Source organism: Papaver somniferum, chromosome 2, assembly GCF_003573695.1.
Source record: "Papaver somniferum cultivar HN1 chromosome 2, ASM357369v1, whole genome shotgun sequence".
NCBI lineage: Eukaryota > Viridiplantae > Streptophyta > Magnoliopsida > Ranunculales > Papaveraceae > Papaver > Papaver somniferum.
This window is the reverse complement of record NC_039359.1, coordinates 63,502,156-63,646,334: the sequence shown is the minus strand read 5'-3', so window position 1 is coordinate 63,646,334 and position 144,179 is coordinate 63,502,156. Positions and strand designations below refer to the sequence as shown.

General features: G+C 35.5%; 7 protein-coding genes, 1 long non-coding RNA gene and 1 other non-coding gene across 12 annotated transcripts; 3 read left to right on the top strand and 6 right to left on the bottom strand.

The window, feature by feature from the left end:
• Positions 1–9,619: 9,619 nt before the first annotated feature.
• LOC113347849 (protein NUCLEAR FUSION DEFECTIVE 4-like) lies at positions 9,620–11,716 on the bottom strand. Its single transcript, XM_026591530.1, has 2 exons — positions 11,484–11,716; positions 9,620–11,381 (listed from the first exon to the last, which is right to left on the bottom strand). The coding sequence occupies exon 2, from the start codon at positions 11,335–11,337 to the stop codon at positions 9,673–9,675; it is 1,665 nt and encodes a 554-aa protein (XP_026447315.1). The 5' UTR covers positions 11,338–11,381; positions 11,484–11,716; the 3' UTR covers positions 9,620–9,672.
• A 6,058-nt stretch (positions 11,717–17,774) lies between these two features.
• On the bottom strand, positions 17,775–18,725 carry LOC113351222. Its single transcript, XM_026595247.1, has 2 exons — positions 18,225–18,725; positions 17,775–18,110 (listed from the first exon to the last, which is right to left on the bottom strand). Exons 1-2 carry the CDS (start codon positions 18,723–18,725, stop codon positions 17,775–17,777), a joined length of 837 nt encoding a protein of 278 aa, XP_026451032.1.
• A 15,319-nt stretch (positions 18,726–34,044) lies between these two features.
• LOC113347848 (protein HOTHEAD-like) lies at positions 34,045–38,843 on the top strand. Its single transcript, XM_026591529.1, has 6 exons — positions 34,045–34,458; positions 35,286–35,694; positions 37,040–37,350; positions 37,436–37,821; positions 37,910–38,478; positions 38,607–38,843. Exons 1-6 carry the CDS (start codon positions 34,374–34,376, stop codon positions 38,662–38,664), a joined length of 1,818 nt encoding a protein of 605 aa, XP_026447314.1. The 5' UTR covers positions 34,045–34,373; the 3' UTR covers positions 38,665–38,843.
• Positions 38,844–50,777: 11,934 nt separating this feature from the next.
• On the bottom strand, positions 50,778–54,700 carry LOC113353420. Of its 2 annotated transcripts, XR_003361278.1 has the most exons (6): positions 54,568–54,700; positions 52,440–53,272; positions 51,939–52,062; positions 51,506–51,822; positions 51,208–51,319; positions 50,778–51,087 (listed from the first exon to the last, which is right to left on the bottom strand). It is a non-coding gene; the product is annotated as an uncharacterized LOC113353420 (long non-coding RNA). The 2 variants fall into 2 exon arrangements; XR_003361277.1 differs by having other exon boundaries at positions 50,814–51,087; positions 51,208–51,822.
• A 15,974-nt stretch (positions 54,701–70,674) lies between these two features.
• LOC113347847 (proline-rich receptor-like protein kinase PERK9) lies at positions 70,675–76,729 on the bottom strand. Of its 3 annotated transcripts, none has more exons than XM_026591526.1 (12): positions 76,153–76,729; positions 75,513–75,638; positions 74,673–75,413; positions 74,305–74,529; positions 74,137–74,229; positions 73,925–74,005; positions 73,746–73,820; positions 73,247–73,618; positions 72,874–73,131; positions 72,204–72,590; positions 71,869–72,112; positions 70,675–71,694 (listed from the first exon to the last, which is right to left on the bottom strand). In XM_026591526.1, the coding sequence occupies exons 1-12, from the start codon at positions 76,232–76,234 to the stop codon at positions 70,995–70,997; spliced, it is 3,384 nt and encodes a 1,127-aa protein (XP_026447311.1). In that variant the 5' UTR covers positions 76,235–76,729; the 3' UTR covers positions 70,675–70,994. The 3 variants fall into 3 exon arrangements, with proteins under 3 accessions (XP_026447311.1, XP_026447313.1, XP_026447312.1); XM_026591528.1 differs by having other exon boundaries at positions 74,137–74,208; XM_026591527.1 differs by having other exon boundaries at positions 72,204–72,587; positions 76,153–76,728.
• Positions 76,730–90,335: 13,606 nt separating this feature from the next.
• LOC113347846 (zinc finger CCCH domain-containing protein 64-like) lies at positions 90,336–94,334 on the bottom strand. Its single transcript, XM_026591525.1, has 9 exons — positions 94,184–94,334; positions 93,824–94,097; positions 93,595–93,724; positions 93,268–93,387; positions 92,390–92,507; positions 91,632–92,062; positions 91,229–91,514; positions 90,914–91,153; positions 90,336–90,762 (listed from the first exon to the last, which is right to left on the bottom strand). Exons 1-9 carry the CDS (start codon positions 94,256–94,258, stop codon positions 90,634–90,636), a joined length of 1,803 nt encoding a protein of 600 aa, XP_026447310.1. The 5' UTR covers positions 94,259–94,334; the 3' UTR covers positions 90,336–90,633.
• Positions 94,335–137,157: 42,823 nt separating this feature from the next.
• Positions 137,158–137,970, top strand: LOC113351221 (F-box protein CPR1-like). Its single transcript, XM_026595246.1, has one exon. It carries the CDS (start codon positions 137,158–137,160, stop codon positions 137,968–137,970), a length of 813 nt encoding a protein of 270 aa, XP_026451031.1.
• Positions 137,971–141,080: 3,110 nt separating this feature from the next.
• On the bottom strand, positions 141,081–141,153 carry TRNAK-CUU. The gene has a single exon. It is a non-coding gene; the product is annotated as a tRNA-Lys (tRNA).
• A 39-nt stretch (positions 141,154–141,192) lies between these two features.
• LOC113353419 lies at positions 141,193–142,103 on the top strand. The gene is made up of 2 exons (XM_026597024.1): positions 141,193–141,686; positions 141,769–142,103. The coding sequence occupies exons 1-2, from the start codon at positions 141,264–141,266 to the stop codon at positions 141,949–141,951; spliced, it is 606 nt and encodes a 201-aa protein (XP_026452809.1). The 5' UTR covers positions 141,193–141,263; the 3' UTR covers positions 141,952–142,103.
• Positions 142,104–144,179: the final 2,076 nt, after the last annotated feature.

Sequence of the window (144,179 nt, the reverse complement as noted above, 5' to 3'; positions counted from 1 at the left end):
CTATGCACTTGATTCCCTTAGCTGATCTCACCCGCAACTAAGAGTTGCTACGAACCAAAGTCGAAGACTTGATAAACAAATTTGTATCACACAGAAAATTCTATTGAACAGATAAATTTGTCTCCCACAGATATACCAACGAGTTTTGTTCCATCTTTTCACAAATCAAGGTGAACATGAACCAATTGATAAACCAGACTTATATTCCCGATGAACATCCTAGTATTATCAATCACCTCACAATAATCTTAATCGATTAACGAAACAAGATATTGTGGAATCACAAACGATGAGACGAAGATGTTTGTGACTACTTTTCAATCTTGCCTATCGGAGATTAAATCTCGAGAAAATCTTAAAGAAGATAGTACTCTATCATGATAGAAAACAGCAAGATCATAACACGCAACTACAGAGAAAATTGTTGGGTCTGGCTTCACAATCCCAATGAAGTCTTTAAGTCGTTAACTTACAGGGTTTTAGAAAAAACCTAAGTTTAAAGGAGAATCGACTCAAGTCGCAACTAGTATCACGCATGAGGTGTGGGGATTAGGTTTCCCAGTTGCTAGAGTTCTCCTTTATATACTCTCCAAATCAGGGTTTGCAATCTAAGTAACCTTGGTAACAAAGCATTCAATATTCACCGTTAGATGAAAATCTGATTAGATTCAAGCTAATATCTTTCAACCGTTAGATCGAACTTAGCTTGTTATACACAAATGAAATGAACCAACATTTAGATAAAGGTAACCGTACCTAAACGTGTACACTTAGTTGGTTCAACAATAGTTAACCGAGGTTAGCCATATGAGCACTTTCATATCAACCTAATTCATCTTTATCAAATGACTCAAATGAAACTAGTTAGAGAGTTGTTCAATTGTTTATATTCTCATAGAAGTATACAAGACACAATTGAAGCAAAATCGATTTTGATTCATCCGAATCATTTCATGAACATTATAGCCACGGTTTGCAAAGATTGCATTCCTTATTATACAAATGTACAAGCACCTTGCCCGGTGCATACGCACAGGTTGTTTCGAGATTGGTTGAAGTGTAGGGGGTTAAAATTGTTTCAGTAGACGTGGTATTATCATGGTGCCGCTGCAAAATGTGTAGGAAATCTCAAACGTTAAAAGGATTTCATTCCTAGTTGTCTCACTAAGAGCTTATTCAGTTGCTCACACTCTCACATCTCAATTCAGGCTGTAAATCCTCGTGTTCCACAATCGAAATATGTAACATATTCTATAATCCCCTAGCCGCATATATGTAATTAAATTGCCTTATTTATTCTCTATAATTGGGTAGCCACAATCTATATTTCCCATGATCCCATGTGTACTTTCAAATTTCACATAGTAAACAGTGTATCATTTTTCGATAATTCGTCCGCACCATCATACTTAAACTGTTTGATCGGCTGTGCGGGTCGGATTTGGAACCATGTAGGCTTTGATCATCATCATTTCACAAAGTGGAGTATTCTATATCAATGTTTTCTTCAAAAATCTGCATTACCTTAGCTTTATAATGTGAATGGAAGAACCCTTCTTCGTTAATGCTCATTTCCACCCAATATCCTAATGTTAATGTCCCCGTCCCAGTGTGAGTGTGTAGTAATCTTTTGTATCCAAACCTCCAATTTTTCTTTTAATGTTGATATAATATGTAAAGCAGCGTAAAGGATGCTGTGAAGTATTGTTGTATCTTACTTTTTAAACACCATGTTTCTGCATTGAGCTTAGGTTAATTGGTGTTGTCCTGCAAACAATAGATTTACAATACGAATTTTATTTAGTTTGAATGTACTTCTTGGAGTTGCAACATTTCTGATGCGTCATAATGAATTAACTTATCCACCTCCTCTCAAGAAACAACAAATAAAAGTAGTGAAACCACTACCATCTTTAACTTCCATCTCTAATCTTCTATCTGTTTGATCAAAATGTATTGGTAAATATATTTATAAATTCATATACCTTGGGACGGATTTAACTTATGCGACATATTTGGTATTTTCCTATTCCGTTATTCAATGTAACTTTTTTGTTACACTCCTCACATGCCATGTAGCAGTATACGTAAATATGGAGTCATGTTGCATGCACATTACAACTTTAAACATGTGGAGTGTAATATTTTCTTAATGAAAAAAAAAAATTCTTGATGAAAAATAAATGTATAATGTAGAAAATGTCCAAAAATTACCTGAATCAATGTTTTTGTCAGTTTTTTTATCACCTAAAACATAGAAATCCGATCTTTTGATGCCTCGTCTTTTATCTTGATTTCTTTCTGATTGGATTGGACTTTGGAGTACTTGTTATACGTACAACTGTCAGGTTATAAATCAAAAGCGTGGATCAATTGACTTCAGTGAAATAAAAGAGAAGTGATATAATCTTCTCGGATAAATCACAAACGACATATAAGTTGGTTGTTGTGTTGTGCACTCTTGGCTTAAAATTTATGATCCAGAGTTTTTAGCTTCTAGTCTCTTTTGATGACTCCGTGGAGAGTTTTTTCTTCCCGACTTGTTTTTAAAATAAAAGAGGAGTTTGAGTAGAATACGAGAGATTCTGTCATTTTAACTGTCAGCCGATCCCGCCCCCAAAAAAAGAATTGTTTCCTTTACCCAGTATTGTTAGTCTGCCGTTAGCATCTACCAAGTTTTGATTAGGATGGGATTAAAATATGTATGAGACGGATAATGGTAGATGTTACCTATCAGATGTTTGTTGTTTTTAGTGAACTTTGGTTTCACATCTTCATTTTCAACAAAATAAAATAATTGTGGATGCAGAATATTATCACATAGTAGTCTTCAATGTCGATTTATTTGGTTTCACTTTTTAGCCGCTGGCTTTGCTATTTCACAGAACAGTAAGAATATTAGGAACCTTTTACGTAATGACACGCTGGATGCCCAAGTACCTGCCTCTTCCGTCGCTTCTTGCCATTTTTGGTCATCCTCCATTCTTCTGGATATTGGAAATGTAAAATTGGGGTGTTGGTTCGTGGTGGTTAGTGTGTGTATCTGTATTTGAGGTTGTGACTGTATTTTTGAATGTTCGTGACGGTTCATTGATTTTGTAAGAGGGAATTTGAGAGAGATACGATTTGTAGTTATCTCAAAAGGTAAGCAATATGGGGTGTTTCGTTTGGAGTCTTCTAAACAAATTGTATAGGTTTCTTCACGCAGGACGTATTTATTACTCATGTATTACTGATGAACGGGTGTGTCTGTCTTTGTGAAAGGATGTTCTCTTTTCAATTTCTCTAAAGTGACCTTTCAAGTTGCCAACTAGACTGTCTCATTAAGTGGTGACTGTTGGTTGGCTAATGAGATGTTGATGACATGGAAGCTCATGCTAATGTGGCCTCATCAGATCTAAGAATAATTGTAGGACGACATGTGGCGTTTTTGGGGCTTTTATTATAAAAGAAGATTAGTTTATGAACAAACCGATTGTAGAACATAACCTACTCAAGTATGCAAAAAGGTACGCATACTTAAGTAGCCGGACTGAGTTCAGGTTTCGCCAGTACGTGAACGGGTATGCATACTAGTGCTCTTCCAAACTCCAGCAAAAATTCACGGACTTGAACTTCCGCCAGTACGCGTACGGGTACGCATACTAAAGTCCGAACTTCCATCAACCAACCAGTACGCGTACGGGTACACATACCATGTTTCTCGGACTTGGACTTTACTCAAATGTGAATACACACACTATTTTTGTATCCAATCATGGTTATATGTTCTAAACCCTCATTTAAATCATTGAAACATTCTAGGAAAACGACAATAGCTGTCTCACACAAACTATTAGCTTCAAAGCAATTTTCAAGTGATCGAATGATCAATATGAAACATTTCGAGTCTACATCAAATGAATGTCTCATACAAATCATGTATGATGTTACAAGGTGATTTCACATGATCATCTTTTGACTTGCGTCAAGAATAAAAGATGAACTTGGTTAAAGCGAAAGCTTACCAACACATATTTAGATAAATAGATAAGCGACATAAACTCAGCTCGAAATACCAAATGTGTATGATTGAAGTCTATATAGCAATACGACTTTTTGTCTCAAATAGGAGATAAAGTAGATATACTTTTGAGTGATAGATGAGTTCAAGTTTCCACATACTTTTTGTTGATGAAGTTCCACAAGTTCCCTTGAGTAGTTCTTCGTCTTCACTCAATTAACGACGTGGAGTCTAAAGCTCAACTACACTTACTATCCTAATTCGAGACTTAGATATAAGTAGACCGGAAATCAAGACTTATAGTTTTGGCAACTAAATTTGACAAACAAGCTTGAGATAGCAAATCTTGCGAGTTCGACCGAGAAGTGATCTAACACCACCGATTGTAAAAGTTGAGAAATTTGAAATTTGGGACTACTATCATAATTGGTAGATAATAAACATCACGAAACTACCGATTGTGAAAATAGAGAAATGCAAATCCTTCGTTTTTGAAAATTTTGAATTTGGGGTTACTACTAAAATCGGTAGAAAATGAATATCATGAAACTACCGATTGTACAATCGATAGATAATAAACATCACAAAACTACCGATTGTACAATCAGTAGATAACGAACATCATGAAACTACCGATTATGTTTGTGTAAAGAATTTGAAAATTTAAGAATTTTGGAAAAATCCAATTTTGGGACTACTTTGTAATCGGGAAGTTAAATGAACTTCATTTACTACCGATTATGTTAGTTCATTTACTACCGATTGTAATCGGAAGTTAAATAAACTACATTCACTACCGATTGTAACCAGAATGAAAATTTCATCCTCTTATAACAGTTGACAACATCTGATCATCTTGTAACTCATTGAGCTCCCCTACTCTCTTCACTGCAACTGATTTCAGTAAACTAAAGCTAAAGCAACTTATTGAAAATAACTTATTAAAGTACCCATATTATTCGCAAACGAAGAAATAACGAAACCAATAAACAAGAGATAGTCTGGCATTATTCAGCAATATGAAAAACAACATAAAAGATAAAGGATAAAGGATTGCAGGCCACATTCTCAATTGAATGCAGACTCATCAAAGAGAACTTCAACTTGTACTTAATATATCTCACCAATTTCAATTCCGAAAAAACATCCTCAGTTCCATCATTAAATATACAAACCAACTCACTCACATACCACTACTGTGAGGACTGTACCAAAGAAACATTGAGAGAATGAGCTAACCGAAGAAAAATTAAGCACTCAATGGTGCATCAAAAAATCAACACACACACGTACCCCAACATTCTACTGGATTTAAGAAGAATCTTTCTCCACTATCCAGTAGAACAAAATTAAGCTTCTTCCTAACTAACTATTGTAGCAGAAATAGGCATGCTCAGATCGAATAGATCCAAGAATTAGTACCAGTAGGATTTGATAAAAGAACTAGGTCAAAATCGTACCAAGTTATTCTGAAAACAGAATTTGAAGAAGAAATTGAATTTTGTTTAGATAGTGATGTAGAAACTGAACACATGAGATGAAATATAAAGTAATCTAAAGATTAAGATGAAGATTACCAACAGAGATTCGAGTTTTAGCTATTGGGGTAGAGAAATTTTAGATCCAAACAACCAACTGGAAATCCAAAATCACCAAGAGCTCAAGTTCTAAAAACAATTTTATATCCAAAAACATGCTTAATCCTAATTGACACGTTGCGGTAAGCATCAGGATCAAATCCAACTCCTCACCAATTCCATTAAATCTCACTTCTTAGAAAACCTTATCAAATTGAGAAACAAATCTTCTTGAAGATGAATCAGAAACGAAGAACAATGAAAATATGGATCGAAACCCCTGAGAATTTCAATTCTCAGGACTGATACCATGCTAACATTCAATAGAATTGAATGTCTGTATTTTACTTAATACGATTTGGATTAGTATTTTATTAAGAGAAAGATAGATTTGTTTAAAGGACAAAATGAGATTATATAGCTCAATTGAATTATAATCAATATTTGATTATCCTAACATCTTTAGGAGCGACCTCGAAAGAATTAGGGGAGACTTTTTTATTCCCAATTAATAGCTGGTGTTATGGGATGTCCTAGTGGTTCGGAAAGTACATAAAATCCCTTTTACAGTCGGTAGTTAAATATATTTTTTAGCTACCGATTATTACTTTGCTCCTCTCAAATTAAATTCGGGTTACTAAAACAATAACTAGATAGTAAATATCCCAAAACTACCAATTGTAAAATTAGAGAAACACGAAGTTTCATTTGTTTTGCAAATTCGAATTTGGGGCATTTTACAATCAGTAGAAAATGAACATCACTATACTACCGATTTTGAAAGTTGAGAAATTTGAAATTTCATTAGTTTTGAAGAAATTGAATTGGGGGCTACTACCACAATCGGTAGATAATGAGATGGTCAAGAAACTACCGATTATAGAGTCGGTGGATAATAAACATCAAGAAACTACCGATTGTGAAAATAGAGAAATCCAAAGTTTCATTTGTTTTAAAAAAATTGAATTTGGGGCTACTATCACAATCGGTAGATAGTGAACATCGCGAAACTACCGATTCTAAAAGTTGAGAAATTTGAAATTTGGGGCTACTATCATTATCGGTAGATAATAAACATCACGAAACTACCGATTGTGAAAATAGGAAAATGCAAATCCTTCGGGTTTTGAAAATTTTGAATTTGGGGCTACTACCACAATCGGTAGAAAATGAACATCATGAACATCCCGATTGTACAATTTGTAGATAATAAACATCACGAAACTACTGATTGTACAATCGGTAGATAATGAACATCATGAAACTACCGATTATGTTTGTGTAGAGAATTTCAAAATTAAAGAATTTTGGAAAAATGCAATTTTGGGACTACTTTGTAATCGGGAAGATAAATGAACTTCATTTACTACCGATTATGTTAGTTCATTTACTACCGATCGTACTCGGAAGTCAATTAAACTACATTTACTATCGATTATGCATGTGTAGAGAATTCGAAAATTTAATAATTTTGACACAATCCAATTTTGGGACTACATTGTAATCGGAATCCAATTAAATGTCATTGTCTACCGATTATAGATATATTTTGGATTAGTAGTTTACAATCGGTAGATACCATTATCTACCGATTCTGGGTAGTTTGGTCATTAAAATTTTTCATGATGTTCTCCCGACTGTAAACTTAACTACCGATTGTGAAAATAGAGAAATGCAATATTCCATTGGATTTTGAAAATTTTGAATTTGGGGTTACTACCACAATCGGTAGAAGATGAACATCATGAAACTACCGATTGTACTACCGGTAGATAATAAACATCACGAAACTACCGATTGTACAATCCATAGATAATGAACATCATGAAACTACCGATTATGTTTGTGTAGAGAATTCGAAAATATAAGAATTTTGATACAATCCAATTTTGGGGCTACATTGTAATTGGGAAGTTAAATGAACTTCATTTACTACATATTATGTTAGTTCATTTACTACCAATTGTAATCGGAAGTTAAATAAACTACATTTACTACCGATTATGTTTGTGTAGAGTAAGGTACTCAATATCGGTCGTATCAGCCGATATTATGGATTTTTATCGTGTTTCGAAAAAAATCTTTACGATATCTACAAGATCGGCGATACAAGGATTGAACGATAAAAACGCTTGTATCGGCCAGTACAAACCGATATATCGGGTTCACCGATACACTGATAATATCGGTAAGGGTAATTTGGTAGAATAAATGATTTTGATCTGAAAATTTTATAAACAGGACCATTTTTACTAATCATCATCTTCTTTTGTACCCTTTAATTTGTACTGTGAAGCTTTTAATCTTGAGAGTTAATGCATTAAATGATACCAATATTTTTTGATTGAAACATTATAAATACTTAAAACTTTATTCTTAGATGTATCACCGATAAAAACCGATATAATCTTTTGTATAGGTGTATTGGATCCGACCGATAGGATATTGTTACACGGTATTAACTACTTTGGTGTAGAGAATTCGAAAATTTAAGGATTTTGACACAATCCAATTTTGGGGCTACATTGTAATCGGAAGACAATTAAATGTCATTGTCTATCTATTATAAATATATTTTGGCTTAGTAGTTTATAATCGGTAGATATGGTAATCCATTATCTACCGATTCTGGGTAGTTTGGCTATAAAAACTTTTCATGATGTTCTCCCGATTGTAAACTTAACTACCGATTGTGAAAATAGAGAAATGCAAAATTCCATCGGTTTGAAAATTTTGAATTTGGGGCTACTACTACAATCGGTAGAAAATGAACATGATGAAAATACTGATTGTACAGTCGGTAGATAATAAACATCACGAAATTACCGATTGTACACTCGGTATATAATGAACATCATGAAACTACTGATTATGTTTGTGTAAAGAATTCTAAAACTTAAGAATTTTGACACAATCTAATTTTCGGGCTGCATTGGAATTGGGAAGTTAAATGAACTTCATTTACTACCGATTATGTTAGTTCATTTACTACTGATTGTAATCGAAAGTTAAATAAGCTACATTTACTAACGATTATGTTTGTGTAGAGAATTCGAAAATTTAAGAATTTTGACACAATCCAATTTTGGGATACATTGTAATCGGAAGCCAATTAAATGTCATTGTATACCGATTATAGATATATTTTGGCTTAGTAGTTTACCATCAGTAGATAAGCTAATCCATTATCTACCGATTCTGGGTAGTTTGACCATTAAAAATTTTCATGATATTCTCCCAATTGTAAACTTAACTACTGATTGTACACTCAGTATATAATGAACATCATGAAATTACTGATTATGTTTGTGTAAAGAATTCGAAAAATTAAGAATTTTGACACAATCTAATTTTGGGGCTACATTGTAATTGGGAAGTTAAATGAACTTCATTTACTACCGATTATGTTAGTTCATTTACTATTGATTGTAATCGAAAGTTAAATAAACTACATTTACTAACGATTATGTTTGTGTAGAGAATTCGAAAATTTAAGAATTTTGACACAATACAATTTTGGGGTACATTGTAAGCGGAAGCCAATTAAATGTCATTGTCTACCGATTATAGATATATTTTGGCTTAGTAGTTTACAATCAGTAGATAAGCTAATCCATTATCTACCGATTCTGGATATTTTGGCCATTAAAAAATTTCATGATGTTCTCCCAACTGTAAACTTAACTACCGATTCTGAGTAGTTTCTCCCGATTGTAAACTTAACTACCGATTGTGAAGGGTAATTTGACCATTAAAAAAAACGAAAGATAAAGGATGGCTTCATTTTAGGTTTAGGTGATCCGTTTTTCTCTTATTAATCGCCCCTAATTCTTTCGGGGTCGCCCATAAAAATGCTAAGTTGACTATAAGTTCTATTTCCATCAAAAAAAAAAAAAAAAAAAAAAAAAAAAAAAACTGAATTAGTTCTCTCGACTCTCTAGCACTTGCACCTCACACGTGCATAGCTCACGCTCACTGCACACACTCTCACATTACATTGTGCTATTAGTTGTTGCTGCCAAGACCAAATAACCTAATATTTCTCAGGGAATGGTACACCTTCCTTTCCAGTATATCTAATCAATACCGGTTTCACATCATTAAATAAACAGTATCAGATGTCAGAATCCTGTTCTCTTCGAAACGATCATAAGCAGGTTTTGTGCGCACGAAAAGAATGCCACTGGATAATAAGCCAAACAAGGAGATAACACCCCACCACAAGAATGTCTGCAAGTAACATTGTCTTCCCATACAAATCGACACTCCATCAACTATTTCCATGTTAGTCGACAATCCCGATGATTTAACATTACTATCATAAACTATTGCTGCAAGTAATCCATAAGCAAGAGAACCTATAGGGATGTTTGTGATCAATATATTATGGTTGATACCCATACTGTTGGGTCCGAATAACTCTGAAGTAATTGACACTGCAGCTGCAAAAATGAATCCGGAGCTAAACCCAATCAGGGCTGTACCAACTTCCAGTGCCCTCTCACTACTGGATACAGTGAGCAAAAAGAATGCAACTGGAGTAGGTAATAGCGCAATTGCCAACCACCCTGTCCTTGCAAAATACAGCTTCACGCACAAGAAGTCAGGGGCAGCAGAGAGCAACCGTCCGAAGAAGGAGCACGACGAATAAAGCGTAAGGAGCTCAGTAGTTTTCGAAGCAAACCCAAGGGACTGTGATATTTGGCCTAGATTATTACTGTATACTAACCCGATTGTACCTCCACAAAAGTAAGCAACATAGTATAACCAAAAATCCAGTCTGCTAAGAAGATCTCTAGCAGAGTGTTCTTCTCCAAGAACCGACAACTGATTCTTCATAGTACCATTCACAATGTTCTTGTAATAGTACTCTTCTCGCCCGATAAGTAACTCTTTGTGAAGCTCGAGATCATCAACGTCAACAAGGTTAAAACCAGAACCTTGCAAACGAAAACTCGCATGAATATTTTCCAGAGCCCAGCTACGAGCATATACAATTCCAGGGATGCACAAGGGAAGAACAAGGAAAAAAAGGGCACCACCAAAGATTATCCTCGCAGTCGAAGAAATTGCGGTAACTGAATTAAGCAACAGAAGGTACATACCCGTGAAAACAGCGATGATATTAAGAATTATAAATAAGAAGGAATCTCGACGAACAGCGTCTTGGGGCAAGGTTTGTAGTGGATGTTGACGAAGGATTGGAACTAGAGCAGCAAAACATGTGATGAGAGGAAAAAGAGCATTCAGAATTAGATAAATACTAGATTCTGGTGAGGAAATGGCATCGGCAGCAAGATTGTAAATTGCTGGACTAAGTCCATTATAACTAATGGTAAGAGATAATGCCAAAGCTCTACTTGTGGGGAAATTTTGATTGCATAATACAAAACATACTGTATTGAACCAACTTATACTGCATCCAGACAACAAGCATAGCAGAAATACAATGAAATGAGGGAGAGAAATGAGATTCTGAAGAAGAAGCCATTGAAAACCATAACCAATGAAACCCATAAAAGCAGCCAAGATAAGAACAGACCAAAGGGGCAAATACAAAAGAGCTAAACCAGAAGACCAACCAAAAATTTTACCAAGATCTGAAGCTGTTGCTAAATAATTCAATTGAACTTGTGAAATCCCTAATACTGATTTCAAATTTGATGAATATGCTGAGAAATCAAAATTTGTACCTGTAAATGCTTGTATCCATATGGCCGCTACTAATATCATCCATTTTCTGGATTGTCCTGCCATTCCTACCAGTATCAAACCCTCACAGTTAAAATTTTCTTCCTCTTCTGCGATTACAACGAAATTGATTTCTGAAGAAATCAGAATTGTGATGCATTCCGTCACAGATGAATTGAGCTAGAGGTAGTAGAATCGGTGGAGTCCATTACCATGGCTGAATCTTATGTTTGTGAGCGTTGAAAGATTTACACTACTGTAACGATTTGGACCATTTGGTAAACATGTACAGCAATTAATACCAGTCCAGCAAAAGAATTGCAAGAAATAGGAATAACCGAGACAGAATTAAAGCTATTGAAAATGAAATGGTGGGTTGATCAGGGTAGGCTGAAATTGAAATTATCTGACTTCTCATCTCACCAACATGTCCACCACTTCTTCTCCTTCTTGCATAAAAATATTTCGGCTGGTTTGCATCGAGGAATGAGGATACAATAGGGCTGATTCCCATTCTTGGTACCGAGGGGGGAAAAGCCCACTAATAGAGCTCTGGGCCATGACAGCTGATTTTTTTATGGGGAACTTAGGCGAAGGCCCAAAAAAAAAAAATCTTACCGCCAGGCCCACAATTAATTTCTGATACCGTCACATCCATAATTATTTAAAAATATTTAAAACGTACTGAAAGACTCTATTACCCTTCATCGTTTTTGGGCATAATTTTTTTTCTTCTTCGCCGGTTTCTTTCTCTATTCCTCCATTAATCTCTGTAACGGATCTGCAAAGATTTTTTCTCCATCATTTAAAGAAATAAATCATTTAAAATCGATGATTCAAAGAAGTAAATCATTTTTGACTAAACCCTAGAATACATTTCAAAAAAAATGGATGAAACAGACGAAGAAGAAAAAATCAAGTAGAAGAAACAGAAAAAAAAATCAATTTCAACAAAAATGGATGAAAAATCAATTTCATACTCTAAAAAACCAACCTAGAAACTACTTACAGTTTACAAATTCTAGAAACAACATTTCGAAAAAAATGAACGAAACACAAACAAAATCAACATTTTATTTTACTTTGATACTTTCACATTCAGTTAACGAAAAATAAATGTGCATAACCAGTTATGCAGTACAAAAATAAATGTGGATAACAAGTTATGTAGTACAAAAAAAAAGTGCATAACTAGTTATGCAGTACAAAGAAAATGTGCATAACCAGTTATGCAGTACAAAAAAAAGTGCATAACCAGTTATGCAGATGCATAAGACATTATGCAGTACAGAACAATGTGCATGACTAGTTATGCAGATGCATCAAAGGTTATGCTTATCATAAATCACTGCAGATGCAAAAAAAATATGCATAACTAGTTATGCAGTACAAAGAAAATGTGCATAACAAGTTATGCAGTACAAAAAAATGTGCATAACCAGTTATGCAGATGCATAACTTGTTATGTGGCATAAAAATAAATGTGCATAACCAGTTATGCAGTACAGAAAAAATGTGCATAACTAGTTATGCAGTACAAAGAAAATGTGCATAACCTGTTATGTGGCACAAAAAAAAATGCATAACCAGTTATGCAGATGCATAAGACATTATGCAGTACAGAACAATGTGCATAACTAGTTATGCAGATGCATCAAAGGTTATGCTTATCATAAATCACTGCAGATGCAAAGAAAATGTGCATAACTAGTTATGCAGTACAAAGAAAATGTGCATAACTTGTTATGTAGCACAAGTAAAATAAATGTGCATAACCAGTTATGCAGATGCATAAGACATTGTGCAGTACAAAACAATGTGCATCAAAGGTTATGCTTATCATAAATCACTGCAGATGCAAAAAAAATATGCATAACTAGTTATGCAGTACAAAGAAAATGTGCATAACAAGTTTTGCAGTACAAAAAAAATATGCATAACATCTTATGCATGTGCAATCAAAGACAACAAAAACTCAAAATCCCCAGATTTAAATCGCAGATTTTGAAACAGAAACCCTAGTTTTATTGAGAAGATTATTCAGAAAAGGATTTGGGAAAAGATTTGACAAAGAGAAAAATCCAAATGTTAAAAACGAAGAATCGGAGTTCACCATTGTTTTCTTCTCGCTTCTCTCTGTTCGTCGCTCGAAGAAAAGGGTAATTTGGCCTTTTGAAAACTGAGAAGCAGAATTTCATAAATTATGGGTCTGCTACGAATTTTTGACGGGAAAATGGGTGCGCGCCTGAACTTTTCTGTCCGTGGGTTTGACAGTGGAAAAATCTGGGAGAATGGGTCTCCCTGTAGTTTTCACTTTTTTTATTTTATTTTTACCAATGGTTTGCGCTACATGAAAACAAGGTTTGCACTTAAACCTGCTAACCCCACGCAAAAACTATGTTAGGAGACGTCTCAACTAAAAAGCCAAATACCGAGCTTACCCTTGAATTGTTCATATCACATTAGCTTTGAATTGTCCTTTACTTTACCCTGTAACCCGAAACTTTCCATTGTCAGAAGGTTTTCCAAACTTTTATTTAAATTCGTAGAAGTTTGTCGATCGAAAATAAACCGAACCAAACTTCTATTTATTATTGAATCCATGGAATAAAAGAACTAGAGTACAACTTCATCCTGGTTGAAAACGCGCGGGTACCAAAATACACCACCATTTTTTTCCTTAGGCAATCTGTATGAACAAACTCAACACAACTCCTAGAGTTAAAATCAATCAAGGAATAATATCTAGAATTATATCTCTCTCTTGTGATTAGAATGTTTGCAGAATCAAATCCGTGAACCTAATCACAAAGAGATTACTTGGACGGTACCAAAGACATATGTCCAAAATCAATCAAGTCGTATCGAACAAACTAGGTCGGATGTATTTACTATGATTGATCAACGCACAACCTGTGATATTTCAATTATAAGGATAAACAATATAATGCGGGAAGAGATAACACAGACACCAGAAGTTTTGTTAACGAGGAAACCGCAAATGCAGAAAGACCCTGGGACCTAGGCCAGATTGAACTCCAAATTTTATTAAGCCGCTACATACACTAGCCTACTACCAATTAACTTTAGACTGGAATGTAGTTGGACCCTAAAAGGTATCCTACCGATTAAGGTACAGTCGCGCTCCTTATGCCTCTTGAATCCCAACATAACTCTGCGCAATTGATTGTCTTAGATGATGTCACACTAGCTAAGAGTTGCTTCAACTCAATTAAATGCTTTGAATCAATCTGCTTCCCACAGATTAATCATATATATGATTTCCTTTTACAATCAAATAATTTGATCAAAGGTGATGGAAATCGATAGCAATAGACAAAGTTTAGCTAACCTCAAAATCTGAACTTATGCAACCCGAAGTGCAGCCTAGATTATTTTTTACCTCACAAGTATAAAACCTGTGGAATCAACAGAGTTTGAGAAGAGTAGAACTTTGATGATTTCTATCTATCTTGATCGACGGAGCAAGCTCAACAATCAATCAAGATGATGATACTCGAGTTATCAAGGAAAGATAACTGGACATGGATTCACGAATCCCTATGAAGACTTTGTACTCGCTAAACCCTAAAAAGGTTAGGAAGAGGATGACTCTAGATACAACTAGGACACACCAAAAAGTGTCGGGATTCAAATATCTAAGTTGCTTGAAGTTCCTCTTTTATAAACATTCAAAGCATAGGTTGCTTTAGGTTTAAGCTAAGATAGCTTTGGAACCAAGCAAACAATATCCACCGTTAGATGAGTGTTTTAATCTGATTTACATAAGCAAGATATACACTCGGGTTAGGTGAAACCGTAACCACAGTTCCAAAATGGTTTGCATACAAATATGCATACCGATCCGGCTCACGAGTTGAACACATTTTCACATGATATACGTACCACAAATCTGCAAATCGATAAAATAGCTACTCCTCTACGTGTTTGAATGCATGTAATATAGGTTCAGACATATAACAATTTTTCCAGTTTATAAGACTGATACCACTGTATTGTATCCGAATCTATAGTAATTCTATATATAAGTAACTCTTTGTGAAGCTCGAGATCATCAATGTCAACAAGGTTAAATCCAGAACCTTGCAAACGGAAACTCGCATGAATATTCTCCAGAGCCCAGTTACGAGCATATACAATTCCAGGGATGCACAAGTGAAGAACAAGGAAAAAAAGGGTACCACCAAAGATTATCCTCGCAGTTGAAGAAATTGCGGTAACTGAATTAAGTAACAGAAGGTACATACCTGTGAAAATAGCGATGATATTAAGAATTATAAATAATAAGGAATATCGACGAACAACGTCTTGGGTTAAGGTTTATGGTGGAGGTTGACGAAGGATTGGAACTAGAGCAGCAAAAGAGGTGATGAGTGGAACAAGAGCACTAAGAAGTAGACAAATACTAGATTCTGGTGAGGAAATGGCTTTCGCAGCAAGATTTTAAATGGCTGGACTAAGTCCATTAAAACTATACATTTCAATAAAAAAATAAAAAAAATAATAATCAGATTTCAGGCACATACTTGAAGTATCTAACCTCCAGATAATACGATGGGCCCAACTATCAGAGTGAAGTTCGGTTAGGAGAAAAAATTCTCAAATAAACCGAACTGATCAACATATGTGTTTGCATTGTAGAGTTCGGTTAGAAAATTTTTTTTTGCGAACCAACCGAACTCAACATATTGATTTTCAGAGAAAGGTTCGGTTAGAATTTTTTTTTGCGAACCAACCGAACTCGGAGTTGGTTGCCAAAAATATAAATTCGTGATAACCGAAGTGTTCTTCGTGTTCTTGGTTTTAGAATGTTCGGTTAGCAAACTAGGTTTTTTTAAAATAATTTCTAACCATATTTTTGATGATTTCTGATCAATTTTCTCAATCAAAAACGAAATAAACAAGGAAAGAGAGAAGACGAAGAGAAGAGTTTTTTCTTTTTCAAAAACAAAGGATTTTCGGTGTTTTTTTTTTTGTTTTTGATTTTGATTAATGATTCATTTAGATTAGACATATCTATATATATAATAGTTATTATGTTAGTTTTAATTTAAATTATAATAAAGGATAACTGTGTATTTTTCTATCTTTAGGACTTTCTGGTCCCCAGAAAATGGTTCCTTGTTAAAGAGATTTGGTTGATTGTTGGATTTTACGTCTGGGCGGAGCCAGTCCATGTCATGGCTTGACAATTGTCACCCAACATACCCAGCTTTCAGGTCCCAACTCTAATGTAAGCCTAATCGCTAAAATCCTTGTTTTGCAACTATGCGTACAATATTTTAGATAAAATCCTCGTTTCCTCATGTATGCGTACAATAATATCTTATCCCATTTAACCAAGAGGAGTGATCCCCTCACACTTTTATTGTCACACTATGTCACACGTTGGACGTTATTTTTGTGAATCAAAATCATATGGTAACGGATTTGAAACTAATACTTTGGTGATATGTTACTATTACATCCCTCTATTTTCCTACCGAAAATGAACGTATTCCGAGACGTATAACATCATTATCTACTGCTTTGAAAATGAGTCGTTGAAAATTTATGAATTTCTGGCCATCGAAATTAAGACCGATATATTGTGAGGTTTTATATTTCGGAATGAGCTCATTTTTGGTAGGCATGTAGAACTTGGTAATAGAAACGTGTCATCAAAATATTAACTTCAAATCCCTTACGGTTTGATTTTTATTCATAAAAATAAAGTCCAACGAGTGAGATAATGTGATGATAGGAATGTGAAGGGATCCTCCCTCTTTAACTAAAAATATATGTAAGTTTTAAATAGTGGACAGTCGATTTGGTAGGATTGAAGGCCAAGGTTTATAACCACTCTTGAATCTCACAATAGTCCTATATTAGATTTGAACGAACTTGTAAAGTTGTAACGTTTTGGGCGAGCTCTGAGATAGTCGGGTTCAAGACTGGTCGATAAAAATTGTTTAACAAAAGGAGAAAGAAAAAAAAAAGAATGGGAAAAAGGTCACACCCACCATCTATGCATCTCCTTTGCTCAAGTTGTGGATACCAAAAGTAAAAATTAACCCCAAAAATCAGAACAAATACAATTTGTTTCGTAAAAAGCTTAATTTTTTTACTTCTTGAAATCGAAAAGTAATTTCTCTAGTAATATCTTCCTTTCTTTTTTGATAAGAATACAATTATTTATATATAAGCGGAAGTTTGCAAAATATAAAAGATAGGGAGTTAATCCAAGATTAACTCTTTATAGTATGTTGGACATTACATTTTCACTTTCATTCTCCATAGAAAAATAACTGATTTTCCTAGATCTTACTTCCTTAGCTAGTTTTTCTTCAAAATTAACATAGCTCCTAGATTTATACATAAAAAACACCGAATAACAATGCATTAGGGAAAATTTGCATCTATTGATGTTTGTCTGAGACCTCCAAGGTTGAACATCAGGATCTGCTTCTCCTTTCATAATTTTCATTAAGATTTGGCATTCATTAATTATGCAGCAGTTTTGTAGCTTTAGTTCCTTTATTCCACCTTATCGCCTCAATTCCAGTTTTAGCTTCTGCTTCTAAGGAGAAGGAAGCCCAGTTGTATCCTGCGCGGCAATATTTTATGATTCCTGTTTTATTAAGTATAGAAATGGCATATCCCATAGTAAAATCAGCTTTAATAAAGGAAGCATCAAAGTGCATAAACCAATCATAGTTGTCACTTTCAGAGTTAAGACTGTTACAGTGATACTTCTTAGCATTGGTGGAAACATGACCAGTTTTACTGTCCCTGTCAAGTCTGAGTTTCAGATGAGATGCTCTAATGATATCAATCAACTTTTGCACATCAGGCACAACATTATCAAAGTGAACACTGTTTCTATATTTCTAGATGAACCACACTATATAAGAAATCAAATTATGCTTGCTATTAAGAGATTTAACATTCACCCAGGTTTTAAACCATTGCAAAATGTCAGTGCTTCCACTGTTATGATAGATATTATTCAGATCAAAAGCTTTCCAGACCTTCTTAGCAAAATTACATTTCACAAACAAATGCATTTCATTATTTAATTCATGATTGTCACACAACATACAATATGGTTTAGAGTCTTTAACATATTTGGACATGTTTTTCCCTAGAGAAAGAGCATTTGTCACAACTTTCCAACAGAACATACTCACTTTAGGAGTCATATTAAGCTTCCAAATCTGTTTCCAGAAATTAGCTTCATCTTTATCGAAACTTAGATTAGTCAGGAAATTATAAACAAACTTAGTAGTAAAGTTTCCAGAAATCGTAGATTTCCATCTAATTCTATCATTCATGCTTGTATTAGTGGTAATAGACTTAATAGCATCATGATAAGCAATATCAATATAAGTACTGATGATGCACATATCCCAATCTCCATTAGCATTCATTAGATCACAGATATTGTTAGGCATAATACGATCAGAGAGAATAGGAGTTAAAGATTGAGTTTGATTGGGAAGCCAGAAATCGGTCCAAATGTGAATAGTTTCACCATTATTTACTTGCCAGAAATAGTTTGATTTTATAACATCTAGACATTTTTTGATACTATTCCAGATCCACGAGTTCTTATGTTTTCTAGTTTTCTTTAAAGGGTAGTGGTTTCTGAAGTACTTATGTTTAAGAATTTTTTCCCACTGATAGACACATTTGTGTGTCTAATATGTCTCAATTGTATGTATTGTTAGTACTCGATTTTCTTTTTATTTTGTTATTTTATGTCTTTATAGGCATTTTTAGAGAAATAAGCTCTTGGGGCAAAAATTGGCTCAAAAAGTGGTGTTTTACACCATAGGATAAAGTACTAAAGACACTCCAGAAATGCACCGGAAGAACCCCAGAAATGTCCCGGAGGAACCCCAGAAAAATTACTGTTTCAGCCCCAAAAATTACTATTTCCGCCCCAATTGCTAAAGGGACCCCAGGAATGGATTAGGGGGAGGTCACTTTCTTCCAAGAATTTGAAAATATTTTTGGCGGGAAAATTATTTCATACACTGGCAGATTTTACGGGCATGATTTGAAAGGGTTATGAGTAGACTAAAGAGCTGAAATTCAAGGGATAGACTCCTTATGGGTATATGAATATATTTTGAGTGTTGGGATGGCCTGAGTTGGGCCCAATCGCCGGATATTTTTCACAACAGTTAAAAAAGGAAAATAGGGTTTCAAGTTGATTTATGGAAATTAAAGGAGACTAAAGGCAAAAAAAAATGATTCTGAGGATTCATATACATATTTAGAAGATATTGGAATGATCGAAACATCTCAGAAACGCGTGGAGAAAGAAAATATAGAAATTATTGCCCGTGGAAAATATTTGTGTTCAATGAAGATTATTTGGAGTTATGATGAGATTCAATGCGTGATATGGGTATAAATAGTCTCTTAGGGTGATGTAGAAACAGTGTCGAGAGTCTGGGGGGCTGAGGAGAGCCAGAGAAGAAGAAATTCGAGTTTTCCCAAACTCGGTTTCTGCTGCTGCTGCTGATGAAGAACACGAAGAACGGACCTGCAACAGCAGTCGTTTGTTTACAGTAGAAACGACTAAAACATGTGGGTCGTAAGTAGGCAGTCTTATTTTCCACAGCGTTTGCGACAGACCTTCAACAGTCTTATTTTATCACTGAGGGTCGTAGTTCTCTGGTTTTATTGTATTTCTCATATTCTCATCATTTGTAAACCATTTTTGAGCCATAATAAATTATTTTGAGGGCATTTTTACTATGATGAGTTAAACCCCAACACTGGGACGACGGAGCAGGCCGAGCTTCATACATGGGTAATTTTATTAATTCTTTTTAAGACTTTTGCATTAAAAATTAATTGAAATATGATTTGATTAAATTAGGTGTTATTTGATTAGATGGGTCATGCTTAGCTTAGGTGATTTGATGTTCCATGCTTAACATTTACAATCAATGTTTTGAGAATCTACTTTGGCAAAATAAGAGTCCATATATGTTTTGAGCGATTATTGTTGAGAATAAATCATTGAGCCCTATGTTATGAAGATTGGCCGAATCATTAGTCCCAGTACCTCTCTACCAATTTGTCAATATTTTTGTATATAATTTTTATAAATTTAAAAATCCTTCACCTTCACAAGTCTTAGAGTTCGAACCTTCATACCTACAACCCACGAAAAATCACAAATCACCCACAACTGATCCTGATTGTGTATCAATCTCCAATCCAAGTTAGTGATTAAAGCTAGGTTATGCTTATGCGGTATTCTAACCCCTAAACCACCTTGACGAATATCCTTAGCAATACTAGGCCAAGGTTTAGGGTAGTAACACTTCTTTTTGTTTTTTTTCTGCCACCAGAAATCTCTCTAGATTCTATCAAGATTATCCAAAGTTTTTTTAGGAAAAGAGAGGCATTGCATTTGATGATTAAGGTAAGCACTCAGAACATGTTTTATTAGGACAGTGCGCAGAGATTGATTAAACATTTTTCCAATCCAACCTTAAAGAACAGTGTAGTATTTGTTAAGTAAAGGTTCAAAGTTATTTACTTTGTTTTTATCGAAGAAAAGCAGAGTTCCTAAATACTTATCATTCTTAAAATTTTTCCTAATTTTAATAATTTTAGAGATGATTTTACAGTGTTTGTTATGCATTCTAGGAGTGAAGTAAACACCCGATTTATTAAGGTTAACGACTTGACCAGTCATTTCACCCAAAGTGTTAACAATATTAACTAAGTTTTTAGCTTCAGTCAAGCTAGCTATTGTAAACAGAAAGCAATCGTCTGCGAAGAAAAGATGTGAAACAGGAGGTTCAGTCCTTGCAACTTTAAAACCAGTTATAAGCTTATCTTTTTTAGCTTTAAAGCGCATTTTCGAAAGAACTTCCATGAAAATAATGAACAGGTAAGGGGACAATGGATCCCCTTGCCTAATTCCTCTAGAGACAGTGAATCTTTCACCAGGAACACCATTTAAGAGCACAAAAAAGGAGGTTGTAGTAACACACTGCATAATAAGATGACACACATCTTCGCAGAAACCAAAAGAGAGAAGAATTTGGTTCAAAAAATCCCATTCGATTCGATCGAATGCCTTAGAAAGATCAATTTTCAAAGCCATGTGCCCAGTTTTATTTTTAGAATTCTTCATAGTGTGCAAAATTTCATGCGCAACTATGATGTTATCAGTAATTTGGCGGTCAGGAATGAAAGAAGACTGGTTTTGTGAAATAATCTTTGTGAGCATAGGTTTTAATCTTTTTGTTAAGATTTTAGATATTAATTTATAGGTAGTATTACTAAGGCTGACGGGACGAAAGTCACTGGGGGTAGAGGGATTTTGAACTTTAGGAATTAGAGTTATATATGAATAATTCATTTCTTTGAGTAAAAACTTTTTCCTGAAAAATCTTGAATAAAGTTAGTAATATCAGATTTCACTATGTCCCAGTTTTCTATGAAAAAACCCGCAGGATAGCCATCAGGGCCAGGGGCACCCCATTGGTTCATGTTGAAAAGAGTGTTTTTTATTTCTAACTCATCAGGAGTTTTGGAAAGATTATTATTCTCTTCTTCACTGATACAAGGTTCAATAAGACTGTTTAGAGAGTTAAGGTGTTGTGCATTGTTAGTGGTGCTAATAGATTTAAAGTGTTTAATAAGCATTTTATGAATTTTAGAGTCGTCATCAATCCAGAGACCAGTATCATCTCTGAGGGTGTGAATATGATTAATTATCCTTATGTTATTATCATATTGATGAAAGAAGGAGGTGTTACGATCAAAGTCTTTAATGAATTTATCTTTTGAGAGGTGATTCTAGTAGTCATACTCTCTGTTATACCAGGTTTCTAAGTTGTTTTGCGTATCTTTAATTTCTAGAATAGGTAAAGGGTCCATGGAGTGTAGCAGCTCCATTTTATTATTAAGTTTTTCGATATTTTGGAAAATATTCCCAAAAACATATTTGAAAGAGAGTAGGAAAGATTTTTAAGATTTTTTGAAAACTATAGGCAAAGGAGGCTCTAATATTACAATCCCAGTTTTCAAAAACATATTTTCTAAAGTTATCATGACTAAACCAGGTTCTAAAAACTCTAAAAGGCTTACGAGATTTTATCTTAACAGGTTTACAATTGAGCAAAATCGGCGTATGGTCAGATCCTACTCTAGACAAGTGACTAACCAAAGCATCAGGAAACATGGAGAACCAAGCAGTGGAAGTGAGCACTCTATCATTTCTTTCTTTAATAATTTCTTGACCTTCCTTATTATTAGACCAAGTGAAAGGAATTCCTCGAAATCTAAGGTTCATTAGTCCTAGGCTCTGAATGTTATCATGAATAAACTTATTTATATGAGAGATATCTTTTCCACCTTGTTTATCATTAACATGCAACATAAAATTCAAGTCTCCTATGATGATCCAGGGAGTATTAGGATTTAAGCTACAAAAGCGATTAATTTTATCCCATTGCATTTTCTTTCCTAAATCATTCAAGGACCCATGCATGCAAACAACATTCCAATAATTATTATAACAATCATGTATTTCAAAGAAACAGATATCAAAAAACTCAGCAATGCATTTAACAATAATATTTTTGTGCCAAGCAATGAGCATCCCACCAGACAGGCTTATTCTAAGGACAACTAACCAGTTATGAAACTTGAGATTTCTAGCTAAGATGTTCATATTTTATTTTGTGGCTTTAGTTTCAGCAAGGAATATGAAATCAGGATTTTGCTCCTTTAGGATAAATTTTAAATGATTTCTAGTAAGGGGTTTTCCCATCCCCTGCACATTCCAAGATAATAACTTAATTTCAAGGTTTAAGAAAGACCTTGTTTTAAAAAGGACTATAAGAAAATGCTTAACACAGTTGTAGAGGAGAAATAAAATCAGGACTAAATTGTGCCAATAGAGATTAAAGTAAGTAAGGATGAGAAAATCAGTATGAATGAAATATAAATTAAATGCGGAATAGATTTTGTAGATGAGATAGAAAGGAACCTGGTTTATTGAGAGGTTTTGATTTTCAGCATATGCAGCAGAAGCAGTATCTTACCCATAAATCTCACATACATTGCCCACGCCTTCAATGTTATTCATTATTTCCTCCCTAGATGAGGGTTCTCTCATCTCCAGTATTCTTGCAGCACCATCATTCACAACTTCGTCAGCAAGTACATGAAGTGCTCTATCAATTTCTTGAAATTAACCATCCATTTCCATAGCTTCCAAGATAATGTCTTCAATCCTCCTTCTCTTATTAGTCCTTATGTCATTTCTGTTGATTTCTGACACATATTTCCACTTGAAGAGTTATCAACCTCTACATCAACATTGATATCCTTATTGGCCTCTTCATTCCTTTCATCACTTATGTCATTTAGAACAACAATATCATCCACAACCTCATTTTGAGCTATATTATTATCTGCAGCTACATTCTCTCCCTCCAAACCATTAGTAACTGCTTCTTGATTAGCTTGAACTTCACCACCATCTTGAATCTCCAAATTATGTTGAATTTCTTGTACTAGTTCTTCCACTTGTTCTTCAAAAGGATCAACACCTTGTAAATTCAGAAATGGTACTGTAATCCAGACTACATTTGCAATCATCCCACAACAGTTTTCATTGTGATTGAAAACATAACAACTTCTACAGGTTGCAGATGGAAACCCCAGATAAAATATAACTACTTTAATTCTTTCTCCATCCTCCGGAGTTTTGTGCACTTTCCTAACAAGAGGTATATTGACATACAATCTTACTTTAGCTTTGACAACACCAGCTGGATCACTATAATATGATAATTGGTTCTCCTTCTTGAGAAGCAATGTGGAAAGGAATATTGTCCCTATCCAGGTCAGCTCTGAGTCTAAACTCTATATAGAAGACTTCAAATTGGAAGATAGCTCTCTGCACATTCATATGGAACTTCCATGGTAGCAGAACTAACAAATGCCCTCCTACAGCATGTGGTCTTTCTCTTAAGACTCTTTGAAAAATCTCTCTTGAGTGAATTCTGAAAATGAACACATTTCTTCTTCCAGTAGAGATAATCACAACTTCATTTTGAGCACCCCATCTTTGCCTGATTGCATATCTAACCACATTTCTAGTGACTTCACTCTCTCTACAAACATATCCGATTAAAGTAAAAGAATCAATAATCCTCCCTTTTCCTTGCAGGTTGACATTGTTGTTTCCGTTGGAAGAGTTTTTGTTTCCCTGAGAGTTATCAGTAGAATTATTAAGGCTAGTCGAAGAAGAGGCCATTTGATTGTTTAACGAACTTATAAATATTGTTTTGAAGACAAGGATAAATTTTAGCTTTTTCTGGCTTGAGACAAACAAGTGGGATGAGTAATTTAGCAGATGAGTTTTTTGCTGATAGCTTTCTGTAGGAAAGTTGTAAAGATATTGGGTATGTAAATATATGCATTCCCAGTCAAGATCAAGAATTTGAACTTGCCAAGTGTAAGCCATGCTACAGACTTGTGATTTCAGCAAGATGTAGTAGTTAGAAACTTGGGAAGAAAGCTGAATTCGTAGCTTAGGAAGAAGGAAGAGAGTATGATGACTAAAAAGAGTGTAGAACTGGATTACTTGCACGGGTGATTGGAGAAAACGAGGCGTTTCTGTATTCATAAACAATTCCGGAGATTAAAAATTGTAGGGGAACCACATCCACTGACAAAGATTTGTAGTATAAGAATAACTTGAAGGTGGGTCTTCACCTCATCCACTGCTTCTGCTGAAAACCACATTCCTCCAAATCAGGCTTGGGAAAAGAGAGAAGGGATGAAATCTGAAAAAGGGAATAAAATCACAAGAAAAACAGATTAGATTAGCTCGAGGTAATCATAACAGACTTTGAATCTAATCACCCTATAAAACTAGGGTTTATCACTTCAAAAAGAAGACGAACGATAAAGACGACAGTATAAAACAATTGGTAATCATATAATAAAATCAGTAGTGTGAAATCGATGATAACAAGAAAAGCTTAATCATAAGAATGCAGGGGAAGAGATTGAGAGGAACCAGAGAAGAGAATTTTTGGTGAATAGCGAATCGGCGTAGCCCGATTTTTCGCCCCTTTTTTTATCTGCAACTCTTTGAGTGCTTCCTCTCTAGTAATATCCAAACATGCTTAAAAGGAAACTTCTTACAAAAAGTAAATAAATAATACTGTAATAATTATATAAGGATTGGGCTTTACATCTTAAATTGCTTTTATCGCATGAGATGGGCTTAAGTTAGTGGGTACATGTTCCGATATCATATCACTAATGTTGTGCCTTGCTCGACGAACGACCGGTACATATAGCCAGTTTACACGGTTGGGATAGAACAAACAAATACGATAAATGCAAGCACCACAACTAAATGCTGTGCAAATAATTGTGCATAAGGTTTGCAATGTGTAGTAAAGATTCAATGACTGAAGGAATACTGCTAAACAAATAAATACATGGCGAGATCATGGAAAGGCATAAGGCGGTATTAATGCCTACGGTTAGACTGCGGAAACAAAATACATACAAAATACTGCTAGTTATGGGATACGCGCACAAAGAAAATGTATGTTCTGTTGAAACTTGAAACCTTTCGACAAAACCACCACCATTTATCGAGTGGAACGGTCGTTTATGTATTCCAAGCTTGATTATCCCGATTGATCACCGCTATTTTATAGTTGATGGTCGTTTTTCTTGCATTTTGCTTCGATAAACCACTAGTATATGTATGTGTTCTACATTTTGTACTAGTGTAGTCATTAATATTATTGTTGCTGACAAATTTGGTTGACGGACGTTGCACATTATGGCTTACAGTTATGAAAAGAATTTCAATCTTCCATCCACCTTTGTCCAACAAGGGCCTACTATACAACCATTTTAGTTGCTTCATTTCACATTTTTGGTTTCTGTAACATACGAATTCAGGAAATCTTGTTATGAGTTGTGACAATAATTTTGTACTGCGAGGTATAAATGTCAACCACCATTTTAACTACTCTTCAGATGTATAGTTTTTATAGTTAAATCGAAGTTACAGATCCACATATGACAGAAAATATCGACCGTACAAAAGTTGATCCATTTATTTTGTTAGTTACCTACCCTGCAATGTACTTGAATGCTACAGGCTAATATGCAGATTTAAATTTTGATGGGAGGGAAAGTTGAGTTAAAAGAGAATTGGAAAAAATTTGTAATTTTGTAGTACTTACTTTTCATTTTTATCCTCCAGCCCACTAAAACAGCATTATTCATCATTCCCAGTGTTTCTGCTGCCTCTATATTCCTTTACGCATACTGCCTTATCATATCCTTTCTAGATAGCGGGACTGCAGTTTCATCGTAATTGGGGTTTCAAGCTCAAGATAGTACAAAGATTGAAATTATTGTTATAAATGTTTTGAAGCTTCAACGCTTATTGAAATTATTATTACAAATGTTTTGAAGCTTCAACGTTTGACATATGTAGAGGGTAGTATATGTATATTACCTTCCACGGATTATTCCAGGCATGGCCTACAACATCAAATATTTTCATACCCAACGTCTGAGATTCGCGATGCAATAACTTTTTGCTAAACATTTCCTCTAATAAGAAAAACAGATAAAGAAAAAATTAAGCAATTGCCAACCTATCAAGCATTTCTAACCAACCATCTTTGTTTACTTGGTCACTTTATGTAACATGGAATTTAATAAATCTTGTTATGAGTTGTGACAAAGGTTTAATGCTGTCTAAACATATTTCACAAATTGAATCCACTTCTTGTAATTGGTAAATAATAAATACATATATTTGAATCATCCGTTGGTTTTTGTAGTACTTACAGCAATCCTTTCGGTAACGTTGTTGATGGCGAACCATTTCAATACCGACGATCGGTATACACTGTACACAAGCCTGGTTGACGTTGTGAACCATTTCAGTTTAGCAATGATTATCCGTCCGTATCATTAGCTAACCTCACTTTAGTTTGATGGCTATTCATGGTTGATGGTGTGAATAACTTTGAGTGGTCCATTGCATTGATGCAGAAATCAAGAAACGCATGCATGGTTCACTATCAACATGCTCTTGGTCCATGATGAATACTGAATAGCCATTAAACTAGAGTATTAAGGTTATATAATAGCTCGTAGTACTTGCAAAACAAATTGCACACAATTAGTGTTGGTTCTCTATCAATATTAAACTCATTTGGTTTGTTGGTAGGTGTTGCGGGGTATGTTTGTGTTCTAGTGTTTGTGAGGCCGTGAGTCTTTCTGCTTGTGATGTGTTTTATTTGGTCCGCGCTGCGCACTCCGTGGTACTGATTTTCTTGGCAATCTCTCTGTATATGGATGGAGTCGTATGTGACAAATATTTCAAACCCTCTTTGTTGTGAAATGAAATAATTAAACCTATAAACTCCTAACACACCAATTAAAATTACAAGAAGTTGTCAACAAGATCACCCACCACCATCTCCACATCTCTTAATTTGCTCAAGTTCTGGCACATAAGACGTCCTCTCAAAAATATATTTTCAATTGCCTGTCATGAACGTCAATATATACTGAGTAGCCAGTTTATACGGTTGCACAGCTTAAGGCTGGGCAAATAATTGTGCACAAGGTATATGCAATTAATGTGCAGTAAAGACTCAATAATTACCGAAGGAATACCAAAACAAATAAGTAGATGGCCAGATCATGGAAAGGCATGAGGGGTTATTAATACGTATGGTTGGTTAAACAATACTTGCAATATAATACAAGTTGTGAGAACTCAAGATCCGTCTATAAGTTTTCGATCACTTTATTTATTTATTTGGCATCTCGACTCTCTAGTTATACGCGCACACAGAAAAGTATATGTTCGTTTGAAACTTGAACCTTTTCGACAAAACCGCCACCATTCATCGACTGGAATGGCCGTTCATGTTTCAAGCTTGATGATCCCAATTAATCACCGCTATTTTATAGTTGATGGGTAATTTTTCTTTTTTTGCTTTAAAATATACGCAAGTAGTAACATAGCATTTTTGCTGTTTTACTTGCTCGCAGTGAACAATGGTAAACTTGGAGAATCTGTTGGTAAGTAGAAACGGTTGTCTTCACTTGACTAGCTAGCGCATGTATGTTCCACATTTTCTTTACTCGTAGATAGTTAGCAGCACTCTTTTAATACTGCAATATTATTGTTGCTGACAATTTCAGTTGATGGTCGTTACACATTATCAAAAGAATTTTAATCTTTCATCTGCCTCTGTACTGCAGTTTTTTATCTCTTAAAGGATAAAGGAAATTTAGTTACCAACAAGGGCCTACTACAACTATCTTTACTTGGTTATTTTTAAAAAAAAATTGGTGTCCGTAACATGGGAATTTAAGAAATATTGTTACGAGTTGTGACAATAATTCTCTACTGCGAGGTATAAATGTCAACCACCGTTTTTAACTACTCTTCAAATGTATAGTTTTTATGGTTAAATTGAAGTTAAAGATCCACATATGACAGACCATATCGACCATACAAAAGTAGATGCACTTATTACTTGTACACCTTAGCTTGACATATGGCTGAATGTTACAGGCTGATATGCAGCAGACTTAAGTTTTGAGGAAAAGGAAGGAAAGTTAGCTGGAAAAAGATGCATGTCTAGCAAAAGAAAAAGTGAATCAAAAGAATCAGGTGAAAGTAATGCTGGTACTGCTACCCTATGGTCAACCCATGAGCAGCTCAGGTAGAGTTAGCTGGGGAGGATAATTTCTACCGTGACAATTAAACTGTTTTGCTTTCAGAGAAAGGAATAGAGTTGATGTCGCATCACGAATTTGTCCCTCACATTTTTGTCACGAATAGTTCTACGCCGCTCACCGAGAAAAAAAATCAGATTGTTCTCTACTGAACCCGTTAAAAGACGTGGTTTGATCACGACTGTGTTTTGTCAAGGGTTACTTAGTCTCACATTTCCAAACAATACTCGGCATCGCTCTTGGATGTACTCACAAAATTTTCACAGAAGAATTTTTGCTTTGTCGCGTCATTTATCCCACATTTTCAAAAACAAATATCAAGACCATCAATTTGGTAGTAACTAGTAAGAATGAATTAGAGTTTTGTACTTCCTATCCATTTTGTCACTGAGCCCACAGAAATAACATTCATCATCCCCTGTGTTTCTGCTGCCTATATATTCCTTTCCCATACTGATATTCGCGTTTCCTTTCTTATCACTTCGTTTTTGCACAGTGAAACAGTTTATTATCACTGGGTTCTAAGCTAGAAATTAAAATACTACAAAGATAAATTTCATTGGTCGGAGGCGGATATGTATAAATAATTGGTTCCTGTGTATACAAAATGTTCATGTCTGGCACCATGGCTGTAGATCTGTAGATGCTTAGAAACTATCCGTGCAACTTAAAAAAATAGATGTTTACCAACTTACGTAGCGCCATTGATTATCCCTGAAGCTCAAACGAATGGATTTCAACCACCAGTCACTGCAAAAAAAAAAGGCCACCCTGACTCACATTTATGACTGCTCCAAAGCTGGCTCTACCTCCTTCGTGAGAGCCATTACTACTAGTAACAATGTAACCCCAGGTCTTGAACCAATCCATGTATAGATATCTGATTCAGAAGATTGTACGTAGGGCGCTACATCTAGCTAACTGTCTCTAGTAAATAATCACATAACATACAACTTTTTTTTTACCTACCTCATTATACGTTTATATCTCTGCGAAGCAATTTTAGCAATGATATACATACAATCAATCGGTCTTCCTAAGGAGAACAAAACAGTTAACAACCATGGCGTACAGAACATCGAATAATTTTTCCAACCTAACATGTGAGATATTGTAATGCAACTTTGGCAGGAATCTCCAATAATAAGAAAAAGGATGAAGAAGAAAGCATTTTCCAATTACAACAACAAAACATTTCTAACCACCCATCTTTATTTTACTTGGTCTCTTTTTTGTAACATGGAATTTAATCAATCTTGCTATGAGTTGTGACACAATTTAATGCTGTACACCTGTATCCTCATCCTTCTTGTAATCGAGAATCATGGATTTTAAGTACAATTATTTATGTACAGCAGGATTTTTGTAGTTACATTCAGTATCAACGCTTAGGCTATAGGGTGGTTGATGGTGAAACATTTCAATGCAACAACGAGCATCAGTCCACGGCTCCACGTTATAAGTTAACCCTACTTTAGTTTAATGGCAATTGGTAATATGGCGTGGTTGATGGTGAACCATTTCACTGGTCCATGCATTGTGATGTAGAAATGGTTGGCCGTCAAGGCACTATTACAACTCCGGGACCATGTAAACTGGAGTAAGGTTATAGCTAGTGCAATGATAATCGTAGTAGTACGTACTAACAAAAGAAATCACACATAAGTAGTGTTGGTCACCTAGCTGCAATATATGAATTCAGTTTCTATCAATGTGTGGTTGGTTGGTTGGTAGTGATATGGTGTATGTCAGTTCTAGCATGAGTGAGGCCGTGAGTTTTCGTTTTCTTTGATTTTAAAGCGTGCAGTTTGAGTTGTCTGTGATGTGTCTTGTTTGGAGCGGGGGCGCACTCCGTGGTACTCATTTTTTGGCAACCTCTCTTTAAATGGGTTTAAGACTTTGAGTTAAACTCTGTATATAAGAGGACTGTTTCCCGGGGTTACCAAGATTCTTGAAGGACTACTGAACAGATGAGGATCGTTTTGTTATATAGGTATTTGATAACCCCCACGTGATTTGGTGACCCCTATAACAGTTGGATAGTCTCCCTGTTAGAATATTATTCAGTTAAGTCAAAGTCAAAGTACGTGTCAAGTCAAAATCAATTGATTTGAAGTCCTATAATAGTTGGGTACTAATACTGTCGGAAAGCTTTGTATTCTGTACGGTTTCTCAATAACAAAATGATACATTTTTCTTCTTTATTTTCATACTCTAATATTTCTCATGGTATCAAATAGGTTTAGATCCAAAACCTAAAAAATTTACATACAATACTTCCAAATCAAACTCAATACATTTTTCATAGCTGATTTCGATCTTAATCTCATATATTTTCCTACGTCAGAAATAAATTTTCCAATCAATCTAGATCTTCAAGATGCTTGGTTCTGGTGATAAATTCTTCTTCTTGGATATGCAAGTTTATGTTAGAAGAAGCAAACGTATCAATTCTACAGTCGACAACGTCAATTCAACAATGTCTTCCGCTGCAACAACATCTGATACTGGTAACTTTACTCTTCCTTTCACCAATATCGCCAATTTTGTTTCACTAAAGTTATACAATACAAATTTTATTTTATGGCGTGATCAGTTTCAGTCGATTTTAATCACAACTGATTTATATGGTCATGTTACTGGTAAAGTTGAAGAACTAGAGGAAAGAGTGATGGTTAATGATGTTCGTAGTCAGAATTCCAAATGGGTTTATTGGAGAAAGATGGATAAATTTGTAGTTAGTTGTTTAAAAGTTACTTTTACACGTACGATCTCTGGGGATGTTCTTGGTTTAACCACATCAACGGAAATATGGGAATATCTTGAATCTTGTTTTAAAACTAAATATAAGGCACGCAAGAACATGTTAAGAGCACGATGGTTTGGAATAAGAAAATGTAATTTGAATATATTAGTGTATTCGCAGAAGATCAAAACAATTACATATTCACTAGCTGTTATTGGAGAGAAAGTTAGTGAATCTGATTTGATAATGCATATACTTAATGGTTTGGGGAGGGAGTATGACAACTTTGTTGTCTCAGCTCAAATTAGAGATACTTCATATTCTTTTGGTGAATTGAAGGCAAGATTTCACACATGAGCAATGGTTAGATGATCAAGAACATGATAGTACTGCAACATTTGATGCACATAACACTTCAGGTCTTTATGCAAGAAATGGAAGTTCCAATTCTGGAAATGGTTTTACAACAAATACTAATGGTAATAATAAAAAGAGTGGATCAAATTTCTATGGAAGAGGAAATGGTAATAAAAATGGACAAAGTATAAGTAGTTCCTATGGATTACAAAGTAATAATAACACAAAGAATGGTTCTACATCTATTGGTGAATCTAGAAGGTTTGAACTATCACAAGTTGATTGTCGAATATGCATAAAGAAAGGTCATTATGCAAGTTATCATTTTAGATATCATCTTCCATCAAACTCTGGATTTGTTAGTATTTCTGATCAGCCTCAGTCTTTGGATAATGGAAATTCAACTACTTGTACTCCTCGAGATTTTACCAGTCAACGTACAAATTCAGTCCAATGTTAATGATGATCCTTCAAGTTCAACTTTATGGTTGTCTGATTCTGGAGCTTCAGCTCACATGGTTGGTGATTCTTCATTATTGCAGATTACTTCTACTTACAAGGGAAAGCACTCAGTCGGAATTGGTAGTCTTTACCTATTTCTTTAACTGGAAACTCTAGTTTACATAATCAAAGTACTAGTTTTTAGTTGCAGAACATACTTCATGTAATTGATATGATCACATAAGTTGTTATCAGTGGGTCGGTTTACTTCAGATAACAAGTGTTATTTTAGACTAGATCCTACATGATATAAGATTAGGGACTTGTCCACAGATGCACTCTTGGAAAAGGGTAAAATAGCTAACAATCTGTATCTTATATCTTCCTCAAACTTACATCATGCTTTATCTGCCTTACATGCTTCTCTAGAAATTTGGCATAGTAGGTTAGGTCACCCATCTGTTAAAATTATCAATCAATTTCATTCTTCTAAGAATATTATTATGAATTCTTCCGAACTATCAAATTCTATGTGTTATTCTTGTCAAATAGAGAAAAAAAAAAAGGTTACCTTTTCAATTATCTTCATCTCATGCTATTACTCATTTATCTTTAGGTCATTATGACGAATGGAATCCGTCTCCAGTTCCTTCTTTACAAGGTTTATTATATACTGTTCATAGATGATTTTAGTAGGTTTCATTGGATTTATCCAATGGAACTGAAAACTTATATATAAAATATTTTGTTCATTTCAATAAATTAACTGAAACTTTATTTTCAACAAAAATATAGTCCTTTCAAACAGATGGTGCTAGTGAACTTGTTAAAGGTTCATTAGGAAGTTTTCTTAATTCAAATGGTATCTTAGAATTTCTTTTACTCTTCAATGCCTCTTGTCTAAAATATTTTCATGTTGCTACACCACTTCTCCGTTGAAACCACCGGCCGAGCCAAGATTCTCGGTAAAAAGGGGCAGAAAATACCTGGTCTTTAATAGAGTTTTAGAGCCAATTGGCAAACAGGGGCAGCTGAACTCGTATTTATTAGTTGGCTTAGCTCCCTGATTGATTTAAAAAAATACATACTACCATTACCATAGTGATTATTAGGTCTCAAGGCAGTGAGTCACTGACTTGAGAATATTTAAAAATTTACTACCTGTATATGTGCTGCTAGCTAAGTTATATCTTATCTTTTACTCTGGCTAGCTACTACATATTGCTGTACCATAGAGGGTCATCGTATGCATTTTTATTAAATGTTAACTCTTAACTGGCATGACAAGCTGGATATAGATGGTAGAGAGAAAAGTGTTGAATGAAAATACACTCACTAGAAAGAAAGAAAAGAAGTGGTTTGTAGAGAGTAGAGAGCACCGTTTCCTAACTCCAACTGCCTGCATTCATTTCAGCCATTAATGCATATTCAAGTTCTTTCTCTCCTTTTTCATTTTTTTGAATTTTTTTTGTTGTATAGTTGTATTTGTCCTTCCTGTGTGTTATTGAAATTAATCATAGAGAGAATTCAGCTCATCAGTATTCACGTTCATGAAGTCCTCTGCTATATATTAATGTCCACACACCACACACTTTTACATAATTTCTTTCAACAACACCCAACCAGTGAGAGACAACACACTACTGCAGCAGTAGTAGCGGTGGTAGTAGTGAGAAAATTCTAGAGAGACAGACAGATAGAGAGAGAGGAAGAAGATCAACAACTCTCTCTTGGGAATTTCTTCTCTCTGACTGGTCTTCTTTTTCTAATGGATTTTGCTGTGAGGGTCGTTGTAGTAAGGCTTTCCATCTTCTTTGCTCTACTCTCTTTCAACTTTCTCTCTGGATCTCAAGGTCTTGCTCTCTCCCTCTCCCTCTAACTCTCTCTCTCTATCTCTCTTTCAATCTCTTGCTGGTTCTAGTTTCTAGTAATTAAGCTTGCTCTTCTTCGCTTATTTAGATTTCTATACGTTAACTAATTAATTAATTACAGTCATTTCTACTATATACTATATCGAGCAAAAAAGAAATTTCTACTATATACTATTTGGAAAGAATGGAGTGTTAGAGAAGATATTTCTATCAACCCAAGTCTTTAAATCCAAATTCCATTTCAAAATTGAGCTATAAGAGAGTTGATTTAGATCATTAGTTTTTTATTTTGAAAATTGTTTTTCTTGCAGTTTAAAATTTTGAAATTCCCTGAAGAAAATACCCCTATAAGAGCAAATCTCTTTTTAAGTACATTCAAATACAATGACTTAATTTGTTTGAATGTAGCTGCTAGTTTTACCTTATTTCTGTAATTTGTATGGTTTATTTGGTGGATTTGTGTGTCCCAACCATCCCTTTCTGTTCACCATTTAGTTTCAACAAGTTTTTCTTTAGTCTAACATAGTAACATGGTACTTATGTGGTTGGTCTCTAGTCTCTTCGGAAGTTTTCGAGTTGATTACTTTCTGTGACTGAAATTAATAAGAAAAAAAACAGTCTCTAGTGTATAGACTCTCTACCAAAATTCAAGAGTAGCTTATCTATTAATAGTTTTGAAGTAAATCTGTTTATTTTGTTTTTTTAACTACATTCTGACTATTTCTAGAATAATATCTCACAACAGTAATAAATTGGTATTCTGCTCTCAGAGAAAATAAAATACTAATATTTTTGTACGTGTACTGCAGGAATTGAAGAAGAAGTTCACTCACCCTACAGATACCCATTTATCAAAAAAGCAAGTTCATTCTCATCCCCTTCCCCATCATCTTCATCGTCGTCTTCGCAATCATCGACATCGAACGGTGTAGATAGAACGTATGATTATATAATCATAGGAGGTGGAACAGCTGGTTGTCCCTTAGCAGCAACCTTGTCTCAGAATTTCAGTGTTCTTTTATTAGAAAGAGGAGGTGTACCGTTCAGAAATTATAATGTTTCCTACATGCAAAACTTCCATTTAGCATTGGCAGACACTTCACCAACATCTGCATCTCAAGCTTTTATGTCAACTGATGGAGTTTTTAATGCAAGAGCTAGGGTCTTGGGTGGAGGCACTTGTATCAATGCTGGATTTTATACTAGAGCTAGTTCAAGGTACTAAAATCACTTCATTTCATTACCAATTTTCATTTACTTATCAATTTTGCCACCTTAAGTATCTACTCTAATATTTTACAAGCAATGTGTGGTGCAAGAGCAGCCCAAACAATTTTCTCCAAAATTCATAGACATGATGGGTGCATTCAAGTCCCATAAAAGTGATGGGAACTACCAAATTTGAGTTTTGCAGAGCCACTAGAGTTGCTAATTGGTGGGAAACACAACATTGAAAAGTAGTCATGCACATGGTTTAGATTTGATAGATGTGTATTCATTCATACTCACAAATTAAGGTATGGCTGCCCTTAGCCTATAAGACAACCATTTTCATCTCCATGAGTCCATGACTGTAAATGCTCTCTCCCATTTCTCTACCTGTCTGTCTCTCTTATTGATTAGATAAGGAGAAGTGGTCCATTTTGGTTCTGGTTCTCTTGGTTTTGGTTCTTGATTTCACTATAAATGCATTTTGTTATAAATGTGTATTCATAACAGTGGCCCATCTCTGGTTCTGGTTCACTCTCAAGTCATGTCAATTCTATCTACTGTATATTGCAATACAATCTAGAGTTAAACTCGGTAATTACCAATTTAGATAGATTTTCCACTAGATCATTTGATTATCTTTTTGATTTAGCTTTGTCAATTATAAGAGTGAAATAGTTATAACTTATGTCGTTGGTTGTTGATATCTATCGAGTCGAAATTCATCAGTATCTTAATTGGAGATAAAAGAAGTTATTAAGTGGTTAGATATGTTTTGCTTTTTCTTCAACTAAAAATTACTATTTGGTGTGTGATGTTCAATGAGAAATGTAGTAATATCAGTGGGACCTGAATCAAAATGTACTCCTATATGTTATGTCACATGGAATTTAATGGTTTGTGATAATAATAATAATATTGGCATCTTGGGAGAGTTTATGATTTTTGCTGAAAATTTCTAGATTTAGGAGAACCTTTAGCCTGAAGAGAGAAAATATGAACTTTCATGGTTGGCTTTTTTCTAGCCAAACTATATGATCCAGTCTGTGTGCTGTTTCAACTCCATTTTAACCACCTTATGTTGTTGCACTGCACCATCTCTTTGGTAACAACATTCTGGCTGGCCTAAATGGTCCTACATCAACTTTGATTTAAATAGTGTTCTGATGAGAAGTCTTATCTTACAATGAATGCCCATTTCTTTATAGGACCAGCCATTCAACCCATATATTCCTTCCATTTGTGAATGAATTTTTCACACGTTTTCAGTTTTGCTGTCAATCTGTCATGTCATGGGATAATTTATTTATTTTCTATATCATTTGAAGTTTGACGATGATGGATGTACATGCAGTGAAATAAAGCAACTAGGATGGGATAGGGAATTGGTGGAGGAGTCATACCCATGGGTGGAGAAGCAAATCGTTCGCTGGCCAAAACTTGCACCTTGGCAACAGGCAGTAAGGGATGGTCTGATAGATATTGGAATGACCCCCTATAACGGGTACTCGTATGAGCATATTCAAGGAACTAAAGTTGGAGGTACAATCTTCGATGCGAAGGGTCACCGTAGTACAGCTGCAGAATTGCTTGCTACTGGAAACCCCAAAAATCTCCAGGTCTTGATATATGCAACTGTGCAGAAAATAATGTTTGACAAAACAGGTAAAATCTTGTGCTGCTCAATAGTTTTTCAATACAAAATCGCGACTAAACCGATTAATATGAATTTGCATTTTGATGAATTCAGTGAAGCAACCGAAGGCCGTAGGAGTGTTGTTCAAGGATGAGAAAGGGAAGGTGCACAAAGCATTTCTTAAGAAGAGAGCATCAAGTGAAGTTTTGTTGTCCTCAGGTGCAATGGGTAGCCCTCAAATGATGTTGCTAAGTGGTATAGGACCCAAACGAGACCTAAAGAAGTTTAATATACCAGTAGTACACGATAACGTTCATGTTGGCAAAGGTATGTCAGATAATCCAATGACCGGCCTTTTTGTACCAACAAAGAAGCCAGTTGAGCAGTCTTTGATTCAAACTGTCGGTATCACAAGGAGGGGCTTCTATATTGAGGCTAGTAGCGGATACGGTGAGAAACCGAATAGCATCCACAGACACCATGGACTCATGTCAGCTGAGGTTAGTAAACTTTCTGGTGTTCCATTGAGTTATGTGTGTCATGCTGGTTCTTAAATAACATTCTAACTGCCATGATTTTTTGTAACAGATTGGGCAGTTATCCACCATTCCTCCAAAGCAGAGGACTTCGAAAGCGCTTCAATCATTCATTTCGAAGAAGAAAGACCTACCGCATGAATATTTCCAAGGAGGATTTATGTTATCAAAACTATCAAGACCCTTGTCGAAAGGACAACTGAATTTGGTCAATACAAATGTTGATGACAACCCCAGTGTCACATTCAACTACTTCTCACATCCGCGCGACACAAAAGCTTGTGTTAATGCTGTGCGTACAATGCAAAAGATCGTAAAGTCAAAGAACTTTGTAAAGATGGCAAATGATGATAAGTTGACACTGGCGATGCTGCGTAATATGAGTGTGGATGCTAGTGTGAACCTTATACCAAGACATGCAAATACATCAACTTCATTAGCACAGTTTTGCAAGGACACTGTTATAACAATATGGCATTATCATGGTGGATGTCAAGTAGGGAAAGTTGTGGATTCTGATTATAAGGTGATGGGTATCCATGGCCTGCGTGTAATTGATGGCTCTACTTTCCTTTTTTCACCTGGTACAAATCCCCAAGCTACTGTTATGATGATGGGCAGGTATGTATATCATTTCCTGGTGTCACTCCATTTTAACTGCATGCCGTGTCATACCGACACCGACAAACTTTACAGAACTACTCATTTTTGTTTACTCCTGACTGAATTACATTCTTTGTGATGTGCAGATATATGGGAGTGAAGATATTAAGAGCAAGACTAGGAAGAGCAGGTGCTGGTGTATAAATAACTTTAACTCTCTAAATTGTATTGCCGTGGAAGTGTCGCAGAATTTGATTATTCTTATTCTTCTATATATCTATTTCAGATATAAATTAATTATTGTTATATATAATTAGCAAAGAGGAAGAAAAAAAATGGAACAAGGATATATTCCATTAATATATTGCTCGAGTTCTAACTTACTGGTTCATTTCTCTTTCCGTTTTCTCCTTTTTATAATTTGAATGTGTGTCACGGACGTTGGATTTGTTCCGGTGATAGTTTTGGACAGGCCAATTATAAAGAACTGGAAAAACATTAGAGTACAGAGAATGAAAAAGGTTCTGCTGAATGTCATGGACAGTAGGATCTAGGTGACGTTCAAAAATAAATAAATAATAATATTAAATAAAAACAGGTGGATCTTATATCTATTTCCGCAGTGTTTTTATCACTTTCAGCCTTAACTTTTTTTCACTCAAGGATACTGGATAATTCCTTACGGTGCTAGAGACTAGTGATCTCATTTCACAATCCAAAACCACCATCCGAATTCACCACTCACATTTGTTACACGCTATGACACATGGGTTCACAGAGAAAAAAAAACAACATACTTTCGACATGCTAATGATTCACCTCAACAACATCAGGCTACTAATCACATAAGGAGCCTCCGACTACCTATGGGCTCAAATACATCAACCACAATTAGCTCTGGGCCTCTCCTTAACAGTTCACAACAACAACCATCTGTGTTACTCGTTATACTACTTCTGCGGGTTGGACTCCTCCACCACCGGGTATCCCTAAACTCAACTGTGATGGCGTGTCTAGAAATAACCAAGGCATGGAAGGAGCAGGAGCAGTGCTGCGCAACGAAGAAGGGGGGTTCTTTCATCTCTATGATATAGCAGATGTTGGATATTTTCAACAAACCCTTGAATTGTAGGCATTTAGGTTGTTCCTAGGGTTTCTATTGTTAGTTAGAAACTGAACAGAAATCTCGTTTCACCAATGGATGCATTGAAGGAAGAGACGCGCTTGTTCACTCTGAAAAGATACCTGTAGAGATGAAGAGTCATCTCCAAAGGGTGTGATTTCCTCTTTAAATAGGAGACTTGTTTTCATTCAAAAACACATCTCAACTCTCTCTGTTTTGTTTCTTACAAGCATCATCAGAAACAAAACCAGTGTGTTCTTGGTTGGATCAAGGTCGTACAAGCTTTGAATCTAACACTGTTGGGGGGCTTCAAGTATCCTGACGGCGATATTCATTGACCTGTTTGTACTCGCCAACTCAATTGGGAAAGGGTCAAATAATTATCGAAAATAATCTTTCATTAGAGCCTTGAACCCTACTACAACATTCTTTTCTTCACCCTGTTTTACTGTCAATTTTCCAACAGTTTTTCGACAATTACCATTGACATGAAGGGTGAATAGTCAATGGCTGTTGCGCAATCACTGCAAGTCATGAATCAGAATTTTAATAGGTTAGAACGATTTGAAGGAGACGGTTTTACTCGCTGGCAGGAAACTCTCAAATTCAATCTTATGTTTCTGAAACTTTGGTACATTCTGGAAGATGGGTTAGAGGCCATTCCTGCTGCTACTGACAATGACCATGAGGAATTAAAGAAAAGGCGAAAGAAGCGTGAAGAAGATGATTTCATGTGCCAAGGTCATATTCTGAATGCTTTGGGGTTGAACGTTTACAATGCTCATCGTACTTATGGAACATCGAAGGAACTATGGACTACACTGGAGAACAAATACAAGATTTTTGAGGCCAGTAACAACAAGTTCCTGATTTGCAACTTTATGGATTGGAAAATGGTTGACAGTAAGTCTATCATTTCCCAGGTCAGTAATCGTTTTCTTATTGTTAATCATCTTAAAGATGCTGGTATTGATCTTTTAAGTTCATTCATTTTTGGGGTTATTATTTCTCGTCTTCCCCCTTCATGGAATAGTTACAATAAGAAACTTAAGCATGCTGAAACTGACTATGACTTAGAAGGCTTGCAACGTCATCTTCGCATTGAAGAGGATGCTCGTAAGCGTGACATTAAGGATAGTCAGCAAACTGAAAATCACTATAAGATTAATAATGTGCAAGAATCAAAAACTTCGAATTCTTTGAAAGTTCAGAATAATTCTCAGTTTAAGAAGCAAGATCCAAACAAGAATGGTAAGAAAAAGGGCCCTTGCTACTTCTGTAAGAAAACCGACCATATTGCTCATGACTGTCGTCAAAAGAAGAAACAAATGAATAAGGAAGAAAATATGGTCGATGATTTTAAACTTGTCATTGTTGTGCAAGAGGCCAATACTGTTGCGGATCATGGAAGTGGATGGTGGTACGATACTGGTGCAACCATTCATATCTGTAAAGACCGAAATCTTTACAAGACATATGAGCCTGTTGTAGGAGAAGATGTGATTTCTGCAAATCGTCTTCCTAGTAAAGTACATGGCAAAGACATTGTTGAACTCAAGTTTAATTCTGGAAAGATTGTTACCCTTACCAATGTATTACATGTCTCAGACATATGTAAAAACCTTGTTTATGGAGTCCTTGTTAACAAAGCAGGTTTCGAGGTTAAGTTTGGATCCGATAAGTTTGTACTGTCCAAAACGGAAAGTTTGTTGGACAAGGATACCCTTGTAACGGAATGGTTAAACTTAATTTAATGAATAATGGTTCTGCTTATATTGTTGACTCTATTGATTTATGGCATGCTAGATTAGGACATGTGAATTATGGTTCTCTTAGAAACATGAATAAATTCGGATTAATTTCCAATTGCAATTTTGATAATGTTTCTAAGTGTGAAATATTTGTGCAAGCAAAGATAACTAGGATATCCTTTAAGTTTGTTGTAAGAAATTCTTCCTTACTTGAATTAGTGCGTAGTGATGTTGGTGATTTCAAAAGTCATGTTACTCGTGGTGGACATAAATATTATGTCACTTTTATTTAGGATAGTACTAGATATGCCTATACTTACTTGATGAAATCTAAGGATGAAGTCTTTGATAAATTTTACAAAGCCAAAGTAGAAACACAATTAGAACAGAAAATTAAAGTGTTACGTTCTAATCGTGGTGGTGCATATTATTCTACTGAATTTATTGTATTTTGTCAAGAGCATGGTTTAATATATGAATTTACTACACCTTATACACCTCAACAAAATGGTATTGCTGAAAGAAAGAATAGGACTTTGATTGACATGGTTAATGCTATGCTTATTAGTTCTGGTTTGCCTAATTCTTTGTGGGGTGAAGCCATGTTGTCTGCATGCTGTATTTTGAATAGGGCACCTTTGAAAAATAAAAATATTTCCCCTTATGAATTATGTTTTAAGAGAAAACCTAATTTGAAAAGACTAAAAGCATGGGGTTTTCTAGAGTATGTTAGAAAACCTGAACCTAAAAGACCAAAGCTAGGAAATAGGGCCTATAAATGTTCTTTTGTTGGATACTCTCTTAATAGTATTACTTACAGATGTTTAATCCTTGACACTTTAGAGATTATAGAATCTGTAGATGTGGAATTTTTTGAAAGCATGACAAGGACAAGTTCTCAGACACTACCCACTGAAAACCCATTGTCACCAAGTCTAGAACCAATGGAGACTGATAACAATGATGAACCTACCTGCTCTACACAAAACAATGATATTTTAGTTCTTACTGAAGATATTGAACCTAGAAAAATTAAGAGAGGAAGAATAGAGAAAAATCCTGACCCAGAATTCAAATATTATCTTGTAGAGGGTAATAAGAATGAAATTCTTAGCACTACCATGTATAATATGCATGATGAAGGTGATCCTAAAACCTATGCAGAGGCAATAAGCTCCAGAGATGATAATTTCTGAAAAGAAGCTATCAATGATGAAAAGCATTCCCATTTGACAAATGGAACTTGGATATATTGTGATTTACCTCCTGGTGCTAAGGGAATAGGATGTAAATGGATATTCAAGAGAAAGTTTAATGTTGATGGTACCATTGATAAATTTAAGGCCAGATTGGTTGCTAAGGGTTACAAACAACAACATGGTATTGATTACTTTGATACATATGCACCTGTTGCACGAATCACATCTATTCGTTGCTTGATTGCACTAGCTTCTATTCATAAGCTAGTTATACATCAAATGGATATCAAAACCGCTTTTCTAAATGGTGATTTAGAAGAAGAGATATATATGGAACAACCTGAAGGTTTCATATTGTCAGGCCAAGAGAAGAAAGTGTGTAAACTATTAAAATCTCTTTATGACTTGAAGCAATCTCTAATGCAATGGCATGAGAAGTTCGACAAAGTATCTTTGTCATATGGTTTTGTTTAAATGATGATGATAAATGTATCTATAGTAAACAAGATAAATCTGAGTGCGTGATTCTCTGTTTGTATGTTGATGACATGCTTATTTTTGGGTCTGACTTGTCTATTGTGGAACAAACTAAGAATTCCTTAGTTCAAACTTTGACATGAAAGATCTAGGGGAGGCTGATGTGATATTAGGAATTAAAATCCTAAGAAACGGAGATGAGTTGGTCTTAACCCAATCTCATTACATTGGGAAATTTCTCAAGAAATATGGTCATTTTGATGACAAACCAGCACCTAGCCCTCTAGATCCTAGTGTGAAGTTAATGAAGAACACTGATAGAGCTCATAAATAACTTGAGTATTCCAGTGTTGTTGGCAGTCTTATGTATGCTATGCATTGCACAAGACCGGACACAGCCCAAGCAGTGGGAGTGCTATGTTGTTTCTTAAGTAACCCTAGAATTGAACATTGGAAAGCAATTTCAAGAGTTTTGGCTTACTTGAAAGGAACCATAAATTATGGTTTACACTTCCAGAGATATCCTGATGTATTAGAAGGATACAGTGATGCGAACTGGAACAATGTAGAATCCAAATCCAAATCTACTAGTGGATGGATATTTACATTGGGAGGTGTTGTTGTGTCTTGAAGTTACAAGAAGAAGACCTGCATTTTTGATTCAACAATGTTGTCATAATTGATTGCACTTACAGATGCATGTAAGGAGGCAGAATGGCTTAGAAATTTACTAGTAGAAATCCCATTATGGATGAAGCCAACTCCTTCTGTTATGATTAACTGTGACAATCAGGCTACGATCTATAAGGTCTCAAACAAGACTTATAATGGAAAGTCAAGACATGTTAGTCTTAGACATTAGATTGTCAGAAAATTACTCAAGAGGAGAGTAGTTGCAGTAAACTATATTGAATCGAAAAAGAACTTGGCAGATCCTTTCACAAAGTGTCTACCAAAGGATGTGCATTCAATAAAGTGTAAGGAGATGGGACTCATGTCTGTGAAAGAAGTTTGATCACCAATAACGGAAACCCAACTTATGTTATATTTTGAAAAAGATAAACTAAGTTCAATGTGGTACTAACAAGTTATTGCAGTGGTTATGGTACACTAAAACTAAAATTTCCCACTGTCCTTCTAGTGTAGTGATTCTGCATGATCTTAGGGATGGATGAAAATCCTTAATAAGTCTAACTTTTATCACAAGGTGTCTCGCAGAAACACCTTTGAGACTTACCTATATGCGTATTTGGAAATCAGGCCGTTTCCTATGAGAATAAGACCGTTCTCTGAAAAGGACTCATGAATCCAGAAGAAAGCACAGGGCCACTAATGTGCGAGCTACGGAACACACTACTTCCTGAAATCAATATGTGTGGAGGTTCCGGCTTTATCATAAGGGGTACTTGGTTCAAGATTAAATTCACCATAGGACCTCAATAAAGCTTTGAATATCTTAGACTAAGTGGAGGTTCAAACCCAAAAGGTACCTATCATTTATGTATTGGTTTCCACGATGATGCTTTGTCTCAACTTAGCTTGAACTACGTTGGCTTGATCCCATTCGGGTACGTAGGCAGTCACTTAGGTGATGCAGCCACTCCAGTTTTAAAACTTTTTATTCCTTATTTTGGTTTTTTGAAAATAAGGGGAGAATGTTGGATATTTTCAACAAACCCTTGAATTGTAGGCATTTAGGTTGTTCCTAGGGTTTCTATTGTCAGTTAGCAAACTGAACAGAAATCTCGTTTCACCAACGGACGCATTGAAGGAAGAGACGCGCCTGTTCACTCTGAAAAGATACCTGTAGAGATGAAGAGTCATCTCCAAAGGGTGTGATTTCCTCTTTAAATAGGAGACTTGTTTTCATTCAAAAACACATCTCAACTCTCTCTGTTTTCTTTCTTACAAGCATCATCAGAAACAAAACCAGTGTGTTCTTCGTTGGATCAAGGTCGTATAAGCTTTGAATCTAACACTGTTGTGGAGCTTCAAGTATCCTGACGGCGATATTCATTGACCTGTTTGTACTCGCCAATTCAATTGGGAAATGGTCGAATAATTGTCGAAAAGAATCTTTCATTAGAGCCTTGAACCCTACTACAACATTCTTTTCTTCACCCTGTTTTACCGTCAATTTTCCAACAGCAGAACCACTAGATTATACTTCAGCAGTTATGGCAGAAACGAGGGAATGCTAGTTGGGCTTCACCAAGCTTGTCTAATGAACATCACTGTATTCATGATCATCAAATCAGATTCACTGTCACTTGTATACTACCTCACCACCAAGGACCTATTTGCCTCGGAACATTGAACTTGAGAGCCTATATACTTTATTTTTCGTCTATTAGTGCCTCCTAATGCAGTCCAAACAAGGACATATGTCCACAATAGCACGTACGCTACTCTTCACATCATATTAATCATATTATGTAGGCTAAAGTTGTACGCATATGGTCAAGTTACATCTAGTATATTCAATTGGACCAACGAAATGTAGTTTAGACGAGGCACTATGGTGATCAACACAAACTGATAACCGTAGCGAGAATATGCACCCATGCCCATCTTTAATCATTCCGTTTTAGGAATAAATGAAAATATGTACCTTTTTTAGTAATTTTTTTTGTACAGCAGGAGAGTGAGATAGTAAATGAGTTAATGTTCTGTAAGTTTTCACGAGAGAGAAAATTACCATAAGTCGAATAATTTGGGACAACAAAATTGAGCCCTAGTTTTAGATTATTTTTGCTCAATCTGGTTTTTAGTAAAAAGTATGAGAGCGTGTAGTTTTTTTTATACTAAAGGATGGATTTATTGATTAACTGTTATAAAAGACATAGTCTTTCTCAATACATTTGGTGATATCAGGAGGAAAATTGGAATCATAACTAAAATTTAGTGCTTCAGGTCTAGTCTTTCTCAGGCCTGTCAATGGATGTCCAAAATCCGATATCCGAAACCGAATATCCGTAATACGTTACCGTTACCATCCGACATATCGGTAAACGGATATCCGTATCCGATAACCTATCGGATATTTTCCTCTTAAGGTAACGGTAGTGGAATTGGGTGTTTCTGTTAGGCTTATTTACGACATCCGATAATGTGTATACCCATTAATCCGTTTAGCCTTTAGTCCACCTATATTTTCATTCACAACGAGAGAAACTAAGAAAACACCCCTACCGATTTGGTACTCGTTCATGTATTCTTATCCTCATCTCCTCTGAATCTTATTCTTCTGCTTATTAGACATTAGTTTTTCTTAGATTCTTAGTAACCAACATCATCTCCTCATCTCTTTTCTATGGTTTCTCTTAAACTATATTTTCAGTTCAATTTTGATTTTGAAATTTAATTTAGGGTTTCAGAATTTATTTGTAAAATTAGAATTTGATGGAGAGTTAGTTTGATTTAGTGAAGAGTTTGGCTTAATTTTGGATACGAAAACACAGAATTTGAATTGTCATATTCATTTTGAATGAAGCAAGAAGAAAAAGTTGTTGTTGTTGATGTTCATATGGGTTACAGAGATTGATTGATGAATAAATGACGAGGTTGAGAAGAAATCAGGGATGGGTTTGTATCCAGTTTGATTTTACAGCAAGGAATTGAGTAAAGAAAAGACAATAAATTGGATGGATGAGTTTGTGTTGGAATCAAATCTGGATCCGTTTTTTAAGAGGGGATGGTTCTGCTATTGTGGTTGATTAGTAGCAAAGATGATTCAAATAGGTCCAGTGTTTGTTTCTCAGTAATTTGAGATATGGGTATGGCTCAGATTGTGAATTCAGTAGAAGACACGGCTATTGATCGAAACTGGGGAAGCCAAATTAGAGTTGGATAAGTTAACGAAACTTATTGGAAAAATATCGGTTATCCGGTATTTCCAACGTAACGGTAATGGAACTGAATTTCATATTTCCATAGGAACTTAAAAGATATCGGACATTCGCTAATTTTAATGGTAACGGCAGCGGCAGAGCCAATATCCATTACGTTAGCATCCATTGACAGCCCTAGTCTTTCTTGCAAGTGCATGAGCAACACTGTTACCTAGCCTATTGACTAACTTGCAAAACCAGAAATTATTACTGAAAAACTTGTTCTCGATTGCAGAAATTAAATGTTGATTAAACCAGTGCACTTGGGATTCTCCACTGTTAATAGAGTTCACCACATTCACACAGTCCATCTCAAAGATTACTTTCTTAAAATCACGCTCCACCATCCAATCTACTGCCATGACTAGAGATTTGCATTCAAAATGTTCAGCTCCCACATCTGGATCTACCTCTTCCTCTAATTGAAAGCCTTTAACTCCTACCTCATTTCCTGCATCATTACGCACAATTAATCAAACATTACCTTTCCTAGTTTCAGTCATGTGTATATGAAACATCTGTATTTATTTTAACATATCCTTCCTCTAGGGGAATCCATTCCTTGATGAGAATGCTGCATTGCATGTTAACATTATAAGAAGTAATAGCAGATACATTGTTGAAACAAATGTTGTATTGTAATGAGAGTATTGTTCCTATTAGGAACAATATCCTGAAGAATCAGATTACACCTGTCCTTCCATATATACCAGACAATGCACGTTATAACTTAATCACACAAATATCATTTCTGTAGCCATTCTGAAAATCTTCACCTGTAATAAACCAAGATATTACCCAAGACTAGAAAGAATTGAACTGTTAAGTAAGAGAAATAATATCAACATTTAAATAATTACATATGTCTCTAGCATAGTCACATTCAACCAGCAAATGATTAATGGTTTCAAGACTATGATTACACAATTTACAATGGGGCTCTATTTCAGGGATATAACTAGCAAGTATGACTCTAACAGGAACAATATTCTTTAAGCATTTCCAGAAAAAGAGTTGGACTCTATGAGGAACTTTATAGTGCCACAGTTATTTCCAAGCATCCTTAGGAGTGTTATCACCAGCAATAGAATTGTTATCATAATTAGCACAAAGAGTATTGTAAGCACTCTTAACAGTGACCCTTCCTGTCAGGATTCCAAATCAGATAATCTTCTCTAGTAAAAAGGAATAAGCATATTTAGGATAGAAGTTGAGGTATCTTGATTAAAGATAGAACAGGTAAGCGGTTCATTCCAAATTATAGTACCAGGTAGAAAAAGATCACAAACTAAAGTGTAACATAACAGGCTAGAAAGACCCATAATTGGGACAGGTGGACTATTGAATCCAATAATCCAATTATCAAGCCATATATTAATTTTTGTGCCGCACTGAACTATCCACATAGAGTATTGTTGCACAACCTCAATACCAGCATAAATACTTCTCCAAAGCCAAGAAGAATTATCTTTTAACTTATCTAGATGGAGCAAACTGCCATATTTACCATATTTAGCTCTAACAATTTTCATACAAAGGGAATTTTCATCATTACAAGCACTTCAAGCCAACTTATTTAACATAACAGTATTAAATTGTTCAAGGTATCTAAAACCCATACCTCCCAAATATTTAGGAATACTTAGTTTATTCCATCCTATCAAACAAATACCTCTATTACTACTATGTCCCCATCTGAAATGTGTTTGGGTAGCATCCATTTGATAAATCATAGTTTTAGGAATTCTAAAACAACCCTCTGATAAGTAGGCAAGGCATTTAAAACATTTTTAACGATGACAGTTCTAGCAGAATGATTCATAGTTTTTCCTTTCCAAGTCTTAAGTCTAGAACCAAAAGATTGAATCAGTATCCTAAAAGCTTTGGTCTTGTTTCTCCCTATCAACAAAGTAACACCCAAATAAGTATCAATGTCCTTCATTTCAGTCATTTTAAGTTTTCTAGCAAGAATGTCTCTAGAACTAGGACTAAGATTATGACTAAAGTAAACACTTGACTTATCTAAGTTGAGAATTTGACCAGAAACACTTCCAAAGTAATCAAGAGTATTCATAATACCAGCAATATTATGCATGTCAGCTTGTACAAAGATGAGAATATCATCAACAAACATTAGATGGGTAATACCAAGAGCATTCCTAGCTACTTTAACTCCTGAAATTTGATGATTAGTTTCAGCATTTAATAACAGCTTAGATAAAAATTTCATACATATAATGAAAAGATAAGGTGATAAGGGATCACCTCGTATGATGCCTCTAGATGGGTTAAAACCATGAGTAGGAGAACCATTTAAGAGAACAGAAATTTGAGTAGTAGAAATGCCCTGATTTATATAGCCACAGAATTTCTCATCAAATCCAAAACTTCTAAGAATTTCTATCAAAAAAAGGCCATTCTATTATATCAAAGGCTTTAGAAAGATCAAGTTTTAAAGCCATAGTACCTCTTTATCCTTCTTTATGCTTCATAGTGAATCATCTCATGATCTACAATAATGTTGTCATGTATATCTCTACCTGGAACAAAAGCATCTTCATAGGGAGAGATCATATGTTTAAGTGAGGTTTAATTCTATCATCCATTATCTTAGAGATAACTTTATAAATAGTGTTGCACAAGCCTATAGGTCTGAAATCAACAAGTTTAGTAGTTTAGGAATCAAACTAAGAAAAGTTTTATTGAAAGTTGTTGGCAAAAAACCAGTTTCAAAAAAACCTTGTACAACATTAGTAACATCTTGGCCTACAATATCCCAATTGTATTTATAAAAACCAGATTGGAATCCATCAGGTCCAAGTGATCCCCAATCATTCATATTCTTAATAGTTTGAAAGATTTCATCAGTAGAAGGGATTCTGTTGAGTTGAGAATTATCTTGAGAAGTAATAACAATAGGGATGATGTCAAAAGTTACATCAGTAAAACTAGGATTAGAAGTTTTACTTACCTGCTCAAAATGGATGACAAGCATACTTGCAATATCCTCATCATCATTATACCAAACACCATTACTGTCACATAAGCACTCAATATTTTTCCTAAACATTCTTCTGTTAGCTAAAGTGTGAAAATATTTGGTATTTTGATCTATATCAGTGATGAGAGTGTCCCCAGATTTTTGTTTATAAAAATCACCCTTAATGTTAAACCATTCCTCTAGCTTTCTAGTGAGAGTAACAATGTTATCATGCTGAGATATAGAATTTAGATCATTCTGGGCTACCTCAAGTTGAGTTTGTAAGTTATTGATATTTCTATCAATGTCACCAAACTCAATTTTATTCCAGTGAGAAAGTCTTTTCCTTGTACTATGTTGTTTAGTAATCAATTGAAATCCTGCAGAACCCGAAACATTAGTAGACCATGCTATCACTACACCAAATTTTGGGATTAGAAACAGAGTCAAACCGTTACGAATCGGGGTTGTAACGGCCCTCGCCTGTTTCAAAAGGGCGTATTACAATTTTCTCGCAACGGCAGTGGGGCCGTTACAAATTTTGTGTCGCAACGGGGTTCGTAACAGAGGTGAGCCTTTTCGAAATGCCACGTGGTAACAGCTGAGAGCCGTTACGACTTTTTTGTAACAACCCAGTCGAACACGTAGGAGCCGTTACTACGTGGCAGTTTAGTAACAGACACGAACCATTACGACTCAGAAAATTGAAACAGGTTTTAGCCGTTACGAACTTTTTTGTCACATGAAAAAATTACTGCCAGGTCAAGGCTAACTGGCAGTTCATTTTCCGCCGGAAATAAGCCGGAATTCTAAATGCAAAACCCTGCATACACATTTCAATACATTCATCATCCACACTCAACAATCTATTCATATCACATTCATATAAAAATATAATTGAAATTTTTGTAAGTACCAAATTTTACTGAAATTTCTCTAACTACCAAATTTTTTTTTTTTGTCAAGTATCAGATTTCTAAGGGAATACATGGAAGGTTCCACATTTCTAACGGAAAACAGAAACTTACTAACTGCTTACAAAACTTGAATAACTGCAACTTACAAATCTTGAAGATGCTTTGTTCTCCACCCTTTCTGATCAAATAGAGCATCATTCGACTAACCACAACTAAGTTATATATCCTTTGCAGGCTTGGTTTGTTGAAAGATTGGGCATCAAAAAACTCGATGTAGGCAGTAGGCAATCCTGCATAATACAACAGGTTGCATTATTATGACAAGTAAACTGGAAGAAATAATGTTCAAAATACGCAGCAAGTAAATGCAAACAAGCATAGGTGTAACAGCAGATAGAAAATTTACTAACCACTGGAAAAGGTTGGAAACAAGATTGTCATTCTAGCCCATCCACTTTGAGACCAGATACTAGAAGCTTCTCATAAAAATTATCGTCATCTGAGCCAGGCAACTCGCAAAGTCTGCAATTACAAAGTCAATTACAAATAAAATGCAGACAATGAGTGCTAAAACTACAGGACAATGAGTCAATAACATAAATATAGTAAATAATTGCACAGGACAATTCCAACATCTCTGAAGGTCGCTGCATACTTGTTAGATCTCATAATGTTTGCATCTGGCTTAAGAATATCATCGATACATACCTTGGAAAGATGTATAGGTATAGGATCTCCATGAAACTGATTAGATAAAGAACCAGTACATAGCTCACCAGTTGCACTTACTTCACCCTCGTAGTCCAGTAATGAACAAAGCGGAAAACCACGTACTCTTGATGAAGCTGGTGATTGAGTATTCCCAACAGGTGAACTTGTCGCAGCTGGTGATACAGTATTCCCAACAGGTGAACTTGTCGCAGCATGTGAACCTATTTTAGGTGAAGCAGAAACACCGCATGGAGTATGCGAGGCTACATCTCTTGAGGTGCTGGGCACGTTCGAGCCAACTGATAAATGCAATCCTGCAAAATGTAACACCAATTTGTTTTGTATCTTAGATTTTTAGATATACAATGATAATGATGCAATAAGAGAGACAGACAGTACGAGAGGAACAACATGAGAGAGAAAGACTTACGAGAACCATCCAATCCCACAGCCAAAACACGGAAGAGTTTTATCATACAATCCTAGAGGGTGGTCATCTGAATCTTTGATCAGGGTATATCTACCTTTTTCACGATCACTGAAATCGCCAGCATCTGCTGCATCCAATATGATAGACATTGCTCAGAAATATAATATACACTTTTATGAAAGTATCAATGCCTATAGAGTGATAGCACTATAAGATTAGTTGTCATGCAAACAAGTATAAAAACATTAAGGTAATACTTGGTTGTTGCTCCAAGTCCAGATCAGTTTTCTATTCTAAAGCCGGTAATGTTTTGAACTGTCCACACTTCTAACAGACACGGCGCATGGAACATAGACAACCTTAATTAAAAACACATATTGAAATGATCTATGATCATCCAAAAGTTTGTTTTCAAGAAAGCAACGTGGTCAGAACTAAGGGATTCGCACTGCCCAAACTCGGATGAAGGGGATGAAAACAAACACAGATACAACAACATACCTTTTGACACTGTATATCTAGCAGATGGTCTCAGAAGCTCCAAAACTTCTGAGGATATAAAACAACAAGATAGTATGTAAACATCTATTAAGTGAAGCTAATGATGTCCATCAAAGAAAATCAACGCACGCAAATGCAGCCATGTATATGGAGTAAGACCTGCACAATGCAGTTTGATTATAACTCACTTCACTTTCAATCTCTAACGCTCTTGTAAACAGCACGAGGGTCTAGGGTTCGGGGTGTATAAAATAATCACCCTTGATTCAGATTAAACACCCAATAGCTCTTTAGAAAGATAGCAAACTCCTCTATAATTTTCGTTAAGACAACATGTACTAAGTCAAGCTCTAGCATACCTATAAAGACCATAAAGATGCCTACTCACTGGAGTTACGAGTAAATTCCAGATTTCATGATAGACTCTAAAATCAAACAAAAATCTCTATAGATTGGTAATTCAATGTGCTGTAAACCCTACATGAGAAACTAAGGCCAAAACAAGTTGTAAGTTGTCATACTTCTTGAAAACAAAACTTCCAAAGTGCAGGACAGTTGATACACAAGCTGGCACACTTCAAATTAAATAATCTTAACTGCGAAATCGAATATCGTGCTGGAATTCTTGTTCAAAAGAGACATATATGAGACAAAATCTAGATTAAGAGACATATATGACAAAATCTCTGAAAAGCATAAACGTAATTTTGTAAAAGAGACATTAATGGTTGCAAAAGAGTAATATAAATTCCCACATCAACTCCAGCTACTCAAACCTCAGTCTTCGTAGTCCGCCAACTGAAATCCAGGGACACCTAATCATACAAGACAACCTGCACAGTGCAGTTTGATTAAAACTTGCTTCATCTTCTACTTCTAACATTCTTGAAAACAACACGAGGGTCTAAGTTTCAGGGTGCATAAAACATTCATCGTTGACACAAAATAAATACCCAAAAGTTCTTAAGAAATATAACAGTCTCCTCTACAATTTTCGTTAAAGTGCCATGAAATAAAACGATCTCTAACCTATCTATAAATGTTCATAAAGATGTCTACTCACCGCATGTACAAGAAAATTTCCAGATATGATATTAAACACTAAAATCATCATAATTTAATCAACTCAACTCCAATTCAAGCAAGATCATCCTCTGCAGATTAGTAGTTTCTAATTCAAGTTGTAAGTTGTCAAAATATTTGAGAAAAAGAACTGCCAAGAGTGCCAGATAGTTGCTATACAAGCTGGTACTTTTCAAAATTGCATAGTTTTAACTGCAATATCAATTGTCGTGTTGGACTTCTTGTTCAAATGATGTGCTAACACTTATCAGTAGAATCTTAGGCTAGTTTAAGATGTATAATGTCAAGATTTCTGGAAAAAAAAAATAGAATTGGCCAAGAGTATTGAACAAAAGATACTGTAATAGGTATGTCTTACATTAGTATCTCATAACAGTACACTTAATAACCCAATTGGTTCATCTTTCAAAGAACTGAATTTCACGAGAAGAACCTTATAACAGTTCATTCCTTAAAGTGCCCTAGCATCGTGTCGAAATGTCACCTGACACAGTTCATTATCTGAAGTATTGCTGCGAATTTCAGTTCAATCAATTATCATATCAATCTAAAAATTACAGTATCATGTGGTATCACAACAAATTTAATTCCAACCCCTAGCATAGTTCCATTCGAACCAGCAGCAAGAAATTATAAAAAAAAACTTCAAAAGAAATCTAAGATTCTTGGTGTTCAACCATTTCTAAGGATTCTCTAATCACATCAATACTTAGATTTCAATTTTTATCATGATTCAGAGTCAGGCAGATATGAAATCAAATTCTACAGAAACCCTAAAATCTCAATACTTGATCAAACAACAAAATTGATGACGCTTTAGGGACATAATCGTTGAGCAAGTTATATAATTTTCAACTGTTTGAAAATATGAATAATCAAGGTTGAATCTTACTTCCAATCTTCAATCAGTAAGAACATAAGAAACCTATTTCTCTCACCCTTAAACTCCCTCAATCACTTAGGTTCATAGAAATGAAGCCCTAAAAAACAGATCGATTAAAAAAAAAACCTAAAAATAGAAAAACTTGTAACGATTAACACTTACACAGATCGATGATTGAAAGGTATTGAGAAGATTAAAGAGATTTTTGTGATGTTTCTCGGCTAATACGATCGATGATTGAAAGTTATCTAAACCCTAGTTTTATCGCCTGAACATACGCAGACCAGAAGAGAGAAAAAAGTTAGATGAAAGTGAAACTCGATTTCTGTCCACTACTAGCTTATCCATGGAATTCACCCATGTGAATGGCACACTCGTGGGAGGAAATATCCTCTCGTATAACCAAGCGTGGGTGCAAATATAATGCAAGGCGTGTGAGTCGCACACGCACATACTCAAGGTGTGACGACCCAAGTGTGACCAAGCGTGTGAGTTGCACGCCTGTAATAAAATTCGTAACGGCTTGGACTTCTTACGAATTTTTAAAAATTTTGTAACGGCCAATTCTAACGGGAAATTTGTAACGGCTTCGCAGCCTATACGAATTCCTGTTACTAATCCAGGAATTTGGTGTAGTGTATAGATAATTGAGTTTTAAAAGCAGAGTGTTTCATCCACATGGCAAAGAATTTGAAAGGCCTCCAGGTATTACTTCTAAGAATTTGTGAAATTAATAAAATAATCAGAGCCAGCCTGAACTAAGTGCATAATCTTAGCTTGGGGGAAAGAGTTACACCAGTAGCTGTTACCTATGACCATATCAATTCTAGACTTTCTACTTCCAGTTTCAGAACTGTTACTGGTCCAAGTGTAATGCTTACCACTATAACCAATATCCATGAGACCACAGATATTTATTTTGTCTTGAATATACCTATCTTCAACAGAATAGTTCATAGTTTCAGATAAATCATGCATGTGGAAATTCAAATCACCTATTACTAACCAAGGTTGCAGGATGTTTTCACTAATTCTTAACAGAAAATCCCGTTGTTCTTTTTTCTTATCAAAGTATGTGGAACCATATATAAAAGTAATAAGAACATCCGGTTTACTATGATCTATTTTGGTGACTACATGCATCATACTATTGGAGACATCCTGAACTTCACAATGGACTCCATCTTTCCACATTAGAATTAGACCACCAGCCAGGCCTACCCTATCCATATGAACATAGTTACAGTAACTTAAAGAATTTGATATAGAGATCGTCTTATCACTATCAACTTTTGTTTCTGAAAGAAACAAAAATTCAGGAGACTGTTTCCTAACAATACCAAAAAGTTGGTCTCGGGTGAACTTTTTTGCTAAATCTTGGACATTCCAAGCTAAGACTTTCATATTTGCAGAAAGATTGTGAGAGGAAGAAAAAAAAAACTTAGAGTGCAAAACAAAGGGTAAAGTTTTAATTACCAAATTAGCAATAGCCTCAGTCATTTCATGTGAGTACTCTCTTGCAGGTGGTTCACCTTTTTCAGCCAAGTCATGCTCCATCCCATCAAAATGTTCTAATATATCAGTTTATCCAGTAATTTGACCAATAATGTTTGTGTAATATCATATGCCTGTAACATAGGGATGAGAGTAATTCTGGTACCAGCATCTTCTTCTTGATCTTCACTTCTTGACCTCTTACCTCTCCTTTCTTCTTCTTGTTTTTCAGCCTTTTCTTGTTCTTGTAGTTGCCTCTGACTTGCTTCACAAACCCTTTGCAGCAACAGATCTAGGTCTTCAGTTATTTCAACTCCATAAGCTTTTACAAGATTATGACGATAAGTAACATATTATTCATTTGTATATTTCCGAATTTCTAAATCCAAAGAAGTATTCTCACATTCCTCATCATCATGATCTATAGTAAAACAGTCTTTGCATAACATATATGGTTGTTTTTCCCAGTGATAACGAACCCATGTAACACCACCAGATAATGTATTCCACCATCCACCTCTATGCATATGCTTTTTAAGATCTATTTTGACTCTTGCAGTGATCATTGAGCCATAAAAAGGACGACAGTTTTATGGTTTTTGGAATCTAGGATCATTTTATTTTTGTGTTTTTCCATTGTGACAGTTTTCTGGTTATTGGACTTTGTTGATTCCACAAGTTTTATACTTGTGACGTGAATAATAATCTAGGATGCACTTCAGGGTTGCATAAGTATGGATTTTGAGGATAGCTAGACTTCTATCAAATTGTTATCGATTTCTATCACCTTGACCATACATTTGATTTTGATCATACGTTTCGATCGTAATTAGGAAATCAATTTTATAGGCTTAATCTGCGGGAGGCATATTTGGTTGAAAGTCTCCAATAGAGTTGAAACAACTCTTAGTTGGTGTGACGTCATCTAAGGGAATCAATTGTGCGGAGTCATGCTGGGATTCAAGAGGCGTAAGCAGCGACTGTACCTTAATCGTTGAAATACATTTAGGTCTCAACTACATTCCAGTCTGAAGTTCATTGGTAGTAGGATAGTGTATGTAGAGGATTAATACAGTTTGGTGTTCAGTATGGACTAGGTCCCGGGTTTTTATGCATTTTTGGTTTCCTCGTTAACAAAACTTCTGGTTTCTGTGTTTTTTTTTTTCCGCATTATATTGTTTATCTTTATAATTGAAATATCACAGGTTGTGTGTTGATCAATCATAGTAGAGACATCCGATCTAGTTTGTTGGATACGAGTAGATTGATTCTGGATATTGGTCATTAGTACCATCCAAGTAATCTCTTTGTGATTAGGTTCACAGACTTGTTTCTGTAAACGTTCTAATTGCAAGAGATAAAGATATGACTCTTAATATTATTCCTTGATTGAGTTTCACTCTCGAGGTTGTATTGAGTTTGTCCATACATATTTCCTAAGAAAAAAGTGGTTGTGTATTTTGGTACCCCGCGTTTTCAATTGTAACTGCAGGAAATCCTACAGTACACCCAAATGATGATTTCCAACTATAAATCAATATGATAAACCTAACACTATATAGAGACTGTATACTAAGAACTCAATCCATAACCAATATAAACTCATAATTCTACGAATATGATGAGGATATTAAAAAATAAGATTAATACAAACCCCAACTTAGAATTTACAACTTTTTCTCCAAGATAACACTTAAACTATAAAATAACTCAATCTTCTTTACATTGTTATCTTTCCCTTTATATAGGAATTTACATAATGGATGACATCTCATATACATAAAAGATCACAACTAATAGAGCCTTTTACTTTGCCTACAATTTCGGTTATGTTTATGTGATGATGTCTTCTTTTCATCCCATTTGTACTTATAAGTCAGACTTCTCCTCGCTAACACTGTTCATACTTTTCACGTGAACCCTGTCCTTCTTGTTGAGTAGTGAATATTCAGTTAACATTATTCTTCGTAGATTCCTAGGCTCCTTGCACCTTAATCCATCTTCACGCTATTTATTGGCCTCACTGATGAATTTGTCGCTTTCATCATCTAAATGACGTCATTGGTTATCTCAATAGTGACCAACTTCCTTTCTAATTGTATCCGTCGATCCTTTACACGTATTTCATCCTTAAATTTTAGATAACCGCTCGGGCTACACTTCTATACTCGTAACGAAGCTTTCTCAAGGATATTCGTGTTCTTAAATCATTCCACGTGGCGAAGTGATATTCGATATCCACATTTTTCCTCTTCTCGCATCATTCTGGCGAAAGAAGTATAGAAAAAGAACCATAATATTTCTCGCTCTTCGCCATGACTTTTGATATTCCCAATAATCACTGACACAACTCCGTAATTCTCGTGCAACCGCCTCCACGTGTTGTAATTATTTCTTTTCTTTTTTTTGACTGACACGTCTTTATTTCTTTTTTCCTTTTTGACTTATAACCTCCTCAATCAGTTACCCGTCCGTACAAATATCTCTGGAGAGAGATTAATTACATTTCATTAATCTTCTCTATTTTGTATCTTTTCATCTTCTTCATCTCTCTGCAACTCCATCTCCTCTAAAATTCTGCTAAATCTTAGACTCATCTCTCATGTCAAATCATAGGAACATTTCCCATGTTATCGACCCATCATCAAGGTAAGTTTGTTTTTCCTGAATTAATTAGGTTTTACTAATTTTCACATGTTAAATCACCATTTATTCCTACCGTTGTTCTTGAGTTATTTTCCTACTGTTGTTGTTCTTGATATTCCTATACAATGATTTTTTCAGCCCGATGCCGCGGAAAATACCCCAAAAATCCTTAGCAGAATTTACTGAGGAGTTGAAACAGAAAGGGTTCACACTTTCCATTTTTGTTTGTTTTTCATCGCAAATCGCCCTTAATTATAGATAGCTCACAAAGGAAGAGTAGAATCCAAACAGAGTCATCATCTCGCTAGGATAACTGCGAGTTGGCCTACCAATTCATATATACGATCCAAGTAATACTTTGTTCTATGAACTTTCAAGGGAAAAACATTTTTTAAATAACACAGCATCCCTAGACTCCATATACACCAATTTCAGAAATTCCAGAACCCACAACCATAAACCTATATAAATTAGTATGCTTAGGATACCTATGAAGACACCGTCAATATTTTTGGATCCTATCTTGGTTCTCTCAAGAGGAGTAATGCCAACCTTAGTCAAACACCCTCACATTATAAAGTATGGATAAGAAGGTTGTATACCTTTCCATAATCCCTATGGAATTCTATCTGATCCTTTAAAGGATACTCTACTCAGGATATGGCAAGATGAGAGGATGACCTCCCCCCAAAAGTTCGTAGGTAATCCTGAATTAATCAACATATCATTCATCATCTCCTTAAGGGTATGGTTCCTACGTTCATTTACACCATTAAACGGAGGTGAATAAGGAGGTGTAACCTAGTATATTACGTCATATTATATGCAAAATTCCCCTATAAGAATTTTATATTTACCATCTCGGTCAGACCTAACACTTTTGGTGGCATTCAGTTGGTTTTAAACCTCTAGTTTATACATCTTAGGCTTCTAAGGTGTCTCCTTACCCCCTAAGCAATTATATACAAGAGTACCTTGTACAACCATCTATAAAAATCACAAACCATTTCTTACCACCTCTAGTTTGAATCGATTTCATGACAACTAGGTCTGAATTAATTAATTCTTAGGGTTTAGAATTTCTCTGAACATTTTTGCTAAAAGGTTTTCTAGCATACTTTGATTTTATGCATATTTCACATTTGTGTTCATTTTTCAAACTAAATTGTATGCAGCCTACACTAGCTAGTTTATGCATTGACTTATCATTTACATGTCCAAGTCTACCATGCCAAACATTTAAAGACAAACAAACATAAGCATAAGAATAAACATTGTTCATTACAGCAGCGTTTACATTAAGCTTATACAAACCCTTGGTCTTATAACCCTGACCTGCATAATCCTTACTTTTAGTGACAACAACTTTGCCAGACTCAATTACAGTTTTGAAATCCTTATCATCTAAAACACCACAAGAAGAAAGATTTTTGTAGATATACGAAACATGAAGAACTTCATTTAGTGTGAGAGTCTCTCCAGAAGTGATCTTCAGCCCAACTTTTCTTATTCCTGCAACCTCTGATGCAGTTGAGTTGCTCACGTAGAGTTTGTCGCCTTCCCATACCTTCTGATAAAAGGCAAAGATATTTCTTCTTCCATAGACATGTTTGGTGGCTCCAGAGTCTAACCACTAATCTCTCACATTGGTTACAAGATTAACTTCAGATACCGTACCAGAAAATGCGTCCTTGTTGTTTTCAACCAAATCAATATTATTTTTCTTTCTTTTATTAAGGTCCTTACGATTTCTTCAGTGTATTCCCATATGGCTAGGATTTCCACACACATAACAATGATCTTAATATTATTAATGTCATATTTGGGTTTCTGAAATGTACCTTTCTTGTGAGGATCACGCTTAGGGTTACCTTTTCCAGCATTGGAAGACTTGTGTTCATATATATGAGCCTGTTCGACATGTCCCTTTGCAGAAGATACATCTTTGTCCTTGGTGCACAACATTTCTTCCAATTGAATCTTCTTACCCATATCAAACATACCGACCTCACCACGCTTAGGGTTACCTTTTCCAGCATTGGAAGACTTGTGTTCAGATATATGAGCCTGTTAGAGCATTGCTCGGTCGAACTCGCATGTATTGTTATCTCAAGCATGTTTGTCAATGTTAGTGATCAAAACTATAAGTCTTGATTTCTAGTCTATTATAGCTAAGTCTCGGACTAGGATAGAAAGTGTAGTTGAGCTCAAGGACTTCATGGCGATTCATCATACAAGTAGAAGAACTACTCAAGGCCGGTGGAACTTCTCGACAAAAACGTATGTGAAGACTTGAACTTATCTATCAATCAAAAGTATATCTACTTTATCTCCTACTCTTTGAGACAAGAAGTCGTATGCTATATATATATAGACTTTGATTATACACATTTGGTATTTCGAGCCGAGTATATCTCGCCTATATCTCGAAATATGAGTTGGTAAGCTTTTCTCTTTAACCAAGTTTATCTTTACCATGTGACGAAAGTCATAATATGTTTCAATCATCTTGAAAATTGCTTTGGCGAGAAATGGTGTAACAACTATATAACGTCCTCTAAGAATGTTTCAATGATTGAAATGAGAGTTTAGATTACAAAACCAATGGTGGACATAAGCGTTGTTGTGGAAACACATTTATGTATAAGTCCTATTCCTTGAACCAAAGTTTGCGAACTTTGTTGATCAAGAGAACCGGAAGAATGGCGTGAACCAAGTCCGCGAACTGCCGAAGTTCTCAAACCCGAGAATTTCTGCTGGAGTTTGTAAACTCTGCCCGGCAACTTAAGTCCGCGAACCTAGTCTGCGAACTTGAGATGGTTATATATCTGAAGATGATTTCTGAACTTAAACTTAAAAAGACTAAGGAATGTAGTTTGCAAACTGTGGCTATAAAAGTTCATGAACCGATTCAAGTGAATCAAATCATCTTTGCTTCAATTGTGTCTTGTGTAGTACATGAGATATCCTTGCAATTGAACAGCTCTCTAACTAGTTCATTTGCAGCAATTTGAACTAGTTATGGTGAAGAAGAACGTGGTTGATATGAAATGCTCATATGTCTAACCTTTTGGTTAACTATTGTTGAACCAACAAGTACATATGTTTGGGTACGGTTAACAAACCTAGAAGCGTGCATTGTTAAGTGTATGTAACAAGATAAGTTTTCGATCTAACGGTTGAGAAATATTAGCTTGAATCTAAATAATGTTTTCATCTAACGGTGGATATTGATTGCTTTGTTACCAAGGTAACTTAATTGCAAACCCTGATTTGAAAGACTATATAAGGGAAACTCTAGTATCTATGCAAAACTAATCCCCACACCTTATGTATGATACTAGTTTGCATACTAGAGTCGGTTCTCCTTTAACCTTTGGTTTTCTTGTTCTAAAACCAGGTTAACGACTTAAAGACTTCATTGGGATTGTGAAGCCAGATCGATACTACTTTTATCGTAGTTGTGTGATCTGATCTTGCATCTTCTATCGTACGAGTACAATCAGATTGATTGGATTGAGATTGATATCTCTGATAGGCAAGATATAAAAAGTAATCACAAACATCTTCGTCTCATTGTTTGTGATTCCGCAACAACTTGTTTCGCTACCATACGATTAAGATTGTTGTGAGGTGATTGATAACTCTAGGCTGTTCTTCGGGAATATAAGACCGGATTATCAGTTGGTTCCTGTTCACCTTGATTATTATCAAAAGACGGAACAAAACCTTTTAGGGTTTATCAGTGGGAGACAGATTGATCCTTTGATAGATTTTTCTGTGTGAGACAGTTTTTTTTATTGTCAAAGCCTGCGATTTTGTGTCGTAGCAACTCTTAGTTGTGCATGAGATCAGCTAAGGGAATCAAGTGCGCAGTATCTTACTGGGATCAGAGGCGTAGGGAGTACAACTGTACCTTGGATCAGTAGGAGACTGATTGGGGTTCAACTACATTCTAGTCCGAAGTTAGCTTGGAGTAGGCTAGTGTCTGTAGCGGTTTAATACAGTGTGTGTCTGTGTAGCTCCCGGCTTAATCTGGACTAGCTCCCGGGGGTTTTCTGCATTTGCGGTTTCCTCGTTAACAAAATTTATGGTGTCTGTGTTATTTCAATTTCCGCATTATATTGTTTTATCTTTATAATTTAAATAATACAGGTTGTGCGTTAGATCATCAATTAGAGTAATCCAACCTTTGGTTGTTGATTATCATTGATTGATCCTTGGATATTGGTCTTTGGTACCATCCAAGTTATTCCTTGTATTTGATTAGAACTCGCAATTCTTGCTTGAGTAAATCAAATCAAGAAGAGAGATATAAACTCGTTGATACACTTTTAATTGATTGAGTCTTGTTGATTCTCTTAAAAGTATATTCGAGTTTGTCCATACAGATTGCTAAGCGAAATATTGGGTGGTGTTGTTAGACCCCCGCTTTTTCAGAGCCTGTTCGACATGTCCATTTGTAGAAGATACATTTTTGTCCTTGGTGCACAATATTTCTTCCACTTTAATATTCTTACCCAATTCAAACATACTGACCTCGCCAGTTTCATGCCTCAATATTCGTTTGTACTCTGACCAGGAAGACGATAACTTCTCATCACAAAAGACACTTGAAACGTCTCATCAATAACCATACCATCATTAGTAATTTCATAGAATAACCTAAAAATTCAAGGAATTGATTAACCACAGATTTGTCATTACACATTTTGTATTCCATGAACCTAGCTGCCAAAAATTTATTGCTTCCAGCAGTTTCAGCTTGGTACTTTGCTTCTAATGCAGCCTATAAATCATAAGCAGTAAAGTTCTCTTTTGCATTGTAAAAATCATACAACGCATCTTCTAAGCAATTCAGAAAATGATTTTTCGCCATGTAATTCTGTCTTACCCAATCATCCAAATCAATTTCACGTCCCATATCATTCAAACCCTCATCAAAAGGAGTCGAGACATAGCGATCCAACTCATGATAACTTAGAAAAGAATAACATCTTCGATATCCATCTTTTGAAATCCTTCCCATTAAATTTTTCTGGTCTTTCAACATCATTCTTTCCCATTGTCGTAGAAAAATAAATATCGTGTTAAGATTGTTGGAACTACAACAATAAAATACTTGAAAGTTGATGTTAAACAAATTTCTGAAAACATAAAATATAACACTCAAATGAAAACAAAAAACACAGGACAAAGTCACGTGTTCAACACGTTGTGCTTAGCACGACAATTCACCGGTACGCCTCAATGATGAGTGATGTTGATCCCATGTGGTGAAGTTGTATCCAAGATAAAACTGCATGTTACAAGTACTATAAGCATTACAGTATTTGCCACGAACTCAACAACAAGAGCACAAAAAGTAAAAACCACACAGAGGGAGAGAGACGAAGAGAAAAGGAATAGTAGCCTCTTCTGGATACAAATTGAAATGAAGAATTTGAGTCTCTTTTATAGGCAAAAATAAAGGTGAAATCAATGCACAATTAATGTGTAAAATTATACTGCATTATTGTCGATGTGAAATAGTAAAAACTGACAAGAAATAATGTTTTCAGTTGTACACATAAAAACGTTATAAAATATTTTTGGCAACAAAGTGTAAAATTACATTGCATTAATGTTGATGTGAAATAATAAAAAACGACAAGAAATAATGTTTTCAGTTATACAATAAAAGCGTTATAAAATATTTTTGGCAAGTAAATAAATTGGCAACACCGCTCGAATGTGAATTAAGAAATGTGTTTGCATCAACTAACTCATTGCCTAAGTCCTCTCCTTCACACAAACACAAAAATATGTATGACCCAAGGACCATTTTAAGATCCAAAAATCCTAGTAATTTGAAGATACAACATCTTTAATTTACCATATGTGGGACTAAAGGTTTCATTTACAAATACTGGAAATGAGCTAGTATCCTTAGTGACCATTTGATTATAAGCTCCATTCCTACCAAGACCATAAACAAATATCAATCAATACTCATTTTATCTAACATATTTCACTCACCCTCCTGTAATTCATAGTTTAATAATTGATGCACATGTTTTAAAAGAAAATACGAGTCAATTGAGGACAAAACAAACTGCCTATTTTTTCATTCATCGATGAGGAGTAAATAAAATTGCATATAAAATTATTTGTTCTACTTTGGTTCAAGGAGTAATGCATGATTTGTAGATACGAGCGGGAAACGAAATTTAGAAAATGTTCCGCTCAATGGGACAAAAAAAGAGTATAAATTTAAAGATGTGGTTAACAAATAAAATTATTGTTTAAGGGAGATATCTCTGGACTTGAATCTTTGTTATCAAGAACATTTGATTTTTACTCTAGATGCAATTTCGTCTATAGTTTAGATAGTTTATCGTAGGATAATGCTTTTTGGTATTCTTTTCACTAAAGTAAGAATATCTAATAAGGTATCCATATTCGATATCTGTTATCCGAAATTTCGGATAATATCTTAACGATTCAAATGAACTCGGACGATATCGAATATCCAGTTATCCATCGACAGTCCTAAATTAGAGGACTAGAATGAGGTATCAGATGTAATTCTTTTTAAAGGGTGTAGCCCAATTTTAAGGGGTGCAACGTCCATATAAAGCACAAACCAATAGTCACCACAGGATCTATTGCATTAATAGCCCCTCATGAAATTTGTCAACCCCTTTTAGCAGTCCTACAATATTGTCTGTACACATAGTTGAACTCAATCCCAGTTAAAGAGAGATCGCCAAATAAAAGTACCACGGGGTGCACCCTCACTCCAAACACAACACATTACGGACAACTCAAACTGCACGCTTTGAAATCAAGGAAAATGAAAACTCACGGCTGGCGAGTAGAGTATAATAGGGTCATCAGATAAAACAGATCCCTGCTAATATGAGATGACAAAACCCTGTAGTCCCATTGTTTTGATATATAAACTGTAAGCATTGTTATAGTCAAATGACAAGGTAAAAAGAAGGTTTACGGCAGTCAAAATTGGTCTACCCGAAAACGCAAGGTTCCCTTGAGGAAGTCAGTGACCAAACCACGGTTTGCGAGCATCTCTCCGTTAATACTCGAATAAGAAACCATCACGGTTGAAATGCCTTTCCTGATGGCGTCAACATAAGCAGGCATGTGAATTCAAGTAATTCATGCTAGCTAACAACTCAAGAATTATTGTTCATTTTTTTTCCTTGATTTTTCTTGACATTTTCTTAGACTCTGTTCTTGGATATATCTCCTGTATTAGCAACTGAACACGGACCTTAGACTAAGTCCTATGAGCTAGATTCAGCTGCTAGATTAGCATAAAAGTGTTGCAGTTCAAAAAAAAAGTGTGGTCTATTTGTTAACATTAGTTATCTCTCCTAGCATGTGCTCGCAGGTGAAGTAGCAGCGAGATTGAAGCGCTGAATGGTTCAGCGCCACAAAAGTCAACTTTACGTTGAATGGTTCGGCGTTCACAAAAGCTGAAATTAGTTGCGGTGAACCAAACATCCCTGCGTCGTAGTCCCAGCTGACTTGGGATGCTAATCTAGCTGCTAAATTAGCACTGCCATAGGCTTAGAAAATAATCCTGGCTGACGTGTACTGCTAATCTAGCTGCTAGATTAGCACCCGTAGGATTAAGCCTTATACCATCTGATGTGAAACCACTCATCTACCACCGGCGTCATCTGTTTAATGAGGCACATGCATGCATGGTGGATAAATATTTTGTAGGCCACAATGCTAGATGAATAAATAGAGGATACTACTCACTAGTGTGCCCTGGAAGATCTAAAAAACACTTTCATGGCCGCCTATATTCTCCCGGTGCTCATGATACTAGAAAATTGCTTTCAGGCTGAAGGATTTTCGGATTTTCGGCACCACCAACATCATCGCCGGCGCCATCCGGAGCTTGTAATAATTGTCAGACGATTGCACGCCAATATGGAGCTGATGGTGGTAATGTTGATGGTGGTGGTGGTAATTAATGGCGTGGGAGATATATATGGTGGCTGCAATGAAGATTATTGTGGCTGATTTGATTTTGAGATCTAAAATTTTTAAAAAATATATAGAAACTATCAGGGATAAATCGAAACCAATTATAGTGGTAGATCTGCAGCTAATAGCAGAGGACGTGGTGGTGACGATGGCGGCGACGGAGCTGGTGGTGGTAGTTGCAGAAGCTTCGGTGGTGATGGAGGTGATGTTCTAGGAATAGAAGGAGAAAAAAGTTTGGATCTGAAAATAAAAAAGATTTTTTCTTTAAAACCGTATTTAAAAAGTAAAGGTTGATATGGAAACAAAATAAAAAGAGGAATGGTTAATATGGAAACAAAATTAATTTTAATGGACCTCTGATGGGCTTAGAGATGGAGAGGGGTATTTGGTATTTTTATGTGAGAACTACCACCACACCCATTTTTTGTTTTTGTTCCACTATGAAACCCACGTACTGGAAACTTTAGGCACGCCCCTATTTTTAAAGAAAAAATTATTCCTAAACCCATATTTTCTAAAAATTCTGCTTTTCAATTTTTCGTATCCCTTAAGTGTAAATCTGGTTTCTCTTTTAATCAATGAAGAAATTATAATCTTTCTGGTTCATGGAGTTTATTTGTCAGCTAAAATTATATTTTTATGTCAAACCACGAATACGAGGGTTGGAGGCGAGATCTCGTAAGGTCTGGGCAAGGTGTAAATCTGATGTTGATTCAATTAAGGGATCCCGATGGTTGCTGTCAAATTTGTTGAAGTGAATTCAAGAAGGACAAGAAGGATAGGTATTTGGCGGACATGGATATGAAGACGAACGAGAATTAGAAATTGGGTATCAATCCAATTTGGATTTGGTTAAGAACTGATGTGTTGCCATTGATTTGATGATCAAAGATAGTGATGCTGAGAATTAGAAGAGTTGGTTCTAGTGGCGGTGTTTGAAGAAATTGTGAAGAAAAAAATTAAAGTTCCTATCGATGATTACGGATTTTAGAACCGGAAGAAGATAGAAAAATCTATTAGATTTGTTTGAACCTGAATTAGCATAAGAAGACAGCGAAGGAGATTATGAAATAGTATGGACTCTCAGATGCAGAAATTTCTAAGTTCCCAGATCCATCTCACCGGCTCATCTACTTCCCTCCTGTTTCTAAGAAAGATTTGTCTTGGGTTGCGATTCGCGGCGATCCTCCATGACAACATATATTATGTGATTCATTTGTCAGATGGCAGATTGGGAAATTGAAGGAGATGGAGAAAATTGTGAAGGTTTGAGGTATGCTATTTTACTCTCCGTTAGATGAACAACAAGGAACCATTCAATAAATTAAGAAGAAAGGAAAATACTTTCTGTGAGGTGTAATATGAGACATACAAGAAATGTAAGTAACTCCGAAAGTCCAATGTATTATTTTATACATTTTTGCCACTATATTCAATTACTCTTTTCCCTACAGATGCTGCACTGTTCAAGAACTATCAACTTTGGACTTCTGGTGGCATTAATCCAATTTTGGAAGTCCCTTGCCTATTATGAAAGAGGCATTTAACTCGGTTTACAGGCAAGGTAGAGTTGCTGATCACTCCATAGGGCCAAGGTGTGTTAACTTCACACCAATCTTGGAACTGCTCGACTCAAGAGTCCTCTTTACACCAAGAAAATATATGTATGATATGTTATGTAGTCGTGAAAATGGTTGCATAACATGTTATGTATCTACAAAAGTTGTTGCATAACTTGTTATGCAGTCCCGAAAATAGTTGCATGACACGTTATGCAGCTACTTTTTTTCTTAGTATTGAAACCAACAAAAAATAAGGTTGCATAACTTGTCATGCACCTACAATAATATCTACATCACATGTTATGTAGTCGTGAAAATGGATGCAAAACTTGTTATGCATCCGAAAATATGACTGCATAATGCATTATGCATCGAGAAAATTGTTGCACAATCTTTTATGCATCGAGAAAATAGATGCATATATGCATACTGCATTATGCATCAATTTTTTTATGTACGCACTAAAATCAACCAAAACAATGGTTGCATAACTTGTTATAGATGCATAATTTGTTATGCAGTGGAGAAAATGGTTGTATAATTCGTTATGCGTCTGCAGAATGGATTATGCATTTTTTTTGGTGGCTGCATAATGGTTAAGTATCAAGTTTTCGAAAATTTTGCCTAAAATGATGATCATCTTCGATTTTTTCGTGAAAAACAAAAAATTGATATTCTTGTTTGTACTCGTTGCGGAGCTCTCTTAAAAAGATTTCTAATGATATAAAATTTGTAAAATTCCAAGGCGCGGATTTTTAGATATGTTATATCCAAGTTGTGTTGCCAATTATATCCCTGATACATAACCAGTCATGCGGATGCATAATCCGTCATGCAGACGTTTTTAATAATTTCAATTAATTATGGGTGTCACGGTACCCAAAATTAATTGTGGGCCTGACAATGAGAACATTATTTATTTTGGGTCTCCTCCTAATTTTCCCTATTTTTATTGCATGATAAGGGTATTTGTGTAGCCCATCAAAATAAGGATCAATTATATAATGAACCCTGATTTTGGGCATACCTAAATCTTTCTAGGCATACAAAACAATAGTCCCATCTTGGGTGACCTTATAAGGGGTACCCTACGGGTAGTTCAATTACCTATATACCCTTAATACAAAAATCTAAAATCAATTTTCTAAAAAATCAAAATCAGTTTCCCTTAACATCTCTTCTTCTTCCTCCTCCTCTAGCTGAACTCTTCCCCCTCCTGCGAAAAAAAAAATTCATCATCGTGATTAATTGTCGATTCGTAAAAATTTATCGTCGATTAAACTCAACCACATAATGATTCGTATAAAGAAAAGCAGAGACTAGGCAAACCAAATCGTCTTCTAATCCATCAATTGAAGAAGAAGAACCAATTGAAGATGAAGGTGTAGAAACTGAAAATCAACCACCAATTGAACCAGAAATTGAATCAACTGCATCTCCAACTCCGGAAATGAGGGTAAGAAAGTAAGTTTTACAAATTCAATCTCCTATTTGCTGTTAAATGACGGTTACAATGTTGGGTTCGGCTCAAAATTGAGTTGCGTTTTTAGCCCAACGGTTCTTCACAAAAACTTCCTGTAAGTGTATATGAACAGTTCGGCATGAAATTTCAAACCGAACCTAGTCACAGATAGAGATGCATAGGGCTTCGGCGTATTCGATAATCATAATATGTGCCGAACCTAGCACATTTACGAGGTTCGGCTATTACGATATTCTCAATATGTGCCGAACCAATAACAATATTTTAACCCAATAACTAACAAATTGATGTTCGGCTCATACGATTTTCGAAATATAAGCCGAACCAGTAATTATTTCTTTTCCATGCTATTTAGGATGTTGTTCGGCTTACTATGAAACTTTCATATAAGCCGAACTAGTGTCTAGCAAAAGGGTTGGAATTGAAAATTATAGGTTCGGCGCATGCAGTAAACAGATTCAGTGAGCCGAACCGTTCATCAATTGGTAGATTTGGCTCATAGATGTGGGCCGAACATCAACGTGTTTCGCCGAACCATGATCCAAAAAATCATCTAAACAACCTTTATAATTCTGAAAATTATCTTAATCACTAAACAAAATATTTGATCACTAATCAATATTACTAACACTAATATGTAAAGGGCAGATTTGCCATTAAAAAATATTTGGATTAAAGGGTCATCTGATTTTGCTATTTAACAACTTTTTTTGTCTTTATACGGTATGCCTAATAAGATTTCAGTATGCCCAAAATCAGGATTCTGTATAATTACCACTTCTTAGTAACATCAAATGGGCTAGTCAGTAGAAGGACTGGGCTAAGAACAAAAACCAACCAAAATTCCTAAACCAAATACTTTTTGGGCTAAATTCAGGGACGGGCTATAGCCCGGGTTAGCCCCTTCATAGGCCCGTCCACTTTGCGCATGAGTTTGCTGATCTCTTTTGGGAGAAACAGCTACAGATATTCCATTGTCACAGTGAAGATAGCACCACAGATCTAGTTTTGACTGAGGATGTAAGGAGATGACACAAAACGAATGCAAGGGACAGTGTTGCCTCAACTGAGATGCAGCATTAGTGATGGAAACCCAATTATCCAATTACCATGCTCTTACAGAATTTAAGTTCTTTCCTGACAATAATACTATTACAAGGTGAGAAAAGAAAAAATTGCATGTACAATATGATTTTCTCCTATGAACATAAGTTACATCAATGAGCAAAAAACAAAATCTCAAATCTTGAAGTCCTTCACCAGTCACCGAAATAACAGTGACCAATCAATTCTCCAAGGTTAACTTCTGCAACCATTTTTTTGAAGTTCTAAGGACTGGATTGGTCATGAAACCGTCATGGATGATGAATATTATCAAGTGTTCTTGACAGCGTGCAGAAACTTCAGCGAGGACCTGCCCATAGTCTGAATGCAAATCTATGCTCACTCATGCTTCCGGCAGGTATTCCTCGCACCCTATCCCAAAACTGACTGCTTCTCGCGGTTCTTAGCGGTCCCGAACTAGAATGCCTTCTAAAAGATTCTAATGAACTCTTGTCAAAACCTGGTGAACTAGTGAATATGTCTGATACAGATAACGGCCTTGTCATTTCTTGAGAAGAATCAAAATCATAATCGATCATTCTATAATCAGCTCGTAAAGAAGGTTCTGGAGGTAGATCAGAACCCGTACTAGTTCTAGTATCATTTCTTAGAAGCGTTAAATCCTCTTGGCTGGAACTTTCTGATACTACTACGTTATTTTCATCGCATTCACTACATACTAACTTTAAGGCTTGGACAACTTCACCCATAAAAGGACGGTTAGATACCTCTGGTTGTATACACATTGAAGCGATCGCGGCTACTTTGGCTACGCTATCGAATGAAACAGACCCAATAGATGGATCAATGATCATTTCCAAGCTATCCGAATTATTGAGAAGCGGACGCGCCCAGGTAACCAAGTTCTCTTGACCTTGTGGTCGTGACATGTCTACAGGTTTCCTTCCTGTCAGAAGCTCGAGAAGAACTACACCGTAACTATAAACATCACTCTTGACAAGAAGATGACCGGTCATTGCATATTCTGGAGCTACATATCTGAAAAAGGGAATTTCGGAACATGAAATTTAGGAGGTTACTGCAAGCATATAACTAGCTACCTAATAAGGGCAATTTCGCATTTAATCTAGACAACTTTTTAATGAGAAAGGTGAAGAGAACATAGGTAACAAAAATAATAAATTCGATAAAGAAACAAGAATGAATTCATACCCAAAAGTTCCCATAATGTGAGTAGAGATGTGCTTGTTTCCATCATCCAGGGCTGTTCTAGCCAAACCGAAATCAGACACCTTGGGAGTAAAATCATTTTCCAGCAAGATATTGCTGGACTTGAAATCCCGATGAATCACACGGGGGTTTGAGTCTTCGTGTAAATAAGATAGACCACGAGCAGAACCAAGTGCAATCTTCAATCGTGAACTCCAATCAAGTGGCATAATTTTCTTTTCCACACCTGTAGCCCAAGATAAAAAAAAACCAATGAAAATGTGTGAGGGTCTTTTTATTTTGCGAGAAAATGATGAATGTGAAACCATTATATATACCATGTAAGTGAGAATCCACGCTGCCATTAGGAATGAGTTCATAAACTAAGCATCGAGAACGTTCCTCTGTGCATATACCAATCAATTTTACCAAGTTCCTGTGATGCAAACGGCTAAGCATCTCAACCTCGGCCAAGAATTCTCTACCACCTTGCAGATCATTTCTTTTAAGAACTTTAACAGCCACCTTTGCCCCTTCGTCAAGAATACCATAGTAAACAAGTCCAAAACCGCCTTCTCCAAGTATTTTTGATGCATCAAAGTTATTTGTAGCTTTTAAAATTTCACCAATACTAAATGTTTTAGCTGATCCCGTATATGTTCCAATGCTAGAGCAAGATGTAGAGCTTAACCCACCACCTAATATCATGGCTTTGTCCATACCTGCTGTATTAAAATTTCAAATTAGTGTTGGATACTTCGATATCCAGTTGAACTTAAAGTACCGCCTCACATGCAACGATTTTTTCCATTGATATACTTCCGTAACATTATCCCTTGTAACTACTATATATTGGAAGTTGGTCAAAAAAAAGAAAACTAAATATCGACTTATTAAAATGGCTGCGGTTTAGGTAGTCCAGAAACTATCTTTATGAACCCTGGTAGTTCTTCCATAAAAAATAAAGAAGAATAACTGGCAATTTAACACTTGTTGCGAAACTATTACCTGAGGATTTCGATGGTGGTACTAAGCCCGAATTGTCTCCCTGCTTTCTCAACAATAGCCAAGCAACTCCCATACATAATCCTATGACTATCACCGATGATAAAACTGTGATAGAAATCATGTTACCGCCAATCCCTCCTTTCTTTCTCATTTGAATATTAACTGCGAGAGGATGCATTGTCCTTCCATGATTTCCATGTACAGAATTTAACCCTCCATTTAGCATGGAGGGAGCTGAAGGCGGTGAGGGAGGAAGACCTGATAGAGATTAAGAAGTTAACAGAAATACATACGCCCAACATGTTGACAAAGATAGATGGCAAAGAAGAAAGAAAACGTAAGCAAACATAGGAAGGAGGCTCTTATAGTATACCTGGATATTCAACGTATAATACTTCGTGATCACCAAAGATAGAAGTTTTTAGGAAAACCCGTTTTTTCCAAAACTGTTCATAGGTAAAATGTGCCGTGGCATTGTCGAATTTTTCACCAAATGGTGCCAGATCAACGTGAACAATGGTCTTATCTAACTGCTGTCCATCTGCATTTGCTCCCATAATACGAACTTGACTTTGTTGCATAAAAACCCCGGCTGCTACTTGCTCAGCCAGTTCTGTAACTAATGGGAAGAAGGTAATTAAGGCAACCTTAAAACGAAGTCCAACTTGCATTGGCCAAACGCAGCCACAGAATGCTCCTGGAGGTGTATTAACAAATGGCTCTGTACATGACACTGACGTACAATCTACAAATCCAGAAAAACGAACTCAGTTGGGACACTGTGAGGTCAAAGTTTAGCATCACTTTCTTTGATTGAGGCCGAGTAAAGTAGTTTTAGCGTACACTTCAAATGTTATAGCTTTGTGTATTACCTTCATTAGGAGGTGGAGGTGGTAATGCTAGGACAGGTGTTGGAAAGTGAGGTTTCGACTTCGGTCCAAAAGCTCCTAACAAAGAAAATTTTATAGGTTCGATGAACACAAAACAGATCAAATAATTTTCAAAACAAAATATTAAGGAAAAGTATATTATAATAGTTCTTTATCCATACTTTTGGCTCCGCCAGTTGAAATTGTTGATATGGATGGAGGTGTGGGAGAAGGAGATGGGGATGATGGGAAGTCAGCAGGACCTGAAATGTAGACACTGAGTGAATTATTTATGAAATTATGCAATTACCTTGACATTACGAATAAGGTTTTCTACAAAATAAGTCAAAAGGACTGTAAGACAAATAATGGATCACTTTTTGGTCAATCATACCTTTCTTTTTAGGTATATGAAGACGGTGCCTTGGTCTATTTCTCTCCGGGAGTACAGTTGGAGGTTCTGAAGCTGCAGGAGAAATAAGAAAGCCTTCAGTGCAAAACATATTAAAGATGCAAATGAAACAACTCAACCAAATAAATAAATTTAAACAAAATTCCAAACCTTGGCCACCAGAAGGAGGAGGTAAATATGCTGTCGGTTCAGGAGCAGACATCCTGGGCTTCTTATTTGCATAGTTTACGGGTGATGATGCGGGAACGTGTAGCCTCTTGTGGGCATTATTTGGTCTCATGGGCTCTTGTGGTGCAGGAGTTTTAACAGGAACTTTGTAGCTCGTTTGACCGACTCTGGGGGGAGGAGCTGATACTGGAGTTACAAAGGGAGTGTCTGCCAAATACCAGAAATCTTAAAAGATCAGAAACCATGCAGGTTGTTTAGTTGATTGTCAGAGCATATCAAAAATGAAGGCACCAAACAGTTAAGCCCAACTGTACAAGGAAACAATGGCAGTGGTATAACAGAAACTATACCTGGTGTATGAGACGAAGAAGTTGGTGGTGTGGGGGGTGGAAGCTCTTTAATGGGCATTGGTGGTGGTGCTTGATTTTGTGCTTGCGATGTTAATGGAGGTGACGAATTCGGCATGGGAGGCATTGGTGGAGGTGCTGAATTCTGTATTGGCAACAAAGGTGGAGGTGCTGAATATTTTATTGGGAACATCGGTGGAGGAACTGAATCTTGTATTGGGAACATTGGTGGAGGTGATGAATCTTGTGTCAGTAACATTGGTGGAGGCGCTGAATTTTCTGACGATAACATTGGTGGAGGAGCTGAATTTTGTATTGGGAACATTGGTGGAGGAGCTGAATTTTGTATTGGGAACATTGGTGGAGGTGCTGAATTTTGTGACGATAACATTGGTGGAGGTGCTGAATCTTGTATTGGCAATGTCAGTGGAGGTGGTGAATTTTGTACTGGCAACGATGTCGTGGGGGTTGGTGAATTTTGTATCGGCACCATTGGTGGAGATGCTGAATTCTGTATTGGCAACATTGACGGAGGTGCTGAATCTTGTATTGGGAACATTGGCGGTGGTGCTGAATCTTGTATCGGGAACATTGGTGGAGGTGCTGAATCTTCTATTGGCAACAGTGGTGGAGGTGCTGAATTTTCTATCGGGAACGTTAGTGGAGGGTTCAATGGTATCGATACAACTGGCCCTTCATTATTCTCTGGAATAGGAGGGATCCCCAGTGTAGAGTCTAATGAACCTAAATCATTAAACCAACATTAGCATACCAATTCCGAAATTAAAACAAAAAACACCATGCCAACATTTAAAATTCAATCAGCAATGTATCAACAATTACCTTCCAAGGGTGTGGCTGGACTTTGTGTATTGGTTGGTGGCGAGCTTTCATCGAAATGAGAGGGAGGTGCTCTGTCATCAGGAAGAATTACAAAAGAAGTTTCTGGCAACGGAGATAAATCGGAACCTGCTAAGATTATTACATCGAATGGTCATTAAACGAAACCTGTGGAATCCTAAACACTGCTAAGAACTTGAAAGTATCCTATCTAAATGCCGACGACACAACAACACTCCGGTTTATAATTAGTACATGATAAAACACAATGTCCTTGTGAAGATTAGATGGATGATTTTCACAATGGTTTCATCCTTATTCTCTTGAACACATAGTTTTGCTTGGACTTGCATTTTGTAAGCTTAAAACACCACTCAATCCCACAATAAGTCATAGATTGTCCAATAGTAGTCAAATTAAACTGAAGAATCTATCAATTTCAACCTCATTCTATTATTTATGATAGATTTTCTAATCTCAATCACATTTCCAAATTAGTAAAGATTTTCTAGATCCCCAAATTATCCTAGAAAAGAAAATATTCCTTACCTAACATGAATTTTCATCACATTATGAAATAACCCAAACTGAGAAATTAAAAAATTATAAAATTTATTGAAAATTTAAGCTTCATTATTATTACCTGTAATAGATCCATGAATTGGTGTAGTGCTGGTGATGATGATGAACAACAAAAGTAACATTATGAAATCAACCTCTTTCATTCTCTCATCAAAAAAAAAAAAAAGAAAAAAATAATGAGCAAAGAAATCTTGAAATCTACAACAAGAGGATTACAGAAACATTGGGTAATCTTCGAAGAACAAACAAAAGAAAAAGCTACTAAGATTTTGAGACAAAGACCCACATTCAGTAGTAAGTAAGACTAGTAGTAACTGATAAGCAATGAAAAGAAGAAGAAAATCTAAAAACCCATTCTGAATGGATTGCAAATGGAAGAAGAAGAAAAAAAAAAACAAAGCTTTTAATAAAAATTAATTTAGAGAATAAATGAAAATATGTACTTTTTTCAGTAAAAAATTCTGTCATGCATGAGAGTGACTGAGTGAGAGATAGAAAATGAGTTAATAAGGTGAGTTACTATCACAGAGATATTCAAAGAACTGACACAAACCCACTAACAGAAATATACTGTAAATGTAGAAAAATGTATTCTGAAGGTGGTGATAGTGGGAGAGATTAAACTGAATGATCATAAAGTTAAGTAAAGAAGACTGTGAAAGCTGAACTTAAGAAATAAGAATCTTCATTAAAAAGAATTTTAATAGACTTTCTTTTTTCAGCTTTGGGTTAAGTAAAGGGTAATGAAGTGTGTTTGACTACTTTATGGAATTTAGACAAGGACAAAATGGCTTAGAGGTCAAACAGTATTGACAGCTTAACACACACACACTTTATGCCAGTGTTTGGATACTTTAGAAAATCTTGTTTAAGGAGTAGTATAATCTTTGACATTTTTGAAATGAAAATAATGTAGCAAAGTGGACCCTAAACGAATATGGATATTGTACAGTACACCCGTGCACATGTGTTTTTGGTATTTTAATACATCGCATTACTGTTCACATCACACCTGCTCTGAGTTTTGTGTCTGGACCCTCTGGGTTTGTTTGTGGTTGAGAAATTCCAGGTGGGTATATTGACTGAGAGTCCGGGCGCCCTCGTAGGCCAAGCACTATGGTGCACGACATCCATTCCCTATCCTCAAATAAAGGGAAGGGATATCACAAAGCAGATAACTCAAAAAAAGAAAAAAAAAAGCTCTGCATCATCCTGATGTGTGCACTCAATTCTCTGTTTCATGTTCTCCGAAACTCTCCATCTGAGATTTAATCCTACTAGTATTCATCAATCTTTCCTTCTCCTAGTGATCCTCTTTAGTAGTTATATCATCTACAGATCCTTGTTACTTCTTATTACAACTTCAGATAGAAAATCATTGCCAAGTGAAAACAGTTTCAACATAAATAACTGCAAACATTACATAAACATCATTGAAATAAAGAGAATACAGTTCATTAAGTTCTACATAGAGAGTTTCCCAATCTGCACTCAGCATTACAACCCAATTTCTCCATCAAACTCTCAAAAGATTAAAGTTCCAAAATATCAACATATTAACCATGTACCCCAGAACACCAACTCTTCAATCCTAGTTACTACCAAACATCATAACAAACCCAAAAAAAAACCATAACCTCATCAAAAAATTTAACATTAAACCAAGAAATTCCCCTGAACACCATCACCTTTTCACATCAACATCACCACCAAAAAAGAAGAAAAAAAACATACCCAAATCACAATAAACAAAAGAAGAAGCTTACCACCATCTGTACCAGCACCAAAAGGGTAGGAATAAGAAAAATTACCAGAAAAGATGCCTTGTTAAAAACCTGTTGTTCGTTTTCAAACTTCTATGCGCAGCCTGAAAATCTAGCTTTTTCTGATAATTTTGAACATATTACCAAAAATCTTCTTCATCAGTATCCCATCTATCCTCCTCATACCGCTCACTGTCATCGCTATCTGATGGAGCGGGAGAAGTACTACTGGATGATGAAGACTCTTCACTGTTTTCCTCTTACTCTTCAGTATCCTCTTCATCAGATTTGGCCTCCAGCATCTTTGCATCCCTTCTTCTTGGATCGCCTTCATTCATGGTCCATGCAAAGATCTTGGGATTGGCAATTTCATACTCAAATCTGCTCCGCACCTTTCTCTCATGATACCTCTCCATCATTCCCTTATCTGCTGCAGCATCTGAGTCTAGATCACTGGTATTGACCTCCTCCACTTCATACTCGAAACCATCCGAAGCCTCAGAATCGCTTTCTGTTGCACTCCCATATTTTGGTGCTTTGGCAAGCTTCTCTGCCCACTCTTCATCTTTTCTTTCTCGCCTTGCAAAGTATTTTGGTCTCCATGCAGCATACAAATCTTCAATCCTCTCTTCTTCACTCTGGTCGAGCCCTTTTTTCCTCCTCCCTTTGACGAATCCGTTCACGAATTCGATGATCAATTTCAGACTGAACATCAACCCTCAATCTCTGTAATTCTTCAGTGCTTAATGACTGAACAAGAAGCTTGGCTTGTGCATATTCAGGGGATACTGGTGGTTCAACGGGAAGCTCTTCCTCACCGGCGTTTGGAGGATTCTGACCAGATGGATCAGCCATTATCTAAATCTCTACCCTCTCAGTTAAAACTTTCCTTTTCTGTGAAACACTTAGAAGAAAATTATCTGGTCTATGATAATCTCTTGGCTAAACAACCTTTTAAAGAACCAATTGCGCCTATTAATTCCCATTTATGGCGCTTGGTTAAGCGTCATGTCGCTTTGTTTACCACGCCCATTCAAAACCATGCGTCTAATTTTCACCCTTCTGATCATAATTACCCTGTGAATACCTATTTTCAACACCTATACTTCATTATCACATTTACTCCCATTGGAACTGCTATTAAGGGATACATTGGTAGGTCACCAAAATTTGGTATCATATTTTGGGTTCTAATTAAAATTTTGTATTTTATGCAGATTAGAAGAATGCAGCACCAGTTGAGAGGCATCATTGAGGTCTGGGGCATGTCTGCCAGATGGGTTACTAGCTCTACTACCAAGCCTATGCCTTCTACCAAAATACAACATCACAATCAAAATTGTCAACAACAACACAATCTTTCCCTCCATTACCATCTCTACCTCCTAATTTCACAACTTCACTACCATCATTACATTTGGAAGTTTGTACCATCATACCTACATCAATCTAAAAAAAGACAAACCCATTAAATATCCACCAACCTCAAGTTACGTCATACTTACATACCATCCTCTTATATCCCAGGAATACCTACAAAGTATTATGGGCTTTGTCCTTACTTGGTTCTTTTATCACCAAATCCATGTGAATATCTATACCCCACCCTGATGGTATCCATAAAGTTTGGATGCGAAAATGACATCTCGAGTGTTAAGCCCTTCCACCATGATAGTCATTTCAGTGCTATAACAACTACCTTACACCAATTTTCCCCTGAAAACTCTTCAAATTTTATTCAACAGTCTTCTCCTTCCTTTTTTAAGGTTCAAAATTATAAACTAATCAAACTCTCTTGCTCTTTCTCTATCCACATTGCATGTGATCAATATCAGTATAGTACCAAAAAGAGATTCCTTTCTCTACAACTGCATGTTATAATAGTTATCCATATCCTTGATCTCAACCAATATCTATTCATATATATCCAATCCTCTTGCCTGATGGAGTTCACAAACTCTACAGAAAATATTCAAAAGCTAGACCAAAACTTGTCTGCTCAAATGACTGAGAAATTAACTTTACCTTCCTCTCTCACTGAACCAGTGTTCATCGATAAAAAAGTTGTTATAGCTGAATCTGACAGTAATTGGAAATGGTGTATGGTGGGATATTTGTGCTGTGAAACCTTGGTTCCTACCTCATCAGTTCGTTTCTATATATGTAATCAATGTCTTCTAGCTCAATCTCCCACTGTCACCACCTTTAGTGGATTGCGCAACAAAGTTCTTATTCGTTTTCTAGCAGAAGATGACTTCAACAGAATCAACTCCCATAGGCCTTGTTTTGTATGTGGTTATCTAATGGTGTTAAAAGTGGTTCCAACAGAAAGATGGCCAACAAATCATCAACTCTACTTCACTGAAGAACTAATGTGGTTTATTTTGTGTAATATTCCTAATGAATGCATGGAATTTGAAGACCTTCAGAAACTTACTTTCAAGATGGTTGAACTTATTGAAGCTCTAGATCCTTATGGTAAACATCCTCTAAAGAAAAATATCAAGGTGTGTCTCAGAATTCCAGTTCAGAAAGCTTTACCATCAGGTGTCCCCCTCTTCACCATGGTAGACTCAACCATTTATGATTGAATGTAGATATATCAAAGTTCCAAGGTACTTCTGCACTTCATGTCGAGTGTATGATCGCAAAGACCAAAACTGTCCAGCATGGAAATTAAAACATAAAGCAATTAAATTGAGATTAAGGATGATATCTCCACCGGTAAACAAGCAAGTTGTACCTTATTCTACTGTTATAACAGATACCATCATGCAACAAGCTGAGATTGTACCAGAAACTCAAATTGAATCACATGTTGTTACTATGTGTAACAAAGGAAAAGCAAAGGATATCGACCAAAATGGTTTATCAAATGCTTTTCAGATGGGTCCCTTTGTTAACAGATCCACTGCGCTAAAGATCTTTGATGTTGGTCATGTTCAGCAACAATCAACTCAGTTGGAGAATGGTCTACCAATCATACTTAAACAGGTTAGAACTAAAAATATAACTGTTGAGGCTTCCTTTTCTGGTTCTGAGAAAACTCCGAGCGGTCTGATTCGTACTACTAACTCTTCAAGGAGATTCAAGACTACTGCTGTTCCAAATGCCAACTCTGTTATCACTAGAGGAGCTCTTAATTCAACTGAGCATGATGCCTTGGAAAATCTCAAAAAGAAGATTAACCCTAGGGCTGATTTGAGGAAAAGAACAAGAGCTAATTCCAGTTTGGCTAATTTAGTGGTTATTCCAGAAGAACATGATATCACTGAACCTGATTATGCTCAATTATGTCCTCCAGTTACCAATTTGGGGGATTTACCTGCTATCAATCTTTCTAATTGTTCTCTCAACACCCAACCTTGGATAAATTCTTATGGGAGCTACAATGTATTTGCTTCCAATGCCCCAGACAACAATGGTCTCGTAATAATTCTCTTTACAATGCTGCTACTTCTAGTCTCGATTCCTCCCAAAATGATTCTCAAAGTGGTGATGATACCAGTGCTTCTCTTGGTGGTAGGTCTGACTCTACCACTCAGGTAAATCCAACTCAACCAACCCCTTTAATTGATAATGCCAATAACACTATAAACCAATTCCCTGTCAATAACATCAACCTGATTGCTTGGAACATTAGAGGATTTGGAAAAAAATCTGCTAATAAGGAACTTAATTTACTATGTAGGAATGTCAACCGTGATATCATTTTCCGCAACAAGGTCCTGATCTAATTCTTGAAAGATTAGATAGATGTCTTGTAAACCAAACTGCTGAAGATCTGTGTCCTAAACTTTGTGTTAACAACCTCCACAAGGACTCTTCTAACCATTTCCCTATGCATATAAGTTTTAATTATGAGGATATTTTTATGCCTAGACCTTTTCATTTTATGGCTATGTGGATTGGGGATCCTACTTGTAGAGACGTTATTGCTAATTCTTGGTCTTTCAATGTGGTAGGATCTCATGCTTACAAGCTTAAAGCTAAATAGTTAAGTACTAAGAAAGGTCTAAGGGATTGGAATAAGTCTTCTTTTGGTAATATTCAAACTAATATATCTACCATTATAAAAGACCTAGTTGAGATTCAAGTCTCTAATCCAAATGATACTATCACTACTTCTAGACTCAAAGCTAGGCTTGAATACCTTTATAATTTAGAAGAGTTATATTGGAAAGATAAATCCAGGAGGTTTGTCTCATGGAAGGTGGCAGAAGTTCACCCTATTTCCATGGAGTAACTCTCTTTAGGAGAAAAAGAAATGCCATTAGCTGGATTAAGAATTCCTTAAATATTATTCTAACTGATAGAGATAGTATTGGAACTTCTTTAATAGACTATTTCAAAACCTTGTTCGAGATACCTTGGCTGACGCGTGTTATAGGGATGGTGTCCCTGCTAGAAAGGAAGTTTCCTTTTGACTTTTAGCTGATGATGGCACTACATTGAGGCTCGCCGACATCTTTGTTTATAATTGGGAGAACGGTAAGGATATGTGTTTTGATGTCACATGGGTTTCTCCTTTTACTGGTGCTGGGGTTCGTGCTTTCATACCTGGCCTTGCTATCTCTAATGCCGTCACTCGCAAGCACAAGAAATCTTTGGAGAAGTGTAGTGCTCAAGGTTATGGTCTTGGTATCTTATCTTTCTCCATTCTTGGTGAGCCTGGGGAGGACATGGTGGTTTCCTGAAAAGATTGAGATGTTGCATATCCAGTCATGATTTCAATGAAAAACTTAGGAATTTGATTTTCCACGGGATAGGTATTGTTATTCAAAAGGGGGTCGGTGCGCAGCTTGTTGCGAGGTTACCGACCATCGATGTTGTAGTTGAAGAAGATGGATATTTTTAAATTTGTAATTTATTTTATAAAATAAAATAATAATTATATTTTTCAAAACCTTATACTCTTCCCATTCTCAACAATTCCAGGATGAAATTCTTGCTGGTCTCCCCATTAAGTTCTCTGAAGAGGATAACACAATCTTGAATATGCCTCTAACTCCAGAGGAAATTAAGAATGTTGTTTCCAAATGGGGGGAAAAAGCTCATGGACCTGATGGTTTCACAGGTCTTTTTTACCAAAAACACTGGGATATTATGGAAGACACTTTCATTGATATGACTCAAACCTGCTTCAGAACTGGGCATATTGTTAAGGTTTTGAACCATACTAATATTGCCCTTATCCCCAAAGTTCCTCTTGTTGAACTTGTTTCTCAATACAGACCCATAGGGCTCTGTAATTTCATTTACAAAATTCTTTCAAAAACTCTTGCCAATCGACTCAAACCCTTTATGAATAATATAATATCCCAAAATCAAAGTGCCTTTATCCCTAAGAGTAGTATTTATGATAATATTCTGCTAGCTAATGAGGCCATATATGCTGTCAACCACAATGACAAAGTTGAAGGCATTACTGCCATCAAACTTGATATGTCTAAGGCTCATGACAAGCTTGAATGGGATTTCTTGGAAAAATGTTTTAACTAAAATGGGTGTCTCTAACCACTGGGTTAAACTCATAAATCAGTGTGTTTCTATTGTCTCCTACTTTGTTCTTCTTAATGGTATCCCAACTGGGTCTTCCAACCTGAAAGAGGTCTGAGACAGGGAGACCCTCTTTCTCCTTATCTTTACATCATGTGCTCTGAAGCTTTATCTTCTTACATTGATAGCCTTCAAAAAAAGGGTATTTTAGAAGGTATCAAAGTTTGTAAAGATGCTCCAGAAATGACACATCTTTTGTTTGCTTATGATTCTCTCTTGTTGTCAAAAGCTACTTCCCAAAATTTTCTAGTTATCAAAGACTATCTTCAAAATTACTGCCTGGCTTCTGGGCAAGAAATATACTTTGAAAATTTTGGTATTCTTTTTAGCAGGAAGATTCCTGAGCATAGGAAAGCTCCCCTAGCTAATATTCTAGAGATCCAGAACAGGGACTTAGGAGAAAAATATCTTGGCACCACTATTGCGTTCCAAGCCTCTAAAATCCAGACTCATATGGGTATTTTCCAAGATGTTGATGCCAGAATCTCCATATGGCTTCATAAGCTCTTGTACCAAGCTTCTAGAACTACTCTGATTAAGCATATTCTCCAAGCTATCCCCCTTTTTCAAATGGGAGCTTTTCTTATTCTTAAGCACCTTCGTAAACAAATAAAAGCTCATCTTTGTAAATTTTGGTGGGGTAAAACTCTAGACCCAAAAGATAGGAAATTACACCTACTTGGTTGGGATATTTTATGCTCCCCCAAGGCTGAAGGTGGTTTGGGTTTTAGAAAGGATGAATTAAACAATCTAGATATGCTGGCCAGAAATGCCTGGAGGATTCTGGAAAATCCTGAATGCTTGTTAGTTACTGTTCTTAAGGCTAAATACTTTCCTAGAACTGTTTTCTTGAATGCCAAGTGCACTAGTAAGTGCTATTGGACTTGGAAGTGTTTGCATGCCGTTAAAGAACTAATTAAGCCTTTCATTTCTTGGATAGTTGGGGATGGTCAATTTATTGACCCATGGTGTGATAAATGGATACCCACTTTGGGTTCTGCTACACCCAACCCTCTTGTCCCCCCTGACCCTAGTAAGTGTCTTATTTTATTGACTCCCAAACCACAAGTTGGGATGTGTCTAAACTCAACACCCACTTTGATAATGCTTATGTTCAGAAGATTGTCACCATTCCCTTAAGCCAGCTTTGCACTCCTGATAGGATGGCTTGGGATCTTTCAAAGAATGGCAAATTTACTTCAAAATCTGCCTACATGGGGCTCAGAAGTCTTAGGCCCTCCCCTTGTAAAAATCTTTGGAAGCGTATCTAGAAAGTCATAGTTCCATACAGAATTCAAGTGTTTGTCTTGAGAGCAGCTAGAAATGCTCTGCCTGCCAAAACTATTCTTCATACTAGAATGAATATGCATAGTGTGGATTTCCCTAGGTACTGAACCTTATGAATCTATTATGCATGCTTTGGTCCTTTGTCCCTTTGCTAGCAGAGTCTGGTTTATCTCTGATTTTAATATAAACACCCAGTTTTTTCAAAACAAGTCTTTCATTGACTGACTTCTCTTTTGGTTAACTGACCCTGTGTCTAAACTTTATGAGGAAGACCAAAGCCTGTTTTTTGCTATGTTATGGTCTATCTGGACTAGTAGAAACAATTTTATTTTCCAAAACCTCACTGAAAACCATACCACTGTCCTTGATAGAGCAAGAGCTATGCTCCTTACTAGGAAAACTAACTTTACAGTTTCTACTACCATTTCTGTCAGTATGTGTGATAAATGGATGCCCCCCTCTTTTGGATGGATTAAATGCAATATTGATGGTTCCTTTGATGTTATTTCTGGAGAAAATGGTGCAGGGTATGTGATGTGTGATTTCTCAAGAAAAGCAACCTTTTTTGCCTCCTTAGTCTTTGAAGTTCATTCTGCTGAAGAAGCTGAAGCCAAAGTCTTGAAGAAAGATCTGGAGCAACAGTTTACTCATATTATTGTTGAAAGTGATGCGAAATCCCTCATCGACCAATTTTCAGTTGGAAAGTTCGAAGGAAACTAGCGTACGGATGCTCTTTTTAAGGATATTCAACTTTTTTCTTCTAAGTTAGTTGCTTGTATCTTTAGTTTTCAACCACGGATTTATAACTCTGTACCTCATGAACTATCTTTATGGGCTAAAAAAAAAACAATTCTACTATGTGTTGGTCTGCCCCTACTGTTTTGCTTCTACCAACAATCGAGGAGGATCATTAGCCTTTTTGAAGGCCTTTGATTATTAAAAAAAAAAAGACAACTTCACTATGGTGCCATTTTTTTTACTTCCCTACACGATACGGAAACTCAGCAGCCGTATGAATATTGCTATACGGCTACTGAGTTTCCGTATTATTTTTCCCATTTTTTTTCCAATATTGTAACGTATTGAAAATTCTTGAGAACTTACAATAAGTTGGTGGGTAGCCTGGAAACAAGCTGCGCACTAACACCCTTTCGGATAGCTAAACCGATTCTATGAAAAAGAGTACCGCCTATTTTATAATTAGCGTCATGGTTCGAGATACAATTCTTCAAACTCTTCAAGAAAATGATAGTTTCTTCATCCAGTTCACCCAAAGTCGATAAAGCTAAAACACCAAAGCCATAACCATGAAGGGAGCACTTGTCTAGGTATTTATCGCGTTTACGCTTAGTAGCCCTAGATATGGCATGACCGGGTATGAAAGTACGAACTCCCACGTCAGTGAATGGTGAAACACCAGTAACATCAAAACATACATCCTGACCATTCTCTCAACCATGAACAAGAATATCTGCAGGTATCAAGGAAGTGTCGTTATCCGACAAAAAACCAAGAACTACCTCATTCCCCTTACACCAGCCTTGTAACAAATGTCAGCATATACATCCCTCACAAGGTCATGGCAGAATTTGAGACCGACATCATTAGCACAATGTAAAGCATGGTCACCGAAAATATCCATCTTCTTGTTACAACTAGAGCATGAACTATCTTCCCTGAAAAGAGGTATTCCCAATCTATAACTCAACACGGACCTAAATTGATGAGGTCCTAGACTTTGATTTAAAACACTAATGGGAATCACCTTAATAAAATCATGAGCATGATCCACCATGTTACTTTTCCATAAAACAGAATCTCGAGTGGACATAGTGAAGTTTGACGGAATATTCTTCTTAGCAACATCAAAATATAACACTGCCAGAGAACGCATGGGATGGGGGGCAATATTATTGAGGTTGAAAGTAGAAGAAGAAAGTACACATATCTCAAGTGAGTTATTCAAAGCCTGCTGGAAACATTTGCTAGGCACATCAGTGGGGGACACATTAAGCATGGTCTCTTGTAAACCCCTAATCTGGAAACAAGAGGCTATATAACAATAGTGGCTAGTATCTTCCATGGGGTAAACACCAAGACCGCCTTCTTTCATCGGCAAGGTGGCAAAACGTTGTTGGAGGGGTCCGAAGCCTGCATCATCTCCTTTGACAATGTATCTCAAAAATTGAAACAAACGTTGATCAAAAGGGGATTTAGCTTGAAGCAAATCCATAGGGTTGGTAGTTCTCGTAGAAAAATATAATCTGGACACTCAGGAACAGTTGCGAAACAGTAGAAGCTCGCTTTGAGGATCTTGTAGTTTCTTCACATTATCCATTAGATAGATTGTTTTGTGCACTCTAGCCTGAACTATATCGCTGCAAACTGAAGATATAAGCTAACTGGTCCACCCAACAGTTTGACCCCTCTAGACGGCCTATTAATGTCAGCTGGAAACACATTACCGGCTAAAATCCTAGGGTCAACAACAGGCCAGAAAATCTCGGTTTTCTTGATATTTAGATGAAGCCCTCTATTTCCACCTTCAGACTGAATGATGTTCAATGCCTTCGAAACTTCCAACGTATCGCCGACCAATGTGCCATCATCCAAAGACCACGCTTGTAGGTCAAGTATGCATTGGGAAGAAATCATACATACAAGCGGAAGTAAAGCGAGTGCAAATAATAAGGAACCTAAAGGGTCACCTTGCTGAACTCCCAAGGCCGAAGATAGAGTGAATTCGTTGTAGTAAAGTCTCGCGGGCTGAGCATAACAAATCTCCACTCACCTCGCAAAACTTGCGCGTTTGGTTCGTACTTCCTTGGTCATAGTGGTCATGGCCACTAAATTAAAAGCATTGGTGAAATCAACTAACATCATGGTCATGTTGTCCCTCCCCTTTCGTATCAAGTAGCCTATTAGCTGAGTGAAGAATTTCTTCTCCTCCACAGGGGATGCCCACTCCGAATTGATGATTGCCTAAGTAGGAGGCCATTTCCTTACCCACCGAAGTTGCTGCTAACTTTGAGCACAACCTCCTCCAAACCGTACCAACTGCAATTGGCCTCAATCCCCCACCAGGCTTGAGCAAAGGAGTTAATGGGGCACTAGACACAAACTCTCCCAGGACAGCCGGACACATTCTTGCCAACCATAAGTTAACCACACAGGTTATAGATGCTAGGAGGTCATCTGCAACAGCAGTCGTTGCGCCACTAACAACATCAGTCAAGTGTTGAGCTCTCAGTCCGTCCCTGCCACAAGAAGTCCCTCTAGGGAAGCTCCTAATCGCACCTAAGACAGCTTTAGCATCCACATAAACAGCCGCCCCGTTGATGGATTCTAAAGGAATGCTTTGGTGTGTGTGTCTGTGGGGGTGGGGGGTTTGAGGGTTCTGAAGCTTCAATTCGTGGAGTGTGTCCGGTATGGAAGGGGTGACACCATTAGAAGAGAGAACGCGTATGGCAGCAGCGTAAAAAAAGATTAAAAAAATATATTTTAGAGTAAAGGATATAATGAAATATAATAGGTAAAAAAAAAGATTTTTAGTAAAAAGAAAAAAAAAAGTGAAAAAAAAAGTTTTAAGATAAAACTTTCAAAACCAGAAACGGAAACTCAGTGGTCGTGTAAAATGCTACGGCAACTCAGTAGCCGTATCAACTGCCATACGACTACTGAGTTTCTGTGTGATTTCCCTTCCCTATAAGGTGGATCAGATCTGATCCACTTTGCCTTGTAGGGAAGGGATATCCCTACTCATGTAGGGATATGGGAGATCATAGTTGATGAATTTTTAGGTTTTTCCCTACATACAAGGGATAGGTAGGGATAAGGGGCACCATAGTGCTTGGCGTTAGAGATCCTAATCGCCCCTGAGCTAGAAAGTTCGTCGGGTTAATTGTTGAATGCGGAGAATTAGAGAAATAACAGGTTAAAAACATGTCACATTGCCACCAATGAAGAAATGGCTGTCTTAGTGGCTTTATTGATGATTGATGAGGACAACAAATTTTGAGAATCCATGACCATGATTCAAATACTGGTATGATATTTGTGTATCATATTTGGGTTTCTTATTTGTAAGCTGGGAAGCACTGACATGGACACGGATACGGACACAACACAACACAGACACATGAATCGACAAAATTTAAAATTATCATGACACAGACACGTTTATATATATATATATTAAGAGAAGGATCCCTTCCCATTGGTATTTTTCACACAATCTCACACGTTTGGGGACATTTTTCTTAATCGAAATTAAATGATAAGGTATTTAAACCTAATATTTTGGGAATATGTTTGTCTTACAAAGATCTACATACCCATAAAAAATGAGCTCATTCTAAAACGTACAACTCCACCATCTACTACTTTGAAAATTGACCATCGAAAATCGACTAATTTTTAACCGTTAAAATCAAGATTGGTAGACGGTGAAGTTTAGTATTTCGGAATGAGCTCATTTTTTGTGGGCATGTAGAGCTTTGTAAGACGAGCATATACCTAAAATATTAGCTTTAAGTACACCACCGTTTAATTTTGATTAAGAAAATGTCCCCAAACGTGTGAGATAGTGTGAAAATAGAGGTGTTGGGGATCCTCCCTCGTATATTAATTAACTAATTTTTATATGCCAAAATCACAGTGTTATACTATATCAAATACATTAATCACGCAAATACATGGAAAAAATTCAATTTTATGTCGTCAGGTTAGCCCACTTGTAGAAAATGAACTATTATACTAATTTCCATGACACACCAGATTACCTATACTAATTTCCATAACACGTTAGATTATCTAACTAGTAAAATGGAGTACAAATTTCTACACGTGCATTGTGTCGGTGTCTCACGCGCGTCGGACACGGCACCAATATTATCGGGTTGGTGCTTCACCGCTTGTAGGCAACAAAAGTTGAGAGCTTGTAACCATGGGTAAGAGACATGGGGAATGTCAAACAAACAAAAAAAAAAGAAAAAAAAAATTAAGAAAATCAGATAGTGTAACCTATGTGAAAAGAACAGAAAGATTGCTCATTTTCTTTCCATCCTTCCATGCAGCGTTTTGTTCCAGAAATCAAACCAAAAAATTCTTTACTACTCCTTAGATTATGCCTTGCTCTACTGTTGCATTTAGTCCTGCACAATTGCCGATATGGAACCCTCGTACACCAATGCACATCGGTAGTGGTAATCCAAGTAAAGAAAAAACAAAAAACAAGAATGGGAAAATGATAAAAGCTCCTTATGATTGCAAAATATGGAAACAAGAGTTAGATAAGTAGGTCACATGATGATCTAATCCTAAAAACCCATATGAGAATATGTTACCAGGCTGTTGTCCTGGTCACATGACATTAGGTAAGCAAACCTACCTTTTTGTTTCCTGTGCTTTCGTTCTGTAATGTACACCTGGTGTGATAAAAACAATAGTGCAGTGATTTTTAAATTCAAGGGTCTGTTTAGTGTGTGTGATCAGACCAAAAAAAATAGTCCGGTCTGCACCGACAATACTGAATGAAATTTATTAAGCACATTCAAGTTTGTACCATGTACCAATCCGTAGGGTTGGCTAGCCCTGGATCTAGGCCCAAAAATCTTGAAATTTAATACTTGAAGTCTTGAACAAAAAAAAATCAATTTCTAGAGTGTAAACTGTAAAAACAAAATTCGACAAAATTACATCATCTTTTAGTGCTTGCATCGGCTGGAAAACTCATTCTCAGATGGAAAATAATACAGTATCTTGAAAGTACAGAACTACAGTTTCCTATAAGACCCCTAGCACAGGACTAGAAAACAAGTTAGTTTGAAGACTAGGATAAAATACAGAATTTACTTTCCAAGTTAATTTTTATTGGTACAGTTGAAATCTGAACCAGCTGTAGAAAAGGACGGGTTTACCATTCATGTTGGATATCAGAGAGTTGGATCAAACATTTGAAATTTTCTCTTAAAGTCATCGACCATTATGATTTCTTCGTCTTTAGAGAGCTTACAATTCCTCCAGTCAGCTTTAGTTGCCTTGTCTAAGAGTCCTGCAATAACCTGCAAAAGTGACGAACAGGAGAAATCATGGTTTACCTTTTTCCGGGCAGTTTAATGTCATACTCAAGAAATCTTTGTTTCACCCAGAGATAATTTTTCAGTGAACATTAACATAATGCCTCAATATGCTGATGAAATAAGAAATTATTACCTCTCGGCCAAATTGGGCAGGAAATTTCTCGTTATCCTCAACAGGATGTGAGAGGATTGTTCCATCCGGGAGTTCAACATAAAAGAAGCTGGATTTCCTGTCAACTTGTTCCCTCAATGATTTTCTTCCTTCGGAACTTTTATCTGACTTTAGTGATACAAAATTAAATCCTAACTTTCCTGCAGCCATATTAAAAAGTTTTGGAAGAAGTGCTGATTTTGACAAAGGAATGGGAATAGCCTGCACAAGAAATTACCAATCAGTCTTGAAAATGATGCGGTGGCCACAGATGAAATTGAAGGTAATGAAGTTTACCTGAAGATTAGCATGGGTCCCATGCTTGAAAACCCATTCAAAGAAAACAACTTGTTTGCCTTGTTCCTTAAAGTACATCTTCAGAGCATTTTGGAATTTTTCTAGCTCAATCTCAGAATTTGGGTCTTCATAAACGGTGTTTGGCAAATGCTCAATAGGTATAATCAGTATGTGGTCGTCGACAAGTGGCCCCTTTGCTAAGGCAAAATAATAGCTTTCTCCTATACTAATGATGAGATGTTGCTCAATGTTAGGACTTGATAAACAGAACCAACATTCTTTAGACCTGGAAAACAAATGTGGTTATTATCAGCACCACGAAAACAGTCATTTGGTCTATTGCATACAACCTAATCTAGTTGAGAAGAATAATAAACCCAAACATATAAGATATGGCACCAACCTTTCAGTCCTCTGACTTTTTTGCACAATCTTGTCATCCTTGTCCGCCAAGCTATGCTTATAACTGCAATCAGGACCTTTTTCGCACTTTCCTTTGATAATAAAGTCTATACAAACTCCTTTACGGCATTGCTCTCTAGCATCCATATCATGCTGATAATTACATTTTTCACCTCGCGGACAGTTCCCAGAAGATATAAATTTGAAACATAAACCATCTCCAGGTCCCTTCCTTTGACGTTTTTGAGAGACATCATAACGCCAATATTGATCTTCGTCAACACTATTACTAGGTCGTTTTGCTGCATCCTTAGCATGAGGTGTGGTTTGCACAGTTGTATATGGAGATAAGGTGGTGTTTGGTGGTCTGTTTGACATCTCATCCGCAGACAACATAGACGCTGGAGTAGGAGAAATCGCATGTATAAACTTCTGCAAAGCAGTTGTATGATCCAAGAGTTATAAAAACCAAATATTGTCAAAAGTATGGATTTTTTATTTTCCTTGCATGCCGTGAACTCTACAATAAAATAATCTTAAGAAAAAACTTGTAAGACCGAAAAATCATTATTATAAAATTGACACCTGAAAATTTATTCAATGAAAGTGACTGCTTTAGTGAATGAAGGCAATCTCTCACTGACACCTCAGAATAGGGTGTTGGATTAGACAGTATGACAACAAGTGCAAAGTATAGAGGTGCAACCATAGAAACTAGTGATCATATTTTTGCATTACAATGAAAACGAAAAAACTGACCTGTTTGTCTTTGTTTCCAACAGGAGCAAGACCCACGAAACGTGTCACATGCTTAGCTTCAAGGTTAGAGTATGGCTCGCGGGAGTAAAATACACCTTTAGTACCCGCAAAATGATACCTATCAGACATATACACAATCAGAATGAGAGAAAATAAGAAGAACCTTTTTCTTTCCTAGTATAGAGAAAAATATCATTGACAAGACTCAGGGATCAGAAAACAACTTACTGCTGAAATACCAAGCAAAGAACCAAAGCGACTAAAAGGAAGCTAGAAGATACAAATTGCATACTTTCACAGTGATTGCTTCTCATTGAGCACACATAGTACACAATTTTTTTAATATAAAATGTTTGTGAAATCGCAAATGTTCGCTTGACGAACTAAATTCAAAGTAAAACCAAGTCTACCACAAACAGTAGAGAATGCTAATCTCCAGCCTTTGTACAAGAACCATGATAGTGTCATCTATTAACGAAATCCATAAATTCACACACTTAACAAGAAACCTATCTAATATTGTATCTTGGTAAGAGCTTTCCTTTCAGACAGTTTTATGTGTACTGAAATCAACTAACTAGACATCCAGCACATACTAATCATAGCAACATAATTAACAGTATTCAGTTTATGACCAAGTGATCTAATTGAAAACAAAGAATGACTAACTACGCATAATGACCAATTTAGTTAGCGACGTTGGCTAGACTGGGTAAGAGTAGCATAGTCCAGACATGCATCCATGGAGTTGAATCAGTTCCATATACCTAAACAAAGAAGTTTGTATATTCTCTAAATTTTTTCCTAAAAAGAAATACATTCTGGAAAACACTAGCATATGAAACGCCATTAACATATAAACTCCAACCATCACTTACCGAGGCTTGATCTCTGCAGCCAATTTCGAAATTACAGGATCAGTCCCTGAAGAATCTGAAACTCCAGGAGGGGCTTCTTTAATAACAGCTCCATTTGAAACTCCACTCGGCCATTCATTAGTAATTATATGTCAAGGAACTCAGTAAACTAAGTAAATATAAACAAGTCCATTAACAGACCACAAACAAGTTAAATTTGACTACCTCGCACCCAATCGGGCAGCTATTGACAATCATAAACAAATTGTGCATCTGGAAAACCAAACCATGTAAACAACATTCTAATCAAAAAATCCCAAAAATAACATAACCAAAAACAAAGGATATCTGAGGAACAAATCAACAACTCCAGGTTCTTCTGCCCAAGCTCGCAATGCATCCACATCATCTGGACTATATGTTCCATATAGCTGGCCACTCAACGAATGCCTACCCGATAAGTAGACCACTGATAACCCTATATCACAGCAGCCCCTTCAAATGTTAATACACACTACCAATAGTAGTTCACATCTTGATTGTAAAATTCAAAAAAAAAAATGTTTAAATTGATTACCATGAAGAGTGAATTTGCCACTGCCTTTTAACCAAAAGAGATTATCACAAACCCTTAATCCATCCATCTTAAACCCTTGACTCTTTGGATCATTAGAAACAACTGAGAGGACTTTAGGTGCTCCAATTCCATAATCACCAATAAAATAAGTAGGGATTGAGATTTGAGACCTTCCTTGAATATAATCAAGAAATTCTTCATTATTTTCAGGTGAATCAGGGAAAAATTGGCCTACACAGAGCAGGACATCAAATGGACCTGCTGATTTGTTTACCTACAACAATTTTTTTAGCACCAATTAGTAAGAAAAAAAGAGTTGGAAAGAATTTTTCATAAACCCTAAAAGTGAGAAAAAATTACCGTTGAGACTCGTTTGTAGAGCTGGGTAAGACGGCCATTGACGTCTCCACATACAAGAATCCGCGGAGGAGCCATTACTGTGAGAGTAATGCAGCAGAAACAATTCTATAGCAGAATTTGGTACAGAATCAATGAACTAGGATTAGCAAATTTAAAATCTGAAATTTAGTTAAGCCGGTTGGATTTCCTTGGTGTATTATTCCGCCAGGCCCACTACAGAATTCTGATGTAGTCAGGGGCGTGCAACGGACGGACGGTTGCGGATTAGGGGTCACCCGCAACCAAACCGTCCAAGTTGCGGATTTGAAAAATCAAACCATGACCGGCCCAATCATCTGCGGATTTTACATCCGCGGATCCGTGGATTGTGTGGGCCGGTTACGGATTAACCACGGATTTGGTAAAAAAAAAATACTGTCAAGCAAGAAAAGAAGAAAACTCAAATTCCCAACTCATCATCACATCTCTGCTCATTGATCAGCGGAGTCTCGGCTCTTTGGTTCGATCCAGTTCCCATGTTGGGCCTGCTTGCTTAGTGACATCAAGCTAAAGAAGCAAATAAACAATCCATTTTTGATATGGGCTTAGTGACATCACATTCAATTAGATGAGCTTAGTGGCTTATAGCTAATGGAGCAGAGTCAGATGCGGTGCGGGTGAATCCGCGGTTTTCAATATTCAACCGCACCCAAACCGCTAAAACGTGCGGATTTGAGAATCCCATCCGTGTCCGGCCCATACGTTTTGCGGTTTGGGTGAAATCCGCAATTTTGCGGACGGATAAGGGTCAAATCCGCGGTTCCGGTTTTTATGCTCACCCCTAGATGTAGTGCAAAAAATACTCCTGAGCTATCTAGTGTGTATTTATAATGGCATGTCCATTGGGTGGGTATAATTCTTGTTTCCTAATTAGAGTGGAGATTTCTAATTTTGGGGAATCGATTGGATGCATCATACACCTTGTTTGGCACCAGAAGCAGAATCATTTGCAAGCTAACTTACAGATACTTTTGACTTAATTACATCGTGCATATATGGAAAATTTTTTGCTTGGTCCTAAGCCCATAAGATTATTTATAGGAGGGTCCAACCAGATTTTATTCTTATCCTAGGGTCCAAAGTTTTTTGAAAACATGGAAATGACTAATATACCCTACTGGTTAAATATGTGTGAAATAACATACTTCTACCAAATCGAGATTTTATTCATCGGGAGGTCCAAACAAGGCATCGTTGAACCTACCTTAACTGATCCATTGCCAGTTGAAGCAACAGCCTGAAAATCCTCAACGTTCCCGTTTAGGTAGGCACTAGTATTACCATTTCGAGGGGAACCCCCATTTACACTGATCTGGTTCCCTTTGTTTTGTGTATGTGCTAATGCCTCCTTAGTTTTTGAAGCTGCACGAACCAAAAGAAGTAGCAAAATTGTGAATAAAACAGAATTAGAAGAAGTTTATATCAGTTTGACATATATGTACTGCGGAGTCATGAACTAAAAACTGAACTTCATGTCAAAGAAGTGGCCAAACTCAATTGCATGACAAGAATAGGTGACAGAACTATGAAAAATAAGAGGATCGAAACATATATTATAGTATTTTGTATATGTACTGACGGATAAGACTAAAAAATGAGACAAAGCACATCCAAATAGCACTTCCTATCAGTATGCGACATATGTACTGAAGATTCATGAACAACAAATCAACAGCATGACAAGAATAGGTAATAGATCTATGAAAAATAAGAGGATCGAAACAAATATTACAGTATTTCGTATATGTACTGACGGATAAGACTAAAAAAGGTGACAACACTTCAGTATTATACATACATACTCATGGATCGAATAAAAAAAACTGGAAAAACTTCGAATAAAACAAAATCAGAAGAGTAATCACCCCTGCGCAGATAGTTTCTCCTTTTGTGTCCAACCTTCTTGTCGGTGGGGTGCGTGACTTTTAGTAACCTAATCACATGCTCGATGCACACAGCTGGTTCTTTCAAAAATTAGCAACCCGTTTAAGAATAAAACTTGACTACATTTCTAGTATAAATGACTTAGTGGCAAAGAATCAGTGAGTTCCCATTCGAGTAACCTTAGAGTTGCTGACAAACAAAATATTTTTTGTTAGGCCATTCACTTCCTTGTAAATTTGTTTGACAGTTGACAGTTGTAAATGGTAGTTGAATCATGCATGAAATTTCACCCATCATTTTCAGCTAATAATGAAAGGATTTTATAACATTTTATACTCATTTTTTTGTGGAGCGCTGAACAACAAATTACTGACATATGTACTGAAGAATCATGAACAACAAATCAACTGCATGACAAGAATAGGTAATAGATCTATGAAAAATAAGAGGATCGAAACAAATATCACAATATTTCGTATATGTACTGACAGATAAGACTAAATAAGGTGACAACACTTCAGTATTATACATACATACTCATGGATCGAACAAAAAAAACTGGAAAAACTTCGAATAAAACAAAATCATAAGAGTACGCCATATACGTACTTTCAATTCATACCAAAAAAACACTGTAAAAAACTGAAACCAAACCTATAGATGCATAGTAAACACAGATTAACAGTACGTCATATACGTACTGATGGTTAATACACAAAACCAAACTGAAACCAAACCAAAAGCCACCAAAATGAAACTAAAATACCAGATCTACAAGCGAAACGAACATAAAACATGATTTTATAACTAGATCTGGACTATTTTCATCAAAAACCACCAGTACATCATATACGTATTGATGATTAATACACAAAGGCAAACTAAAAACAAACCAAAGACCAACAAAATGGAATTAAAACATCAGATCTACTAATGAAATGAACATAAAACATGACTTTCTATCTAGATCTGAAGGATTTTTATCAAAATCGAAGTAAAAAAATTAAAAAATCAAGCATGAATATCGTAAGAACAAAAAATCCACCTACCGATTACACTTGCAGAGCTCGAACTCATGAATCGAACTCACGAATCGAACAAGGACCTCAAATAATCTTCACTTGCAGAGCTCTTCTCTGAAAACATAAATTGAGAGAATGAAAAAGAAAAAAACGTCTCTATCCGTTTTTATATAGTACGAGGTGTTTTGGAAATTATGATAATACGTCACATGTGTCCCGCACGTGTACAGGACCTAGGCTTAAAAAATTAGGTCCAGTTTCATGTTTTCTTTTAATTTTGGACCTATGCTTACTGGGATTTAATGGGTGAACCTGCCACTAACTAGTATCACCAAACTAGTACCTATAGGTAATTCCTACTGCATATATATGTCTACCAAGAATTTTGAGGTAGTTTTTCTTATTAATGAAAAAAGATTCATGTAAAAAATAAGGAAAAAGAAGTAGCCGAAACTGTCACTCTCCATGTAATATTCACCTCAATGTGATTTGATTATATGACGACAAATCTCCTTACCACATAAATCCATGTTATCTGGTAAAAAAGTAAAAATAAATTAATATTAGTCATTTTTGAAAAGATAATCTCGAATTTGAACGTACTGATAGACCAGATTTGCAAGATTCACTCACTATTGTACTAACTCAAAAAATCGGGACAAGAGTGATTGAAACAATAAACCCTCGTGGTTTACTTGGGATATAGATTGGATTATGATTATAGATGCTTCATTCTAAGAGGAAGATGTATCTACTTTTTCCTTTTATATTTTGTGGACCAAGAATCCTTTATGCACCCTGAAGTTAGATCGAGTTGGGATTCTTCAGCCTTACACGCAGAAGCACAATCACTATTGGTCGCAAATAACTGGCAAAAACTTAATATCCTAACAACCGTAAAATACGATTACAACGGACTGCAAGCAATTAGTGGATATTATAAATAACAGAGAAATAGAGGCTCCTTGGAAAGTGTAAAATACGATTAATAAATGTTCGACAATGATGGAAAATATTCCACAAGCACAAAAAATATTCATCAATAGGAAATACAACAATGCAACGGACTTTATAGCAAAGACAATGAGGATTAAAAGCCTACCACACATACCTATGCATTTTCAACAAAACGTTCTAGAGTCATTTATTTTATGTAAGGTGTTTACGCAACAAAAAATTGATAACCTCTTGTATTATATAATTTGATTTTATAATATTAATTTTCCATCAAAAAAATAAAATTAAGATAACACAGAAGGAGGGGACTCTCTTTTATGAGTCATCTATTTTTTTATTTTACTGAACCAGCTAATTAATTTTACTAATTTCTTATTGATGCTTTCTTGTTTGGTTTATTCATCAAAAAAGTTAATAGCATTCAGAACAGGCTAAAACCCAAGAATCGAATTCGTTAGTAATTCACCAAAACGAGTGCTCTAATCGAAAAATATAGATTTATAATCATTGAGTTTTAATGAAGAGGTTTTAAGTGTGAATTTTTCTTCTTCCCTTCTCTTTTCTTCTTTTTTGATCAACATTGATTGGTTTGCCATGAAGAATCATTTGGGTTTTCAAGAAAAGTTAGTGGATATAACGTTAACGGAGAATGGGCGACAGAAGCAAAGGAGATATTGAAGTTCCGGAGGTGATGGATTTCGAAAGAGCGGAAAGAAGAAAATTTAGGTTTAGCTGAACTTTTAATTATTTTATCTTTTAATTATTTTATGTTTCCTACAAAAAAAAAATAAGGAAAAGAAATAAAATAAAAATATAGTATAAAACCACTAAAAATATCCTCGACCAATCGAGATGGTCTGAATATGCACCCCAGTTAATTAGGAGGTGCACAAATACATTCTATTGAAAAGTTGTTATGTAAGTAGATTATGTGGTGCATATGCATTAATAGTAAAATTAAAGATAGATTGAACCTATGCATTAGCTTGTAGATCTCAACTTCAATCATCCTAAAATAAATTTCTAATTAACCCAAAGAGTCCAGGCGACATAGTGAGAGCCCTCACTCAAAGTGAAAGAGTATGGAAAATTTGAGCAAATTTGCAGTGAATATTGGGAACGGAAAAACCCTTTCCCCCAAACCCTATTCAACATTACTTCAATCCAAAGATCTTGTGCAGGTTAGGAATAAATTTTTGAGTGGCGATTTTTGATGTTATTTATACGATATGTTTATCTTTTTGGTGTATTATATTACTTTCCCCCTTCTCCCTTTCACACACTTTAAACAAAATTCTTTCTTATTTTTTTCTTCTACTTATTCATTTTCATTTACTATGATTGAACTACGCACAACTTGTGATATTTCAATTATATAAAGAAAATATAACGCGGAAAAGAAATAACACAGACACCAGAAATTTTGTTGACGAGGAAACCGAAAATGCAGAAAAACCCCAGGACCTAATCCAGACTTGAACACCACACTGTATTAAGGCGCTACAGACTCTAGCCTACTACAAGTTAACTTCGGACTGGAATGTAATTGATCCCTAACCAAGTTTCACACCAATTAAGGTACTGTCGCGTTCCTTACGCCTCTTGAATCTCGCGAGACCCTACGAACTTGATTCCCCTAGATGACGTCATTTACATCCTAGAAGTTGCTATGACCCAAAGTCGTAGACTTATAAAAAAATATGTCTCCCACAGATAAGTCGATTTTTTGTTGTTGTTTCCGTATTAAGATAAAGATCAAGGTGAACATGAAACTTAACTAATAATCCAGTCTTACAACATCGAGCGCAGCCTAGAAATATTGGTCACCTCACAATAACCCAACCGATTTACAGAAAAAGTTATTGCGGAATCATAAGAGTCTGAGACGAAGAAACTATTGTGATTACTTTCTATATCTTACCTATCGGAGATAAATCTCGAGATGATCTTAGAGAAGATTATACTCAACACGATAGAATAGTAAGATCGGGATACACAACTACATAGAAAGTAGTTGGACCTGGATTCACGAATCCCAAATGACATCTTCAAATCGTTAGCCCTGGAATGGTTTTCAGAAGAACTGGAAACCTAGGTTAATGGAGAATCGACTACAGTATACAAGTAGGACACACGGAAGTGCCGGGATTAAGTTTCCGAGTTGATAGAGTTCTCCCTTATATAGTATTTCAAATCAGGGTTGCTTACAATCAAATCTAAGATAGCTTAATAACAAAGCAATTAACATTCTCCATTAGACGAACTCCTGATTTAAGATTCAAGCTAAGTATGCTTACAAAATAAAAAATCAATCTCCACCACTAGATGGTATTAGCTTGATACACACAAATGAAATATACTTATATTTAAATATGCGTGAACCGTACCTAGACGTGTATAACAAGTTGGCTCAATAACAGTTAACTGAAGTTAGCTATATGAACACTTTTAGTTTATCCATATTCATATAACACTTCTAGATTAAATATTATGATCAATCAACTATGATAGATAATCAAATGAATCTAAATGTGCTATAATAGAGTCCTTCAAATGTTCACTATCTCATAGAAATATCCATGAACAATTTTAAGCATATTCGGTTTGGTTTGTAATTGTACAATGTACTTATACAAGAAACAATTCATGAACACAATGCCACGATTTGCAAAGAAAGTTCGCATACCTTAAATCATTAAAGTTCCAGTGACTTTAGTTCGTAAACGAACCTGAGTTCATGAGTATGCGTTGTCATACTTACCGACTTTAGAACCTAACCGCTGTGTTCGCAAACTGAGTACACGAACCACAGTTCCGGACCTTACCTAGCCTTGTCGTTCGAAAACCCTGTTCGCAAACCACAGTTTCGGACCTTATCACAGGTTAAACCGTTCGCAAACAAGAGTTCCGGACCTGAACTAGTACTTCACGGTTCGCATACTAGTTACGCATACTGTGTTGTATCCAGACATTGGTAGTAGTTCTAAAACTCTCATTTAATCATTGAAACATCTTCAAAGACAACAATGTTAATCTTACACATACCACTAGTTTCAAGTAATTTTCAAATGATTATTTGATCAATATGAAACTTCCCAAGTTAACATCAAATAACTGTCTCACACAAATCATGTAAGATGTTCAAGGTAAATTTCACATGATCATCTTGACTCAATATTTAGTTCCAACAAATAAACTGTTTACCACTAAACTTTTCAAGTAGTTAAGCTAAAGCTAAGAAAGCTTCCAACTCGTATTTCGAGAAATATCGAGATAAAATCGGCTCAAAATTTCAAATGTGTATAACACAAAGTCTATAAATCTATACGACTTAGTCTCCTTAAAAGATAGAATAGAATGGACTTCTGAGTGATAGATAATTTTTAGTCTCCACATACCTTTTGTAGATGAAGTTTCTCCAAGCTCTTCAGTAGATGTTCTTCTTCAATTGGTGAACGTCGTGAAGTCTAATGCTCAACTACACACTTTTATCCTAATCCGAGACACATCTATAAGTAAACTAGAAATCAAGTATATAGTTTTGATCAACTAAACTTGACAAACAAGCTTGAGATAGCAAAGCTTGCGAGTTCGACCGAGAAGTGCTCTAACCGGATCCTGTAATAGACATCTGTGAAATAATCAATCGCTTATTTTATTAAGTTGTATTCTGAGGAACCAGAAGGGTCAGATCTTTGGATTGGAGAGGTTACTATTACTAAATGATCCAAATCTTGTAATTGTACATCTAAGTACACTAAAATCTTGTTTTTCTTCATCTTCATTCATTTAATGCGATTGAACGCTCATTCTTTTTTTTTCCTTCTTCTTCATGTAATAAGTGAGTATTTATAAAAAAAAAAAAAAAAATTGGTATGTCTATATTATTATTAGAAGATTGATTGAGTACTTCGATCTAATTTTGTGATTTATTAACTTTTCATTGTTATTGTTGTGTGTTTAAAAAGAAAATTACTAGTAAAGAAAATAACTATTTTTTTTTGAATAATCAGACCACATTTCATTCAATCCAAAAAGGTTATTACATGATTATTTACAAGAAAAAGAACATCAAAATACAAGAACATTAAAATCCAAATACAAATAAATATACCAATTACAAGTAATTCGCGAAGAGAAAGAGAAAAATACCGCAAAGGTACCCAATTTTTGTATGAAAAGTAGAGATAAAAGATGGTATAATCCGGAATCAATTCCGACCATTTTGAATGTTTGTCTTCTATAACAAGAGATGCTCCAAAAAGAAAGGAGTGCTTAGCCCTTAATCTTGTATATATGAACGAAAAACCCGGATGCCCTAAATCCCTTTTACTGAAGATGAACTCAAAGCGATGCCGTGTTGAATCGTCGATGTTCTCGGATCTAGAATAACATGTCATAAACCAACCAACAAAGATTGAACAAATCACCATCAAAGTAAGAAAATGACTATTGTTGTTTTGTTTATATACACAGTGGATATGAAAATGAATCAACTCCCAAAGCCACTTTTAATACATATGAATAATAGAGTTAATGGAGATGGTTATGAGGACATAGTTTGGTTGATAAAGTATCAACTATTTTTCTACTTACCTTCCAAAAGTGTTGTGTTTTAATTTTAGAGTTGAACCTTTTTTATATATTTTTTCAGTTGGTTTCGGAGTGTTTTATTTTAAAATCCGAGAAAAAAAAAATTCTTAAGATAAATATTCAAGTAATTAAGATAATTGTTTAAATAATTACGATAATACAATTAAATTACCTTGCTCACAAAGTCGCGGTCTACTCTATGAATACCAGGATTTTATGGAGTTTGCTGAAGAGTATTTCCAACATATGAAGCAGGGTCCGTTGCTTCTCGCAAAAATACTCGGGTTGTATAAGGTTTGTTTCCTTTAGTCTCAATCTATTAATTCGTTACAATCACTTTCAATAAAATTCTGAACAAACATCTTATCAAAATTATCAATATCCTTATGGATATATTTTGTTTGTTGTTTTAACAGGTTACTCTACGGAAGAAGAAATGGGGAGAGGACCAGAAGTATGTAATAATCATGGAAAATATTTTCTCTGGTCGAGAAGGTTTGCATTTGTATGATCTGAAAGTCACTAAGTATTCTAGATACATTTCTAATAAAGGCAGCAATGAAGTCTATCTAGATGGAAATTTCCTTAGAGACATCAACGTTTCACCGTTGCTGATGAGTATGCACACGAAGCAGATCTTGGAAGAAGCTATCCAGAGGGACATTTCTTTTCTAGCTGAGAGTATCCAGTTAAGGTGTTTTTTTTTAAATTTTAATGTCGACTAGGAAATGATTAAAAAAGTTGAGCATTCTATATATGTCTTGCAGTCAGTTGCAGTCATGGATTACTCATTGCTAGTGGAAGTCGATGAAATTTTACAAAAAACAGCACATGTCCAATTTTTACATAGACAACATATCTTATGGAACGGCTCCATGGTAAAAACCACGACGCTTCATTTCTCTAATGGAACATGCCACTAAAGTGTGGTATAAAAGAAAAGAAAACAGCAGAATTAATAAACTATAACAATCAAATAATCCGTTTTCAAAAAGTAAATCATGAAATAAAAACTTGTTACCTGAGGGTGAACTTGGGGAACTCATCTAGTTAAATGGGAACCCTTTCATTATTAGTAGTTTTCATCACAACTATGTCCTCCAGGCTTCTCCTAAGATATTCTTCTAAAGTTATTTGATATGGATTGAACGGATGATATACTAGTCCGTTGTAAAAATCTTGTCCTTTGTAATTGATTAAATGATCAAAATGGTTGCCTTTCATAAACCATGGAATATACACATTCCATATTCTTATGTCTTTATTCTGAAGTTTGTATTACTCGTTAAAAACTTGAAACTTCAAAGACTTTTTGTATATTTCCCTATTTTCAAGACTTTGAATGACTTTTACGTATATATTTTCCTTGATTAAAAAAGTCTTGAAAAATATCTAAGATTGAAAGACTTCCAAAAAATTTAAAAATATTTTTTTTTTCTATTTTATTTTATAAATAGACAATCTATAAAACCAGTACGATAAATGCATATATAAAGTACTCCATTATATGATTAGTTGTAATATTTATTTAATCAGAAATTTATTTTCAAATATTTTTTTATTCTAATTATTATGTGTTAATGTGTAAATATACATTTTTATTTTTAATATTTATTGTATTTTGTTAAACTAAAGAATGATGTTGTACATACAATAATATTTTATTTATTTTTTAATTAGTTGAAGTTAGTATGATAAATAATCTATATGAAAAATTATGTATTTGTATTTCTCATGCAAATTTCTATATAAAATTTGTTTTTACAACTCTTCAGGATTCTACAAATCTCTGTAAGACATTAGATAACTCTGCCTAACTCCGGAAGGTTTCACCAATGTCTGTAGAACTCTCAGATAGTTATTAATTTTCAAGAATCTTTTTAAATATTTACAAATATGTAAGAGTTTTTTATTGAGTAAACCCCTGTTAGTCATCTATAACTTGATTTTAACTCCAGAGTCCAATCTTGTTCACACTTCTTTAAATAAGCTATATGAATTTTGATTAAATCTGATTTTCTGTTTTTTTAACAAGATATTTTTCCTTACATATCGTCTACTCTACGAATTTAACAAGATATTTTACCTTATATATCCTTTATTGAAAGTAAATGTAAGGAATTTATTTGACTATTATCAGTTCAAGTTTGAATAACTTGCGGTATGTACCCGTTTTCGTCGTCTTCGTCAATAATATACCATAACATTTTAAGAGCTAAGTTTGAATAAAACAAAGTTGTCCCAAAATTTCCCAAGCTTCGACTTTTCAATTTTGAAAAATCTGAATTTATAATTTCTAATAGGATAAACAATATATGTGCTCATATTTGGGTTAACAAAAATAAAAATCAAATATAAACAAAGTAAATGGAAGATAGAAAGGGACCGGAGGATTATATGAAAACAAGATCTTTTGATCATATTCAAACGAAAATCACATTTATATATGGTGTTTAATTATAAGTAAAATAGTAAGCTTGTGCTGGTTATTCATACGAATTCAAGTTTTAGACCTCTCTAAATAATACACCCAAAAACAGTCTAGTTGATTTGTCCAAAAAGCGGTATATAGATGATTACTGTCATTTGCCAGTTACATTGGTTACAAAATCATGGAATTCACATGATAAATGATTTATATGCGACTACGTGAGCATGAGAAACTTGCAGAAAGAAGAGGCTAAACTATTCTTCTACAACAACACCGATCCTAACCTTTTCAATCAAGTCTTAAACATTAAAGTTCCCTCAGTTTTCCTCTTCTCATTCCCCTTCTCATTCTAGTGATGATGTGTCTTTTGCATTCCACGTCAACTAAGTTCAGAGTATCCCGATACAGATCTCCTGGATCAGCATGGGACTCTTCAAGGTTGCATGAGTAATGCTATGGCCAGCCAGTGGACCTCAAGAATACAATTCTTATGAAAAATTTAGTTCCCCAATAAAATCGCTCACAAGTCAAGTTTGAATAATATTTCAAAGTTATATAGAAAAAAATATAGAAAGTTAGTACACACAAGAGTAACAATCCATCACAGTTCGAGGCTTCGAGATTCAAACAATGCCGAGGAAGTTTTTATTTTTTTCACTTTCAAATATGGGTATTTTATGGGATCTATGCTTATTTGATATTTATAGTATTCAGGTTGTTAGAGCACTGCTCGGTCAAACTCGCATGCGTTTCTATCTCAAGCATGTTTGTCAATGTTAGTGATCAAAACTATAAGTCTTGATTTCTAATCTACTTATAGATGTCTCGGACTAGGACATAGATTGTGTAGTTGAGCATTAGACTTCATGGAGTTCATCAATTGAAGACGAAGAACTACTAAGGAGATCTTGTGGAACTTCATCAACAAAAGGTATGTGGAGACTGAAACTCATCTATCACTTGGAAAGTCTATTTCTACTCTATCTCTTATATTGAGACATAAGTCGTAGTGCTATATAGTTTTCTGCTATGCACATTTGATATTTCGAGTTGAGTTTAACTCGCTTACATATTTCTCGAAATATGTGTTGGTAAGCTATCGCTTCGACTAAGTTCATCTTATATTCTTGACGCAAGTCAAAAGAAGATCATGTGAAAATTGTCGAGTAGCATCTTACATGGTTTGTGTGATACAATCATTTGGTATAGACTTTGAATGTTTCGTTATGATTATTTCAATATCTTGAAAATTGCTTTGATGTTAATAGTGTGTGAAAACGGCTATTGTCATCCTGTAAGAAAGTTTCAATGATTGAAATAAGAGTTTAGAACACTTAACCATTATGTATTGTGACATGTTGTCTACTCTTGCACATATGTAATCCATGTCCTGAAACCATAGTATGCGTACCTGTATGTGCACCCGTTGGTTTGAGAAATTCGGGAACCTAAGTATGCGTACCCGTATGCGTACTGGCGTAAGGTTTGTGACCGAGAATTTCTGTTGGGATTGGAAGTATTCATACCTATTTTCGTACTAGCGAAACCCAATCTTGGTCCGGATATTTCAAGTATGCGTACCCGTTTGCGTACTTGAAGGTTAAAGTTCTAAAACCGGTCGTGTACATGAACTTAAACATTTATGTTAGAGCATATCTCGGTTGAACCCACCAAGCATTAGTATGTCAAGTTTGGTTGTCATATTTTAGTGAACCAAAACTCATTTAAAGAGTCGCTTGATTATTTACTAGAGTCAACTTCGTATAGGTTAGTTAGAAAGTTATTAGGATATAAGACATACAAGTATTACTCGAAGACTTGAAGAATGTGAAGAAGTAAAGAACTACAACAACGACATCATCCTTCCTCTTGAGGTTAGTAATATTTTGACTAGAACTGTTTCATTCCTAACATATTTTTCAAATTGTGCTATATTGAAAACATAACTGCGAAGCTGTGAATGATTATACTCTAGTTAGACATAGTATTAAAGAGTACAATACGAAGTATAACGCTTATATTTTAAACTTCGAATACAAGGAATCGACATAATCGTATCAATGCTATTGTGATTATGTATGGGTATGGGTGAAGATTTCGTCCTAGGAAACAATGTTTTACATTCGTTTAAAGGAAGTACATTCATAAACTTGTTTGTGAATCGAAAGGGAAATCGCTAGGCTTATTGGTATTGTTATTTATTGCAAATCTTTGGATTACCAATATGTGTGTTTAGTATAATTTCTCATGACTTGTTTATCTTCTTGGTAAAACTATTCACAAGGCCTGACTTATGTATCAGTGTGACTTTTATTAGTGAAACCAATCTTAAGTAATCACCTGAGATGGTATGATTGGTATTTGTAATTGGTGTGACCATTCCTAGTCATTGGGTAACCGATCCTAGAACTTGGTTGGGACTAATAAAAAGATGTGTAATCGATCCTTGTAGTAGGTTAACAAGTTTTAGAAATTGGTGTAAATCCTATAACTTGTGCAACCGATCACAAGTAAGTACCATAAATATGTGGTAACCGATCCTGGTACTTAGTTAGCCATTTTATGGAAACTACTGTGACCGATCCTAATAGCCACTTGGAGGTAGAACCGAAACTTGTTTTGGTATAACCGTTAAACCCATGAATGGTGATTGAATGTTTTTGATCAATCACATAGTTCGTGGAAATCAGATGAACCAACTCTAAACTCGTTTGGAAGTGTGGCAAATCGGTTCCAAGATTGTAAATATGAAAGAGGATTTACAAAGTTAAGATGTCGACATACTTTGAACATGTGCAGTAATTCTTATCTATTATCGTTCAAAGATACTCCTTAATAACTAAAGGATAATCCCTGATCGAAATAAATTGAGAATCTTTTAATTAAGGTTTTTAGTTTTATATATATGCTTTTAGTTTCCACCAATTAAATGCATATCTTTAGAAAATAAAACTTGGTAATGTGCATCTACTAATTGGAGATTTTCTACTGAGATTTCGATCAATATTTGGACAGACCATTTCCAGGAATTATGAAAACCGATTTGGTGTTTATTCCATATCTTTGAGAATATTCAGTTTTGGAAATTCCTTGGTGTCCAAACTTTCTTGGTCTATAAATATTGAATTTTGCATTTCGAGCAAACTAATCCTCAGAGCCATCAAAACTACCTTGTTGTGTTGTTACTGGTGAAGCCGTCTATTCGGAGAGAAAAGTACCCTAATTAGGCGAAATCTCTTATGACCGCTCGTTTTAAAGACTTCTTTGGTATTGGGAAGCTCTACGAGTACCGGTGGGAAACTAGATGATTGTAGTTTATTATTAGTTTTCGATTGATTTGATTAACTACGGTTGTTGAACTTTGATTGCACCTAGTTTGTTTATGCTTGAGAATCTTCTCTTCTGATATAAGATTCACTCAAACTAGATCGAAGTTTCGACGGGGATCTTTAAAACTGTTTGTAGATCTAAAGACGTCGTGTGATAATCCATTGTTAACAGATTCCGTTCTGTGTGTGATTGATTACAAGAGATTCAAGTTGATTGTGTGTAGGTGTTTATTGAAGATCTAAGAAGATTTGAAGACAAATAAGATTTCGTATTTGAGTTCATAATCTTTGGTGTGCATAAAAATTGATCGGTTGAGGATCCAACTATAATCGGTTTATCATTTGATAGATTGGATTTATTAGTTGTTTAGATCGGCATCAGTGTTTAGTATCTTGATCAGACCCTATTATTGATTGCATAGTCTAAACAATTACTTTGGTAATTATTGAATAGATTGATCTAAGAACCCGACAAAGGAGTTTATTAGGATAAACAGAAGAGACTTTTGTCTAACTCATATCACGTTGTTTGAAAAGAGTTGTTACCGAACAGATTTGTTGTTCATTTACTGTTTGGAATACGAACCAAAGGAATTATTCCAAGTGCGTGACTTATTGCAAGTTGGAGGCCCAGGGATACAGACGGAACTAGGTGAACTATAGATTTAGTTGTTTGGTCTCAACTATACGAAGTTGGTTTAGATTTTGTATAGCGGCTTAATCCTGAGAGCACTCAATTCTGGACAAGGTCATAGGGTTTTTAAGCATTTGCGGTTTCCTCGTTAACAAAATTTTGCCGTGTCTTTTACTTTTCTATTTCCACAATTATAATTGTTTTTATTATAATTAGAAGTAAAATACACAAACGTTAATTCCTAATTACTTGATAGCAATCCTATTGTGTTTGGTTAAGTCCGAACCTATTATCAAGTAATCATACTTCGTTGTTGCATTGTATCGATCTTGTATCCCTAGTCAATCACGCAAGTTATCTTGTTGTCGTATTGTCTCGATCTCGTATCCATAGACGATCACACGAAGTGTGAACCGATTAGTTGTATTGTCCGACTCAGTCCATAGAAAACCACTTTCGGAGAAAGGACTTATAGGTGGAAATTTTTTACATTGAGGTATATTTGGGTACCCTAGTCTTTTCAATTTATATAATAAGGAATGCATTCTTTGCAAACCGTGGCTATAGTATTCAGGAATTGATTCGAGCGAATCAAACTGATTTTGCTTTAATTGTGTTCTTGTATACTTCAATGAGAATATAGTAATTGAACAACTCTTTAACTAGTTTTATTTGAGTCATTTGAACTATTTATGGTTAAGATGAATAAGGTTGATATGAGAGTGTTCATATGGCCAACTTCGGTTAATTATTATTGAGCCAACATGGTGTACACGTTTAGGTACGGTTACTTAAACCTAAATGAATGTACATTTTATTTGTGTATAACAAACTAAGTTCGATCTAACAGTTGAAAGATATTAGCTTGAATCTAATCAAGTTTTCATCTAACGGTGAATATTGAATGCTTTGTTACCAAGGTAACTTAGATTGCAAACCCTGATTTGAAAATTATACAAAGGAGAACTCTAGCAACTGGGTAACCTAATCCCCACACCTCCTGTGTGATACTAGTTGCATAAGCTAGAGTCGATTCTCCTTTAACCTTAGGTTTTTCATGAAACCCGTAGGTTAACGACTTGAAGACTTCATTGGGATTGTGAAGCCAGAAGCAACTATTATCTCTGTAGTTGCGTGTTCTGATCTTGCTTGATTATATCGTTTGAGTACTATCCTCTCTAAGATTTGCTCGAGATTTATTCTCCGATAGTCAAGATAAAAAGAAATCACAAACATCTTCGTCTCATCGTTTATGATTCCACAATATCTTGTTTCCCTACCATACGATTAAGATTATTGTGAGGTGATTGATAATACTAGGCTGTTCTTCGGGAATATAAGTCTGGTTTATCAATTGATTCCTTTTCACCTTGATTTATCAAAAGACGGAACAAAACTCATAGATATTTCTGTGTGAGATAAATTTATCTATTCCAATTGACTTCTATGCGTGAGACAGATTTGTTTATCAAGTCTTCGACTTTGGGTCGTAGCAACTCTTAGTTGTGGGTGGGATCAACTAAGGGAATCAAGTGCGTAGTATCCTGCTAGGATCAGAGACGTAAGGATCGCAACTGTACCTTGAATCAGTGTGAGATTGATTAGGGTTCAACTACAGTCCAGTCCGAAGTTCATTGGTAGTAGGCTAGTGTCTGTAGCGGCTTAATACAGTGTGGTGTTCAAAGATGGACTAGGTCAAGGGGTTTTTCTGCACTTGTGGTTTTCCTCGTTAACAAATGGTGTCTGGGTTATTTCTTTTCCACGTTATATTTTGTTATATAATTGAAATATCACAGGTTGTGCATTGAATGGATCAATTGGTAAATCCAACCTTTGGTTGTTGATTGAAATTGATTGATCCTTGAACATTGGTCTTTGGTACCGTTCAAGTTACTTCTCTTATATTCAATCAGGATCGTAAATTTCTATTTGCTGATTGCAGATTGAATTAAGAGATAGAGATATAAACTCTTTGATATACTTTTTTAAAGATTGAGTCTGACTGTCTAGTTGATTATCTTGAAAGTATATTGGAGTAAGTCCTCTCAGATTGCCGAACGAAATACTGGGTGTGGTTGTTGTACTCCCACTTTTTCACTTGTCAACTGTGTATAGATTTGATATGTCTTCTTTCCTTTTTTATATAAAAAACTATTATTTAAATAACAGAAAATCAAATTTAATTAAAAGATGACCGCTAGTTAGTTTCGACAAATAAAATTGATTTGTTTTGTGCACACTCTTTAAAAGAATATGCACTAAATTGGACTCCTAATTTCATGTAACAATTTTAATAATAATAAATTTCTAATTACGTATTTTGTTCATTGATATTGTTTTATTTCTCTTTTTTACAGAGGAAAGTTACGTGGTCCAGATAGACAACCAGAGAAGCTGTTGAAAGTATGAGAGCATTTTTACGCAGTGGCGGAGATAAAATGTTTTGCAGATTAGGTCAAAACTAGTAAAGGGTAATGATTTACATGAATTAACCTCTTTTCCCCTCACAATGACCGAAATTTACACAAAAAAATCAAACATGCACATTTACCTTAAGATTCAAAAACAAGTAGGGTCTAGGGACCCCTCTTGTCTCGATGTGGCTCCGCCACTTTTTTCTGCGTATTAATAAAAAAGGTACCAACCATGTCTTAGGCTTTAGAGTTTAGAGCCTTCTGTGTATGCCTTGCTTCTCTTTTTGATCGAGTGGGTTATTACTCTTAAATTGTGCAAAAAAAAATTTAACCAGATATCAAGTGTTTTTCATTTTAAAAAAAAAATTGTGCTGAATATAATTTCGTTTGTGTTCTTTGCGATTTTGTGGTAAATTATTTCGTGAAATCGGTCTCAAATTCATGTTACAAACAACTGCTGACACTTGGCACAAAAATTTGTTTCATTTTTTTGAGTTCGTATATTCTTCACAAGTGACAATAAATCTTCATTAGTATTGGGAGCCCAATGTTCCCTACGGAGACAAAGATCAGATCAATGAGGTACGTCAAAAACATAATAGAAGGACGCGTGTCTTAATCCCTAGGGGTAAAAAGTATCTTGGATTTTTAACTTATTTATTCCCAAATTATCCATGTAGTCTAATCAAACATAAGGACTTGTACTACTCTAGTTTGATTTTTTTTTTTTTTTTAAGCATGAGAAATAAGAACATGCCTAGATAGCTATTACAGGTGGGTATTTTGTACTCATAGAGTCATTTAATAAAATTTGGCTGAGAAAATGTGGGATTTCCTGGTCTCTTATTGTTATTGATAAGTTTCTTGCTTGGCTTCCAATTGCTGGCCAGGCGATCTGCTACTTGATCTCCTTCTCTATAATTGTGCTGTATAACACACATAGGAATTTGTCGCATTCTCTGTTTTATTTAGGTAACCATTTCTGCAATATACACGGAGCTTCAGTCACCGTTTTAATGAAGCGTATCAGGTTTTCTGAATCCATCTCAAAGATAATTTTTGGCTATTGTATCTTCATTGTTGTCCTTGATCCTAGAAGAGTTGCCCATGATTCGGTTACTAGCGTCGTAGTTATTCCTAGAGGATGCGCGAGATCCATCACAGTTTGGGCACTCGAGTCCCTGAAAATAAAACATGCTCCCGTCATTCCTGGATGTACCCTAGCAGCCACATATGTGTTCATCTTTATCCAATCCGGTTCCATTCTAGTTCATCCTCTTAATATTGTTGTTGTTTCTCTGATGTTTGTTAGGATGGCCCTGGATGGTGAGTCTCATAGTAAAACCGGGGGCAAAACCTCTTTTGCCCATTTGAATTGTTGTTTTTGCTTCAAGGTCTGTGCCAGGATATTATTCGTGGGTGTATGGTGTTTTTTGAAAACTAATTCATTTCGTCCAGAGGTTCCACAAGAGAAAACAAAAAGCTGACACCGAAGGGGTATTGCTAGCGTCTTGAAGAATTTGTGGAATGGTTGATTGATTGTTTATAGCGATATGAGAGTTGAGGTTGGTTTGGTTTGTCGATAGACCAGATAACAGGTTGTTCCAAGTAACTGTTGCTATTGGGCAGTGAATAAGCATGTGTTCCGATGTTTCTGATTCGACATTGCATGGGGGAATTGGTTGGAATTAGTGATGTGATAAGCACGTGAGTGAGACACAATTACACTAGCTAGGCCTCATTATTTCTTTAATAAGATTGGTTTGAGTCATTTGCAGGAAATATAAACAAATCCGATCATCCGAAGATAAATTGCGAAATGTGAAGCTAAAATGGTGTTTGTGACAACAAAAAAATCACCAACTCGTGACTCAAAAGGAGAAAATGGTTCACGCATCGTTTCGATTAATTGAGTTTAGCTTAGTTAATGAAATTAATTTATGGCGTAATAATGCAAGTTGGTGTGCTTGACTACAAAATGAGGTAGTTGTCAATCATTGGCAGCAGACAAATGAGATTTGGAGGACTTTCTTTCCATTCGGAGGAGAATCTATTTTCATTGCCCAATAATGATAATGCCACAAATGAGATTATTGGATATATATTTCAATCCCGTTGCTATAATATAAAGAGAAGAAAAAAATAAAGTGGGTCCCGTTTGCATATATATATAAGGTAAATGAAATTTTATTATTTCTAATTGTAGATTGATGCTATAATATATATTTTGCTAAAAGAAAACATCCAATTAAATAGGAATAATGACAAAAGAGAAATTATTAACTTGTATATGAAATGAGAATATCAGATCATGTGCTCATAAGATGTCAGAGTTATGGAAGTGGGGACTGGGAAGGAAACTAATCTTCTCATATTTATTTAATGTTTGTACACATGGTGATCACTAATTGGGTTATCTCATGAGTATGATGCAATAAGTTGTCATTTTTGGGAAATGAGATCCGAATATCCACTAATTTATGGAGTGCAAGATTTGCATTTTTTTTTGGGCATGGGCGAAAGGAAGAGATAAAAGGAAAGTGGGGACGACTATTTCAGGAAGCCGACGATGGGGAATCAACAACAAAGAAGAAAAATAAGCTGGGTGACAACGATTTTTGTTTATTCCTTGTCATTTATTTGTGGGTTTTAAAGAAATATATAATCCATGTCTAGATAGAATTTGTAACTAGGGACTTATGGAGGAATCCATGATTTTGCAATAGGCTATCATAATAAATTGAATATTTGGCAACAGGCTTTTATGAATGCAATTTTTCATTCCTAGAATTTTGTCCATCGATTTACATAGATTATACGTTGTTGTTTCACACTAATTTTAATTCATTTAATTAGCTTCACCTAATAATTAGTTTCTTGTTTGATAATTTATGCTTGGGATTTCTTTGATGAGTTATGCTTATGGGTACATGTAATATTTGAGAAGCTATACATTTGATGGATGTATTCATACAGAACATGGAATGGACATAATTGGAATGTATGATTTCATTTTGTTATTTAATTGATAATATGGTGGAATCCGTAAACCCTGGTTACTGGCTCACTTCCTCATTGCATTTAATTAATTTTCTTTTCTTTTATATTATTTTAAATTAATTCTAAAAATCCCAAAAACAACATTCTCGGTTAGTCAATTAGGAAAACTTGTTATTGATATTTTCACCGCTCCTCGTGGGATGACCTGTACTTGCATCTGTTTATTAGTTAGACACCATGCGATTGCGGTTATTAAAAAATAGGCATTTCCGAAAGCCTATCATGATGCTGATGCGGTGTAAAACAGAAAAGGTCGGAAGACCTTCATTTATAGCTTTTCAAAAGAAAAGCTAAATTTTTGGTGGACATGGTAAGTTCCGCGAGAATTTGGTGGGTGGGAGGGGGTTTTGGTGATAATGCTTTTCTTGTAGCCGATGGTAGTGGTGTATTTTTTTCGAAATTTGAGCATGGCCATAGGATACCCAGAGGCATATTTACGGGAAGTTGATGTTTATTATGTGTTGTACAACAGCAGGTGGTAGGTGATTCAGTTGTTCATGATTCTAGTTATTGATGAGAGGATCAATGAGATCATCTATTGATTTGATTGGGTAGCATTGGGCCGAGACAAGGTTTTGAGATTGAGGTATCCAATTTGCTTGGATAAGTGTGTCTAAATTGTTTCCGATGCGATGGAAGATGTGTTGTTGTAGTGTATGTCCTAGTTAGCAAATTCACGTATGATTCGGCATGTAACTTTTTCGGGCCATGCGAACTGTTCGCGAATAATCGGCGTTCATGTGTAATACGGAGAACTTATTCGTCTTGCTAGTTGGTCCCAGTTTGTTCCTTACGGCTTGAATCGTTCAGAGTTGGCAAGGAAATTCCTTCTTTTTTTTTCCTTCAAAAATACCTCTAATGGGATTCGATCCCCAGCAGTACCATAGAGAAGCTGTTAGAGCATATCTCGGTTGAACCCACCAAGTGTTGGTATGCCAAGTTTGGTTGTCATATTTTAATATCAAAACTCATCTAGAGTCGCTTGATTAAAAACTAGAGTCAACTTTGTTTAGGTTAGACTAGAAATTATAGGAATGTTGAGACATACAAGTATTACTTTGAAGACCCGAAGAATGCGAAGAAGTAACGACTACAACGACGACATCATCCTTCCTATTGAGGTTAGGGAATATTGACTTAATTGTATTTCCATTCCTAACTTATATTTCAAGTCGTGCTTATTGAAAACATAACATGTGAAGTTGTATATAGATAATACTCAAGTGGATAGACATGATCATAATAGTATGATCGCAGTATTAAGGAATTACATTACGAATTAACGCTTATCTTTTGAACTTCGTAGATATGACATTAACATAATCTTGTATATAGTTTTATGATTACGTGTACGGGTTTATGGTGAAGATTTCATCCTAGGTAACAATGTTTTACATTTGTTTAAAGGAAGTAGGTTCATGAATTTTTTTTCATGAATTGAAAGGGAAATCAATAGGTATATTGGTCCGGTTATTCATTACATATTCTTTAGATGACCAATATGTGTGAGTTGGAATAACTAATCTTAACTCATGTTATGTATCTTGGTATAACCGATCACAATACCTAGACTTATGATTTGGTATGACCAGTTCTGGTAATTGATGTAACCGATTTTAAGTAATCACCATGAGATGGTATGATCGATCATTTTAATTGGTGTGAACGATTCTGATAATTGGTGTGACCGATCCTAAGAGTTGGTGTGACCGATTCTGATAACTGGTGTGACCGATCACAAGTAGATACCATGTGTAGATGGAATCGATCCTTGTAATTGGTGTGACCGATCCTAGTAATTGGTGTACTGATCACAAGTGGGTACCATGATTAGATAGAACCGATCCATGTGATTGGTATAACCGATCCGAACTAGGATTGTCAATGAGTGCGGGTCCTAACGATTCTGGGTCTGGTTCCTAAATTTGTGGACCCGAAACCCGACCCATTTAAAGTCTCATGTACCCGTTCGGTATTAAAAAAAGAAGACACAATTGGAGGATATTCTCACAAATTAGGAGATACTCAAAAAAAACATTAAGAAGTAATTTGAAGAATCCCTTATCCGAAAAATTGGTAATGACTAAATCACCCTTGTGTATCCCCAAAGTGTGTTAAGATTAATTTTTAGATTTTGATTCTTATCTTCTAGTGTTAGTTATAAAATAGATTTATGAGAAATCATAAATTTAAGTGACAATTAATCAGGATAAACTATGCTTCAATTTTTGTTTTATTTTTAAGATCATAACTTTTTGGGTCTTCATTCGCCAAGAAAATAACGAAACGAAGTTCCAGTGGGCATAGAAGAATGATCAGTCGGTATTGTCTTCATTATTTATCCATGAGGACACTAGATATACCAAATTTACCATGTATAGTCCGCATTGTCGAAACTATGAAGACAATATCGAAAGTTGATGGTGCAGTCGGCATAACATATGAGTTGAGAATTAGTGCCGAAAGTCCTTAATATATATACAGAGAAGTTGATTATCAGTCAACTTTTGCAGTCGGCAGATATGAAATGTGACACGACAATGCCGGTAGTGTAAAATTCATGCCACACCCACATACGAGTGCACTAAATTTAATTGGAGGGAAAATTTTCATAATTGGCTGTTCAAAAAGAAGTCTAATTACTTCGGGGACACTAATTTAGTTAAGTTTGACCGTCACAGCAATTGGTGTCACAGCAATTGGTGTTGTTTAAGATTTTAGTTCTTGTCTACACTCTGCATAGTGCCGACTCTTCAAAGTTGGTTGTTCAAACTAACTTAATTTTTCACATGGTTCTCCAAATTTAAATACAGTCAGAGGATTTAAACTTTTCAAAAATTTGACCCACCAACAGTCGGCATTGAATTCATTATGAAGACAATGCCGACAGAGACCTGAATCTAAAATTTGAACTCCAATTTTTTAATTTTATACCCTAAAAATCAATCAAATAAATATTAATGGATGATTTAATACGCGGCTTTATTTGTATGTAAACTATTAATCAACAAAAAATTTTTTGGGAATCAACGATCGATGGAAGAAATGAAGAAGAGGAGAAGAAAAGGAAGAATCGGCATTGTGGAGAAGAAGAGAGAATGGGGGATACAAAATGATTTGGGTTTTAGTTCCCTTTTTTTTTTTAATTCTGGTAAAAGATAGTGTGGTCTTTTCGTTTCTAAAGAAATACCCCTTTAGCCAAAATTCAGCTCAATTTAACTTGAAATATCCCGCAATTTGCAGTGCCATCTTCCAATTGTGGGTTCTAAAAAAACTATAAAAAAATCTTAAAATTTTAATTTCTTTCTCTTTTTAACTTGAATCTGAATTATTTTTATAATTTCTTTATTAATGTGCAACATAAAGATTAAATGTAAGATAAAAATGAAAAATGAAAAAATACCAAAGCAAAAACTAGCAAAGTACTTAGAATTTTTCTAAAAAGATGAATAAAAGGATAAATTATTGAGAACCCGATACCCCCGGGTAGCCGACGGGTATTGCCCATTTGGATCAGTTAATATTTGGGTCCATTCGTAATATTAATTACCCGCCGGGTCCTAAGTTGTTAGCCGGTCTATCTTTAGAACCCAGTACCGGACCCGAATCTATCGGTTCTGGTTCCGGGTAATGGGTACCTATTGACATTCTTAATCTGAACCGTTGTATGTGACTTGGTAGGACCGATCACAACTATCCATCGTGGTTTGGTATGAGTAGTCTTGGAATTTTGGTAAAACCAATTCTAAACTTGTTTGGAAGTATGGTAGAACCGATTCCAAGACGCAAATCCGATTTTCCATGAATTGCATATTTTCTTCATGAACTTGTGTAGATTCGGAATTATGATTTGTTGTGTAAAGATGTCAACATACTTTACTCTTATCATTTATTGTTCAAAGATATTCCTTTGTACTATAGGTGATCTTGTATCGAAATTAATTGAGAATCTTTTAAGGTTTTTAATTTATGTGCTTTACCAGTAATTAAAGCATAGCTCTAGAAAAAAAAAATTAATAATGTGCATTGACTAATTGGTGATTTTCTATTGAGATAATTTTGGAAATGTTGGACTACATTTATTGGAATTAGGAAAACCGAATTTGGGAATTCATTGCATATCTTGAGTATATTTTCGGTTTTGGAAATTCCTTGGTGTCCAAACAACCTTTGTCTATATATACCTAAGTTTTCATTTCTATCAAACTACCTTAAGAGCCGGGCAAACTTCATTCTTGTTGTTTCCGGTGGAGCCGTCTATCCGGAGAGGAAAGTATCCTAATTAGGAGAAATCTCTTACGATCGCTCGTTTAAAGACTTCTGCGGGATCAAGAAGCTCTACGAGTACCGTTGGAGGAAACTAGATAATTGCATTGTTATTGTGGTTTTCGATTATTGATTTGATTGACTAACGGTTGTTGTAACTTTGATTGCACCTAGTTTGTTTATTCTTGAGAACCTTCTTTTCCGATATAAGGATCACTTAAACTAGATCAAAATATCGACGGGAACTTTATAACTGTTGTTTGATCTAAAGACATATTGTGATAATCCATTGTTAACAGACTCCGTTCTATCCATGATTGATCACAAGAGGATTTAAGTGTTGTTGTGCAGGTTTTGAAGATAATAGAAGATTTGAAGATGAAGAAGAATTCTTATCAGTTTTTGTATCTTGTGGATTTGGTGCAAAAACCTTGATCGGCTGGGATCCAACTATAATCGGTTTATCTTTGATAGGTTTCATTGATAGTTGCGTGTGATCGGCATCGCTTTATATTTCTCTTTGAGATCTATATTGATTGATTGCATGTTTAGAAATTGATTATTTCGATAATCAAAATTTGGATTGATCTAACCATACAAAGGAGTTTATTATATTAAACGAAAGAGACTTTGTCAACAACTCACATATCTTGTAGCAAGATTGATTAGAGTGGTTACTAAACAGATTCTTCCTTTGATGTTTGGAATACGATCCAAAAGACTTGGTATTCACGTGTGTGACTCTAGAAGTCAAAGGTGCAGAGGTACTGAGGGAACTAAGTAGCTAAGGGTAGTATGCTTGGTCTGAAAACTGGACAAGGTCCCAGAATTTTTCTGCATTTGTGTTTTCCTAGTTAACAAAATCTTGTTGTGCCATTTACTTTAGTTTTCTGCAGTATAATTTTTATATTACAATTAAAATAAATTGCATTTGTATGTTAACTAGGAACTTGATATTGATCTTATAAGGTATCAGTTATTATCGTACCTATTATCAAGTGAACACTTTGTTGTCGTATTGTCTCTATTTCATATCCATAGACGACCATACAAAGTGTATTGGATTTCTCCATTTGACTTTGATATTCTCACATTGTTAGCCCAGTCCGGACTACCTATTTCAAGTGGACACCGTGTTGAAAATATTCCTTTAGTGATTGTTGCTCCAAGAGGTTTACACACGGTGAGTCTTGGATAGAGATTGTGGTGTATTTGGGTACCCTCGTCTTTTCAGAAGCACCTAACCACTGTGTTGCGGCCTTTTTTGATGTTTTTTTTTTTTTGAATATGTTTCACATATATAGATAATTTCCATTATATAATGGCATTCCCACACCTTAACGTATGCCAAATTCTGGGTACCGAATTCATATCTCTATGACGAATAATACACGTACGTATACCTTTCCGAACTACTTCGAATCACGAACCGTTAATTGGATTTTCGATCGAATTTATACTTTTATGAATCCGAATAATACACATACGTATCTCGTTTCGTACGTTTCCCGAATTCCGAATTGCGAACTAGGGTGTAAGTATGAGAGAGACCATTTTTTAATCATTCAAAAATAACTTAGGCCTCTTATTTAGACAAGGCAAACACTAAGTTAGTTAACTAGTTTTTCTTGTCAAGGAATTCGGTTAGACTTGAATAAATGAATCATTTTTCATTTGATAAGCCTAAACTAAGATTAAAATCAACCTAGTTTATCTCATCCGGAATCTAAATGGACTAAACAAATGATCTCGTATTTTTGTTAAGCAAAAAATAAAATCAAATAATACAAATCAAATCATTGAATTGTCATAGTTTTTCTTAATAGGAAGCAATTGTAACACATATAATTCAATGAAAACACCAACAATTGCACCGAATTTCGTTAAGCAAAAATAATTGATACCAAACAATAAAGAAGATACCAAATCAAAGTCAAAAGAATTGACACAGTTTTCTTAACAGGAAACGATTGATTCACAGTAACCAATCCATACAGTAACGGAAAATATCAATCCATGCAATAAACTGGTGCTTTTCTTAAACAAGAAAAACGATTAACTAACAATAGAAAATCGCTACCTCGATTTCCGTTATCACTTCTCCTCAGAAACATATATATCATTTAAGCATTATTTCAATAAGAACTATCCCCCTGTGTGTTGTCATCCTCACGCAAAAACAAAAGAAAAACAACAAAAGTAATATTTACCAGAAAAAGGTTGGAACCAGTTTTAATAAATGTGTGCCAATAGCAAAATTCTAAACCCCAAAACTCATATGTAAACATAAATTGATATCAACATCAATTGATATCAACATCATTGTGACTTTCAAACACGAGTTTTGAACATATTTCCTTATGAACCTTTGATAAAGCTTACCTAAAAAGATTACAATTAAACCTTGATAAATCCAAAAGCCACACAAACCATAAGGCATATTACAATATAAGATCGGAAATTAGGTTAACAAAAACCGAAACTAACATCTCATAAAATAAAAGTAATTAGCATAAAATATAAATATTCAACACAGGTTTTATGCAATTGGAACTATCAAAGAATTAACCAAAAGATTATTATAAAATAAAATTTATTCATTCATAATAGTTTTATTCGAATAGACTTTACATAAAAACATTGAAATAAATCAACTATTTTGATTAATTTATTCCTTGGATTAAGTATTATATCTGATAAGTTAATCCTTAGAGGTGCTTTGATTGTTCACCGAGGTTTGTTCAGTGTTCAATATCTTGAAACACATCTCGAGAGACTTGTCAGCAACCTCCTCTTGTTTTTCAAGTTTCTCAACTTGTTCTTTCATGTCTTTAAGATCGGTTACTGTCTCTTCGTTTATGTCCTTTAACCAATCTTGATTTAGAACAGCTATTATGAGATTCGTTCTCAGTTCTTCAAAACAGTTAATGTAGTCCACCATACTATCAGTAGGTATCCACTTGGTTACTTTCAGATCTTGAAAGTTGAAATCTAGAAGTACATGACTCCTCTTGAGATACAGTAGAACTATCGTACTCATAATCAGACATGACTTTAGAGATGATTCTCTTCTTCCTTTCTGTATCGATTCCTTGACACTCCTTAACTCTTTGAGCTTCCACCTTATTGAACTTTGGAATACTATGAGTCATTGGAGACATACTCAATGGTTTAAGTAAGAGTTTATCCTGGTTTCTCAATACATGTAAGAGGGAATTTTCTTTAAAAGAAAACAATTTTTGGACTGAAAATACCAAAGTGATTTCCGTAATTTAAAATATACAAGTTGTATTTTATTTCCATAGGAACTTACCTGAAATTCTCATATCAGGAAGAATATATTCTTCACAGGATAATTTAAATTTTGAAATTTAAATGAACCCTAATAACCGAAAACTTGTGTTGACATGAACCTTTCAGACAATATGGATTTGCAGTTACCAATTCTTTGTAATGTAATTTTTCTGATATTTACAAACACAACAAAGTGCTCTCACTTTACGTGTTTCCTCAACCTGAATAATTAATTGAGCATTGAATCTGGATGAGGGTGCACTAATGCCATACAACTAAGTTTTATAGGAGTAAGCCTTAATATGCTTATGACGAGTATCAAAAACATAGTTCATGCTTTTTCTTGAAGATTTCTTCCCAAAGTATTTTCTCCCAAGACCTTGATCTTTCCTTGTGATAATACAAGTTGGATCATGAGGACAAAAAGATTTGATGTGAGAATTTTCAGAGATAGACAAATCTCTTATAATTTTATTGATGAGATTTTCGTATGATCTTCTTATTTAATGATTTCCTTATCATACACATAAGATTCATCATCAAGAGAAAATATAAGATTTTTGAGAACCCATATCTGATTAATTTTCTTGGCAGAAATTGTCTTGTTCCCTTTCTTATAGATACTTTCTAAAAACACTATCTAGACATATTTGATCACATTATAACCTATGGTTGTGATTCAAGATTAAAGTCTTAAGTGTCATATGAAAATGATTAAGCTTATAGTTCCTCTACCTAGTTTCAGCTAACCCTTCATGAACAAGTCTTTGTACACGGTTCGATTACGGTTCATCCTAACCAGAGTGTATATCTTGGTGTGTTAATCTCAAATAAAAGAGTCATCTAACAGTAAATATTGATTGCTTTATTCCAAATGCTAACCTAGATTAAATCTAAAGCAACCTTTGTTTTGAAAGTCTATATAAGGAGAACCTCAAGCAACTGGGATTTTTGAATCCATGACACTATTTTTGGGTGTCATAGTTGTTAACTAGAGTCGTCCTCTCCTTAAATCCCTTCTACGGTTTAGCGACTAAAAAGACTTCACCTAGGAAGTCGTGAATCCAGGTACAGCTATCTTTATCTTGATAGTTCGTGTATCCTGTTCTTGTTTTTTATTGTTGAGCCTTTAGCTCCAACAAACAAGATAGATAGAAATCGCAAAGTTTTTTGATCTCATACTTTGTGACCCAACAAGTTTTTACTTGTGAGGTGAATTATAATCTAGTATGCTCTTCAAGAGTCGTAAGTACCAAATTTTGAGGTTTGCTAGACTTTGTATATTGCAATCGAATTCCAATCTCACCTTGATCTTTGATCTGAATGAATATCACATATATGCTTATATGTTGGAGGAAGATTGGTTTAAAGTATTCAATCGAGTTGAAACAACTCTTAGGATGTAATGAACGTCATCTAAGGGAATGAATTGCGCAGAGTCCTGTTGGGATTCAAGGTGTAAGGAGCGCGAATGTATTTGAATAGCTGTGAGGGTTTAATCCAGTCCGAAGTATTGATAGTAGGTTAGAATCTGTAGCGGCTTAATACAGTTTGGTGTTCAAATCTGGACTAGGTCCCTGGGTTTTTCTGCATTTGCGGTTTTCTCTTTAACAAAGTTTCTGGTGTATGTGTTATTTCCTTTTCCGCATTATATTGCTTATCCTACTGGCGGAAGTTCTCGAATCGAGAATTTCTTCTGAGTTTGGTTTTGACAAAACTCTTAACTAGTAACCTTAAGTATGCGTACCCGTACGCATACTGGCGTAAGCTTTTGAACCGAAAATTTATGCTGAGTATGGGAACTTTACAAACTAAAAAACCGGTTGCTTAAGTACGCATACCCGTAGGCATACTTAAGCTGGTTACTTTGTCAAATCGGTCACGTCCATGAACTTAAACATTTAAATAATAAGGAATGCAATATTTTCAAACCGTGGCTATAATGTTCGTGATTGAATCAAACCGATTTGATTTCAATTGTGTTTTCTAAACAATTGAACAACCCTTAACTAGTTTCATTTATGTCATTTGAAGTAGTTATGGTTTAAATGAATAAGGTTGATATGAGAGTAATCATATGGCTAACCTTGGTTAACTATTTGTGAACCAACATGGTGTACACGTTTAGGTACGACTACATAAACCTAAATGAGGGAACATTTCATTTGTGTGTAACAAGCTAAGTTCGATCTAACGGTTGAAATATATTATCTTGGTTGAATCAGGTTTTTCATCTAATGGTGAATACTGAATGCTTTGTTACCAAGGTAACTTGGATTGCAAACTCTGATTTGAAAACTATATAAAGGAGAACTCTAGCAACTGGGAAAACTAATCCCCACACCTCCTGTGTGTTACTAGTTGCATAACTAGAGTCGATTCTCCTTTAACCTTAGGTTTCTTCTCGAGACTCTGTAGGTTAACAACTTGAAAACTTCATTGGTATTGTGAAGCCAGACCCAACTATTATCTTTGTAGTTGCGTGATCTGATCTTGTTGTTTCTATCGTGTTGAGTGCAATTGAAATAATTGGATCGAGATTTTATATCTCTGATAGGCAAGATATAAAAGTAATCACAAATAAACTCTGTCTCATCGTTTGTGATTCCACAATAACTTGTTTCGCTAGTCGATTAAGTTTATTGTGAGGTGATTGATAATACTGAGCTGTTCTTTGGGAATATAAGTCTGGTTTATCAATTGGTTCCCGTTCACCTTGATTTATCAAAAGACGGAACAAAAACTCTTGGGTATTTCTGTGGGAGAAAGATTTATTCAATCCTGTAGACTTTTCTGTGTGAGACAGATTTGTCTATCAAGTCTTCGACTTTGGGTCATGGAAACTCTTAGTGGTGGATGAGATCAGCTAAGGGAATCAAGTGCGTAGTATCCTTCTGGGATCAGAGACGAAAGGAGCACAACTGTACCTTGAATCAGTGTGAGATTGATTAGGGTTCAACTACAGTCCAGTCTGAAGTTAATTGGTAGTAGGCTAGTGTCTGTAGTGGCTTAATACATTGTGGTGTTCAATCTTGACTAGGTCCCGGGGTTTTTCTGCGTTTTCGGTTTCCTCGTTAACAAAATTATGGTGTCTGTGTTATTTCTTTTCCGCATTATGTTTTCTTATATAATTGAAATATCACAGGTTGTGCGTTAAGATCAATCAATTATAATATACAACCTTTGGTTGTTGATTTACATTGATTGATACTTGAAGATTGGTCTTTGGTACCGTTCAAGTAATTCCTCTTATATTCAATCAGGCTCGCAGATTTCTATTTGCTGATTGCGGATTGAATTAAGAGTTAGAGATATTAAACTCTTTGATATACTTTAATCTAGATTGAGTCTGACTGTCTAGTTGATTCTTTAGAAAGTGTATTGGAGTAAGTCCTCTTAGATTGCCAAACGAATTGTTGGGTGTGGTTTTTGTACCCCCGCATTTTCAATTTGTATCAAAGCAGGAAAACACGTTAAAGACCTTATAAGTCTGTGTTTGTAGCGATCTGAGGATGGACGATATAGTCGCTGATAAACGCCTTGACAGAAATAAAAGGTATGTTTCTTTAAAGTCTATTAAAGAGAAAGATTTGTCAATATCGAATATAGAAGAACTACGTGTTCAAAAGAAACAGACAAACATTGCCAACTGTTTTCCTGACTACCTTACCAAAGAGTCTATCTTTGAAAATGAAAGGAATCCATCCAAAAAGAGTGATGTGATTCTAAAACTTGTTAGAATTCAGGATGATAATGTCAACCGGTTGAAACACAAAGTCAATGCTCTAGTTGGTATGATAAGTGAACGCGACTCTTGTTTAAATATCCTTCAAGAAGTAAATCTCAAAAAGGATGCTTTGAAAATTGAACATCTTTTGAGTAATCTTTCTGTTCGAGAATGTTCTAAAGAGTCCAGAATACCAACTGCTTCTATGTTAACTGTAAATGAATCAGTTCCATAAGTAAAACCAAACTCCCTTCCCGCTAGGAAAGATGTGTCAGTATCCTCCTATTATCAAGGAACATCCACATCACATGGAAGGAAGGAAGAATTCTCCCAATAATGGTGTTAAGACTGTTTTATCTAATCATTCAAGTGATCAGAAAGTGTGTCTCTTTTGTGATTCAAAAGGACCAAGTAAACAAAAGAGGAAGTCTAGGTTGAACGACAATTCTATTATTCGTCTTCAACACACCTTAGATTTAATTCTTAAAGGTGTAACTAACATTCGTATGTCTAAACCAATTGGTTTTAGTACTCACCCCGTGTACCTCACCAGGAAAGTCAGTTCAGGGTGTTCCTCGAATGTTCAAACACATAACAGTCTTCCTAAGCTAGTTCGATGACGAAGAAGAACTCATGGATATTCTTCTGTAAAGAATGGAGATTATGTTGTTCATGATGTAAAAAAATTACCAGAAGAAGAAAGAAACTAGATGTCAATTCCCTCTGGCCTAAATTCTTCAGGTAAGAATCAAAACTATGTGTCATACCTTGATGATAGTAAGTTTTATGATAACTTTTCACATCATAATGGTTTTCCTCAAAAGAACAGGAAAAAGAGGCTTAATCATAAACAACACTCAGTTAATGAGCTCAAGGCTCATACTTGTGCTAATTAATCACAAGGTTGAATTCTCACTCTCAATAAAAATCCTGACAGAGTGAGATATTTTTCAGGTATACTTGATGACAAAATGTGTTTCTGAATCTCCAGCTATTTTCTTATTGTTCTTAGCTGGTTTATCAATTATAAACACTTTTTGTTGCATAAGTATCTTTTTGTTATTGTATTTTTTTCTTAAAAAAAGGGGGGGGGTGTCAAATTGTTGTGCTCTAAAAAAATTCTTTTGAGAATAAATTTATTTTAGAGCTGATTTTTTTACTCATTAAGCAAATATGTGTTATATCTTCTTTGCAACCGTTTGAGACAAGGATAAGTCTATGCACGTGCATGTATCTCTGTTCACACAGGCACGGACCAAACTTGGATACCCTAAACCCTGGTTCTTATGCAACCTATAAATACCAAACCTTTTATAGAGTACGTATACTTTTGTTGTGCTCTTTTAAGGATGGTATCTACTCCAAGTTCTTGGGATTTACCAGCCGATTCAATTGATGATTCGGTTTATTTGGAGTTTGTTTTGAAGAAGAAGAGAACCCTTGTGAAGTCTGACGAACTCGAATCCTGTGCCTCATGCTATTATGCGTTATCTCACAAAGATCGAGAGAATGCTGAGATGGTCTCTGCTGAAGTAGTTCATGGTTTTCTCACTGATCTTGGGAAGACTCAACTGAAGCTCGAGAACTCTGTAAAGGAACTTAACGTGTTATGAACTGAGTTGAAAAAGGTTGATTCTGATTTTGTTCTCATGAATTCACAAGTTAAGAATCTTCCTAATGAGGATATCTTCTCCGAAGACACAGTTGATACAGTTACTCACAAGCTTGAAGGTCTCGGAACCAGTGAAGCTTCCGTACCGGAACTCTAGGTGTCACTTGTGATTGCTCTCTATTTTTAGAGTTTCTTTTGATTTTATTGTCTAATAAATCTTGTTTTTGTGTTTTTAGAAGAATAACTAGGGTTTGGAATAACCATTATTGTGAGTACACATAGCTATGTCCAACGATTTTCATCTTCATTGTTTTTAGATTTATTTATTTAAATTCTAAAGTATCTTTTTTGGAAGATGATTTTTGCAATTTTAATCTTTATGATTTTATATAATGCAAATTTTTATGGGATATGTTGTATACGTCCGTGAACCTGTGACTGTCCCATACTTGTTCAAAAGTTATCTCTATTATCTCGATATGAATGTATTGATGGGAGATAGAATGAACTTTTGACATTACAAAAGTTAAAGCCTTTTATGTCATGTTTTTGATGGAAGAAAGGATAAAACTTTTGTTTACAAGGATTAAGTCTATTGTATGTCATTGTGCAAATAGTGATGCAAAATAGAATGAATCCTTGTCTATTCCGGAGTATTTGGTCGATCTCCTATCCACAATCTTTGTGCATATACTGTGTTGTTCCATAAGGTTTCTTATGTTGAGCACAATCGACTGGGTTGATTATTTTCTTATGATTAGCTTAGTTATTGGTCCGTGAGGTTCCCTATGTCGAACATGACCAATTAAATTGACCATTTTTGTGATTAATTTGGTTGCGTATTCCAATTGAATTAATCACGGGTTCTCTTGTGGTTAATTTGGTTGTTATTGTTTGATTGAACTAACTATGGGTTCCCTTGTGGTTATTTCAATTGAATTTTGTGGATACAAATTCATGTTTTCATGTGATTTGTTTGTCCAAAAGAAATCATTCTTTTCTTGTGAGAGTAAGGTCGCCTTTGTTGTTCCTTCGGGGATGACATTTTATGGGGGAGAGTTCTTTTGAACTTGTGCTTAATTGCCAAATCTTTGTGGGGAGTGTGGCTGTGGAATTTTTAGGGGTTATCTTGTATCCTCATTAAGTCCTTGATGAATGCATTTAGCTTCGGCTTTATGATTGCATCTAAATTTGTTGGTATGTTAATACACCTTTTGGTCATGATGTATCTTCGTGGAAATTTCATTAGGATCCCACTAATTTTCGTACCTTTGCCAATTTTTTTGACAAAAGGGGGAGAATTAATGTGTAGTTCATACTACAAATACATATGGTTTACGATCATTATGTAAGGGGGAGTGGTTTTCATGTTGAGATATGTATTGACTAAGGGGGAGTGATGCATATCACCATAGTGTTATTGTAAAAGTTGTGATACAATTGAAATTTGATGTTGTATAATAATACTATGACACTGTATAACAATGATTGAGAGCATTTTGTTTTCTCATTGTTATAGCTACGGATCTTCAACAACTGTGATGCTGAACTTACAACCTTTAGGATCATGGAGTACTTGGAAGTGACGAAGATTTCGAGTCGCGTTGAAGATGCCAAGGAGATCAAACATGTGGATAAGAAGCTACATTTTTATCTTTGTTGTAATCCATATGTATTGATAGTTTTGTCACTAACAAAGGGGGAGATTGTTAGATAATTGCTCAGTCGAACTCGCATGCGTTGCTATCTCAAGCATGTTTGTCAATGTTAGTGATCAAAACTATGAGTCTTGGTTTCTAGCCCATTTGTAGATGTCTCGAACTAGGACATATATAATGTAGTTGAGCTTAAATCTCTTGACGTTCATCTCTTGAAGACGAAGAACTACTAAGCGGAGCTTGTGTAACTTCTTCGACAAAATGTATGTGGAGACTTTAACTTATCTATCACTTGGAAAGTCTATTTCTATTATCTCCTATATTGAGACATATGTCGTTTTACGATATAGTTTTCTCTATCCACATTTGATATTTCGAGCTGAGTATATCTCGCTTACATATTTCTCGAAATATGTGTTGGTAAGCTTTCGATTCGACTAAGTTCATCTTATATCATGAGAAAATTGTCGAGTAACATCTTACATGGTTTGTGTGAAACAATCATTTGGTGTAAGACTTGGAAGGTTTCAATAATGATTATTTCAATATCTTGAAAATTGCTTTGATGCTAATAGTATGTGAAAACGGTTATTGACATTATAGAAGAATGTTTCAATGATTGAAATAAAGAGTTGATGATGTAACCATATTTGGATATAAGCATATATAGTGTGTTCGCACATTAGTGTATAAGTCCATACACCGTAAGCCAAGAGTATGCATATGTGTGTATACGAAATTGGTGAAGGAGATAGGTTAAGTATGCGTGCCCGTTCGCATACTGGAGGAAGTTCTCGAACCGAGAATTTCTGCCGAGTTTGGTTTTGGCAAAACTCTTAACTATTCACCTTAAGTACGCATACTGGCGGAAGTTTTTGAGCCGAAAATTTCTGCTGAGTGTGGGAACTTTACAAATTCAAAAACCGGTTGCTTAAGTACGCATACCCGTACACATACTTAAGCTGGTTAATTTGTCAAATCGGTCAAGTCCATGAACTTAAACATTTAAATCATAAAGAATGCAATCTTTGCAAACCGTGGCTATAATGTTCATGATTTATCCAAGTGAATCAAACCAATTTGAATTCAATTGTGTTTTATAAACAATTGAACAACTCTTAACTAGTTTCATTTGAGTCATTTGAACTAGTTATGGTTAAGATGAATAAGGTTGATATGAGAGTAATCATATGGCTAACCTAGGTTAATTATTTGTGAACCAACATGGTGTACACATTTAGATACGGCTACATAAACCTAAATGAGGGTACATTTCATTTGTGTGTAACAAGCTAAGTTCGATCTAACGGTTAAAAGATATTATCTTGGTTGAATCAGGTTTTTCATCTAACGGTGAATATTGAATGCTTTGTTACCAAGGTAACTTGGATTACAAACCCTGATTTGAAAACTATATAAAAGAGAACTCTAACAACTGGGAAAACTAATCCCCACACCTCCTGTGTGTTACTAGTTGCATGAATAGAGTCGATTCTTTTTTAACCTTAGGTTTCTTCTAGAGACCCTGTAGGTTAACAACTTGAAGACTTCATTGGGATTGTGAAGCCAGACCCAACTATTATCTTTATAGTTGCGTGATATGATCTTGCTGTTTCTTCGTGTTGAGTGCAATTGAAATAATTGGCTCGAGATTTTATATCTCCGATAGGCATAGAAAAGTAATCACAAACAAACTTCGTCTCATCGTTTGTGATTCCACAATAACTTGTTTCGCTAGTCGATTAAGTTTATTGTGAGTTGATTGATAATATTGAGCTGTTCCTAGGGAATATAAGTCTGGTTTATCAGTTGGTTCCTGTTCGCCTTGATTTATCAAATGACGGAACAAAAACTATTGGGTATTTCTCTGGGAGACAGATTTATTCAATCATATAGACTTTTCTGTGTGAGACAGATTTGTCTATCAAGTCTTAGACTTTGGGTCGTAGCAACTCTTAGTTGTGGGTGAGATCAGCTAAGGGAATCGAGTGCGTAGTATCCTGCTGGGATCAGAGACGTAAGGAGCGCAACTGTACCCTGAATCAGTGTGAGATTGATTAGGGTTCAACTACAGTCCAGTCTAAAGTTAATTGGTAGTAGGATAGTGTCTTTAGCGGCTTAACACAGTGTGGTTTTCAATCTGGACTAGGTCCCGGGGTTTTTCTGCATTTGCGGTTTCCTCGTTAATAAAATTCTGGTGTCTGTGTTATTTTTTTCAGCATTATATTTTGTTATATAATTGAAATATCACAGGTTGTGCGTTAAGATCAATCAATTAGAATATCCAACCTTTGGTAGTTGATTTACATTGATTGACACTTGAACATTGGTCTTTGATACTGTTCAAGTAATTCCTCTTATATTCAATCAGGTTCGAAGATTTTTATTTGCTGATTGTGGATTGAATTAAGAGTTAGAGATATTAAACTCTTTGATATACTTTAATCTAGATTGAGTCTGATTGTCTAGTTGATTATCTAAAAAGTGTATTGGAGTAAGTCCACTCAGATTGCCAAACGAATTTTCGGGTGTGGTTGTTGTCCACTCAATGCATTTCTAATTAGTTAGTATAGTGATTAATTTAATGATTAAGTTAATTTTATTAGTGGATTACTGAGGTTAAATTAATAAATTGGTTTCTTATATGAAGAAGAATTATTGAAAAGGTAAAGTAGAAGAACATGGATTTTTTTCTTTTAGATGGGTGAATATGAGTTGAGTGATTCAAGTGATGATAGCAGCTCCGAATCAGAACCTTCATCTCCTAGATTATTCGTCAATGTTGCTCGAGTTGTCCAAAACTTTCCTAAAAATGATAAAAAAAAATTAAGTAGATTTTGGCTAGGTCAAACAAGTTCGGCTACAATATCTAAAGAACAGTTAGCCGAACTTATCTGAAAACGCAGTTCGGCTAATGTTTGCGAAGACGCTGGTAGACGAAATTTGTTATAATGGATTTTTTACTTTGTTCGATTTCTAACATAAATTTTCGACTAAACCGAACTCAATGCAAGAGTTTTCAGAATGAAGTTCGGTTAGGAGAAAAAAAATTCTCGGATAAACCGAACTCAACATATGTGTTTACTGAGTAGAGTTTGGTTAACAAATTTTTTTTTGCGAACCAACCGAACTCAGAATCTGTAGCTCTATACTAGAGTTCGGTTAGGGGACAAATTTTCCAACCAACCGAACACAATATATTGGTTTTCAAAGAGGAGTTCAGTTAGGATTTTTTTTTTTGCGAACCAACCAAACAAATCATTTGTTGTCTATACAAGAGTTCGGTTACGAAAAAAATTCGTAATAGCGGAAGTGTTCTTCGAGTTATTGGTTTCAGAGTGTTCGGTTAGCAAACTAGGTATTTTTTAAACTATTCCTAACCGAACAAGCTACTGTAACTTCCATTTAAATCTTATTTTGACGATTTTTACTCGATTTTTTTCAATCAAAAACGAATTAAAAGTGATGGGTTAATCGAACGAGTAACGTCACGAAAAGAGGGAAGAAAAAGAGAATAATTTTTTTTCAAAACTAAAAATTTCCGATGATTATGATTAGTTGGTTATGGTTAATGATTTATTTAGATTAGTTATATATGACTTGGTTTAGGAGGTTATTAGGTTAGTTATCATTAAAGTAGGGTAAAGAGTAATTAGTATTTTCCGAATTTTAGGACACCCCTTATAAGTATAGGGAAGTTGGCCTAATAAAACCATGGTCCCCTCGAAATAGAAGGTTGTTTTTAGGCATACCTAAATCTTTCTAGGCATACAAAACAATAGTCCTAACTTGGGTGACCTTATAAGGAGTACCCTATGGGTAGTTCAATTACCTATATACCCTTAAATCTTTTAAATTATTAATATATCCATTGTCCTAATACAAAAACCTAAAATCAATAAACCAAAAAATCAGTTTCAAAACCAACCTTTCTTCTTCTTTCTCCTCTCATCTGTCGAACCTCCTTTATTCTTTTTTTTTCATCGCCGAAATTGATAACCGTCGATTCGTGAAAAGTTAATCGACGATTAAACTCAACTATATAATGGTTCGTCGTATGAAAGAATCGCGTTCTAATAGATCAATTTAACAACCAGTTGAAGATGAAGATTTCGAAAGTGAAGAACAAACTAAAATTCAAGCACAAATCCAGCCGGAAGAACAAAGTGAAGAAGAACCAACTCCTGAAATGAGAATAAGAAGGTTAGTTATACAAACCCATCTCGTATTGTATGTTTTTGATTGGTATAATAGGAATAATTCATCAAAAATTAGGGTTTTACGGCGGTTACAGGATAGGGTTCGGCTTAAAATGAAGTTTAGATTTACGCCGAACTTTTCTTGGAACTGAACCCTGAAAGTGTATATGAACGGTTCGGCTTAACAATACATATTAATTATGAGCCGAACTTAGTCATATAGAGCCTTATATTTAGGATCGGCTTATTCGATAGTATTAGATTTGCGCCGAATATGTGGTGTTGGAATTTCATAAATTTTGCATGTATATAGGATCGGCTTATTTGTATGATATAATTTTGTGCCGAATATATGTTTCAATTCATAAGTATAGGTTCGGCTTATTCGATTTTTTTAGTTTTGCGCCAAACATTGTTGTTAAAATTTCATAAATTTTACAAGTGTATAGGATCGGCTTATTTGTATGATATAATTTTGCGCCGAATATATGTTTCAATTCATAAGTATAGGTTCGGCTTATTCGATAGTTTTAGTTCTGCACAGAATATATAGAATCGGCTTGTAAGTCTTTTGTACGTATGAGCCGAACACTCTCTGTATATGATAATCAAAAGTTTAAGACATAGTTTGGCTCATATGTATTATTTCGGGTTAGCCGAACCTGTTGATGTGTTGACAAGTTTTTGGTATTTCAAATCCATATTTTATATATTTTGTATTACTTTGTTGTTCGGAGTAGGCTTATAACTTTTATACTTGTGTCAGGAACAATGCAGCTAAAAAGAGGAAGAAGATGGAGGTAACGCCTTCTACTTTTAAAACTCCCGATCCTCGAGGAGGAGGAGGTAAGAAGAAATTGGGAGCGGGAGGTAGAGGAGGCATTTTATAAGAACAATATGAACAAGGAAGAGTTGAAAGACAAGAAAGGAGACTCTATGAGTTAATCCCCGTAGCCATTTACTATTATAATTCTTGTATCTGAACATAAGGTTATGCTGGAACTCCGCTTTAATTCTCACAACATCACTTTTGAAATATTCATCAATTGCATCAAATACCGTGAAAAACGTGTCAACACATCCAAAAAGGTTCTTCTTCAACCGATAATGAGCCGACTCTACCATACTTGTGGCTTGGTTGTCGAAGTGTTTGTGACGATTTGTGAAACAAGACATGGACCTTTCTTTATTAGGTTCCAACACATCTTTGAGCAAGTAAGTAATGACGTCAGGGTAGTCGGTCTTCCAATGCTTAATAAGCATTTTAACATTTTCTTCGTAGACATCCTCGGTGATTGACCATACCAAAGCTTTCCATTATCCATGGAAACAACCCCACAACATCTCGTTATGTTCATATTGTTTCATGAATTCCTTCTTTTTCTTTACTCGTGTCTCCACCGGTAGTTTAAAAATATTCTCTAATTCTTTCAACTTAAGTGGTTGAGTTTTCGGTTGGCATTTTTTCCTTACATTGCACCATATGTGAAACGTACAAAGAAAATTGAATGCATCCGGAAATATCTTGTTAATAGCATACATCAACGATGAATCTTGATCGGAAATGAACACTTTAGGAAGAGCACTCTCCCGGAAGATTAACTTCAATTGTTTTAACCCCCAAACACAACTCTCTTTATTCTCGTTTTTCAAGAAACAAAAATCCACGGTGAACGGTGCCTTTGTCGACGTATGCCCCACAATGTTCATCAATGACATCTCATATTTGTTAGTCTTATACGTGCAATCCAGAACTTGTGGGAAGCATAAAGCCAATTAGACGCATTCCGGGCGGGCAAAGAAAAGGTGTGTGACTTGACCGAAGTCATCCAACTTCTTTTGGCAAGCATAGTTATGCTTCACCCCTAACCACATTACTTGTTGTATCACCATCCTACCTTGAAAATTGAGTCTTTTAATCTTATTTCTTGCATTGTAGATAGTTTGGATGGTCGACTTGTTATTCTTGTCGTCCGCCTTCAATTTTCTTAGAATCCTAGACGGTGGCAAACGTGCTCGTGTCATTTTATTAACTTCTAAGACCTCGTTGGCTTTGAGTCCCGCTACTTTTGCATGTCCATGAAGGTCACGTGGACGTGGATGGTTATGACGACAATCCATGTCTTTATTCAAGGAATTATTCTTGTTCTAGAGGTTGAAAACGAGCTTGAAAGGGAAATTTCTTTTCTTCGTCTTCGTCCTATTCTTTCTCCCGGTCTTCCCAACATATACAGTACCTTTTTTAACCTTGCTAGTGCCGCTTCTACTTCGCTCACAAATCATTTCAAATCAATCCCGTCGGCTTTGTTGTCTTTTTACTAGTACACAATTTATCTTCATCGCGTGTTCCTCAACCCAAGCCAGAACTTCGGGTTTAGTTTTCCATCTCTACGTTCATTCAAAAACAAATAATTAGTAAGAAAAACTTCGGAATATTCCGACAACATTAAGGTAAACAAAAACTTCTTACATACCAAATCATTTTGGAAGTGATCCTTAGTATCTTCGTGAATTATGTCTACTGGATCAGGTTGATTTTCCATGGGTACAGGTCCACCAAGCACGATCTACAAAGAATATCACAAGGTTAAATACTAAAAAGGGAAATTAATAGTTATGTTCGGCTCATACGATAATCGTATTTTGTGCCGAACCGTGAACATATAAAGGTTTCGGCTTATACGACATTCTAAATATGTGCCGAACCAGTAACAAATATTTACCCAACAATTATTAATTGTAAGGTCGGCTCATACGATTTTCATTATATAAGCTGAACCATTAACAATTTTTATTCCAGAACTTTCAGGAGTGGGTTCGACTTTAAATTAAAATTTCATATAAGACGAACTAGTGTCTAGCAAATGGGTTAGAATTGGAACATATATGTTCGGCGCATGTTGTAAACAGTTTCAGCGGGCCGAACTTTTCATCAATTGGTTGGTTCGGCTCATAGATTTAATCCGAACCTAAACCTGGTTCGCCAAACCATGACGAAAAAACCCAAACTTTTCATAATTTCGAGCTATATAAGTGAGATTGAGCATAAGATAGAAGTGCACTTGTGTATTAGAAGCACTGAGTTCCTCATATATGTATTCATCATCTGGATTTGGCTCATAAAAATCATCATTTTGAGTTTGTGTTTGAGTTTGAGCTTGTGTAAAATCATTCTCATAATCTTAGAAATCAACCATTTGGGAATCATTGTTGTAGTTGATGTGTATTTTCCTAGGTTTTTTAGATGAATAATGAGCCTCCTCATCTTCCGTTGAATCAAAAGGAAATTTTTCTCACTTTCTCCTTTTCCTTCTCTCCTTCTCAATAAAAACTTAAAAAAAAATTCCCCAAATTTTTTCATTAGCAAACCTTTATAATTCTGAAAAATTATCTTAATCACTAATCCAGATTACTAACACTAATACGTAGGTACATTTTTCATTAAAAAAAATTTGGTTAAGGGGGCTTCTGATTTTGTTATTTCACATCCTTTTTTGGTCTTTATTCAGTATGCCTAATAAGATTCATGCATGCCCAAAAACAGCCTTCTCAAAAAAACCATGGTCCCAAATACTATCCCCAAGGCCCAAGACATTTCCACAAGGCCCAAGCCATATAAGAGAAACCATGGTCTTTATTCAGTTGCAACCCTTCTTCCTCAGTTTGCTGAGCATTCAAAATGGAATCATGCTTGTTAGTAGACAGCTTGGGAAAAAGATCACATAAACAACCATTTAGATGTCATTTGTTCTCCCAAAATCTGATTCTCTGATCAATTTTGTTCCCTAAAATTTCTTTTTTCCCCAAAATTAGAATCTGAACAAGTCCAATTTGTTCTTCTTTTCGGATACAACAATGTCAAGTCTACCAGAAGAGATTTATCTCGACATTCTTCTGAGGGTACCTGGGAAATCAGCATTTGCATGTAAGTTCCTTTGCAAGTCTTGGTATTCTATAATTTCGAACCCTGAATTTGTAAAACAGCATCTTAGTTTTGCTACACAAACAAACAACTATAGTCCAATGCTTCAGAACTATGCTCCATTTTCTGATCATAGTTTTCGTTCCATAAGTCATGATTCATTATCATCTGATGATGCTGTTGTTAAAGTGATGGATTTCCCCAGCAAAACATATGAACATCGTTTGTTGGGTTCATGTGATGGCTTGGTATACGGTTTTAAAGAAGGCATTTTTTCTGTGTGGAATCCAGCCACAAATGAATTCAAGAGATTACCAAGATTAGATACATTTTATTGTGGTATAGGATGTCATGGTTTTGGTTATGATTACAAGAATGACGATTACAAGTTGGTGAGTATTCGTCAATACACAGGTTTTTTAATAGCAGTTTACATTTATTCTTTAAAGTCAAACTCATGGAAATCTTTTAAATCCAAGTACGGGTTACTTGATCAATGGACTGGGGTGCTTTTCAATGGAGCTGTGCATTGGATACTGGAAACATGGAAAACACCTCCAAATAGGATAACAATACTCTCAATGGATATCAGTGAAGAGAAACTCAAAGAACTTCAACTACCAATCGAAATACAAAAGATTGGAGATTACTGTGTAAATGTGGGAGTGGTAGATGAGTGCCTTTGCGTACTTGTTCGTATTGGAGAGACATTTGATTTTGAGTTATGGGCAATGCAAGATTACTGAAACACAGAAACTTGGGCTAAACTATATGATGTTACATTTGCGAGTGCGTTGTGTGATTCTTGTTCTGATAATTGTGTAATAACAAAAACCAAACTTATCGGGTCTTTAAAGAATGGTGAAATTATGTTCAGGAATAATTGTAGCATAAATTTATATAATCCAAAGTGCAGAGCTGCTAGAGTAACAAATATCCAGGGTTTAAACATGGTTACAGCAGTGAATTATTTGGAAAGCTTGGTTTCACTGAACACTATTACTGCCCTGGGGAAGAAGGTAAAAGTGAAATCTTGAAGAAGAATATGGCTAAGAAGAGAAACAGGTGAAATGAAATTTAGTCCTTGTTTTTATTTTAATACATACCTCGTGCAGTTCTTCAGTAACTTCTATTCATTTATGTTTTATTCCATATGTTAGAACTTAGAACCGTAAAAACATCATGTAATGGAAGTGAAATATGTGACATATAGTCTCTACAGAAATGCATCTTCTTAGATAGAATTTGAGTTATCTATTCTTGTCACCAACTCTGTGCTTGAACCATCTAATTTCTTGAAGTTTTACAATAATAGCAAGAGTCATGTTTATAGATGCGATAACTATCTCTCGATGTTACATCCATTGTGCATTCTTTATAGTTTTTTAGTGCTACAAAGCAGCATGAACCAAAATTTAATTAGACTTTCTTCAGCTGCTGCAAGTCTGTAACCATTGAAGGGTTTTCTCATTTCCTCTTCTTACTGAAGAATACTGTAGAGGCAGAAAAACTATCTTTCTACTAATTACATGTTTATTCTTGAATGCAAGACGTGTTGCTTAGTATCAGAAGATGTAATTTAGGTATGAAAATTTATGTTGAATCAAGAAATTCCCTGACTGGCCACACAAAATACATTACTAGTTCATTGTATTCAAGTTAGTACTGCACTTGAGTTTTCATTGTGGAATGCAAGAATTTGTTTGGAATCGGAATGTTGTTTCATTGCTTTGCATTGTGAATGTTGTTACATTGCGTTGCAATGTGGACAGTAATGAAAAAGCGATGTGGATTTACAACGTTATGGTGAGAATTTTGTGGTCGCAGACTCACAATGGTAATCCTTACTGGTTGTCTGACTCAAGTCAGGGAGACAGAAATTTTAAAGATTCCGCTAAAGGACATCCAATTTCTGTTGTGTGCATGTAAACCATTTTTGAAGAAATATTCATTTTCTGTTTCATGTTTCCCAAATTTTTGAAGCATAAATCATAAACAATGATGGACCACTCATATATTCTATGGTTACGCAGGAGGTTGTCCAAGCATAGAGGAAGGCCAGCCTTAGAGCGTTTTGCTGGACTTAAGGCGATCAGGTGGGATGAAGAACTGATTTAGGGGGGACTAACAAATATGGTGACATATTCTCTCACTGAAATGGCATAATAGATATATTTTTATGACTTAAACGTTAGTATTTTTAGGCCTAGTCAAGTTAATGTCTTATCTTATAGATATATATTCAACATGAATGCAACTGCATATCCAGATGTACTTTCCTAAAGCTCTCTATCTAGTTGTATTACTCCGAGTCAGAAACAGTTCTGATTCAGTAAGTTAGGTTAAATCTAGAAACTATGACGCAACTATCTTTTTGAATTACTGCTATTTATGCTTTTATAAATGGGTAGTTCTTTAATTAAATTATTTTTCATTCCATTTCTTGGATGATTGTTCTGTATGTAACAACCTTAAATGCACTTTGTAATGTAGGTAAACCTTTTGTTTTATTTCCTGTCTAGCTTCCACAGCAATACACTGTTAATGGTTATATTTCCATGGTTGATTTTGCTTCTGTGAATTCCGATTTTCATTTTTTTCTTCTCTTTTTTGCTACTGTACACTATTATTAGTTCCCAGATACGAGCCCCATCAGGTTTTGTGTATGTTATTATGACTGTTACGTTTTCCCCATTGAGTTAGTCACCTTCACTGATGAGCGTTACCAAGCTAAGAAGACATAGAGCTTGCTCTTGTTTCACAGGGATAGTATGAGACATATATGGTGAAGAAGGCTATTGCTGACGTGGATGGCGATGAGTTCTAATTCTCAAACGCCAGCTTTTGTCAAGTTGTTAAGGAGATATTGCAGATTTTAGCTGCTCGTAGTTGCCTAATAGAGTGGATACTATTAGCAAAGAGAATAAATAAGTGCAGAATAATGTAGGTATTGCAGATACATGTAAACGGATTCTTGTTGTTTCCACTTGGAAGTGCTAGGACACTTTTAGACCCATTGCAGATACATGTTAACTCCAGTTTCAGGACCGCGGAGAACGGACACGGACAAGTGATGTTGGTAACGGTTCTAAAGTAGCTGCCCGGTGAGATGTTTGGATTTCAGAAAAAGCATTGATTCAAGAAACTGATTTTGATCTCGTTCCGCAAAACTTTCGAAAGTTGAAGGTTTGTTATCTTATCCAAAATGGTGACCGGTGTATTCCATCTGTTTTGAGGAATTTTATTCCTTGTGATGTGCTTCCTATAATTTCTGGTGATGAAGCTAATACGGGCTTTTGACCAAAAGGGAGATTTTCTGTTGCTTCTACTGTGGAAAAGATAAGGCATAAGTTTCCTAAAGTAAATTGGGCTCACAATGTTTGGCAAAGATCCCTTTGTCTCAGGTAATATATGGAAACTCTTAAGATACTGATTGTAAACTACAATCTAGAGGTTTACTAGCATCAAAACGTTATCTGTGTGGACATGATATTGATAGTTTATTATAGCTTATTCTTTAGAAGTGTGGTTTTAGTCAAGAAATCTGGAGTTGGCTCTGTAATTGTTATCCCATCAAGTTTTGAGGATGTACGGAGTTTGTTAACCTCATACAGGTGAAGAGAATTAAAGCTACGCAATTATTTTGGACTCTGCCGCCTATGAAATCGATAATTGTCTGTTGTTATGCTGCGAGGTGATCCAGGTTTATATATAAACTTGAAAAGAAGTGAGTTATATGTTGTCACCCTTGGTCGAATCTGTTGTTGCGGACATTGAGTGAGCTCGACTTGTCCATTTATTTGGTCAAGTAGATGACTTCAAAAAATTAATTAAGAAAAAAAATTAACAAAAATATCGCCCACCGTGGGGCTCGAACCCACAGAGACAAGGTTAAGAGCCTTGCGCTCTACCAACTGAGCTGGACGGGCAACTGATGATTAAATTGTACACAAAACAGCTACCGGCCCCTGAACAGTGAGTCCTCCACGCTTTCCAACGAATTCCACTAGGCACTAACCACCGATTTCAATTTTCAAGAATGATGTCTGCTGCAGAATCTGCGCAACCTTCTGTATTGAACACACCACCATCACAGAGAGCCGTGCAACAGATTCAGATTTCAGAGAAAAAAAGAAAGAAAATGCTTCTCCAGAAGCTAATCAATGGATTCCTCTTCATATACTTTCTTCTCCTTTCACTACAAATTCCATTGTTGAATGGTCAAATAATTTTACCCACTGAATTCTTTCCTAAATTCCTTGTCGACTTGGTTTCAAAATACATACAAGAAAACAATGATTATTTGATGTCTGAGAAGCCCCATTTTCGTGTTGGACTAGCTTGGGTTGAACTTCTTCTTCAATGGCCTCTCGCTATTGCTAGTGTCTATGGGTTTCTCAAGAAAAGATCTTGGGTGAAAAAGACTTGCTTGGCTTATGGCGTTTCTGCTTCTACTAGCTTGGTATGTATTTTCTTACCCATATCTTTAAATTAGTTCGACACCGAATATATGTAAATTTTGATTCGAGTCATGTTGTTTTTAGGTTGCAATATTGTCGGAATTGATAGGATCGGGAAAGGGTTCACCTAAGCTTGTAAGTGTTTTTTATGGACCTTTCATGGTTTTTACTATACTCTGTATTCTGAATGGACTCGATACAACATCGTTGTTATCAGTTAATCTCACTGCAAGACCACCAATGGCAGCAAGAAACAAGAGGGTGTAATTCTCTCATGTTATGTTGTTGTGCACTTCAATTATAGTCACATTTTCTACCGTTTTGGTATTTTGCTGTAACTATCTAGTCTTTGTGAACGTTGCAGTGAATGCCGTACTAATTATTGTATTAAGTGCAAAAATGTTAAAGAGGAAATTAAATAAAATATACACAGTCAAAACATTAAAATTGCCATTCTTTATATAGTATTCATCTCAATGCGGCTACATGACTATAAATCCCCACATCAATCCACATTGTCTGGCAAAAGTAGAATAAGGGGACGTACTCATTGCAAAGATAATAGGTAGACTATGATATTCATCATTGCCATTCTTAACCACTACTTTAATAACCATCGCCGTGGCTTACTCTTGTGGTGCATATGCATTGTTGTAGAATATCTAGATTTTGTAACCCATAGATTACAACTTCGATCCAAATCCTAAAACAGAATCCAAAACCTAAAAGTTCTGAGTCCTACTGTTTTGACATCATCGTTAACACTTTATGAACAAAACAGAAAAGATATTATCTTAGAGATGATGACAGATTCATGTACTTATATGGACACAAAGAAAAGATAGTGTGAAGTCGTCAACAAATACAGATTGATCGTAAACATTGCCACGACCCACCGGTGACCAGTTCTATAGCTTCTGTCCTGTTCTTTTTTTTCCCTCCATCTTAATCAGCAGTACAATTTTAACAAACATACGGTAAAATAATGACCGGCCATTGTAGTTCATGGCTTTACCGTAACAGAAACAGGTGTATAAGTGATCACCAACTTACACGAGTATGCAGCTAGCTTGAGTGGCTGAAGTCACAGCAGTCATCGGTTCCCTTTAAAATCATCATGCCCAAGATGCATAGTAACATAGTATACAACTTAGCCTAAAGTCCATCGCACTGTAGAGCGCCGGAGCCATGTCTCAACAAATGAGGTCAGTTGTTAATTATGTCCAAAACTTAAGAAAATGCGACGCCGCTACTGAATCAGTGTGACTTAATATATAGACATCAATCATGTGCATGATTACTAGGAAAAGGGGTTCATATTCTCCGATGCGTATATCATACTAACATTATTTTGATTGCTTAGTGCTCATGTCGATAAGCAATTTAATCGTAGTATAATATTAGGTTCACACTGACTAATCGTGATAGTGGTGGAACGACACTAGGTTCAATTAAATTTCATTATCATACAAAAATATTGGCAAATTTGTGCACTTCACTTTGCACCTGGACCGGAGGACAGGCCGACGCCTCCAGCATTTAAAGTTCGGAATCTGGGTTCTTAACTCAGGTGCACAATGATCATCGCTGTGCATACGAACCACAAAAAATTCAAAAATGTCTAGATTTGCGAAACTGATTTTTTGTAATTTCTGGTGGAAAATAAGTGATAGCCTCTAAACTAACAAAAGGATAACGTGGGTCGATCAGTCAAATCAGGGATATTTGTTTGATTTGTGGCACTGTTGCATCAACAACGTGGATAGCAATATAACTATACTCGTACAAGTTGGTCGAGACTCGAGAATGTACAGTGACAATCCAAACAATTTCGCAAAAGAAAAAAAAATAAAAATTCCATTTTGTTTCACTTATATTGTCTAAATGTAATGATGACTCGCATCCAAATCAACGACCCCATACACATCCTTTCCGTTTCCTTTAAGCCATCAAGAAGAAACAGATGCCAGAGGGGTTATTCCTTTGTTTCCGATTCCATTAAGCAATTCGAAGCTGAAATTAATGGTTGTACAGTATTATATGTGCCTCAAGTCAATCGCAAGTCGGTACAATTTTCTACTACTTATTTATTCTTGATTTAAAGTTTATGTTCGAGCAATTCCAAAATATATATAACACGAAATTGAAAGAATTTTATGGCTTGGTTGACTGAAAAACATAGCTATGTCGATTCATAAAACACCTCAATAATCACAAGCATCGGAAATGTCTTGCATTTGGCTTAGCACTATATGCTCTTTTTTGGGGTCGACATTTAACTGCTCGTGACATGCATGTGTGGAACTTTTATATAAAAGGGGGCATTATTTAAGTATACCCGTGTAATTGAGAAAAAGAAAAGCAAAGAACAGAGTCAAATAGGCACTTTTCATATAATATTCACCTCAATGCGGCTACAAGGTGATAAATCCCGACATCAATCCATATTGTCCGGCAAAAGAAAGTTAGCAAAAGTAGAATAAAGGGAGATTAAC

Excerpts from the sequence above, each read along its gene's own strand:
- LOC113347849 (XM_026591530.1), bottom strand. The coding sequence starts at position 11,337 with ATGGCAGGACAATCCAGAAAATGGATGATATTAGTAGCGGCCATATGG.
- LOC113351222 (XM_026595247.1), bottom strand. The coding sequence starts at position 18,725 with ATGCCTAACAATATCTGTGATCTAATGAATGCTAATGGAGATTGGGAT. Across the intron at positions 18,111-18,224 it reads TGCAATGGTTTAAAACCTGG|TTGATTGATATCATTAGAGC; the intron begins GTGAATGTTAAA and ends GATGTGCAAAAG.
- LOC113347848 (XM_026591529.1), top strand. The coding sequence starts at position 34,374 with ATGGATTTTGCTGTGAGGGTCGTTGTAGTAAGGCTTTCCATCTTCTTT. Across the intron at positions 37,822-37,909 it reads ATGGACTCATGTCAGCTGAG|ATTGGGCAGTTATCCACCAT; the intron begins GTTAGTAAACTT and ends TTTTTGTAACAG. Across the intron at positions 38,479-38,606 it reads ACTGTTATGATGATGGGCAG|ATATATGGGAGTGAAGATAT; the intron begins GTATGTATATCA and ends TGTGATGTGCAG.
- LOC113347847 (XM_026591526.1), bottom strand. The coding sequence starts at position 76,234 with ATGAAAGAGGTTGATTTCATAATGTTACTTTTGTTGTTCATCATCATC. Across the intron at positions 73,821-73,924 it reads TTCAACTGGCGGAGCCAAAA|GAGCTTTTGGACCGAAGTCG; the intron begins GTATGGATAAAG and ends TTTCTTTGTTAG. Across the intron at positions 72,591-72,873 it reads ACCACCATCGAAATCCTCAG|CAGGTATGGACAAAGCCATG; the intron begins GTAATAGTTTCG and ends ATTTTAATACAG.
- LOC113347846 (XM_026591525.1), bottom strand. The coding sequence starts at position 94,258 with ATGGCTCCTCCGCGGATTCTTGTATGTGGAGACGTCAATGGCCGTCTT. Across the intron at positions 94,098-94,183 it reads TCTACAAACGAGTCTCAACG|GTAAACAAATCAGCAGGTCC; the intron begins GTAATTTTTTCT and ends AAATTGTTGTAG. Across the intron at positions 92,063-92,389 it reads TTGGAAACAAAGACAAACAG|AAGTTTATACATGCGATTTC; the intron begins GTCAGTTTTTTC and ends ACTGCTTTGCAG.
- LOC113351221 (XM_026595246.1), top strand. The coding sequence starts at position 137,158 with ATGTCAAGTCTACCAGAAGAGATTTATCTCGACATTCTTCTGAGGGTA.
- LOC113353419 (XM_026597024.1), top strand. The coding sequence starts at position 141,264 with ATGATGTCTGCTGCAGAATCTGCGCAACCTTCTGTATTGAACACACCA. Across the intron at positions 141,687-141,768 it reads TTTCTGCTTCTACTAGCTTG|GTTGCAATATTGTCGGAATT; the intron begins GTATGTATTTTC and ends TGTTGTTTTTAG.